Raw genomic sequence first — 144,179 nt, 5'->3', positions numbered from 1 at the left:
TGTTAGGCCTAGGGGCTACTAACTTGATTTGTAATTTAAAATTAATGCATAATAATAATAAACAACACACTTTGAAACAACATTCTTTTCCTGTATTCTGAAAAAATGTTTTATTAATGTTTTTTTTCTTCATTTTTCAGTATGCCATAACTTTAATCTATGAACTCATGGCTCAGAATGAAATACAGGTAATATTAGAATTAAACCAGCTACAGTGATCTAAACCAGCTAAGTGCCGACGCAGAATGCCTTCTGTTTTATGCAAAGGAGTGGTTCAGCCAGAATCTACTCAAAATAAACGACGACAAAACACAAACACTGCTATGTCACACTCAAGCCAAACTACTTGGGCGAGGAAGCCGTCAAACTCTTGGGATTCTGGATTGACTCCAAGTTAAGTTGGAAACAACACATTAGCCAGGTATGTGTTAAGCTTGCTAGAGTAGTATTTCTTCTGAGGAAACTGACATTGGTAATATCTAAGCCTTACTTAGTGACGGTATACCATGCTCTTTTTCAAAGCCACGTGAGCTATGGCATTGCACTCTGGGGTCATACAGCTGCAGCACATGACATCTTGCTCCTTCAGAAGATGGCTCTGAGGGTGATAACGTCCGCCGGATACCGTGACCACTGTAGGCCTATCTTTAGGGATTTAAAGATTCTGACCGTCTACAGTCAATACATCCTCAATAGCCTGGTATTACTTAAGGAAAACTCAGCAACACTTGTTCGACGTGAGGACCAACACTCATACCAGACACGGCATGCCCATTTACTTGACCTGCCTAGATGCCGTCTTGCCTGGACCCAAAAGGGCTACCCTTACTATACCAGCAAGCTCTACAACACACTCCCATCTGAAGTGCGTGAGTTAGACGTGAAAGCTTTTAGAGACAAACTGAAGGACTATTTGGTGCGCAGACCTCTCTATTCGTTGACTGAGCTAGAGGACACACCACTTTTTGGCAACCCGCCGCCATCTTAAGTTTTATTACCTTTCTTTTTTAGTTATAAGTTTGACGCAATCTATTCCGACATTGTCGGTCACCGATGCAGTGCTCAAGTATCAAGTATCAAGTAAGTAAGTAAAGTTGTAGTCAAATAAAGTTGTACCTAATTAAGTTGTACAGTTGTAGTAATTAAGGGGATCTGAACACTAAAAATTTTCAAAAAATTCAATTTTGATATAGGGTACAGAAGCCTACTCAACCATTTACGAACTAGAGAGCGATAAAGTTTTGATTTAGTCTCTCTAACAGCTTATATTACTAAAAAGAAAAACAATAAAAAAAAAACTTAAAAACCACAAGAAATTATAAATAAATGGTACGGTTTGAACAACAACTATTCTCAGACTGTAAGTTACACATGTTAGTACATGTACAGGTTAGGTATTGTTGATTATTATTACAACAATGCTAGTAAACAACTGGCAATGGAAATGGTCGCTTCAGCCGTTCTGGAGGAGTATTTGTAGAACAAAAGTAGGAGTGGGGTATAAGAGATTTGCTTCGCTTTCTTCAATAAATTATTTTTGACCTTACAAAATCATGCCATTTTACTGCCTCCCCTTGTAGGCTATTATATCTTTTTTGTAAAACTGATTTAAATGCTGTAAAACTTATGCTCATTGAGTTTTGCAAATTAATTATAGTTAATATTTTTTTATACATTTCTTCTTCTCATTGCTGTAGGAAGCAAATCGCCGAATTCTTCGAAGTACTCCGAACCTGGATATTTCCTATTTCGAAAAGCTACCACCATTAAAAAGAACATCTAGGAAGCAAAAGGTTTGTATAGAATTGTTTTGGTACTTCAGTATTAAACGGAGGCCACATTTTGTCAGCGCGCTGCGGCGGTTATGTTAGGTTGGGTTATCGTAAATATTATGTGTGTAGGACTTTCCTCGCTTCGTTATGAATCGAACGATACTTTCTATTATGATAACCCAACCTAACATAACCGCCGCAGCGCGCTGACAAAATGTGGCCTCCGTTTAATACTGAAGTACCATTGTTTTTTCAATTTTTTTTTATTTAGAGCTGTAAGTATTTAGAATTTGATGTATAATTTGGTATTGTATTAATAAATATCCCCACTTCATCAATCCTCAGATTAAACACATTTGCATTTAAATCAAATAAAAAATCCTTTATTCAAATAGTACATTTGAATACAGTCTAACCTTGATATAACGAATTCTTTTCAATCCCCTAGAAATCTCCATAAGACACAATATATATTTTACCTCTACATAACAAACAGACCATAACAACGACCTTGATTAAACAATTTTTTTGTGATTTCGGCTAAAATAAGACACCTCAATATAGCATATTTATCACTGTCAGAACCTCTACATAGCAAATTTAACCTCTACTTAACGAATTCTCTGCGTATTTCCCTGGATATATAAGATATATATATAGTATGGTAAGTGTTGAGATATTTTTATCAGAACGTGCTCTGTAAGATTAAATTTATTGTACAACTTTTAATTTTGCAATATAAAACATTATTCAAAGAATGTTAATACAGAACTGGATACTATCAATAACTTTTGCTCATGATGATTAGGGTAGGCTTTTAGACCTGGCATATTTGCATGCTCCTTTCGTTAATCACTTTAATTTACATTTCTGTTTTTTTTTTATATGAATAAATATATCTTTGTAGTCACATGACATTTTCAAAATTACATAACAACAGCTACAAAAACAGGTGACATTGTCAGTATAATCATAATAGCATAGACAAATAGAATAAATATCGACCGTCAGCTGGGCTGCGGTTAGCATAAGTTCTGGTGACCACCGCTAGGTTTGCTGTGTAGTTTTGGCACACACCACTGCAGCGTCTGCTGGTCGTGTACAGCTCCTGCGCTCCTCGCCTGTAGCGGCCTAGCGGTGAGCGCCGGAAGCTTCCTTTGACAGTCTATATTTATTCTATTTGTCTATGATAATAAACAAAAACAGCTGATTTGCAAATTGAGCCAAATACTTTCAATCGTTTTTTTTGACAGTGTAGACAAGATCAAACAAAGTATTAAGACTCCAGGTATAATCACTTCTTATAATGAATTTTTTTAAAATATGAAATTGATAGTTGTAATAAATTTTGTTGGTCAGCCATCACACCTAGTGATATTCTTAGTGCCACTAAAGGGATTAAAAGATCAGCTAGTGTGGATGTGTACAATATGTCAAACAACCTATTAAAAGTAATTATTGACTCTTTGGCTAATCCCTTGGCAATATGCATAAATAATCTTTTATCAGAAGGGGTTTTTCCTGATTTACTCAAAGTCTCTCGAGTCTGTCCCATTTACAAAAAAGGCCCTAAGGACCAACCTCAGAGCTATAGACCAGTTTCAATTATACCTGTATTGGGAAAACTAATGGAAATAATTATTTACGATCAAATCAGAAATTATTTTGAAATACACAACATTTTTAACAACAATCAATACGGTTTTAGAAAAGGAAAATCTACTCTCTTTGCATTGGACGATCTAGTCAGGCAAGTTCATCTCTCTTTTGAAAATAAGACTTATGCTCAGGCCACCTTCTGTGACCTCAGTAAAGCATTCGACTCTGTTGACAGCTATATTCTTATCTCTAAATTACAGTACTACGGATTTTATGGCCCTCCATTATCTTTTTAAGAAGCTACTTGCAAAATCGGTAACAAGCAGTTTGTATAAAAGGAAGATGGTTAGATGAAGTGTCAGTTGAATGGGGAGTACCACAGGGTTCAGTCCTTGGTCCCCTTCTTTTCTTAATCTATATAAATGATCTACCCTCTTCTGTTGATTGTAAAACCATTCTGTACGCACACGATTTCTACTTTTTTATGTACAAGTAAAAACTATATAGAACTTGAAAAATTGGCTGATGAAACATTAGATAAAGAAAAATCACAAAAATTAATATTTTCCTTAAATAATAATTCAAGAGAGTTGTTTCAGAACAGTGATAAGGTTAATACAGTTTTTTTCAGCAAAGTTCTTGGGAATGTATGTAGATAGTCAGCTAATGTGGGATTCACATATATACTATTTAAATACCAGACTTCCTCATGTAATATTTTTACTAGGCCGTCTGAAAAAATGCATTCCACTAAATTATGTCCAAACAGCATATTTTTTATATTTTCAATCCATTTTCAGGTATGTGCTGATTTTTTGGGGCAATTGTGCTAGGGTAGAGAAAATTCTTGTTTGGCAAAAGAAAGGGGTTAGAGTTATCTCTAATAAAGGCTCGAGAGACCACAGCAAACCACTTTTTAAAAATCTTCAAATTCCTACTATTATTAACATGTATATTTATGACTTAATAGTTTATATCTTGGAAAATCAACATCTTTTAAAATTTAGACACAATACTCATAACAATAAGAACCATACATCAATAGAATTCCATCGTTTAAGTAAAACTCTAAATAGTCACATAGTTTTGTCACTTAAAGTGTATATAACTTTCTTGAATCCATAATTAAATTGTATACTATAAAGGATTTCAAGAATAAATTTTATTGTTGGCTGACCAATAACCCATTTTATAGTTTGGAAGATTTTTTTAACAATAAGATTCTTCAGTTGTATTTTTTTTTTTTTTTGCAAGTATTGTATATGTCTCCTTTTTTTAGTTAGCTATAAGTATTTAATTAACTATTAACTGACTGTGCTATAAGTTTGTTTAGCTGTATCATGACGTTGTCAATAATTTGTTAAAATTCAAAAGACAATAAAGCATATTTCATTTCATTTCAATAGGTAGGCTTGCCTAAAATAAGAGAGAAAAATAATAAAACAAAGATTCTTGGAAATAATGTTTTGTCTTAAATTTTTTTAAACTAAAATAATTAAAAAATTACCTTTAACACTGAAATATAATTTGTTTACAAAAAATTAAATAAATTATATACCTTGTCATAAGTTGTCCTACAAACAATAAAACAATTGGTATCACACATTATTAATAATTGTTAATACAGTAATTACCAAATATTTTTCTGGTTGAACAAATAAAATTTTTTGAACACTTAGTTCAACAGTGAATAAATAGTTTTTCTATGTCAACAATTTAGAACAGTATTCCTATCTTTACATTTTGCAGTTTTTCCCCATATTTGCAATTGTTATAAGAGGTTTCTTGGAGAGAATCACAGAATAACTATCTAATCCTATGAAGTAGAATAACAAACGTAAAATTTGTTACGCTTTTTAAAAGGTGGAGGCTAATGAATGCAATATTTAAATTAGTAATATTAATATCAAGTCCTTTGTGCTTTTATTTTGTTTTATACATATTCTTACTTTAAAAAAGTGAAATAGCTTTAATTCAATTCAAATATCTTTATTCGATTTTATGTACATTGTACAATAAATAGTGTCAAAATAATTTAACAGGATAAAAAACAGCAAAACATGAAGAATGGTTATAAGAACAACAAATACATTTTACAACTCTAGTAAGATAATTTCAACTGTCATAGTGACTGAGGGAGGTAAAAAAATCTACAAAAGAATCAATTGCTAATTTTATTAAAAAACTCTTTCAATATTTTTTTTTAATTTGTTTAGATCTGTTTCTTTTTTAATATTTTTTTGGAATAAATTTAAAAAATCTATTACCTGTATAATAAATGTTTTTAATAAAGTTTTAATTTTTCACAGAAGGATGACCAAATTGAAAATGATGCTTGTGATGGCCCTTCAAAAAAAACGGCATTCCAATTCAGCAAACAAACGACAGTAAGCGAACCTAGCTATTAATTTGTCTTATTAATGTCTTAGTGGGCCTTTTGTCAACAATATTGAAATATTTACATGGTTTTCATTTTTAAGTAGTATTAGTAATTTTCAAATAATTATGGCAAGTAGGGATGTATTTCTATCAAATTTTCTACTAAAGTAACAAAGTTGTCCAGGTTGGAATAACTTAACCAATACCTAGCTAAATTTCTATGATTGGAAACAAACATGGTTGGTCTGTATTAAGTGTAATGTGAATAGATTAACAATATTAGTCTTGCTTTAGACCTAACTAATCTATTGCTACTGATTGACGTTGGATGAAAAATTCTTCACTACCAGATCAAGCTTAGCCATATAGGATTTTTATTCTTTTGTTTGATATGTTGAAATTTTGCCTCTTGTCGATGGTGAGGGGTCTTTTGTGTTTGGTTGAAAGATGATTAGAACAAGATTTTAAAAATTGCCTTGCATGAGCAATAGTGTTACCATGGGGTTAATAGCTAAAATATGGTTGATATCTTCTTTTCTTGAGGACTTTAAAAAGAATAATTTTTCTAATTCATCCATTTTAATTCCTATCAGTTTTCTCTGTCTGTAGTAAGCTATAGGCTACATACACTCTAAGGTGAATTATCAGTGTTGTGTTTAAAATTTATCAAATTCTTTGTATTTGGTGTACGGTAACTTTTAACTTTTGATAGGCAAATTCCTTTCTCTAAAAGCTCCTCAATTAGACATATGTATTTTCCTTTTTATTTGATTAAAGGCTTAGTATTTTATTCAATCCTTTTTGTTTTACAGATTGAATTAATGGTACCTGGCCCTAAAGTGGGACTTATAATTGGAAAAGGTGGTGAGACTATACACCGACTACAAGAAGTCTGGAGCAAAATTGTTAGTTATTAAAGATGGGTCTTCACAGGAAAAGGAAAATGTCTAAAAATAACTGGAGACCCACTTAGCGTGGAGGTAAGGTAGAATTTCTGTTATTTTTTAAATATAGCCTATTTTTAGTACAATACTTAAGTTATCACTTGTTTTTTGTTTAAAATAACCAGTTTCTGCCTTTTTCCACTATTGACTAAATACCCCCGCCGCAGCAAACCTGCCGTCTAAGCGAATTTCCATTTGTCCGAATTGATTTTCAATTGATCTATTTAAATAACATTATTAGGTTTAACGAGTACCTAGGTTTGCTGCTACAAGGAAACTAATAAAGTAGTGTGTTTTTAGTAAAATATTGATAGCTTACTATAAAATAAATAAATTTGCCAACTTTGATCAAAATATATCCATAAACAAGCAAACTACAACATTTTACAATATTCTCCATAAGAATAACATGGGAATTTTAAATTTACCATTTTTTTAGTTTTCTCCGTAACCAATAACCGTACAAAAACACTTTGACATACTGAATTGTTTGTTTTTTTAAGCTCTTTAAGAAGGTTTAGAGAAAAATTGGGAAATTTTGTGTTTTGAGGGTAAAAAGTGAGAAAAACTCATTTTTACCCCATAAAACCCCCCATAAAACCCTGTTCCCATGGTCCGATCATGCTGGATCGCGAACTCATTCAAGTTTATCCCGCCTTACACCTTCAAACCAAATTTCATCAAAATCGGATAAAAATTACTCAAGTTATCGTGTTCACGGACACACATATATATATAAATCTATATATATACCTATATATATATATATATACATATATAAAAATTTGAATGAATGGTGTTTTTGGCCTCTGGGGACATTAAAATGAAAAAGTAAATCGGTCCCGGGCCTAAGTCTTACCATGAGACCTACGGTAATAGCTACTTCCCTATAGGGAAATTCGCTAAAAGGGAGGCTGATTAAAATTCACTTGTAAAATAAAAGCATTTTGAAATTTCTAGAAGAACTTTCACAATTTTGAGTAGAAAATTATGTTCAAGCATCGGATAATTTTGTTTTGCAGTACTTGATTGTTTAAGTCCAAAAAACAAAGGTATTCTATAAGTAAAGGCCTTTTCACACCGGCGTACTGGACGTACTGTACGTACTGTACGTTTGGTACGGCCAGTTTGTACAGTACGCGGTCCTTTCACACCGCACAGAAACTTCCAAAACGTACACTTGTTCGTTTGCAGTCAGACAAGTAACACTGGCTGAGCACGTGGTTTTGGTGTGACCACTGCGCATGCGCGAGCTCGCGTACGCCTCGTACGATTTAGAAAAATCGCTCTCCGAGCGATTCTCACAAAACCATCGCGTACGTACTGTACGTACAGTACGTTCTGTACGCGCGGTGTGAACGAGCCCATATGATAACATGGACAGCGATTTGTTGAAAAAAAAACGTACCAAACGTACAGTACGTCCAGTACGCCGGTGTGGAAAGGCCTTAACTTAATTTGCACTTTCAGTTAATTGACTAGAAGCTTAAAAAAGTTAAAAATGTATTATACATCTGTTAGGCCTAGGGCCTACTAACTTGATTTGTAATTTAAAATTAATGCATAATAATAATAAACAACACACTTTCGAAACAACATTCTTTTCCTGTATTCTGAAAAAATGTTTTATTAAAGTTTTTTTTCTTCATTTTTCAGAATGCTAAATTATTAGTCTTTGAACTCATCGCTGAGAATGAAATACAGGTAATATTAGAATTAAAGTTGTAGTCAAAGGTAATTAAGGGGATCTGAACACTAAAAATTTTCAAAAAATTCAAAATTTTTATTTTGGTGTTTTTATATTCTTTAGTTCATTCTGAACACGTTGATATATAATATACTAGCAGAGTACCCGTCCTTCGTACGGGGTTGGCATAGAAGTATAAAATGCTTATTGCAGTTACGGGAGAGGACATGGTTTAAGGAAATTTTGACTTTAAATTTATACGGTATCCTATAGTGTAGCACACATCTACCATAGCCCTAATTTTCTACAACTGCACCTAAACCATGGAAAAAGTAAAGTTTTCATTGTGTACCACAACGTTTTGTTGCTAGTTGGTTCAAATTAGCTGTTGTAATAAATGCAAAAAACATAATAGTGCTGCACCCTGTTGGTAAGCCTTACTTTTAATGCTATTAAATATCATAGAACCAACTTGTACACTTGAAACGGCTGACAAAATTCTTTTATTCCCTTAATATGAATACTCATAAGGCTAACATGAGAAAATCCAGAGCCAGAGCCACTGGGGCGGATCGTGAAAGTGTTTTTGAGGTATGAATATGTCTATATATTAATCGGGAATGTCAGCTATCATCACACCAAATTTCAACCTTATCGGTTTAGTATTTACTTAAGTATGTATTTGTCACATGCAAAAGAGACAATGTTGGTTCTTTGAAAATGCCAAATGGTATCACTCCTACCATTTAATTCAGAAACAAAACATAACTGTATAACTTAACTCGATAATAGTACGTTTTGGTTAACTAATACCGTTCATACGTATTTACGCTAACTACGATACAAAACCAATGATAGATTTTAAGGTACAGTAAAAGAACGCGTTTAATGGTTTGCACTGTAAACAAAAAAAAACTATCACAACAGTTACAAACCAAAAAATAGAAAAAATAGGAAAATATAAATAAATATGGAAAATAGGATAATTTTCTACAACAATATTTTAGTGAAATTATAATCAGGAAAATGGAAATTCCCACAGTCTATAGACTTGCTACGACAGGGGGATTATATTGCTGTTTACACAGAAATAAATCAAAAAAATAAACCTCATAAAACTCAGGAAAATGGCCTGGCAATGATTATAGAATCTCAATTATTTCTTATACATATCCATGAATGATTTATTTTACAACGAATTATTTCCTGTAAAATATTATTACAGCATTTCACAAATATTAGTATCAACTCAGTATAATAGATCATAAACATAAACAAATGATGTAACTGAAAGAATCATATACTAATGAAATTACATTAACATATGGTTTGACAGCTCCATTTAAGTAATGTTAATGTTTACAATAGGGCTAGTGACATCATTATTTTAAATTTATAATCCTTACCCTCTCTGTTCTAATATTTGTGCAGTATTTAATATGTTTGAACCAGCTGTGTGGAATTGTGAAATCAAAATTCATTTGACAGTTAGTTCTGCTTGTTTACATTTTTAAACTTTGTAGGTTTGTTCTTTGTTACCATGGATACCATCAATCAATATTTACTTTTAAATCTCTCACCTAAAATTTTTGAATGCCCTCGGGGCAGAGCCCTAGGACAATATCGAAGCGGGAATAGTTCTATATGTATCCTCGGAACTGTAGCTTCATTTGTGTGCAATTTGAGCCCAGTAGGTTCAGTAGTTTTTGAGATTAGCTCATACAAACACACAGACACCACCTCTTCTTTATAATAGTACTAGCAGAGTACCCGTCCTTCGTACGGGGTTGGCATATAAGTATCAAATGCTTATAGCAGTTATGAGTGAGGACATGGTTTAAGAAATTTCGGTTCTTTTTGAAGTTCGTTCGCTACGCTCACTCACCTTTAGGTTGGAGCTCGTTCGCTGCGCTCACTTTCCTTCAGGTTAGCTCGTTCGCTACGCTCACTTGCCTTCAGGTTAGCTCGTTCGCTACGCTCACTCGCCTCCAGGTTGAAGTTCGTTCGCTACGCTCACTCACCTTTTGCTGTTGTCATAAATGTAAAAGAAATAATAGTGCTAGTGGTGCACCCTGTTGGTAATCCTTGTAACTTTTAATGCTATTGAACATCATAGAACAGAACCAACTTGTTTAATTGAAACAGCTGTTAAGATTCATTAATTCCATTTCTCATAAGGTTAACATGGGAAACTCCAGAGCCACTGGGGCGGAGCCCCGAAGGATTTTTGGGATAAAAATATGCCTATATGTTAATCGGGAATGTGAGCTATCATCATGCCAAATTTCAGCCCGATCCGACCAGTAGTTTTTGAGATTAGCTCATACAAACACACACACAGACACCACCTCTTCTTTATAATAGTATAGATAGATAGATAGATAGATAGATGGCATAACACTGCCTAGAAATGTTGAAAATATATTTTTTCTATATTATATTATTTATATTATTTTTCTGTGAAAGTTGAAGATTTTCCCTGATGATTATAATTAAGTGAATGCTCTAGTTATTATGTGAGACTGTGATTTCTGAAGCTTTGTTTATTACAGTTCTGCAGGTCAGGACATATCTGAGGACGTAGCAGACAGCCCCGTGCCCCCCGAAGCCGAAGAGGTTATCACTTAAATGGTAGTTTGTTTTTATTTACCCTCAGTTAATTTGTGAAGAATTAGTTTTGTGTATTGTGACTGTGTTCATTATTGTCTCATCCTAAATTAAAATGTTATGTGTTTGTTAGTAAATGTTTGTTTGTGTTTGGTCTTATTCTATATTTTTATTTTGTACTGCTGTTTTATTATTTGTAAATATTATCATGATTGAAATGTAGGCATTGAAGTTGTTTACAAATTTACTGCCCAGAAGAAATGAAAGCGTCCTCTGCCACTGTACAAAGTAACCTGTGTAGTACCATATCAGTACTATGTGCAAAAGTACTCAAGCATGAGTGCTTGCATCGATTAATATAGAATGTAAATCCGTCCTTACTACTTCAAAAATATCTTGAGTAGTAAAAAATGTACATTTCAGACTATCGTACTTAAGCCAAATCAAACATTTGCTTGGTTGAAATATAACAGTAATTACTAATATATCAAAGCTCTATACCATAAAGTATGGTTTTGTTTGAAATTGACCAGTTAGATATTAATCTGAAGTATGAAACTTCAGTTGCTGGATTATAGCCTAATTTAGTTTCCAAGCTGTTAAATAAGAAGGGTTTATTTAAGGGATTTAACCCTTTGAGCACTGGCTCAGTAACAACAATGGACCTGAAATATCCTTCAATCTGAGATTTAAGTTTAGAACTATTGCACTTCTTGGGCAGGTTGATTAGTGTTGTTAGGTAGTAGATAGTGAGGCTTCGCTCTGGCCAGGAGACAGCACTGGAAACTGAGGGTTCAAATACTTTCTCCTCAGGTCTGGTGTGCAAATTAAAAATGCTCTTATCTGTGGTAGGTGAACCAGAAATAAAGAGTAAAGGCGTATTCATTCAAGCAAACAGGATGGACGGATTCTTTGCGAGTTACACCTCTAATCTTTGCTAATATTTCTGCATGCATACTGTGTATGTTTTTGCCACAGATAAGTAAACAAAAGAGAAAATTTGCTTATAAAATGATCGTCAACCGTGCCCTAACAGCTTTAGTATGTTATCCAGAAATATTCTCTTTGACGAGCACTCACTGTCTGAGAATTCCTATCGCACAGGGTCCTCTTGCTCTACCGTAAATCCGTGAGCGTTGTAGTACATGAGGGCCAGCGGACAGTGTTGGACTTTGCCCTAGACTCCAACCACTAGACACCAACTCATTAAACAGTTCCTCTGTACTTTAATTCTCTGTGGTCCATGCTTCTCAAATTGGTTGTCAATTTTATGACATTTTTGTAATAAAGTAAACTATAAAGTAAGAGGGAAGAGGGAGTCTCCTGTAGCTAGCTTGCAGCAATTTCATAGTGATCATTATGGAATTAAACCTGGTCTGAATTAATTTTTATTTAATAGTTTCTTAATGTACATTTGAGTTTCCATTCACATTTACCATGATTTCATATTTTTTAAATAATTTCCTTAATCATATTAAATCTATGCTTTTATAACTCCGCAATCCAGCATGATCGGACCATGGGAACGGGGGTTTACAGGGGGTTTATGGGGTAAAAATTGGTTTTTCCCATTTTTGACCCAAAAAACATAAAATTTAGCAATTTCTTTCCAAACCATTTTGTAGAGCTTAAAAAAACAAATAATTTAGTATATTGAAGCGTTATTATGCGCCTAATGGTTACGGAGAAAATTCCAAAAAATTGTAAATTTAAAATTCCCATGTTATTCTTATGGAGAATAAGTAAACTGTTGTAGTTTGCTTGTTTATGAACATATTTTGATCAAATTTGGAAAATGTTTTTATTTCTTACTAACTATTAACATAAAAAAAACAGTTTTACCCTCCCTGATGCAGCAAACCTAAGTACTTGTTAAACTTATTCTATTTAAATAGGGAATAAATAATGTTATATTTTTAAGTAGACATTTCAGTGTAAATCCAATCAGTCAAATGGAAATTCGCTTAGTCTGCACGTTTGCTGCGGCGGGGGTATGTCATTTTATTTACCGAAGGACGAACGGTCTTATGTGATCGTTGGGGAGAACCATAAGTTAATTTCCCTAAAAAGTTTGATTGTTGTACCTGAAATATACTAGTTAATAGTTTGTTCAAAAATAGGCCTACATGATACGTTGACTAGTACATTTGATTTTTTTTGTATGAGGTTAAAAGCCACCATCACCCATGGAAATGATTGCCAAGAGGTTCTAGTGATTTATAAGGGATCTGGATTTGACGGTGAATGAGGTATACTAAGCTGCTATTGGTGACTTTCAAACTTACGGAATAAACCTTGCCCTCTCTATAAAGAGGTGTACGGTCTAAAAAGAAGACAATAATAGGTTTTTTACATACCTCAGTCGACTTATTTGACTGAGGTATGTAAAAAACCTATTATTGTCTTAACAATATAGTCCAGGGGCTGAAAACATGAATTTTGACTAAAAAGAAGATATACTCATTTTGATAATTATAAAATTAATTAAAGGAAAAAGGTTCATTGGTGAAGATGGATAGAAAAGCAAAAGGGAATGACGAGTTATAGGAAATTATAACATATTTGGAATTATAAGGTTTTTTATTTCAACCGACTCTACAAACACTTATACAATATTTTTACAATGCCAAGGCGACAATGATAACAGATGTTTATTTTCCTACAGTCACCCGACAAAGTTGGCTTCCTTGTACTGTTTATAGTACAGAAAGCTGCTAATTGCTGCATATTTATACTTTGCCGTACGGTTTATACTTTGCCGTACGATTTATACTTTGCCGTACGGTTTATACTTTGCCGTACGGTTTATACTTTGCCGCACATCAGGATTCCAACGAAACAACACAAAACAGCGTGGTTCCATTATGCACGTAATCCGTGTACGCTTGGAAATAGGTTGGTAACACTTAAAGATAATTATACTATGAGCAGCTGATTGACTATTATAACTACGATTTAACCTGTCATTTCGTGTTTATAGTTTCGGTATTTCTGAACTTTCTGGACTTCTTTTAAACGTTTTTAAAACCTTCCTACGATCTTAATAAACAAGAAAATACCTTTTAAGCATTCTTTTAGGTGCGGAAACCACTTCAAATTACAAAAACATAAGGAACTATATTCTCAAAACGCGGAGCACATTTCTTGCCGAGGAAAAATAGCGGAGTGATATGGACCGCAGGTACTACTTTCTCTAGGGCACCATTTGTGTTGCCAGCTGAACCTAAAAACGTGTTGCATAGTGTTTGAAAGACTAATTATTTATATGCTTTATAGTGACTGTAGGAAAAATATAATGTGTAACACGAGTGAAAAAGGCCTTTGCTGCACTCGAGATCATTCCACACTCGACTGCGGCTCGTGCGTAAACATTGCTCTCGTGTGCAGCAAAGTGCCACTTTCACCACTAGTTACACAAATAACTATTTCGGTCAAAACCATTCTTAACTCTTTTTGGAAATATATCAGTTTCAAACCAAAGTCATACCTGAAATAGTATATTTTATAACAAGATTAGAAAGTGAGTCATTATATTTGAGACCATGTTTGAAGTGCGAGATTATCGAGCACTTTTAATGGTCGAGAATATGTATAGACCCAATTTCACTCGTGTTTTGAACGTCACTTTTCGCTACACTACAAAAAGTAATTATTTTCTTCATTACCAAACTCATAGAATTTTTTAGGTTATGCCTTCAATTTAAAGTTAATACTGTATTTTACTTTAGTTGTTGAAAATTGAAATAGTTGATAAAATACCCCCGCCGCAGCAAACCTGCAGACTTAGCGAATTTCCATTTGCCTGATTGGATGTAAACTAAAATGTCTCCTTAAAAATATCACATTTATTCCCTATTTAAACAGAATTAGTTTAATGAGTACTTAGGTTTGCTGCAACAGGGAGGGTAAACACGTTTTTTATGTAAAATATTAAAAGGTACTGTGGTTTAGTTAAAAATAATGTATTTTCCAAATTTGATCAAAATATGTTCATAAACAAGCAAACTACAACAGTTGACTAATTCTCCATAAGAATAACATGGGAATTTTAAAATTACAATTTTTTTTTTAATTTTCTCCGTAGCAATTAGGCGCATAATAACACTTCAATATACTAAATTATTTGTTTTTTTAAGCTCTACAAAATGGTTTAAAAAGGAATTGTGAAATTTTGTGTTTTTAGGGTCAAAAATGGGAAAAACCTATTTTTACCCCATAAAACCCCCCATAAACCCCCGTTCCCATAGTCCGATCATGCTGGTTCGCAAACTCATTCAAGTTTATCCCGCCTTACACCTTCAAACCAAATTTTATGAAAATCGGACAAAAATTACTCAAGTTATCGTGCGGATGGACACATATATATATATTCTAAATACTATACAGCCGCATGTGTAACTAAGGGATACAAATTCTAGACCACTTCTAGATGAGCTAGAGACTTGAAATTTACGGCGTTTTGTAAGTCTAGTGCCCAAACCCCCGGGAAAAATCCGAAAAGTCGCATTTTCTAAATTTAACCCCCCCGAAATTTCGAATTCCCCCCCCCATGTTATTCTTATGGGAAATAACATTGAAAAATACCGAATTTGGTACGCTCATCTGAACAACTTAGAAACGTGCTAGAGACTTCAAATTTGCGTAGTATTGTAGTAAGAGGTCTTACAATACCGGTGGAATATGCAAAAGTCCCATTTTCAAATTTTAACCCCCCCAAAAATCCAAAATGGCGGACCTCTGAAAACGACAAAAACACTTTTTTTTCAACCGGATGTAGCTCGAAAACGGTAAGAGATAGAAAAGATTTGAAAGTATATCCAGGAACAGGAATTAAATTTTATACAAAACCCTCTTAGGCGTTTTCCGAAAATCGCACTCCTTCACCTTTAAAAAACGCCCTACTTTCAAAATTTGGTAAATTTTTATTACATTTTTACAGGTTTTCGCCATGTTTTCATACTTAAAATAATTTTTTTTTCAAAAACTAGTATTGCTTTGTATTCTCCTTACTTTACTTTAAATTTTACTTATCACATGTTTTTTCGTAACTTTACTCCTTGACCCCCAAAACTTAATTTTAATCTCAAAATTTGAAGGTTTTTGCCACTTTTACGAGCCCCGTGTTATTCTTATGGAGAATAAGATTGAAATATAATGACTTTGGTATGGTCATATGAATCGTTTAGAAATGTGCTAGAGACTTGTAATTTGGTAGTATTGTAGTAAGGGATCATAAGCTAATGTTGAAATTTTCAAAAGTCCTATTTTCAAATTTTAACCCCCCCAAAAATCCAAAATGGCGGACCTCTGAAAACGACAAAAACACTTTTTTTTCAACCGGATGTAGCTCGAAAACGGTAAGAGATAGAAAAGATTTGAAAGTATATCCAGGAACAGGAATTAAATTTTATACAAAACCCTCTTAGGCGTTTTCCGAAAATCGCACTCCTTCACCTTTAAAAAACGCCCTACTTTCAAAATTTGGTAAATTTTTATTACATTTTTACAGGTTTTCGCCATGTTTTCATACTTAAAATAATTTTTTTTTCAAAAACTAGTATTGCTTTGTATTCTCCTTACTTTACTTTAAATTTTACTTATCACATGTTTTTTCGTAACTTTACTCCTTGACCCCCAAAACTTAATTTTAATCTCAAAATTTGAAGGTTTTTGCCACTTTTACGAGCCCCGTGTTATTCTTATGGAGAATAAGATTGAAATATAATGACTTTGGTATGGTCATATGAATCGTTTAGAAATGTGGTAGAGACTTGTAATTTGGTAGTATTGTAGTAAGGGATCATAAGCTAATGTTGAAATTTTCAAAAGTCCTATTTTCAAATTTTAACCCCCCCAAAAATCCAAAATGGCGGACCTCTGAAAACGATAAAACACGTTTTTTTCAAACGAATTTAGCTCGAAAACAGTAAGAGCTAGAAAAGATTTGAAAGTATATCCAGGAACAGGAATTAAATTTTCTACAAAACCCTTTTAGATGTTTTCCGAAAATCGCACTCTTTCGGGTTCAAAAAACTCCCTACTTTCAAAATTTGGTAAATTTATTTCAACTTTTTACCGGTTTTCGCTATTTTTTCATACTTAAATCATTCCTTTTTGCAAATATTATTATTGCTTTGTATTCTCCTTACTTTAGTTTAAATTTTACACAATACGTCTTTTTTCGTAACTTTACTCCTTAACCCCCAAAACTTAGGTTTAATGTCAACATTTGAAGGTTTTTTACCACTTTTAAGAGCCCCATGTTATTCTTATGGAGAATAACATTGAAAAATGCCGACTTTAGTATGCTCATCTGAACCAATTAGAAACGTGCTAGAGACTTGAAACTTGGTAGTATTGTAGTATGGGATCTTACATTACCGGTGAAATTCCCAAAAGTCCCATTTTCTAATTTTAACCCCCCCAAACATCCAAAATGGCGGACCTCTGAAAACGAAAAAACAAGTTTTTTTAATCGGATGTAGCTCGAAAACAGTAAGAGATAGAAAGGATTTGAAAGAATCTTAGCGAAAGGAAATTAAATTTTCTACAAAGCCCTATACTGCGTTTTCCAAAAATCGCACTCCTTCAGCTTCAAAAAACGCCATACTTTTAAAATTTGATAAATTTCTTTCAAATTTTTACCGGTTTTCGCTATTTTTTCATACTTAAATAATTACTTTTCGCGAATATTATTATTGCTTTGTATTCTCCTTGGTTCTTGTATTCTCCTTACTTTAAATTCTACTCCTTTAATAATTTTTCGTATCTTTACTCCTTAACCCCCAAAACTTAGGTTTAATTTCAAAATTTGAAGGTTTTTTACCACTTTTACGAGCCCCATGTTATTCTTATGGAGAGTAAGATTAAAATATAATGACTTTGGTATGGTCATATGAATCGTTTAGAAACGTGCTAGAGACTTGGAATTTGGTACTATTGTAGTAAGGGATCATAAGTTTATGGCAAATTTTGCAAAAGTCCCATTTTTAAATTTTACCCACCTTAAAAATCCAAACTGGCGGACCTCTAAAAACGACAAAACACTTTTTTTTCAATCGCCTATAGCTCGAAAACAGTAAGAGATAGAAAAGATTTGAAAGGATTTTCATGAACGGGAATCAAATTTTCTACAAACCTTTATTAGGTGTTTCCCGAAAATCGCACTCCTTAACCTTCAAAAAACGCCCTACTTTCAAAATTTGGTAAATTTCTTTAAATTTTTACCGGTTTTCGCCATTTTTCATACTTAAATAATTTGTTTTTGCAAAAATTAATATTGCTTTGTATTCTCCTTACTTAACTTTAAATTTTAAACACTACGTGTTTTTTCGTAACTTTACTCCTTGACCCCCAAAACATAGGTTTAATGTCAAAATTTGGGCCCCCCCAATATTATTCCTACAGGTGCATCGGTCTAAATCAATTTTACCTACTTCTAGATTAGCTAGAGATCTGAAATTTTGTTCAATTGTAGGTCTTGCGCCATGGCCCATTTGTATTTACCCCCAACCAAAAAAGGGGGCCTGGGGGCGTCGTATTTTCACCCCCCCATTTTAAATCCTCCCCCCCCCTAATGTTATTCTTACAGGTGCATAAGTCAAAATCATGTTTACCCATTTCTAGATTAACTGGATTTCTGAAATTTGACATGATTGTTGATCTTCCGCCCTTTTCGAAAATTGACATTTTACAAATATAACTCCTACCCCCCACGAAAATTATAATCCCCCCAATGTTATTCCTACAGGTGCATCGGTCTAAATAAATTTTACCCACTTCTAGATTAGCTAAAGATCTGAAATTTGGCTCAATTGCAGGTCTTGTGCCATGGCTCATTTCTATTTACCCCCAACCAAAAAAGGGGGCCTGGGGGCAGAGCCCCCAGCGAGCCAAAGGCGAGTATATATATCTATATATAGATATATAAAAATTTGAACGAATGGTGTTTTTGGCCTCTGGGGACATCAAAATGAAAAAGTAAATCGGTCCCGGTCTTAGGTCTTACCATGAGACCTACGGTAATAGCTACTTCCCTATAGTGAAATTCGCTAAAATAACAAATATTTGAAGTGGTTGACAGTGGAAAATTTTCGGTTGTAAACAATGTTACTCTCGGTAGTAAACAATAGACAGCAGTTGAAAATATGACGTTTCGCAGGTTGTAAACACATAACGAAAACAGCTCGACTCATAGTAGTGTAGTGAAAATAATGTTTAAAACACTGACAGTGACCAGAAATAAAAAATACAATACATTTATTCGGAGGTACTAGTATACATAATATGATACAGTGTCTTGTAGATACAAGACGTAGTTTATTGCAACATGGCAATGGTTTGGAACAGCCAATTCACAATGTCAACAACTTTGGTGGTCTTAGAATAAATAAATAAATAAATAAAAATGCCTTTTATTAGCAAGCGCTCCTCAGTACAAACTGTTTTACAGGATGACTCTTGTCAAGTAACTAATCCTAACTTAAAACTAAAGACAAAACAAAAATACTGATCCCCCTATATTAACAAGATTTTAGCTATTTACAAAAATACATTTTCTTTAGCCTAGATCTAAAAGCTGGGACACCCAGCATCTTCAGGTCACAGGGGAGGTCATTGTACATTTTAGGCCTAAAGAACGAAAAACCCCTCTTTCCTACTTCCAACCTCACCTTCGGGAAATGAAGCTTTTTGTCTTGTCGGGTATTGCGCTGAGACACCTGATCGCGGGTGACCAGTCTTTCAATGAGGTACGCTGGTTCCTCTTTGGCCAGTACCCTGTGTACAGTCCCGGCCACGTAAAGAGAGAAAATGTCCAGGTAGACCCAGTCAGGCCTAATCCGCCGTTGTCAAAACATAGCTATTGTTTTGAAACCGAGGGGGCGCGCTACCCCATCCCAGCGGTCATTGCTACCTCAGTGGTCATTGCCTGCTGCTTCTCAACATCGACTAGCCAATCAACGAAGCGACGTAGAATCGCGATTCAAATTTTGTGATATTCGTCTTCACTTTGTGAATAAAATGACCTGTCACTTAATTATAGGCGATCACCCGTTCGATTTATAGAATTTGTACTGGCCCGAGTTATTTCTAAGAATTAAAGGGAGGCAGTAGCAATGACCGCTGGGATGGGGTAGCGCGCCCCCTCGGTTTCAAAACAATAGCTATGTTTTGACATCAGCGGATTAGGCCTGACCGGGTCTACCTGGACATTTTCTCTCTTTACGTGGCCGGGACTGTACCAGAGTGCATGTTTGCCTCCTGCACAAGAGTTGTTGCTATACCAAGTTGTTGTACCAAGAGTCAAGAATATTTATTCCATTGATCTATAACAATACAGAAATAGGAACAGTCAAATAATCTTACCAAATGCTAATACATGAAATTAAAATTAACTAAAAACTATGTACAATAGGTTAAAACTTAACATTAAACTCCAACATTTCAAATTCATCAAACGAATAAAAAGGGTTTTCAATTAGCCAATTTTTTATAGTAGCTTTAAAGTGATTAAATGAGATGAGTTTTGCAGTTTGGGGGAGCCTATTAAAAAACCTAACACAGTTGGCTTTAAAGGATTTACCTGTTTTGGCCAACCTGTGTTGGAGTAAATCCAGCTTAGCCTTGCCTCTAGTGTCATGTGCTTGAAAGTGGTATCTGGGTGGTGAAATCTGAAAGATGTAGTTTTGTGTGGATAAGTACTTGGTAGAGTTTCATAGAGTTTGGTAGAGTTTGGTAGAGTAGAGTAAGTACTGTAAAGGTTTATTACTGTCATATTCAGTATGATAAACAATGGTTTACAGTGTTCCACTTCATCAACTCTACACATAGTTCTTAGGATTTTCTTTTGAATGGTGAGAATGTCATGTACAGCACTAGAGTGACCCCACAAAACTATTCCATAACAGTGATGTGATTGGACAAAAGAAAAATAAGATATCCTCAAATACTCACTCCTCGCACAATCTCTGAGTTTCCACATTATAAAAGACACTCTAGAAATTTTCTTACGAATACCATCTATATGATCATTCCAATCAAGTCTAGAATCCAAACGAAAACCAAGAAGCTTGATTTATAGTTACTTCTACCTGCCATGCTTAGCAATAAATCTTGAGTTTTATCATTGTTGCACAGCAACTTATTTGATGCAAACCATATTGTGCAGAGTTGTAAGCATGATTCATGCTCTCCTCAAGAGTTTTCAGATTGGAATGTGATGAAAGTGACGTTGTATCATCAGCATAAATGACTGTCTGATAGGGTATGTTGCAAGGTAGGTCGTTGATGAAAACTATACAAAGAAATGGTCCAAGAACAGAGCCCTGGGGAACACCAGTTGTTACAGTTAATGTTGTTGATTTGCTAGAATTAAAAGAAACGTATTGTTTGCGATTAGACAGTTTACCATGTTGTAAACCGTTTAACCTTTTAATGCTATTAAATATCATAGAAACAAATTGTCTAGTTGAAATAGTTGGCCAAATTCTTTCATTCCTTTTTAAATAAGAATACTCATAATAAGGTGAATATGGAAAACTCTAGAGCCACTGGGGTGGAGCCCGAAAGGATTTTTTAGGTAAAAATATGTCTATATGTTAATCGGGAATGTAAGCTATCATCATTCTAAATTTCAACACAAACCGACAAGTAGTTAATGCGTGATTGACCTTCAAACAAACAAACACACAAACTTTCACATTTATAATATTAGTATGATATTGTTACATGTTGTAGGTAGTTTGCTTGTTTATGGATACATTTTGATAAAACTTGGAAAATTTATTTATTTTATACAGTACTATTATACTAAGCTATCAATATTTTACAAAAAAATACACTTTATTAGTTTCCTTGTAGCAGCAAACCTAGGTACTTGTTAAACCTAATGTTATATCATAGACTAACCGTTTTATCTATGGTTATATTTAAATAGATTTAATTGAAAATCAATTCAGACAAACAGAAATTCGCTTAGTCGGCAGGTGGCTTAATGCTGCGGGGGTATTTTGAAATTTCTCTGTAACCAATAACCGCACAAAAAGACTTCAATATACTAAATTATTTGCCTTTTTCAAAAATGAGAAAAACCAATTTTCACCCTATAAAACCACGGCCACATTTAACTCCAGGCCACGGCCTGGTAGAATTGGCAACGTCGTAAGTGGTGTTGTTTAGGGACAGACGTCCCATAAGATATCATGGCAGACAGGTGACATCAGCTCATTAATTTGCACTTCATTGATTTAAATTTATGAACACAAATTTATTAAAATATTGAAGATAAAACATACAGAATTGAAAACCGAAACAATATGAATTGAAAATCTATATTCGTACATTTTTAAGCGGATTCAATATTGTCATAGTCCAGTAACCAATCTTTCGTAAATACATTAATACCATTAGCTGCTTCCAAACAAAACAGCTGTTACACCACTTGCGAGTTGCCACTTCGAAGGCCGCGGCCTGGAGTTAAAGGCGGCCGTGATAAAACCCTCCGTAAAACCCCGTTCCCATCACCCGGTCATGCTGGTTCACGAACTCCAACATATTTACTTTTGGGACAGTAACATTAATTATTTACGTTTATGATCCACACTGGTTCTGTTCAAGTATTCGTGCTTCAAACCGCCTAAATATTGTGAACGAAGTATAAAAATGTGTCCAAAGAATGCCAAAGAGCACGACACAGTTGTATGGTTAAACTAAAAGTATACCACCACCACCATTTGCAGCAGCACTGCAAAAGTGAAAACGGCTGATTATCGTCATCGTCCCTGGTGACCGTGACTGAATCTAAATAAAAATTTTCTCTAGCAGCAGAAAGAAGGTAATTTGGAGTTGGAAGAAACCCGCAAGAGCAAGGTATTTTTAGTTATACATTCTCGTATTGAAATTTAGTTGTATATTTCATACAGAGTCTAAACTCATGTTTAGAGGTTAAGATTAAGGCTATATCATAATAAAACCATTGGACTTTCTTTGATAATTTTTATCGACCTTGTAGGCTATAGCAGTGTGGCACTGGCACTGTAGCTGTAGATTTAGGCTGGCTAGAAAGTAGTTCATTGCTGGCTGAGCCCTTGGTTTTGTTAAAAATTTTTAGCCAAGGCCTACAGGATTATAGGATACCTAACTTGTAGGCCTAAGGGTTAACTTGCACCTAACTTAGGCCTACATCAGCATTAGGCTATTTATTTATTTCCCAACGGATAACACCATTTTACAGTATAGCTTCTATTTATACATTGCAATTTTGTCTGCAGTAGAAATTTGACATAGGCCTAGCCTATTATTTATTTCGACTGACTCGACTTGAGTAATTCCTCCATACTTGCGCTTAACTTAGGTTGACGGACCTCTAAGTTGTAGGCCTACTTCTACTGGATCGTGTGCTGTAATGCTCAGAACTAGGCTTGTATCGGTCCGACTATTGAATTGAGTACGGAACCAGTGTACAGTTTTATAACTGGGCTTTACTAATATCAATCGAAAATATAGATTAATAATCACTATTTTAACCCTAGCAGTGATTGGACCATTTCACTACTCACCCTTAGAATGGCCATGGACCAATTTGGTCCATTTACTTCACTTAGCCTATGTCCAAAAATGTTCCAACGCTAAAAAATAATTGATAGGCCTAGGTACAGTAGAGTCCCTCAAACTCGGCGTAATGTGGACTGGAAGGGTGCCGAGTCTGTGAAATGGTTATCGGGAACTAGGGTTAAAGATAAAAACGATACAGTTTTTAAGCTTTTTAACCGCCTTTTTTATTTAGGCTATATTACATTATAAGTCAGTGTCAAGTCATCAGATATAGTAGGCTACTCTACAATAAATCCTTAGTACTAGTTGTGAATAATTTGACTTAAGCTGGTTTGAGTCCGAGTTAATCATAGACTCAAACCAGCTTAAGTTAGGCCAGGGACACACTTACCGCCGGATCCGCCGGAGGTTGAGGGTCAGAACACACTTGCTGGCGAAAACTGTTTTGCCGGAGCCGGCGACAATAAATAGAGTACAATGAACCAGTTTTGTCTTAGACTAGTACAGTTCTAGTATAGTTTAGTCTTAGACTAGTACAGTTCTAGTATAGTTTAGTCTTAGAAATAGTGCCGTCAAGACCTCAAAAGTTGGCCTTGCTGTGTTTGATCCACCATAGAAGGGAGAGAAAACACCACCAAACTGTTTGGGTTCATTCTATTCTGGAGAGCAGACAGCTACATGAAGCTTTTTACACTTTATTTTTACAGTTGAGAAATGAAGAAAATAAGTTTTTTAATTATTTTCGAATGTCTGTCCCCTCATTCGACTAAGTTAGCTACTATCGAAGATTATAGTGCAAATACAAGGACAAGACACATACATGAGACGCTGTATTTATCTACCATGATGATATAAAAAACTAAACGGACTAAAAATAAAAACTAAATTAACTAAATAGCAAAACAAAACTAACTACACCACTTAGACACTGTGCTAAAATCAAAAACAACCACTACCCTTGAGGGTTGAACCACGACTGAGGAGTGGGGGCAGTCGCATTTCCGGCTGTTTTGCCGATATGTGTGTTCATCTCCATAAGGCCCAATGCCCCGCTACCCACTGGGCCGGCGGTCCGGCAAGGTAGAGAATATCCGGCGGTTTCGCCGGAGCATTTTCCCGCCGGATCGGCAGTTTCGCCGAACCGGAGAAGTGTGGCCTGCCCCATGCCTACCTGTGTATCTCAACTTGCTCCGGCGGTTTCGCCGGTAAGTGTGTCCCTGGCTTTATCCAGACTGCCGGGTTATCGAGCGCCGAGTTTGCGGGACTCTTCTGTAGATTGATTTTTCCTAAAACTGAATTGTTATAAAAAATTATTACTTTCTAAGAAATTGGTAAGGGTAAATTTATTGCTTTTCCAAATATTTTAGAAAAAATACTTAAAATAGAAATACGTCTGTAATTTGTTGTAGGCTATCTGTTTTCAATTCTTTCTTGAATAATGGTTTAACCTCAGATAATTTAAGCTTATCTGGGAACTGACCTGCACCGGTACTGAAACACTGATTGACTATTGTACTAAGAACTGGGGCTATTAGTGGTTCTGACATTTTAATAAGTTTTGTTGGGACCTCATCCCAGCCAACAGTGCTTGAATTGCTTAAACTACATATTATTTCACAAACTTCTGTGGTCTGTGTTGGATGGAGGTCCAGTAAAAGTGTTTGGGGTACAGCCAATATGATCCTTTTGTTTTTATTCTCTTTCGATAACAATTTAAGAAAATTATCAAACTTATTCAAAAATATTTTAGTAGTTCTGCTTCCTGAAATTATTGAAATAATTATTAGATTGAAATTATTAACAAATTAAGTGAAGTTATTTCCACAAAAGAGCCTTCAAATGAGAATTCTTCATTGTATACCATAAGATCATCTCTGACAAAAAAGACAATGAATCATGAATTACAAGAACCACCCTCAGACCTTTCTCTAAAATAACCATTGGCTAACCTAAAATTTGACAATCTGTTGAGCAGGGACATATTTTCTTTTTTTTACACAATGCTCATGTATACATACTATTTTTACTTTACAATTTAAATCTAAAATGAACAATTCCAATTCCTTTATTTTTTCATTTACTCCTTGGAGGGTCCAATGTAGTAAAACATCCTTATTACTTTTATCAAGGAATTTGAAAGATGAAAATTGTTTGCCATTGCTCTCTGAATTTAAGTGTACAAATTTGTTAGTGGTCTTGGCTCTAAAAAAGGAAAATTATTTTTATCAACAAGAGTATCATTAGAACCACCAGTGAGTATAACATCATTATCACAACACATGATCTCACTGACCTCAGCCCCTACACTGCCACCACGAGCCACTGCTTCAACATAGGAATGAGGAACCGGTGTCAGAATGGTGGAGGGGAAGACACAGGGACCACTTCTCACCACTTTTTTAGCTAATTTCCCCTATAGGGAATAAGCTATTACCGTAGTACTCATGGTAAGACCTGGACCCGGGACCGATTTACTTTTCGTTTTGGAGGTCCCTAGAGGCCAAAAACACCATCCGTTCGAAATCAGATGGATGTATAATATATTTTTGTGTACGTTAGCGCGATAACTCGAACAAAAATCATCCGATTTTGATTAAATTTGGTACAAACGTGTTAACCGACGTTTGCGAACAAGCATGATCGGACTATAGGAACAGTGGTTTAAGGGGGGTTTTATGGGGTAAAAATTGGTTTTTCCAATCTTTGATCTAAAAACTTAAAATTTAGCATTTTCTTTGCAAACCATTTTGTAGAGCTTAAATACCCCTGCCTCAGCAAACCTGCAGACTAAGCAAATTTCCATTTGCCTGATTGGATTTACACTAAAATGTCTCCTTAAAAATATCACATTTATTCCCTATTTAAATTGAATCAGTTTAACACATACTTAGGTTTGCTGCAACAGGTTTTTTTATGTAAAATGTTAATAGTTAGTAAGAAATAAAAACATTTTCCAAATTTGGGCAAAATATGTTAACAAATAAGCAAACTACAACAGTTTACTTATCCTCTATAAGAATAACATGGGAATTTTAAATTTACAATTTTTTTGAATTTTCTCCGTAACCATTAGGCGCATTATAACGCTTCAATATACTAAATTATTTGTTTTTTTAAGCTCTACAAAATAGTTTGGAAAGAAATTGCAAAAATTTAAGTTTTTTGGGTCAAAAATGGGAAAAACCCATTTTTACCCCATAAAAGCCCCCATAAACCCCCGTTCCCATGGTCCGATCATGCTGGTTCGCGAACTCGTTCGAATAAACGTAGGTTTACACGTTTGTACCAAATATATATATATGTGTCCGTTAGCGCGATAACTCGAGCAAAAATGATCTGATTTATATATATATATATGAATTTGAACGGATGCTATTTTTGGCCTCTAGGAACCTCAAAAAAAAAAAAAAAAATCGGTCCCGGGTCCAGGTCTTACCATGAGTACTACGGTAATAGCTTATTCCCTATATGGGAAATTCGCTAAAAACAAATAATTTAGTATATTGAAGCGTTATTATGCGCCTAATGGTTACTGTAGGCCTACAGAGAAAATTCCAAAAAACTGTTAATTTTAAATTCCCATGTTATTCTTATGGAGAATAAGTAAACTGTTGTAGTTTGCTTGTTTATAAACATATTTTGATTAAATTAGAAAAATGCATTAATTTCATACTAAAGCTATGGTTCCACAGGATGCGGAATCTCCGCCGTGCGGTACGATTTTTTCCGCCGAGAGTTCCCATGTGTGCGGTTCCACTGACTTGCGATTCCGCATCCTGAATTTTCGGTTCAGCATGGCGGAGAAATCATACTGGTCTGAGAGCCGTAGCAGTGCAGATTCCGCCAGCGGAGAAGAGCCATCAAATATTGTGACCGTGCAGTTTCATTATGTCTTATGCTGTAAAAAGAGTTATAGATGAACGATTATAAAGTAACACCAATAATCGTAACACCGATTTTCAACAAATTAACTGTTAAAATAAATTATTATAATGCATTTAACATAAACTGGCGAAAATGGTAGACCTGACGAACAATTTCCCTGAGATGTTTGGGTATCAAGTGTTAAACGGGATCTCGTGATTGAAACCCCTTAAGTTTTGTTAAATAAATAGCATAAAATAGGCCCCTTCACTGTCTCGATTCTTAAATATGTCACTTCGATCACTGTGACTTGACACTAACAAAGATAAAAGATCGACAACATCATCATCAATGTCATCATATAGCATCAAAGCCAAAAGGGCTTTCCTCTTTCTATCCATACTCGTCGCTAGTTTGGACAGAACTGAATCTTTGAACGTTATTTTCGCAGTCTGTAGAACCATCCCACCCCTATAGATTTTCCGCTGCGAAAAATTACGCACCGCATGGCGGAGATTCCGCATCCTGTGGAACCATAGCTTTAACTATTAACATTTAAAAAAAAAACACCTTTTTACCCTCCCTGTTGCAGCAAACCTAAGTACTCGTTAAACTAATGTTATTTAAATAGGGAATAAGTGATATTTTTACAGAGACATTTTAGTATAAATTCAATCAAGCAAATGGAAATTCGCTTAGTCTGCAGGTTTGCTGCGGCAGGGGTATTGTTCTCATATTGGTTTTTGCTATTCTTAAAATATGATATCAGGCCCTCTAATTAATTAGAAAATATGAATACTATTTAAATACTGGAAGTTTTAAAATTGGCTACCGGTATGATTATCATTGAATTACATTACTGTAATTGCTAATCCTAACGTTTAACTCAGATATATTAACATTCAACTACCTGTCAAGCTTTGACTATTAATACAACCTTTTTATTATTATCTTAAAACTCTTTACTATCCAATAGTCATTGTTTTCAAGTTTTCAATACTCTAGGTAAATGATAACATTAAATAAGAGAGAAGAATTAAATTAATAAGAAAAAGAATGCAGCCGAACGCCAGCATCGGACACTGCTGTATATGCCTGAAAGCGTCCAATGATTGCCGATCTTTTCTTCTTCTCACAATGTACAAAAAATTGTTAAGACTCTGAATGATCCTGAGTTTTAGGTTAGAGCTTCATTCCTACAGTTTGCCACAAGAGTATCCTATAGACTACAATGAATTTGGTTGAACAATTTGCAATGAAAATTATTAAAGTTACCTTTTAATACATAATAATTTATCTGTAAAAAAAAGGTTTGGGGGGGTCACGACCCCCTTGACCCCACCCCTTGGTTCTGCCCTTGCTCATAAGGAATAATTACTGAAGAGTGTTAGTTTGGTTTGTGAATTTTCTTATAAACTAGGATGGCTGATTATTTTACTAGGGTCATTTAACAATTAACCTGTTGTTTCCCCATTTGTATTTGAGATCAAAATCAAAATTCTGATTTGTAAAATGCTTTGGAATGGTTTGACTAGATAAGCGCCCTAGCTGAACCCTATGTTTGTTTTGTGCAGATGAGTGCTGTACCCCAACTCAGAGGACTCCTGCAGTCGCAGATCAAGAAGAACCTCACAATCGCCATCGGCTTGTCTCTTGCCGTTGGCGCTGCATACAAAGTCTTCATCGGTGATGCAAGGAAGAAGGTGTATGCGGAATTCTACAAGTGAGTATTTAGCACTTTTAGCAGAACATACAAATTCTCTAGTCAAAATCTTCAAATTTAAATAACAATGTCAAATAACTTTCTGGGAGCTCTGGTTCCTTTCTTGGCTTGAAGACTGCTGTTGTCGCTAAAGGGTGATAACTTCTAAGAGCTCTGGTTCTTTCCTTGGCTTGTAGACTGCTCTTGTCGCTAAAGGGTGATAACTTCTAAGAGCTCTGGATCCTTTCTTGGCTTGAAGACTGCTGTTGTCGCTAAAGGGTGATAACTTCTAAGAGCTCTGGTTCTTTCCTTGGCTTGTAGACTGCTGTCGTCGCTAAAAGGTGATAACTTCTAAGAGCTCTGGATCCTTTCTTGGCTTGAAGACTGCTGTTGTTGCTAAAGGGTGATAACTTCTAAGAGCTCTGGTTCTTTCCTTGGCTTGAAGACTGCTGTTGTCGCTAAAGGGTGATAACTTTCTGGGAGCTCTGGTTTCTTTCATGCTTGTAGACTGCTGTTGTCGCTAAAGGGTGATAACTTCTAAGAGCTCTGGTTCTTTCCTTGGCTTGAAGACTGCTGTTGTCGCTAAAGGGTGATAACTTTCTGGGAGCTCTGGTTTCTTTCATGCTTGTAGACTGCTGTTGTCGCTAAAGAGTGATAACTTTCTGGGTGCTCTGGTTCCTTTATTGGCTGAAATACTACTTTTGTCGCTACAGGGTGATAACTTCTAAGAGCTATGGATCCTTTCTTGGCTTGAAGACTGCTGATGTCTCTTAAATCTTCTGCCATTTGACCACTCGTTAATATATTACAATATATTGTAATATATATTGTAGTGTATTACAATACATTTATTGTTAATATATTATATGCAATCTAGGATAGCTGCTTAGCTTTCTCTACTGCTGAAATAACTGTTTCTAACTCCTCCGGTTTAAACGCTGGTCTTGTTACTATCATTAATAGATGCCAATAATGTAATATGTCATTAATAGATACCATCCAACATTTAATAGCATTGTTTTAGTGACCCTTCAAGGATTGTACTCTGATTGAACATCACATATTTTTCTCCATTTTAATGCGTTTATCTAATAGTTATTGTTTTGTTTCAGAAACTATGATGCAGAAAAAGAATTCCAGAGGATGAAAAAGGCCGGGATATTCACGTCATGTTAAAATCTGTCTGGAAATGTTATAGATGTACAAATAGACAAATCTGTGTTTCTTTTTAAGTTAATAAATTATCCATCTTCCTGTTATCCGCCTTTTTTCCACAAGTAATAACTTTATTTACAATGGCAAAAATAAAATGTCAGTAATTAATAGTAAATGTGGAACCTTGATAACAAGACCCTCGATAACAAGTCACCCTTGATAAACAGTGTCATTTTCAAACTCCCTAGAATTTACTTTACCCTTTAATTACATATTATTGCAAACCTCGATAACAAGTCAACCTTGATAACAAGTCTTATTTGATAATCCCCATAAGAGTCTTGTTATCAAGGTTCTACTCTAGTCCAGTCAATGACCATTTTCCCATGTTTTTATACAACATTGTTTTAAGTTTGACTTGTACTCTATTACAAATTCTACCCTGTGCTAGGGGTTTCTTCTTCCCTGTGGGGGGGGGGGGGTGCCACCCCTTTTTGGGGTTGAACAATTTTTATTGAAAATAAGTACAAAAATAGATAAAATTACTTATTCTATTCTAAGAAACTTTAGTTCTATGAAGTTTTTTTCTGAAAACCACTACTTTTAAACCTTCATTCAATTTTTATTTTATATATTTTTTTTTATTATCAGCAAGTTTGGTTAGGTTATGACAGTTAAATTTTACAATAAAAAAAATTAAAATTAATTTTATAATTTAAAAAATTAAAATTAATTTTATAATTTAAAAAATTGTAAGTAAACCTTCATTTGATTGTTATTTTAACTTACGGTATATCTTTTTTATATTATCAGCAAGTTTGGTTAGTTAGGTTAGGCTATGACAGTTAAATTTTATAATAAAAATGTAAGTTAAATTTAATTTTTATATATAGTTATAATTTAATAAAATGTAGGTTAAAATTCAATTTATAATTAAAAATTTAAAAATTATTTGTAATTAGAAAAGTTAATTTTTTGAACTAAAAAATTATAAAATAAATTTTAAGATTTTAATTGCCGTGAGGGGCTCTCCCACAATCCCCCACTCCTTCGCATAAGAGGTTCTCGCCAGTTGCTGGAAGAGGAAAATGAAATGCTAGTATGATTGTATCGCCAGAAATTCAGAGTGAAGCTGGGAAGAAGTATAGTCCAGGAGCTGAGGGGGGTTGAGCATGCATGAAAGTAGTACGCAATGTTATTGCTGATTATTGTAATATGGACTGTGGTGATCAAAATTACGTATGTCGCCTATTTCAAAAGTGGTCGATAAGGTGGGGGGGAGGGGGCAAACATGGCGGTTTGCGCTATGCGTTAAAACGCTGATAGTTCGAAAACGGAAAAAGATAGAACATCGGTTAAAACGTCGTTGTAATCCTAAAATTGTGGACAACAATAATGGTCATTGGGTCCGAGGTCGTATTTTTATAAATAAACAAGTTATTGTATAAAATATGTAAAAATGGACTTTTCGTGTAGATTTTTTACCGAAAGTAGAATTAATTTGTGAGTGTCGCAAAGAAGTAGGCCTAATATCAAATATCTTTGCTGATAGTTGTAATATGGACTGTGGTGATACAAAATACGCATGTCGCCTACTTTTCAGGTGGTCGAGAACTTGGGGGGAGGGGGGCAAAGATGGCGGAACGCGCTATACATCGAAATGACTGTAGCTCGAGAACGGTACGAGATAGGACATCGGTTAAAACGTAGTTTTAATCCAATAAATATTACCAATAGAAAAGGTCATTGGGTAAAAAGTCGTATCTTAACTAATAAAAAAGTTATAACAATAATAAGTTTAACAAAATCTACATCGTACAGCTATTTTTTTCGAAAATCGTATGGATTGTTGATAAATAATAGTGTAATTACTTAATTACTCGGCTAAATATTAACTAGATGCATTTTCTTATAAGAAAAAAATATATTATTACGAATACATATGGTTTAAAATGTAAAACACGGCCTCCAAACGCCTTAGGGTTCGTCCGTCAGGTTGCGTTATAATTGCTGCTGTTTTTAAAATAATGATTGCTTGTATTTTGTATTTCATTATACACTGAGTATATAAATGAAATAATGATAAATAAATAACCAAACAAATAAGATAATAATTAAATATGAAATATAATATATAGTAGTTTAATTCCATTGTAAATATAAACACCATAAACTTTAAATTTCTTGACCGCTCTCATGCATTAATTATATATAGATGTATATACATTTGTATCAAAGAAAATATTTACAATTTTTTATTTGTATTACAGGTGCTAAGAGAAATTAAAAAGGTACCTATTTAAATTCAACAAATAATATGAACAACCAGTGTAATTGTTATGGATAGAATGAAGAGATTTGCCGTATTTTTTATTATAAGGTATTTACGTTATTACGTATTTCTGTATCTTTTTCCGTTTTCGAACTATCAGCGTTTTAACGCATAGCGCAAACCGCCATGTTTGCCCCCTCCCCCCCCACCTTATCGACCACTTTTGAAATAGGCGACATACGTAATTTTGATCACCACAGTCCATATTACAATAATCAGCAATAACATTGCGTACTACTTTCATGCATGCTCAACCCCCCTCAGCTCCTGGACTAGTAGGAACAACAACAAACAACACATACCCACTTGACTCAAATATATTACAAAATTTATTTCTTTCTAGTTCAATATTACATTATTCACATAAGTTTGAACAAAATATGAAAAAGAAAAGAAAATAAAAAACATTTTGAAGGTTTGCTCAAACTTTTTGAGACATAGTGAATTTAGATGCAGGCCACATGTTCAATTTTCTTTAGGCTTCGTCCAACCAGTCTTGGGGAAGCCTACTTTACCGTAACTTATATTTTCTGCCGTTGAGATTGATTACCCAGTGCTCCAGGAACTATATATGTCTAGAGATGTTAGAAATTTGAAGGTGGGTGTTTCAATGAAGGTCGAGACGGACTCTATTCCAAGACTCTACTCTTCGTGTATGTGGTTGTTTCTAACGAACGAAGAAGCATTCACTGCTATTCTAATCTAATCAGTCAGGTCAAGTGCATGGGCATTGGAGCACAGCATCTGGTAGTCACATTATTATTATACTAGTGTCTCATTTTCCTAGTCCGGAGCAGATTTACGGATGAGGACCTTTTCTGCGAAGGAGTGGGGGATTGTGGGAGAGCCCCTAACGTCAATTTAAGAAAAATTGTATATTCATTTTATAATTTTTTAGTTATAAAATTAACTTATTAATTATATAATAAAATAAACAGTTACCTTGTTCAATATCCTTTGGACCAAAGGATATTTATTATTTAAATATATATATATATAATTTAAATCTTCAATATATCCAGTACCAGTAGAAAAATGAACTCTTATAAAAATAATTTTATAATTTGTAATTATAAAATTAAACTGTCATAACATAACCTTAACTTGCTGATAATAAAAAATATATATAATATAAAAATCGAATGAAGGTTTACTAAAAAAATAAAATAGTTCTGTTCATAAATAATATTATATATGCCTCAAATTCTAACAAAAGATGTGCAGTTAGAGTTAGGAAGTATTCGCATTCTAAGCAAAATCTTTGACAAAAAGTTAGAGTACCCGGCGGGTTTCGATCTGGAGACCTCTAGCATACCAGTCCGAGAAATTCGCTACGAACGCCGATTGAGTCATCGTCTCGTTACGGTAATAGCGTTCCCTGAAGAGAATTCTTGAAAAGTGTGCTTCAAGGATCGATCTAGCGTTGCCACATTTACGAGAGAATTTAATGAATCAGCTCTCACAGGAATTGACTCAAGACTAGAGAATGTCAGTGTCTCCAGAGACAGGACTAACGAGGAAAGAAGGCACCTCAAGGAACTTCGTGATACTCTGGAGACGCGAAGGAAAAATGGTGATACTGATCTCACGATTAAATATCGAAATGGAGTACCTAAGATTGTTAAGATTAAAAAAAACTAGTCACGCCCGATCGCAACAACCTCCAAGCGTATATGCAAAACGTCAACGGACTCCGCACTAAGCTGGCAACTTTTAGGAAATTATTATCCACTGCTGTCTACGATATTGTTGCTTTGCTGGAAACTAATCTTTCAGATGACATATTAAATCAGGAAATTGTTCCTCCTCACTACAAAATATTTAGGAAGGATCGTTCCTGCATAACCAGCAACAAATGCAGTGGCGGAGGAGTTCTTGTTGCGATCAAATCAGAGTTGAAAGTCAAGGAATTGCCATCTCCTGTTCCCTCGGTAACAGCTTGTTTGGCAAGTTGATCAACAGTCTCATTATGTTTTAAACCAATATGACTAGGAATCCATTGGAAGGAGATTTCTTTCTCAGATAGTAGGCAATTTCTTATGATTTCTAGACACATGTTATCTTTAATTAAGCCATTTTTAATATTCTTGAGAGCTTTTATTGCAGATTGTGAGTCACTGCAGATCAGAACATTATCTTGTGGGATTTCTTTCAGGATTTTGGAGCATTCGAAAAGGGCAAACTGTTCTGCTGTGTATATAGAAGCATTTAGAGGTAATTTAAATTTTCTCTCTAAATTCATGTGAGGAATCCAGATTGCTGCTCCTGTTCCGTCTGTAGTTTTTGAGCCATCTGAGAATATTTTCAGAGAGTCTTTCCATATCTGGTTCAATGTATTGTGAACCACCTGGTGGTACACCGAAGGGTTTGTTTCACTCTTTTTTGATTTAAGATTGTCCAGTGTGTCATTGAAAGTTATCTTAATGTCTGTTATTGAGGGATAGGTATCCCAGTCCAATGCCCTACCATAGTCAGAGTTGGCTTCCAAATAACTTTGGTTGAACTGACAAATTGAAGTAATCGCCCTGATATACAGAGGTTTCTTTTTGTGTCTCCAATAAGGTTTTGTATTTGTGAGTAGCTGCAGGTATAGGCATTTGTATCTGTTTTCACTTGAGTCTTCTGTCATTGTTTTGTAGATTAGCCGTTCAGTCAAAATTTCTCTACGGTCAGCTATGGTTTCCATTGCCGTTTCATTGTGAAGGGCAATGATTGGGGTGAACTTGCCAGAGGCTGTTGCTATTCTTAATGCTTCATTCTGAATAGTTTCAAGTTTAAACAGTAAATTATTTGGGAGGTGCCCTAAAAGGAAAGAGCAGTAGTCAATCTTAGATCGTATTAGACTTCTGTAAACATTGAGACAAAATTCAGGATTTGCTCCATTCCTTCCGCATGATATCATTTTTAGAATGTTCATGTCCTTGTGGCATTGTACTAATAATTTAGATATGTGAGTGTTGAATTTTAATTTGCTGTCTATTGTTATTCCTAAAATTTTTAAATGATCTACTATAGGTAGGGGTTGGTTTTCTAGTTTGAGTTTGATTTTGGAGCTATCTATATTTCTCTTCCTACTGATTATCATGGATTTGCATTTCCCGGGGCTTAGTTGGAAGTGCATCTTGTTTAGGGTTTGCTCTATATTTGTTAAGGCATTTTGGGATTGTTCAGCTGTTTCTTCTATATTTTTTCCAGATGAGTACACAGTGATGTCATCAGCGTATTGTAAGGAAAAGACACCATTTGGGAGGGCTTCATTTATTTCTGCTAAATACACAGCAAATAAGAGTGGGCTCAAAGTACTGCCTTGAGGTAGGCCTCTACTGGTTGATCTGCAAATTATTTGATTTTTTATGGCCATGTTTAAAGTTCTGTCTACAAGCCATTTTTGGCAGTGAATGATGAATTTCTTGGGAATGCCATATAGATACATTTTTCCAAAAAGTCTGGGCAGATGTATATTGTCATATGCGCTTGTTATATCTAATGAGGTAAATATAACCGTTTCGTTTAATGTGCGAGCTGTTTCCATATCTAGTATTAGATGAAGGAGATAGTCAGCACACCCCCTACTTTTTCTAAAGCCATACTGTGTTGTAGGTATTATTTTTTGTTTTTCAACAAACCATTCTAATCTCATTTTTATCATTGTATTCATGATCTTAAGAAACACTGGGATCAACGAGATCGGTCGGTAGGATTCTGCTTGTGCTGGATCTTTGTCTGTTTTTAGGATTGGTATGATATTTATTTTCTTCCACCTACTTGGTATTTTTGATTTGGAGTTCCAGATGTCATTATAACATTGAAGGAGGATTTTCAATGCTTCCTCAGGAAGGTTTTGGACCATACTATATGTAACCTGATCATGACCCGGGGCGGTGTCTTTTTTCTTTTTATTAAGAGCCTGTTTAAGTTCGTTCATTGTTAGGTCTACTTCCAATGGGTGATTGGTATCTCTGATTGTGGGGGTATGAATTTCTGTTGCAAGGGGAACATAGTCTGGGACTATATGGTTCATAAATTGCTCTGCTAGAATTTGCTTGTTTCTGATGAGATCCGGTTTTTCGGATTTTTTATTGGGCTTGAGTTTGTGGATTATTTTCCATGCCATTTTGGTGTTTTTCTTATCTTCTATTAGGGAGCATATTTTATGCCACCCTTGGCTTTTTGCTTGTTTTATTGTATCTCTAGCTTTTAATTGGGATTCTTGATATTGATGATAAGTAGTTGGATTCATATGGATTCTAAATTTCTTGAAACATAGCCTTCTGTGTGCAACAGCTTTGGAGCACTCTTCTGTCCACCAAGCTTTAGGTACAAATCCTTTTTTGTTTGTTAGATTAGGGGTGACAAATTTGGGAATAGCATTGTCTGCTGCAATGTTGATAATTTCTTCTAGCTTGTCTGCGTCCCAATTGTCAGCTGAGTTTGATATCTCCTTAATATGGCTATTTATAGTTTCTGCGTATCTCTTCCAGTCTGCCTTGTTGATGTTTCTCCTAGGCTTGTCATTGTTTGCCGTTGTTAAGTTTATTTGGCTGTTACTAACAAAATTCAGGTTAATAGCGATGGGGAAGTGATTAGTTGGGAAAGTTAGTCAAAAATTCTAACTAGTTAGAAGTTATAAGTTAGTCCCGTAAAAAGTAACTGATAGAAGTTATAAGTTAGTTAGTTTAAAAAGTAACTGATAGAAGTTATTAGTTAGTTGAAAAACTAACTGATAGAAAATAAAGTTAGTTTTAGTAGAAATTAGTTGTTTGTTGGGCAGTTAATTTAAAATATTTTTTAATGTCACATCTTGGCTACTAATATATACTATAATATGAGTAAAGATTGCGCAAGATATGATTTAAAAAATTGCTCCTACGATTTCCTCCAATTTTAATGCTATTGAAAATTGCTTGTATAATACATTTGCATTGTATGATGTCTTACTAACCAAAGGGATAATTACCACTGTTCAAAAACATTAAGTGTTTTACTGCAAAACAATATACCGGTACACTGAAATTGAACTAAAAATCTAAAGGAAAGGCCAAGGAAATTTGTATTTTTCGACGATGCACCGCACGAATTGATGCGTTATTACACCATCCCGTAGTTATACTTGCAACGTTCCACGATCCCAATGACTTAATGCAATAACGGTCGTCAGATAACAGATGTTATGTATCATGAGTTTTATATTGATTGAAGCTTATTGTGGACATTTTATAGATTGATCGTCCAAATTAAAAAGTTTTGTAGACTAAATTGAGGATAAGTGGATGTCTAACAAAAACGAATTGACTTTACTACTTAATTAATCGTAGTAAGACTGAAAATATTTGTAGGCTTATAAGCTCTATTTTTTACCTCTTGAACAAATCAAACACCTCGAGCAAGATCAGTCCCCTGGTACTTGTGTTTTAATCAAACATTGTCACATTTTACATTACTACAACATAAACAAATTACATAAAACTTGTCAGATAATGAACATCAACTAAAGACAATGTTTTGACACTTGAGATGATATATCAATCACCAAACAAACATTTCCCCTTCCCATCCATCAGTGCTTGGGGTGTTGAAAATGGCCGTCACTACCCTTCCACAGGCCCACTGCATTCCAAAGCAACTGGACTTTGACTTTCTCTTTCCCCACCCCCCGCATTGTTTGTCTACAAGGGCACTAACCTCTCACGGCCGCAAGCAACCCTCACTGATCGCGTGAAATAAATAACCAGTATTTGAGATGCTTCCGCATAATTGGGAAAGTTAGTTGAAAATTCTAACTAGTTAGAAGTTATTAGTTAGTCCCGTAAAAAGTAACTGATAGAAGTTATTAGTTAGTTAATTTAAAAACAAACTAATAAAATAGAAGTTAGCCAAAAAAACTAATGAATAGTGCTATTCGATAGAATTTCTATTCGTTATTCCCAAGTATGGTGATTACTACCCATTGCATCGGATAAAACTTCCCAATTGTCCATGTACCGGTATAGTTCGGGGGTTATGAAGGTAAGGTCTATTGTTGATTGTTGGTGAAATAGATTTGGGACAGTCGTGAAAGAATGGTTGTTTGCCAATATTAGGTTCGATTTGCAGTAACTGTTGAAAATGGCATTTCCTCTTTTATTTGCCCTTTTGGAGTTCCAGTATTGATGATGAGCATTGAAGTCACCACATATTAATGTGAGGCCTTTATCTAGTGTGAAGACCTCTTGTTCCCAGAAAATCTGGTTGACCGGTTTGTTGTTGCAGTATATATTATAAATTACTATGGGTTTAGTTAGATTGTTTATTTGAATTCCGAGCATTTGTAAGGCGTCGGTACTGTATCTTTTAATGATTTTAGTTTTTATGGACTTGTGGATAATGAAGGCTACACCGCCGTAACCATCTTCACGATCTAACCTTGCTATTTGGTAATCACTATCTGTAAGAGTGGTTGTTTTGTCTAGCCATGTTTCTTGGATGATTCCGATATGTATTTGATTTCTAAGCATGTGATTAACTGTTTCAGCCCATTTTTGTTGTAGAGATCTTATGTTCCACTGAATAATATTAATTTCTAAGCTATTATTTCTTATTACTGCTATTGTTTCCAGTAGAAGTTCTTAATGTTGTATGTGTAAGATTTTTTGACGGCACTTGTTTAGTGGTTGTAGATTCTATTAGGCCTATATCTTTCTGAAATTGACTCAGTAAGTCCTCAAATTTAGTTTTGCTGATTGTGTTAGAACCTTGTATCTTATTCCTCATTTCTTTTATTTTTTCACTAAGTAGTTTTTTTTAAGTTTACATTGCTGCCGCTTGAAAAGGAATGTTGCTGGGAGGTACTTGATGCCGAGGTTGGGGTTGGTGGTGTATTGTTTGGGGTTCTTGACCTAGGTGCTTTATGGTAAGAGTGGTCTTGCTGATTGCGGGGGGTTGGAGTTGTTTTGGGCTTAGTATTGTAGGGAACTGGTAGGCTATTAGGGCTGATATCAAGATCTAATTCATCTTGTAGGGGAAGATATTTATTGCTTATACTTGTTTGACTGTATTGATATATGGGGCTCATGCTTCGTTGACTGTGGAGTCCAGCCTTTTCAGCATAAGACGCTCTAGGCCTATCGGACAAGAATGATTTGTTGTTTTAATAACCCGAATTTGTTGTTGTTGTGTTAAATAATTTTGTTGTTTTTGTAATTTTTATTGAAAATAAGTACAAAAATAGATAAAATTACTTATTCTATTCTAAGAAACTTTAGTTCTATGAAGTTTTTTTCTGAAAACCACTACTTTTAAACTAGGTAGTGAAAATGTTGGTTTTCAGGCAAAACCCCCCCCCTTTTCAGACGGTTTTTCTGTGAATAACTACAGTAGAACCTTGATAGTTTGTCACTTTGTGGACTTAAGGGATGTTGAACTATCGAAATGTCAGACTATAGGGAGTAAATGGATTTAAAAGTACAGGAAAGTAAAAACACAAGTCTTATATAGAAATCACCCAAACTTATTAAATAGTAAAAACCTTAACAATTTCACTGTTCATTAGTTAAGTCCCAAGTAAACAATAAATGACAAATTAATGTTCAATTCAGCTCACATTACAAGAGTAACCATTAAATATCACTTGACAAAATAGCTTAGCCCGTGTCGAACTACAAGGAGTGAGGAGCTATCGAAGGTTTACTGTACTATACTACTATAAATATATGCATTTTATCATATTAATGGACTACATTATTAATGGATACTGGAGGAGTGTACTCTTTTCTCAAGAGTAAAAAATTTATGTTTGGACTTATTTTGTTGACTTTGATCTCAAAAATCTTCCAGTTAATTGAATCAGCATTCCTAGCTGAGCTACCGAGCTACCACATACAGATGAGGGATAACCCTGACAGGGACAAAAGAACAACTCGACCAATGAGAGAGGGACGGAATAAAGCGGAGTCAAGATAGCACTACTACAGAGAATGATGGCTACTGTGATACTACTGTGCTGTAGTGCTATCTTGACTCCGCTTATTCCGTGCCTCTCTCATTGGTCGAGTTGTTCTTTTGTCCCTGTTAGGGTCACTTGTCCAACCCAACATGAGTGTTAGTTGAATGTAATGGTCTGAATAATTGTACATTCACTGCTACTTTCATCCCTGATATTTGATAATATAGCTTATTGTTGGTTATTGAAAATCTAATACTATGGATTATAGTCATCAAATGTGGAATCTGGCCTAGTTTTGCTAAGTGACTAGTTCATATTTATTTTAAACAGAAAATAGCTACTACTGAAGGCTGATCCATTTATAGATGGTATGTTTACTTAAGTAAAAGGGCTGACTATGGGCACAGGCCCCAGGGCACTAACTTTACTATTTATTTTGACAAAACTTTTATTAGTTTGCTGAGTAAGCATTTTCTAAACATTTCCCCTCTAGTCGTTCTATTAGTTAGTTCTATGACTATTAATACAACTAGACATTATATCCATCCCTATGTTAAATTTGTAGCAAATGTTTTTATCAAAATTGTCTAAATTGATGTGAGCCACCGACAGTTTGTGCTGATCTAAATTATTACTAAATTCTGTCTAATACACAGGAAGTCAAACTTGGAATGGTTTATGGTGAGCTATAGCAACTGTTATGACCCATCAACCTGGTCAGCAACAAAAAGTAAGTTATAAAATCTAATTTTAGACATTAGCTCATTCTGTGACTGACTTATACAACTACATTTTAATATCAAATTGACAACAGCTGGTCCATATATAGATGGGAGGTCTACTTCAGTATTCAATTGTCAATGGTTCTATGTAAGGGTACGTTTTGCTTGGAGCGACAGTCGCCCCAAGAAAAATGTACAATAGAATACTTGTACTCAGTACTGCATAGCACAATGTTAAGAGGAGTAAAACAATCCACTAGAGTAGACCATAACACATCATTTGTGTAGGATGTATGATTCGGAAGTCCAAGTATGTTCCGATAATCGAATAATACCACATAATACAGCCAACTATTATTATTTTCCAGAAAATGATTGCAACTAAAAAGTTAAGTAAAGGTTAAAGTAAGGTTAAAGTAAAGTAATCTGCTGAATTTTTCTTAGGGCAAGCTATCCAGAACCATATATATGATTGTATTTATAGCATCTCAGTTTCCTCTTCCAGTAACTGGCGAGAACCTCTTGTGCGAAGGAGTGGGGGACGTGATGTCACTCTACTCTTGAGGGAACACCATTACCGTAACGAGACGCTTAGATTACATCGGTGTTCTTGGCGTAGTTGATAGCGTCCCGTCAGACTGGTAATCGAAGGGTCTCCGGTTCAAATCTCCCCGGCGACACTAACTTTTTGCCCAAGATTATGCTTATTTTTTACGTTTAACTTTATTTTTTTTAAGAACTTTTTTTAAAATTACTAAACCTTCATTCAATTTTTATTTTATATATTTTTTTTTATTATCAGCAAGTTTGGTTAGGTTATGACAGTTAAATTTTACAATAAAAAAAATTAAAATTAATTTTATAATTTAAAAAATTAAAATTAATTTTATAATTTAAAAAATTAAAATTAATTTTATAATTTAAAAAATTGTAAGTAAACCTTCATTTGATTGTTATTTTAACTTACGGTATATCTTTTTTATATTATCAGCAAGTTTGGTTAGTTAGGTTAGGCTATGACAGTTAAATTTTATAATAAAAATGTAAGTTAAATTTAATTTTTATATATAGTTATAATTTAATAAAATGTAGGTTAAAATTCAATTTATAATTAAAAATTTAAAAATTATTTGTAATTAGAAAAGTTAATTTTTTGAACTAAAAAATTATAAAATAAATTTTAAGATTTTAATTGCCGTGAGGGGCTCTCCCACAATCCCCCACTCCTTCGCATAAGAGGTTCTCGCCAGTTGCTGGAAGAGGAAAATGAAATGCTAGTATGATTGTATCGCCAGAAATTCAGAGTGAAGCTGGGAAGAAGTATAGTCCAGGAGCTGAGGGGGGTTGAGCATGCATGAAAGTAGTACGCAATGTTATTGCTGATTATTGTAATATGGACTGTGGTGATCAAAATTACGTATGTCGCCTATTTCAAAAGTGGTCGATAAGGTGGGGGGGAGGGGGCAAACATGGCGGTTTGCGCTATGCGTTAAAACGCTGATAGTTCGAAAACGGAAAAAGATAGAACATCGGTTAAAACGTCGTTGTAATCCTAAAATTGTGGACAACAATAATGGTCATTGGGTCCGAGGTCGTATCTCTATAAATAAACAAGTTATTGTATAAAATATGTAAAAATGGACTTTTCGTGTAGATTTTTTACCGAAAGTAGAATTAATTTGTGAGTGTCGCAAAGAAGTAGGCCTAATATCAAATATCTTTGCTGATAGTTGTAATATGGACTGTGGTGATACAAAATACGCATGTCGCCTACTTTTCAGGTGGTCGAGAACTTGGGGGGAGGGGGGCAAAGATGGCGGAACGCGCTATACATCGAAATGACTGTAGCTCGAGAACGGTACGAGATAGGACATCGGTTAAAACGTAGTTTTAATCCAATAAATATTACCCATAGAAAAGGTCATTGGGTAAAAAGTCGTATCTTAACTAATAAAAAAGTTATAACAATAATAAGTTTAACAAAATCTACATCGTACAGCTATTTTTTTCGAAAATCGTATGGATTGTTGATAAATAATAGTGTAATTACTTAATTACTCGGCTAAATATTAACTAGATGCATTTTCTTATAAGAAAAAAATATATTATTACGAATACATATGGTTTAAAATGTAAAACACGGCCTCCAAACGCCTTAGGGTTCGTCCGTTAGGTTGCGTTATAATTGCTGCTGTTTTTAAAATAATGATTGCTTGTATTTTGTATTTCATTATACACTGAGTATATAAATGAAATAATGATAAATAAATAACCAAACAAATAAGATAATAATTAAATATGAAATATAATATATAGTAGTTTAATTCCATTGTAAATATAAACACCATAAACTTTAAATTTCTTGACCGCTCTCATGCATTAATTATATACTAGTGGTCGTCCTGTGGTCGAAACTCGACCAAAAATAATTAATGTACAGACTTCTCTATTTTCTCCCCACACTATAAATAAAACATATGATTGGGATTTCTTCCATTTGTTTTGATTTTCTGTTTACATTTTGTTGTTATTTCGTCACCATCATGGCAACCCATATGCTCCATGTTAATTTTTTGAAGTTTTCAAATTAATTTTTTGTGCTTATTTGTTAGCCTATTTTAATTTTTAGAGGCATTCTGCACATCTACAGGAAAATATCTTTCCAACAGTATGCGTAGATTTTCTCTGCGATGCACACGACCTGAGAAAAAAGGTTTTAAAGAAACATGCTTGCCTATTAATATATAGATAGATGTATATACATTTGTATCAAAGAAAATATTTACAATTTTTTATTTGTATTACAGGTGCTAAGAGAAATTAAAAAGGTACCTATTTAAATTCAACAAATAATATGAACAACCAGTGTAATTGTTATGGATAGAATGAAGAGATTTGCCGTATTTTTTATTATAAGGTATTTACGTTATTACGTATTTCTGTATCTTTTTCCGTTTTCGAACTATCAGCGTTTTAACGCATAGCGCAAACCGCCATGTTTGCCCCCTCCCCCCCCACCTTATCGACCACTTTTGAAACAGGCGACATACGTAATTTTGATCACCACAGTCCATATTACAATAATCAGCAATAACATTGCGTACTACTTTCATGCATGCTCAACCCCCCTCAGCTCCTGGACTAGTAGGAACAACAACAAACAACACATACCCACTTGACTCAAATATATTACAAAATTTATTTCTTTCTAGTTCAATATTACATTATTCACATAAGTTTGAACAAAATATGAAAAAGAAAAGAAAATAAAAAACATTTTGAAGGTTTGCTCAAACTTTTTGAGACATAGTGAATTTAGATGCAGGCCACATGTTCAATTTTCTTTAGGCTTCGTCCAACCAGTCTTGGGGAAGCCTACTTTACCGTAACTTATATTTTCTGCCGTTGAGATTGATTACCCAGTGCTCCAGGAACTATATATGTCTAGAGATGTTAGAAATTTGAAGGTGGGTGTTTCAATGAAGGTCGAGACGGACTCTATTCCAAGACTCTACTCTTCGTGTATGTGGTTGTTTCTAACGAACGAAGAAGCATTCACTGCTATTCTAATCTAATCAGTCAGGTTAAGTGCATGGGCATTGGAGCACAGCATCTGGTAGTCACATTATTATTATACTAGTGTCTCATTTTCCTAGTCCGGAGCAGATTTACGGATGAGGACCTTTTCTGCGAAGGAGTGGGGGATTGTGGGAGAGTCCCTAACGTCAATTTAAGAAAAATTGTATATTCATTTTATAATTTTTTAGTTATAAAATTAACTTATTAATTATATAATAAAATAAACAGTTACCTTGTTCAATATCCTTTGGACCAAAGGATATTTATTATTTAAATATATATATATATAATTTAAATCTTCAATATATCCAGTACCAGTAGAAAAATGAACTCTTATAAAAATAATTTTATAATTTGTAATTATAAAATTAAACTGTCATAACATAACCTTAACTTGCTGATAATAAAAAATATATATAATATAAAAATCGAATGAAGGTTTACTAAAAAAATAAAATAGTTCTGTTCATAAATAATATTATATATGCCTCAAATTCTAACAAAAGATGTGCAGTTAGGAAGTATTCGCATTCTAAGCAAAATCTTTGACAAAAAGTTAGAGTACCCGGCGGGTTTCGATCTGGAGACCTCTAGCATACCAGTCCGAGAAATTCGCTACGAACGCCGATTGAGTCATCGTCTCGTTACGGTAATAGCGTTCCCTGAAGAGAATTCTTGAAAAGTGTGCTTCAAGGATCGATCTAGCGTTGCCACATTTACGAGAGAATTTAATGAATCAGCTCTCACAGGAATTGACTCAAGACTAGAGAATGTCAGTGTCTCCAGAGACAGGACTAACGAGGAAAGAAGGCACCTCAAGGAACTTCGTGATACTCTGGAGACGCGAAGGAAAAATGGTGATACTGATCTCACGATTAAATATCGAAATGGAGTACCTAAGATTGTTAAGATTAAAAAAAACTAGTCACGCCCGATCGCAACAACCTCCAAGCGTATATGCAAAACGTCAACGGACTCCGCACTAAGCTGGCAACTTTTAGGAAATTATTATCCACTGCTGTCTACGATATTGTTGCTTTGCTGGAAACTAATCTTTCAGATGACATATTAAATCAGGAAATTGTTCCTCCTCACTACAAAATATTTAGGAAGGATCGTTCCTGCATAACCAGCAACAAATGCAGTGGCGGAGGAGTTCTTGTTGCGATCAAATCAGAGTTGAAAGTCAAGGAATTGCCATCTCCCGTTCCCGATATTGAATGTATTTTTTTGAGTCTCCAGATAAACCCTCATATAAATATGCTTATTGTAACCTCTTACATACCCCCACAAAGACCATCGGCTGATTATGATCGCTTTTGTGAAGGTGTTGATGAGATCTTATCAACCGGGCCCAACTTCTCCATGTGTCTCCTCCTTGGTGACTTCAACCTGCCGCATGTAGACTGGACTGCTAATATAATTATGCCATCTTGTAACTCCTCTAGAAGACTGATAGACTTGGCAACTCTACATTCCCTTTATCAAGTTAACAATGTGCCTAATGCCAGGGGAGTCACTCTTGATCTGGTCTTTTCCTCGTCTAGTTCTACTAAAGTCTCACATGCATTGGACAATATTCTAACTCTTGAAGATATTCACCACCCAGCTTTATCTATCGATCTGAATGTGGATACCTTTGCCGATCAAAAAAGCACACTTTATGTCCCTGATTTCAACAGATGTGATCTTGATATGATATATCAGAGTCTCCTCAACAAATTGGGTACAGTCTACTATAGGATCCCAGGAATGCAAGACAGTATCTTCAGCTGGTTCTTGGAAACTATCAGATCTACAGTTCTACAGTTCACACCTATGAAGAAACTTGGGGCCACACGTTTTCCATGTTGGTTCAATGCCGAGTTGAAGAAACTAGTCGTGCTCAAGAAGTCACTTCATGCTCGGTACAAATATTCATTGCTACGCGCCGACTACGAGGAGTTCAGTAGAGCTAGAGCCAGGTGCAAAATACTTGCTGACAAATGCTTCTCTGATTATGTTGCCCATATAAACTCTTCTGTGCCTAGTAACCCAAAAATCTTCTGGAGCTTTGTAAACAAAATGAAGCGTGATAGAGACTCGGCATGCAGTTATACATTCAATGGACAGCATGCGTCTGATCCAGCTGAAACATGTAATCTATTCGCAAACTATTTCTCTTCTGTATATAGACAACCTTCAACTCCACCACCAGCGTATTCATTCGACACTCATCTCAACATTTCATCTTGCGTCTTATCACCTGAAGATGTCTTGAAGAAACTGAAGTCACTGGATCCTCACAAAGGAATCGGGCCTGATGAAATACCTCCATCCGTTCTAAAACACTGTAGCGAACTCATTGCTCCCCAGCTAACTGTTCTTTACAATGACAGCTTAGCATCTGGTGTATTTCCTGCTGAATTTAAAATGGGCTTCGTAGTACCAATACACAAGTCTGCGTCTAAAGAGGAAGTAAAAAACTATAGACCCATTGTGATTCAGCCTGCACTCGCAAAAATCTTTGAGAGTCTCCTTCTTGATGCAATTAGTTTTCCCTTCAAGAGCTTGTTAAGTGTGGCTCAGCATGGTTTTATGCAGGGTAGATCTACAAACACTAATCTTCTTATTTTGCAACATCACATAATCACAGCATATTCATCCAAGGAGCAACTAGATTGTATCTATATTGACTTTAGTAAAGCATTCGACTGCATCAGCCACGACCATCTTTTGGCAAAATTAAAAGGGTATGGCATAGTCGGAAGCCTTTTGCGATGGTTTGAATCATATCTTAAAGACCGCACCTTAGCTGTCAAGTTTGCAGGAGCCAAGTCAATCCCTTTCCCTGCGGTTTCTGGAGTCCCCCAGGGTTCTCATCTAGGTCCATTTCTTTTCAATATATTTGTTAACGATGTTGTGGATAGTATCGACTCTCAGTGCTTGCTGTTTGCTGACGATATCAAGGTTTTCAAGTGTATAAAATCTCAGGCAGACTGTTCCACCCTTCAACAATGTTTGCACTCAATCGACAACTGGTGCCTGGATAACAGCATGGATATCAATGTTTCAAAGTCTGCAGTGGTATCTTATCACCGTACCGAGCAGCGTATTGACTTCTACTACACGATGAATAATGCCATCCTGCCACGGAAGAGTGCCATACGAGACCTAGGAGTTTTAATGTCATACGATTTAAACCCAGACCTGCACATAAATACAATCTGCAATAAAGCCTCTAAAGCTCTAGGTTTTGTCATTAGATGTGGTAGATACGGACTTGATGTTAATGCTCTGAGAACTCTTTACATGACTCAGGTTAGGCCTGTGCTGGAATATGGCAGCTTGATATGGAATCCACATCAAATCAGCCACATATCAAGAGTAGAAAAAATTCAGAATCGCTTTCTTCGCTCTATTGGCGTCAAGTTGGGCCATGAATTCTATACAGTGCCGATTGAAGATATTCGCATCGATATGGGCCTTCCTCGACTGAGTGACCGTAGACAATCTGCAGACCTGTCTTTCCTCTGGAAGTTGTTGAACGGCGAAGTTGATGCTCCAGAAATACTTCGCCTAATTAATTTCCACGTTCCTCGACACTTCAGGCACATTCAACTCTTCAACAAAGCTTCTTTTTCTACAAACTACGCCTTCCACAGTACAATTCCACGGCTCCACAGAATTGGAAATCAAGCATGCCAACATGTTGACGTGTTCACCTGCAAACTGAAAGCCATAAAAAATATCATAGTTTAAGTTGTTATTGTTATTGTTATTTTGTTGATGAGAAATTGTCCTGAGATCACTGTCCGGAATTTGCACCTTGTTTGTTGTTTGCACATTCAGATAAATTTGTATTGCACTGTTAAAATTTTTCACTTAGTTTACGTCACTCTTATTAATTGTTGTAATTTTTTTCTCTTTTTTTTGTCTTGTCTGTCAAATATATTTATATTTTTGCTTGTTATTGTTATTATATTGAAATATTTATCAATTGTTATATAGTTTTGGTAATCGTATTTTTCTCTAAAAATGTTTATGCTTGTTAACTAGGATTTATAATACGCATGATCCAATTTTTGTTAAAGCATTTTTGGACAATTCTGTTGGTGTCATTTTTTCATGTTAGCAATCTTTTTTTTTCAGCAAGATGAATCTGAATCTGACTTATATATATTTATAAATATTTTATTGTATTGCCCTCATGTATTATCAATTGTAAAAATGGTGTTTACCGTATGATAAATAAATAAATAAATAAATAAGAGAAGAGTGACGTCACGCCCCCCAATCCTTCGCTAGAGGTTCTCATCGGTTCCTGACTGGGAAAACGAGGCGCTATCGCTATATATTATAGTAGTCACATGACATATGTACTAACTACCGGTAGATCTACCACAGATGCCCTCAAACTTTCAAGAACGAATTACCATACACTTAATGAACCCCTCACTCCTTTTCCAGAAGATTAGATTACATAAACTGTCAACACAACCGGGTGTGTATTTAAAAACGAAAATAAGTATAGTTATAACTTATGAACTGTCTAGTGCTTTTTTACTGATTTAGATCATTATTTGCTCTAAATCTATACAATTTTTTACTTGAAGCCCAATAATCAAATACAGCTGTAATCAAATACAGCTACCGCTGTAATCAAATACACAGCTACAGCTGTAATTAAATACAGCTACAGCTGTAATCAAAATCAAATACAGCTGCTGGCTAGGAGGTGGATCACAGCCACCTTTGGATCCATCCTATTGCTCTAAGATATTTGGTTTACAGGTCTAGTACTTTCAATTCAAGCAAAAATTAATTCAAAACTATCAGAATTCCTATAAATTATAAAACTAGTTGCAGGCCAAAATATTAAAAACCCAAAATGCACGGTAGTTAATTGACTTTCATATTCGATGGTGGTATCATTGATTATAGTGGGGAGGTAAATAATCAATTGTTAGTATGCAATTCATGACATATTATGGCTTACACTGTCGGTTATTTGGGAAATCGGTCAGATGCGACTATTTCAGTTTCGGCCATCTGGGATCCCACGTCCATAAACATGTCAACACAGTCAAACCGTCATAAATAGAAATAATTATTTTGAATCTGAACTGGTACAGTCAAGATAAAAAAATAAAACAATGAATTAAAAACCAAAACAAATGTTTAAATTGAAAATCCATTTTTTGTGCATTAAAGTGGAGTGAATATTTTCATAGCCCAGTAACCAAAAGCTCTCGTATTCTAAAAAAAAATACAGAAATGCCTAGCTCCAATAACGCATTTAGGGCTGGAATTCTCAGATTGAAGCAAATATGTGGGTGGCTGGTTGCGGAGTGAAAATTAGTTTTGACTTTAAGAAAGTGAGTACTTCCAGAATGTAAATACAGGGAAAAGTTAGAATTGCAGATGATTTAAATACAGCTCTACGACTACGAGTATGTTTGTAGAGGAGGCCATGAATTATTCTGAGCTCTCCCTTGAAGACGAAAAAGGAAATGGGTTCTTGTGTGCTTTCACCACCCCATAGTGCAACTGCATATATCGTGTGTGGATAAAGAGCACCGTAAGAAGCAGTAAGTACATCTACACATGTAAACCTACATTTATTCGAACGAGTTCGCGAACCACCATGATCGGACTATGGGAACGGGGGTTTATGGGGTAAAAATATGGTTTTCGCGTTTTTATCCTAAAAACACAAATTTTCACAGTTTCTTTCCAAACCCTTTTGTAGAGCTTAAAACAAATAATTTAGTATATTGAAGCGTTATTGTGCACCCAATGTTCACGGAGAAAATTCCAAAAAAATTGTAAATTTTAAATTCCCATGTTATTCTTATTGTAGTTTGCTTGTTTATGAACATATTTGATCGAATTTGGAAAATACATTCATTTCTTACAAAACTATTTACCTTAAGAAATCAGGTAGTTATAACCAAATAAGAAACACCAAAAATAACTACTATAAGAGGTTGTTTGAAGAGAACAGTAAAAACCCAAGTAAGATATGGGAAAATATAAACAGCTTGTTAAACTGAAAGAAAAAGAATTAACATTTCACAACAAAAAAAAACACTTGATTACCCTTCCTGTTGCAACAAACCTAAGTAATCGTTAAAATAATTCTATTTAAATAGGGAATAAATGGGATATTTCTAAGGAGGCATTTTAGTGTAAATCCAATCAGGCAAATGAAAAATTTGCTTAGTCTGCAGGTTTGCTGTGGTGGGGGTATTTTTTATTTGACTGGCTGCCAATCTCGAAGAAGAAATTATTAAATCGATCAGCTACTATGTGGATCTATGATTAAATTAAATTTCTCATCAAGGAGGTGGGGTTCCTTAAATTGTTTTTATTTCCCCATTTTTATTTTCATTCCATTGCATCCCATATCTTGCTTTTATTTTCTACCTGGGGCCCATTTCATAATAAAGTACAACCTAATATTATTAGTAAATCAGCTGATCGCAAATCTAATGAAAATTACAAGTTACAAGTTGTAACTTGTAACTTGTAGTTTATTATGAAATGGGCCCCTGGTTTATTTTACATAAGAACAATAATTCAGAATTCTTTTGCCCCACGAGTGTTTTTTTTTTTTTTTTGCCTCATGTAATGTTCGGAGGGAAGATATTTTGTTCGGTTTTATTTAGAGCCGGTCAATCATTTCTGTCATTAGCTGCTTCCAAACAAAACAGCTGTTACTACACCACTTGCAATGTTGCCACTTCGAAGGCCGCGACTGTCCTCTGTAGGTAGAAAATTCTATAGCCCCGGGTAGAAAGTTCAGAGATGTTGTTTTACCTGATTATTTTAGAGAAATGTGTTTCGCTCCGGTCTGTAAAGGAGTGTTTTTTTTTTTAAATCGAAACAATGGAGATGTTAACCATTTTTACCATACGATATTATAACGAAAGAATAAAGCATAAAATATGTAAATAAATGTCCGATCAATGTAAAAACTACCCAAAAATATGCGAGAAACATTGAATCGAAATCAGTGCACTCAAGCGTAATCATCATGAAACACATAAAACCAGGCTTGCGATTGTACAATAAGTCTACTTGTGACGAAGTCTATTCCTTGGAAATATCTTTGATTATGACTGCAGTAATTTGGGTCTAATGTGATCTAATGAATTATTCTTCATTACTAGGACTTATTATACATCAATACTAATCTTTCTTTGCGGCGGGATTCTATCCCACAATGCAAAGCATTGATTTGCGCATGTCAGTTAGGAGCATTGCAAATGGCGGCTCTTGTTATTGTTCCGTAGCGTTTATGACTTTGTCCATTATTATGTCCGCTTTTTCTACATTTTTAGGTAAGATGACATGAGTAATCAAATAATACGAAGTTTCTTGTGTGTGATGATTCGTTTTAAAGTGGTGTGCAGTGATGGATTGGTTCTCAAAGCAAGTTAATGGATATACGAAAATTGGGTAAGATTAGATTTTCCGTATTTTATTCGATCTATTTTTCGTATCCTGACAATATTTACCGTCTAAATTTGTTTAAGACCCGACGCATTGTGTGTTACCGATGATTCGATTAAATTCCTTGATTTATTCTTAATTTATAAAAGCTACTTTTAATAATTTTATTTGAAATTTAAGTTAAATTTTCACTGAATATTTGGAACATGCTGGAGTGATATTCCACTCCCCCATGTCACAAAATGGAGGTCGGGATCCCCTTCAAGTTATTAATGTTACTCATTAATAGAATATGTTACTAATCCTACGCATTGGGGTGGAAGAAACGTTTACAAAATGTAAATCAGAATAATCTTTAGGAAGTAAAAACATTCCCTGGCTCCCTTTTCTTGTTCAATTACTTAAGCCTAGCTGTAATTGTAGGCCTTGGTTAGGTTTACCCTGGTGGGGTAGCTTTGCCATCAATGACAGTAGGTTGTTAAAATTAGCTTTTTATAACAATGTATAGGTGTTTTAAGCTTAAATATAATAAAGAACATGGTATTATACATTTGAATCCAAATTTTTGGGCAAACTTATCCTACAATTGAACCTTAAGTTTTTTAATAGATCCCTAGATGAATGGTAAAACTTAGCCATCCAATCTAAAATTGGTTTTTAATTACCCTAAAGTAAAGGTATCTTACTGTATTTTAAGCCTTATTATAGTCCTAGTAGGAAGCCTAAGTTCAAAAAACCTGTTTGTGACAGCAAACAATTAACTTAATACAATTATGCAAATATAAAGTAGGCTAACTTAACTTAAGTTAAGTATAAACAGTTTTAACTTAGGCCTAACTTGGCCTTTTAAGTTAGACTAGGACACAGGGCTAGGGCATAACTTCATCATAGGGCACTATTTTCTTCATACGAGTACGGTTTAAGGTAGCCTAGGCTATCAGTCTTATAACTTAGCCCTTAAATCCTTTAAACTTAGTTGGTTAGTCTATCAAGGTAGCCTACTCAATATTCCCAAGATCTAACTTAACCCTCCGAGTGTCCCTTGTTTAGGCCTTAATGTCTGCCTAGGCTATTTTTTGCTCATTTGCAAGGTTTTATTAAAACGGATCTGAGAAGCTTGAAAACAATGTTAATTATACCTACTGTTCTATATAGGTACCATTTTGTTTGGAAAATCATGGACTTCAATATTATACATAGAACATAAGGATCATTCGTTTAAAAAAAATATTTTTTAGGTACCCTAGCCTAAAAAAAATATTTTGGAAAATTTTCAAAAAAAAAGTTTGTGCTCGCTCAATGAAATTGTATAAATTATACGCCTATAAATATTTGAAAATAGCCACTTTGTTCTAAATTTTATGAGGATTACAAATATATAATAATATAAGGAAGTAGATTTGCAAATAAATAAGTTATGGGCAAAAAACAGATTTCAGTACATAGTGTTTAGCTAAGAATGCATAGCCTAACCATAGCTGCTAGGAATCTGGCTGATAATTTACATCAATATCACTAGGCCTACCTACTTCTTCAGGATCATCAACCAGCCCTTCAAAATCACTTAAATCTTCTTATAATGCACCTTGTATATCACTACTTTTGATTTTTAACACTAAAACAATGATAAACGTAATAAAACACATCAGTCATCGGTCCGAGGTTAACCGAGCTGTTTACAAAATACGCACGTCAGCTGTCTGCTACAATATTTTTGGAACTAAAATGAATAGCGCTTAGAGACAGACCTCCGGAGAAAGCTCTGAATCTGTCAAATAAAACGATGCCTAACTCGATCCAGTTCAATCCGATTTTGTCAGTCATAGAGCCTTCGCCGTAAACAGTGTTTGTGAGTCGCTGCAGCGATACAAAACACTACACAAAGTGTGTTATGTGTCGCTGCAGCGACAAATAACGCTCGGAGGGTTAAATAGGTGTTTGTATACCGATAAGTTAAGCATAAGTTAAGCCAATTTTTTTGTGATTAATTTTTGAGTGTAAACCAAAGCATTCAGGAAACTTGAGTTAAGTAGGGGTATTACAATTTAACTTAAATTATGATAAAAAAATCTGCCTTAGTTAGCAACAGGCTTCTAAATTGTAAAAAGTAAACAAGTTAACTCTGAGCCTAAGTTTTAGAACGGCAAATATTTTCTTAAGTAAAATCTAAACCAGAACTTACTAAAGGTACCGTACCTAACTTAGCCAATGCATAACACCCTGGTACCCTGATGGTGTTAATACTTAGGCTTGATTAAATTTAACCTAAGTCAACTTAAGTTGTACCGGTATGTACAACAAAAGTTATATCAATAACAATGGAATTACAATAAGAATAACAATGGAATTACAATAAGAACAAATAGAACAATAAAGAGCAACGAGAACAACAAAGAACAAAACAAGCATTAATAAATTAAATTTAAGAGTACCAAATGTAACTAGAGGGTAGCATATTTCTGAACTCGTGTAAAAGAAGACACAAATATAAATAAAAAGTCTAGGGCCTAGTCGGCTAGATTTAATTCACTGTAACTTAGGTACTGCCTAACTTAACATACGGTACCTAGTCTAACTTACTTATCTCTTCCAAGAAAAAGAAAAGAAAAAATAGATTTACAAAATATTCTTCTGAAAAAGACTCTAAGGTAGGCTATGGCTGAAAATGTTCAAATAGGTTCAATATTTAACTTGAGTTTAAGTTGATCAATGTTAAGTTCAACCCATATCGCTTGAAACGATTTGTGATAACTAATGATTTAGGCTATAGGTACATATCAAATTAATAAACTTATTTCATCCGATAATATATTGTTGGTAGGTTCTCTGCGGTCAACTATAACTGACTTACGGTATCCCTTTTAACTTAGCATACCGGTACCCTAACATTGTTGGAAATTGTGCATATTAAGGTGACCATGGTAACCTTGTAGTAATTTACATATAAGGAGATAGGGCCTACGGTATATAGAAACTAGATTTTTACCTGAGAACAATGGTGCAAGATTTTTCTGCTGTGACAAAAACTGAATAAACTATGATTATTTAAATTTTATTAATTTAATGCCTCTTGTCTGCTTGTCTCTGTCGCCATTACTGTATTAGGTACTGTAAGTAAATTGAATACTAACACAAAAATGAATGATTGAAAGGATTAAGTTAAGTCTTTTTTAAGGAAGAAGGTGAAACCTAAGACAACAAACATTAAGTTTAGCGGGTACACTTCCATATCTGTTGGTACAAACAACCGAATGAAGATATCAATCGATAGGCTATATCGATTATTCGATATATCGTTTTTTTAGTTATGTAAGGTTAACCTAACCTAACTAACCAAACGATATATCGAATTAAACAATCAAATAATCAAAATTACTCATTCGGTTGTTTGTGCCAACAGATATGGAAGTGTACCCAGTTTAGCCTATACAAGGAGGACAATGCGGTAGAGACATTTGTAAATGCAACTGATTATTGATTATTGTGAACTAACTTAAGTTAATCAGTTCTTATTTAGACATAGGTTGGGTTTTATGTGGATTCGTGACTGTATAAAGTGTTATGAAGTTAGGTTAGATTTAGGGAGGTAAAGTTAAGGTTATATATTTAATGAATCAAGTTTATGTAAAAAAATTATGTTTTCACCAGAGTGTTTTTGCACTATTGAAATAAGTGAACACAATAAATAATTCAAAAATGCTAGCACCAAGTCGGAAATGCCCGAGCAGAAGTTCTACTGCTCTTGTCGACGTTCTGCAGATGACTCGTTCATCTAACCCAAAATGATTAGTGGCCAAACTAGTGCAATGCCAGTACTGTGTGTGATTTTCATTTTCTAGGTTATTGCGGATCATTTGTACGTTATAATCATTACTGAATCATTATTAGCCCAATTTAAATTATTAATTTTAAGAAATCACAAATTTCTTGTTATCATTACTTAACTTCAAACTGAAACATTCCTATAAACGTAATTATTGTTTTCAAACTGGAAATAAAAAATATATATATTTACCTGGCTAAAACAACCTCAGATAACCGGAGCTCGGAGTGTACTGTACAGTTGTTTTGGTTGTTGCAAATGGAAACTGTTGTTGATAAAATATTAACAAATGTTTGTTTACATTGACAGTACTTAACAAATTTGATTGAAAACATTAAGTTTGCATTATATATTTGCACTGTTAACATTCTTTTTGAATGGTAAACAATCATGAACTTTTGCTGGTGATAAACATATCACGAAAAAAATTGATTACATAGTAGAGAAGTGAAAATACAAAACACCATAGCCTATATCAACAAACAAAAGAAACATGTACGGTACAATATAAACTGTTTACTTTTAAACTTTAAAATAGGTTTGCCGGATTCAAGATGCACTTTAGCACAATGCGCAAAAGAAAACTACCGCTGCGGTAGTCTCAAAAAATCGCTCAGCAAGCGGTAGTGCTGTGTGACTTGGTCCATTTGATAACATGGTGAGCGATTTTGCAAAGTTCGCTCCTGCCGCATATATATTTTGTATTTTTGTAACCAACTCACACAATAATCCAAACATTTAAAAATATGTAATAGGCTAATATACATTCTATAAGCACAATATTTAACAGGCTATAAGACTCACTTGGAACTTATTCTTGAAGAAAAAGCCTATTTCTAGTTCTAAAGGTTTAGTGTATTAAAGTGAAATTATTATGGCTGTAACTTGCATCATTGTCAGAATGTAACACCTCAGTATCTCGAATTTTTCACTTCCCCTTTCAGTTTTAAGATATATAGGTCCGTCTATTCTTATACTGGACTCCACGTAGCCACTTCAGACCTTGCTTTGCAGTGGTTAGCTTACTGATCATCTAACCCAAGATAAACAAATCAAATCTCGTCAGTAGTAGGCCTAGCGCTATATTTGTTATTTTTTGTTTATTATATTTTGTAATATTTATATTTTGTAGGCCTAGGCTATATAGAAATTGTATATTTCTTGGAAATAATTAATATTTTCTCTTACACCTTTTGTTATTATTTGAGAAGGATTCAATACAACAAATCAATTGTATCAATAATACAACAATTTTATAATTTTAATATAAATAATATTTTAGGCCTAGCCTATATTTTCATGAAAAGTTTAAAATAAGAAAATACAGTAGCCTAATTGTTGGCCTCTTAAAGGTGTCTCTTTGGCCTCAACAACTTTTAGCCTATCTATACTTTACGTGCATACTGTCTATTTAAAAGAACGCTAACATGAAGAAGGATCACAATCCTTTCATAATTAACACCAAAGCTGTTGGGTAAATTAAACTGGCAACCTTAAAACATACAAGGCAAGACATTTTTTTTCAACTAACCTGCAAATGGTTTTTTTCAATTTTTCAAAATTATTTTGAAGCGTTGTTGGTGGACACCCGTGTTTCATATTTTCTACGCAACATATAGACCTAGGCCTATTTGCTTATTATTACATGTTGTCAAAGTTTAGGCCTACACCACAATTAATGTTAAGCGTAAAACTGCATTTCAGTCAGTGATTCAAATGTCCAGAAATAGGATTTATAAATCATAAAACACATACCCCTATAAACACTATAACACTATATAACATATATATGGACACAATTTATTTTTCAAACTAATGTGTACCTAAATCAATTGCTGAGATTTTGTTTTTATTATTATTTTAATTATTTTTAACTATTTTTTGGCAGAAGATATTGTTTCATCTTATTGTGAACCTCACCTTGCCACTTGCTTAATTCAAATTGGTAATTAATTAACTGTTCTCACAACAATTAATTAATGTTACATCTTGTGGAAATTAAGTAAGCTTGTTGATATATTCAGAAATATGGTAAATTAGGCCTACAAAACAATAAAAAGACATAGCCTACCGCTGGAAAAAACTATATGTAAAGCCTATGTTACATAGGCCTAATTGACTTTTTTGCCAAACAACACAGTAAATAGCTTCTTTTTGTAGGCTACTCTTTTTAAACCGGATAGTAATTTAGAGAAAGGTACCGTACCTGTAAGGTTAGCTGGAGTTCGGTACACAGTTATAGTAGGGCAAATGACCATTGGCTGATACCATCATAACACTCACATACAACTGAAAAAAACAACTGAGCTGACCAGTTTTGCAGTAGACTACAACAATGCTATGGTGTCAATGAAGCTCCCCCCTTAGTGTGTAGGCCTATAGACTCGTACACGGCAACAATTCAATTATTGCGTTAGTGTAGGCCTACCTTCAATGTGTTAAAAGTGTACCGTCATTTACTTTCATTGATGAGCGCCTGTGTGTAGTGCTGTGATAATTTACTGTTGTACAATGTTGTGAGGTTCTACATAAAATAATAGTTAAAAGTCCAAATAATTTTGAATAAATCTGCTGCCTAATAATTATATAGCCTAAACAGGTATAAGTTAGAAGTCAGGTATGAGTTAGAGTATTCCATTCGCTCGGTAGCAAAGGTGTTTAAGCTGGCTCCAGTTTCGAATCATCAAAAATCCTAAGGTCAGGGACACACTTACCGGCGTAATTGCCAGATGCCGGATTCGGCGGAACCGCCACCCCAATGCATGTATAGGGTATCATGGTTTAAGGTTGAGGGTCACAAGAGCCGGTGACAATAAATAGAGTGCAATGAACTCTGAATCAGTCTTGTCTTATGGTGCTATCAAGACCTCAAAAGTTGGCCGTGCTGTGTTTGATCCACCACAGAAGGAAGAGAAAACACCACTGAAGTATTTGGGTCATCCGGTTCTGGAGAACAGACAGCTTTATGGAGCATTTTCCTACTATATTTGTCCATTTAAGGAATAACAAAAATAAATTTTTAAATTAGGCTATTTTCAAATTATTTATTTTATTTATTTATTTTTTTAATTTTATTTATTAATTTTAATTATTTTCCCTCGTTTTGTTTTTGTCTTTGTAAATTTCCAAAGATCTATCACAAAGTTCTGGTTTCTCATGAACCAAAGTAATAAGTAAATCCATCTTAACATTGACCATGATGATATAAAAAACTAAACAGACTAAAAATAAAAACTAAATTAATTAAATATCAAAACAAAACTAAATAAACCACTTTGGACACTAAAATCAAAAACAGCCACCACCCTTGAGGGTTGAACCACGACTGAGGAGTGGGGGCAGGGGTAGGTCCGGCGGTTTCGCCGGTACGTGTGTTCATCTCCATAAAGCACAATGCCCCGCTACCCGACGGGCCGGTGAAACTGGTGGTCCGGCGAAGTAGAGAATATTCGGCTGTTTCGCCGGAGCATTTTCCCGCCGGACTGGCTGTTTCGCCGAACCAGAGAAGTGTGGCCATCCCCATGCCTTCCTGTGTATCTCAACTTTCTCCGGCTCCGCTGGATACGGCGTCCGGCGGTTTCGTGTGTAAGTGTGTCCCTGGCCTAACTGACTTCGCAGGATTGTACTGGCAACATTCTGCTTCTGATCCACAGGCCATTTAAAATTTGTATTGTAACTTCTGATAAAGTCTGATCTCAGATGATCATTTCTACATTCTATGCTGAATAATGTTTTATTAACCCATAGGCCTAGAATTATTTGTGAGAGCTACTACCTACACAAATCTAATCCCACTTTATCATTTTGATGTTCCATAGGCTATAAACACTGTCAAATTCATACTGTATGTTAATGTGTATAGCACGATAACTTATTACATGTATGCACAGAGAAGTAAGATACAGAGATACAAGCTTATGGGGCAACCGTGCGCTTTTAGCTCTAGTATGGTGGGGTGGAAATGTACCTGTACCGAGCAAGGAAGACACCGCACGGCGATGGCCTCAATAGCATTTTTGTTCAGCTGTTGTAGGGCACAGGTCTTCCTACAGTGCACACGCTATAGTTTGTGATGGCGAGAAGGGAAAGGAGAGCGGGTGGGTACGATGAATAGAATTTGCGCTAGACACTAGCGACTGGTGCAAGACATCACTTAGTGTACCATTGAATGAATCCTCTGCATTTACTTCTCTGTGGGTTTATTTTAAGTTCGAGAACCAGCATGAGTTGTGGTTTATGGCGTAAAAATAGGTTTTTTAATTTTGACTCAAAATATAAAATGTCTCAGTTTCTTTTCAAACTATTTTTTTTTTTTATAAAAACACCAATAGGCTAATTTAGTATACTAATGCGCCATGGACTGAGAAAATTCATAAAAACAAATCCCCATGTTAATCTTACGGTATGGAATATAAATAAAACAGTAGTTGTAGTTTACTTGCTTATATGAATATAATATGTTCATCAAACTTGGTAAATTCATGACATTCCTTTTATCACCAAACCTAAATACTCACTAAAACTAACTTTGTTTAAATGGTGAATAAATTAACATGTTTAAGTGGATATTTTAGTGGAAATCTGATCATGCAAATAGAAATTCTCTTAGTAAGCAGTGGCAGGGGTAGTAAAAATTTAATTTGTTTCTTAAAACCTATAAGGATTTGTGGAGACTGAGTGATTCTTGAAACATTATTCTGCTTCTGTGATTCTTTTAAGATTGTCAAAAATTACAATATTGCTTTACCGATTGATTTTTTATATCCTAGCATATGCAACTATTAAAACCTATGCGGTTAAGCTTATTTTCTTTGTATTGAATTGAAAACGATCAGTAGGTTTACTGTAGGGTACTGGGTCTAGATCTGCTATATACTTTCTTAAACATCTTTAAATATTATACTTACAAAATTAATAAATTCTGTTAATCATGCAAACTGGAAGCTTTGTTCTCAGTAGGCCGAGCTGCTCAAATAATGCTACATTTTTAATGCAATTAAAGGGCACTTTCCTGTTAAAAGGAACATTTATTATTATCATCGATGATTTTTCGATGTATCGATATTTTTGTTTTCCTTTGTAAACGATCCATTACAAATTGCCAACTGATCTTGTTTAGGCTAAAATATAGTCTATTATATGGATTAAGGAATGAAACTGTTCTAAGCTAACCTAACATAACCAACCAAACTTCCGCTTTATAACAGAAAAGGTAAGTTAAACGGAATTTTTAAATGTTACAGCGAGTTTGGTTAGTTATGTTCACAGAGCATAGAATAAATATAGAGTCGCCACTCCTAAACCTACAGCTATACCAGTAGTGAAGCCGATTTCCGCCATCTTGGTAAGAGAGTCGGGCTTGGAACTTTGAAAACACGGCGTCATCACCACTGTGTTATTCTATGCTACTTTATGAATTAGGTGAAGCTACCACTCCGAGGATACATATAGAACTACCCCCCCCCCCCCCCCTCTTCGATATTGATCTGGGACTCTGCCCTGCGGGCTTTCAAAGTTCTGAGGTGAAAGTTTTAAAAGTAAATATTGATTGGTGGTTTCCATGGTAACAATATAATACTAATAAGGTTTAAATTACCTGGCTTCTGTCATCGATCCTCGGTAGTTTTATGAAACTACAGCTGTTTCATGCCTATCACTGGCACATCTTCAGGTTTGTTGAACGCCAGCTTCTCTATAAAACATCCCTCGGTCTTGAGTTTGTCATGGTTACACAAAAAACATGTAGACATTTACACACACGAAAACACGCACAAAACATTTAAACATTAATTAGAATTTAAACATTAACATTAACATAAACGCTGCCGACACGTGACAGTCGCGACTTATCCATCACCGGCGCCGCATCACGTTTCGCAGTCGTTCTTGAATTAATGTTTAAATGTTTCGTGCGTGTTTTCGTGTGTGTAAATGTCTACATGTTTTTTGTGTAACCATGACGAACTCAACACCGAGGGATGTTTTATAAAGAAGCTGGCGTTCAACAAACCTGAAGATGTGCCAGTGATAGGCATGAAACAGCTGTAGTTTCATAAAACTACAGAGGATCGATGACAGAAGCCAGGTAATTTAAACCTTATTAGTGCTAATTTTAACGACAGAGGCCAACCATCATGAAACAATATAATATAATGGTTTAAATGTAAATGCAGACCAGGCCGGCCGCCATCTTGGTACAAGAAGCCTGCTTCCCCCAGACAACAATGTGCCGCCTCTATATTTATTCTATGCTCTGTGGTTATGTGAGGTTAGTTTAGAACAGTTTTTTTTCAATATTTTTTAAAACTATTGTTTGTTAATACTGAACATTATTTATTCATCGTAGTTGTCAGCTGATATGTTTCAATTCGTTAATTCAGCATCGATATATCGAGAAAAAAAATCATCGATAACAATGAATGTTCCCTTTTAACAGGAAAGTACCCAATGAAGTTTGTGAGAGAATGAGAATGAGTGAGTTTAGCAAAATAGAAGCTAAGTTTATTTAGTTTATATCAACGAGGTTAGCCGACTGGCACATTTTCAAGAGTAAAAAATGCAAAAATTAAAGTAGCCTAATTATAAAATATGACGTCAAATGTTACATGATAGTAAAATCATCGGTTCCAACCAAATTCCCGTGATTCTTACCTAGTTGTTCAAGCTATATCTTGGATACAGTTATAGATTTTCCCCATTCTGGGAAACTGCCACTGACACAGCCTACAACCATTGACTTTAGGATACTGAACTATAGTCGAATAGATTACAGAATAGGACTGGCCTTTGAAGAGGTAGGGGATGCGACATTGCCTCGTCGTTTTTCTCTGGTGAGCCCACCCCCCTAGAGCCTGGCACCCCCCTGACTCTTATCTTCCCATTTGTAGGGTAGTTCAACACTACAAATTAATAGTTTATTTTTTTCTTGGTAGTATCGGTTAGTGTTGTTTTATTTTTATATCAAATGGAAGATACATTCATCCCATACATCATTATGGTTTGATTATTTGCATCACAGTTATCTTTAAATTGGCTCAAACAACTACCAGATGCAGTTTTTGAAAAATATACAAACATAAAATTAATAAATTAGGTACACTGTAACAATAACAGTAAATTTATATTGCCAAACAATTTTTATAACAGTTCTAAAAATCAACTAAAACATTGCCCAACTTATCGTTTGATACATGAAACAAAATTAACATGGAAATGAAGAGGATAAAAAAATCTTCCATATTAATTATTAATCTGAGATGGGGACGCCACCTATGAGCGTATTTTAACACGTTCAGTGCGGCAGGCATTCCAACAGGCGCTCGCCAATGGCGGCGAGGCCCGGGCGAAGCCCCGGCGTGGTACCGTAACAGCGAACGCAATTGGCATTTAAATATTTCAATCTGACGAATAACAAAAGAGCAGCCCCGGCGATTGTACTTAGTTAACCCGAGATTGGACGTAGTTCCCTAAAACACCCAAAGGTAGCAGCACTGCCTGGATCAGTAATCAGTGGCTTTGTAATATGACTTAAAGAGAGAAAATCCCCGAAACCGGGACCAGTACCAGTAAGCATTGATAGATGGGATTTTACAGGAAATTTTAGTACCAAACATAAAACCTACATAAAAATAAAGCTCACATTTTAAGCTACAAGCTAGCAAGGATTTTAACGTTCCCCGGCAATAACTGAGCTCATACTGAACTAATGTAGTGGGGGTTGCGCAACTACATCAATTGATGTAGTCAGCACTGAACGTGTTAACCCAAATATGAGTGTAGAATGGAGTGAGATGCCTTGTGTAGGTATGTTACTGGCCTGTTTCGAATTATAAGCACACTTTAAGGCAATTTCTTGAGAAAAGAGGATATACTCTAAACGCACAGGCCGGCTGTCGGGCAAAAACTGAGTGCATGGCACAACTTGGCATCAGTGGACAGTTTTCTGAAAGCTGATTGGATGCCGCTTGTCCTCACCCTACCCGACTTGAACTGGTTTCGGTCCTATTCTGTAATCTATTGGTTAGATATCCCATCTATTCTATATGAACCAGCTGTAGCATATTTTTATTCACGAAGAACTTAGTTGAATGATATTCATTTGTTAAATCTGTTTAATCATTTGTTTTCCCATTAATGGCTTTTATTATAGGGTAGGTCTATCTTTGTTAACCGCAGTGAATATAGCTAGGTTAGTTTATGGTATAATAATGATTGTACAATACCTTCAGAATGAAATTATTATGAGAAAACACTTGTTTTATTGTAACACGAAATATTTGTGCAACAAACTTTACAATTTGAGCTGGGCTATTTCATAACTTTTAGATTAGTTACCATAATATAGCCTAGGCCCGAGGTATGACTATTTAAAATACAATCTTTGTAATTTCAATAAAAATTGATATTTTTAAAATTCTAAAATTGCAAGTTTTTTTATCACTTAGATTGAACAAAATGATCTAGTCAATGTTGTGAGGACTACATTATTAGTAAATTACTAGTAAACATCATAAACTAATTCTGCATTTTCTACCTCAACTGGTTGGCCTACATCCATGGATCTTGGTAACATTTCACTGTAATCATATTTGGCTTGGCTTAAGTAATAAGCTTGTTTTGCACCTCCTTTTGCTAGAACTTCTTCTGAATTGCAATGAGCTAAGACTTCAGTTGTAGTTCCATCAAAAAGTGAGGAAACAGCGTGTTTAAGACTAGGTACGTTTACACCTCCACCACATAGGACCACTTTGTCAATTGATCCGTTTAATTCAAACTCTTTAATAAATACTCTCAGTGGTTCTATACATCTTTCCAGGGTTGGCTTGATTATCAATTCAAACCGTGCTCGTGACAAGTTAACAGATAAATCTAACCCTTCATGTAGTGATTCTATCAAACAGGTCACTGTCGGTAGATTGGACAAAATGTTAACACAATTCTTTGCTTCAAGTTTGAGTTTTTCAAAAGATCTTCTTCTCTCCCTTGGATCAAGCTTGTACTTCTTGACAAATTGGTCAGCCAAGTAGTTTGCAAGCACGTCGGTAAAAAGATTTCCACCGATGTCTTCTTTGTATGTTGAACCAATAATTGTTACCATCCCTTTGGAAATTTCACTACCTGTTATTTCACAAGTAGTTCCCCCCAGACGGTAAACTATGATAGTTTCACTGAGCTTGTCTTCGTAATCCAATAGTGAGTAGGCAAGAACAGCTGCAGATGCTTCATTAATCACCTGTATTACTTTCCACCCTGCTTCTTCTGCCGCAGTTTTGTAATTTTTGCAGTATTCTTCTGGGAAACTTTCTGGCATCAACAGCACACAATTAAAACAATCATTCTTTACACCCAAAGCACTTTTTGCTGAGGCCAACAACTGTTTTAAAATTAACACCATGATGTCTTGTGGTGTTACATATTGTATGTTTCCCTTTTGAGGGATGCAATAACTGAATATATTATTTTCCATTCGAGTTTCAACTTGATTGTGGAAAGTATCACCATTCAGATTCTGACTGGCCATTGCAGATTTATTGTGTGTGATTGTTTTAGACATATCTTTTTGGGCTGTATCTCCAAATGTAATAATACCTTCATCTGTAAAAGTCACTATAGTGGATGTCTGTCTATCTCCACTTTCATTGGTTATTAGTGATACTTCCCCATTCTCTTTACAATAAGCGATTGAAGCATTTGTATTACCGATATGTATACCAAACATTATGTCTTTGTACGCTCACCAAAAGTTAAGTTTCAATAGAAATGTTTATAGACAAATTCTTCATTTGTAAATGGTTGCAGGTTAAGAATTGAATGAAGTTTTGTTTGTAAACAATGCCTGGTATTCACATTTAAGACCAGCTGATTGCTTGTTTCAAAACAAGTTGATTTTGTTTTAAATTTTATTGTGCTATCTTACATTTATCTTTTGCTCACTACAGTTGTTTTGTGCCAGTGGCCAATACAATTTACACAGTATGATTAAATATTATTTTTTAAACTATCCAAACCAGGCCTTTGATTATTTATCAGTCCTATCAAATAAAAGAAAATTAAATAATATTATAAATTTTTATTATATAGCCCAGTTAATTTCTTTGAAACTAAATTGAACAAGCAATTAATAAGTAAATTAATTCTATTCATAAAAGATTGTTTGTATAAAAAAATTATAATATTGTCTTTAAATACTTTAAATACTTTTATATGAAATGGCGACCATACACAGTAGGTATTTTAAGCCAAGTATGAATGGAGATGAGTGTAGGATGAGTCCTTTAAAGGTCTAGTTTTAACCCAATGGTGTACTGTCATAGTTGGGAGCTTGGGGCGGCTTAGATAAGGGGCCATTTTTATATATACACACACATATTATAATTTCTTAAGTACTTTTTTTGTCGGTACACCATAACCTTCTTAATTCTTTACCAATTTTCATAAATGAGGTGTCAATTTAAAGCTCCTTTTACCCGCTACATCAGGGAAGTATACAAATCACTCATGTTTCAGTAGTTTTTTTGTAAAAACTATCTATTATATCATTCTGCAAGTAATTTAAACTTGAAATGTTTTACGCTATTCGATCAGCTGAAACATGTGAATTAAATTATTGATCAAAACAAGAAAAATATTTATTTCTCAAATCTGAGTGTCAAATTTCAAATACAGTAAACAAAAATAGTCTGTGCTTTTCTACGATAAATAACCCCAGAGATGAGAAAAGACTATTCACTTTAAAGAAGTCTAAACAAGAACAACTCAAAAATAAGTACAGCATGGATTCTTTAGCTTTTCCTATTTCTTTATACCACATAGGCCTACCATAATTTTGACATACCAACCGACCATTCTATATATTTAAGAATGCGTCTTCAAATATCACCTCATTCTTTTCTTTACTACAGGTTTCAATGAATGGTTATATTGTGTCCAATTTGTTACTGGTCGACAGGAAACGGTTTATATAACTTTTGATTCGGTTCTTTACCGAGGAACGTAGAACGCGCTGTTGTATCCATTAGAGTTTTTTAAACTCATTTTAGCCCTTTAGGTTCGTTAGCACATAAACCCACGCTAAAAAGAACTCTATTATTATGAGACGTAGGAATTGGCTAACTCAGGAACTCGCTAACTTGGTCGAGTGTCGAAACTGGCTAACTCTGGAACTGGCTAACCGTCTCAGTCAGGAATTGGCTAACTCCGGAACCCGCTAACTTGATTTTGTCTCGCGGCGGAATTCGCTAACTCTGGAAGTCGCTAACCCGGCCGCACCCACTGCACGGAGCGTTGCCAACCTTGTACAACAAAATGGTACTCTGCCGTATTTCAAAATGTCAGTGTCAATGAAGATACAGTAAATGTTATTGTTTTTTGTTATCAATTCCACTTTTAACAGATAACTAGCCCAAAGTAATTCAAAGACAATTAAAAAATCATGAAAAAGTGTTTTTTTTTTTACTGTACAATGGCCAGTTAAATGTTTATGATTTCGATCTACACGCAAGTTCTCAAACACGGAAAACAAATTTAATCGAAATGTCGTAATAAACCAAAACCATTAATTAATACAGGACATCAACCATCGTGACATTCATAACCAATTCATAGATTTAAAATTACATGCTCGTCGTTGAACCGTCCCAACTTACGTGTACAAATATAATGACATAGACTAAGTTTTTATCTAGGCCTAATAGTTTAAACCAAAGCATTGTAGGCCTACTAGTAAATAGTTGCCTAATTCTAAAATGTGTTGAATTTTTTAGCAATAACGTTACATGTTTTAAAACAGTTTTTAGATTGTACACCACTAGTAGCACCACTACTAGCACCACTAGTAAATAATAGAAGAGGATATAATATTCCTATGATAAAACGTGACAGGGTTATTTTAATTCACGATTCTTAATTGACGGATTTTCCTGATTTGAGTGTTGGGTTTCCTTTATATTGCTTTCACAATCAATATAAACTATACCAAGCCATTGCTCAGTTCATCGTTCCCCGGTACTGAGCTACACAATAGACAATAGCTTTGTTTTTGGATAAGATCAAGTAATTTTAGCTATGGCCACCATTCATAAGAATTGTAACAAACAAGAACGCCTGGGTCCATTTAGAACCAGCCTGGAGAAAAACTCCAGAGTTTTAAAAAGTAGGCCTACTGAAAGACGTAAAATTAATATTAATTAACTCAACTTATTAATTATTAATATTATCAACTTTCTCGTCCCTCAAAACACTTGCACTGGTTGTTGTCGAAGCCATAATAATAAAAATTACACACAAATAATAATACTAATCATAATAACAATAATAATACACATGATAACAACACACTCGACTGTCAGACAGACAGACTTTTTAGTCGTCAGTGTGCGCGTTCAAACTTATCTCCATGCCTTTATGAATACGACACGACAGTTGAGTCGGGGAGTAGTCGGCGGGAAAATCGGTCAGCACCAAACTGCCTTGACTGTCTGCAGACAGTCTGTCGACTGTCTTGCTGGGGTCGGCCCGTGTGCGCGTTTAGATTTATCACTATGGGGCCGACTTTGACTCCCGACTACGACTAAATAGTCGGCCGACAAAAAGTCTCTCGTGTGCGGTAGGCCTTATGGATCAGCTGAAGACAGTTTTATTGAACTAGTTCTGTCCGGTGCACTGTCTTTAGAGGTCGTGTTTTGTTTACAATTGTTTCTCGTTTTCAGTCATTTAAAACCTCGTTTAACCAAACAAAACGTTCTAATCACAACTAATAACACGTCCCCTGGTTATATAACCGAACAGTAAATAACAAATCATGAAGTTAACTATAAAATAATAGAAATACAATTTTGTCGACACTTATCGACTACGTTGCTCTTACTCCTAATTAATCGTAGGATACGACATTATGGTACCGATACGATATAAATACTAGACTTTCGGCAACACTGGCCAAAAATATTCGTGCTTGGCTCCCAATGGACCCGCGAGGCTTCTGATTGGGAGTTAGCGAGTTCCGCCGATGGACCGAGTTGGCGACTTCCGTACGAGGACGGAATTCGCTAACCCGGCTCTAGAGCGGGTTAGCGGGTTCCGGAGTTAGCAAGTTCCTATCATCGACCAAATTTGAAGATAGGACGTTTAACATGGGGTTAGCGAGTTTCAGAGTTAGCCAATTCCGCGGACCCATTATTATGTTGATGAGAGACCTAAGCATTATCCAAGACTGGTTGTAGCTAACTTGGGCACATACACTATCAAAGCGAACAGTGGCGTAACAGAAGGGCCCGCAATGTGGGGGGGGGGCCGCAAAACTGCTAGCGGAAACCGGCGAGAATAGAGGCCCGTGAGACGAGTGGGGCCGAAAAATTGGAGTTCATTCTTATTGAAATGTAGTATCAATCATTCAATAATTGTATTGAACAAGTAATAACATTAATACAAACAAACATTTACAAACAACATTTACTGACTTGGTTGAAATGAAATATTTACTATTTGAATTTGGGTTGGCGTAAATATTATAAAGGAAAAAAGTGAGAGAGCCTGGATTGATGTACAAAAAAGAAAACTGATAGACCTAAAGACTGAATTAACACTGTGCTGCATTTCTTAGTAATTTTAATCATCGAAAGAGCCAATTTGCAAACTATGGAAACATAAGTCAAAGAACACCTCAAAGGAGAAGAAATAGAAATAATGATATTTTTTAGAATTTATAATCGTTATTATGGACAACCTAATGAGGCTATGAGTAGGCCTAAGGCTAATTTTGAAAAACACTATAAAAACAAGACCAGCTTTTGAAAAATGATAAGATATATACAAGAAATGTTGATTATATCTATCTGTTACATACATCTTGAGTATTTCCATAATCTTTGAGTCAAATATTTTAAAGTCATCAGAAATTATGAGTGTTATTCGTTTTAAAATAACGCCTGTAATACTTAGCAATTGCTCGAATTCGAGCAACAGGTAAACTAGTATATACTTATATGGCAATACAATCAGGTGATTTTTGTTTGCAATCTGGGTGACGTCAGCATATTACAGGAATAGCACACCTATGTTTTCAGTTTAGTGTATAATGACTACGCACCTGATGTTGGAGTTATCTCCGAAACGGCCGTAGTGCTAAATCAACAGAATTGCGAAGACTGTAAGTAGCCTTTATATGCAATAGGCTATTTTAGCCTGTGATAAAAGTACGTCAATCTTCAAAATTAACCAGCTTTGAGTGTATGAGTTACGCTCCTTTCACACTATACAATCTCGCTCGTGCGGTTATTAATCATATTTGTAGTCGACCACTGGAGCTTATGGCCCCTTTCACATTATAGGATCACCAACCGTGTACGATTTTCACCCGCATAGCGACCGTAGGTGCACATGGTTGGTATCAGACTCCCACACAATTAAATAATCGTGTCTACTGCTAGTGGACCATGTGACTATAGGGCCCCTTTCACACTACACGATTTTTTAGTCGTACGAGAGCCCTCCATACAACTTAACACTTTCCACTGAAGTGTCAATGAACTCTGTTCTGCTGGAGTGTGGGTTAAGATTCTTAATCGTACGATTGCAAATTGTATAGTGTGAAAGCAACATACCTATGATCATCTGCCCGCACGATTAACACTTGTACGAGCGATCGTATAGTGTGAAAGGAGCGTTGGCCTAATTATAACCATCAATAAAAACTAACCGAATAAATAATTGAAAACATGTGTAGTAAATTAAATATAACACCTCCTTTGAAATGAAACATATTAAGGTATTTTTATTTTATTTGAAAACTTTCTACAAATAGGGTACTGATATTGATATAATGATGTAACTTTATCATATCAAACGATGACTGAAATACTTAACACGCCCTTTTATTGGACATAACCCATAATATATCCACTACTACAGTACTACAGTGTATTTATGATTAATCTGTTTGGCCATTGTATTGTTCATCGAAAAATAACTCATGAGGGGGGGGGGGGGGGGTGTTTGATTATGTTGTATTGGTGGTCTAAAAGTACCTCATGAGAGGGGGCCCAAAAAATAAGTTAACAGGGGGGCCCAGAAAAATCTGTTACGCCACTGAAAGCGAAGTTGGCTGACTCCGGTCAAACTGTCATACTACTTAAAAGTCTGTAATCCTTTCAAACTGACTAAGAAGGAATTTCCCTTAAAAGGTACCCCCCCCCCTTATAATTTTCCCTTATGACATTTTGTCCTTACTGATAAGGCATATGGACAGACGCTAACGAAAGAAGGATTGCACGTACCAGACCAAGACCCTGTTTTTTACACATTCAGTTTGTGTGGCTTTGTCAAGGGTGCGCTGTTTCAGTTGAAACTATGTCTGTGTAGAAACAAAGCCGTCAAAACAAAAATCTTATCAACATAGTGTTCAAATAGGTCCTGTAAAACTGTAAAAACGTAAATAACATTATACTTTGTAAAGGTTATTTATCTAAAAAGTAAACCCACATCTATTTCTGAAATCATCAATGTACTTACTGCACAGTTTTAACTGTATGTTTTGCACTTCAATAAGTGAGATTTGAGAAGGATTAAATGTAAATAATTCTGTTGGCGAGTATATATATAAACATGAGGAATATAATTTACCCATTTTCATGAATGAAATTACATTACCAAATTTCAGCCCAATCCAACCAGTAGTTAACTTCAAACAAACAAACAGTAAGAAGGAAAATTAAATATATTTATTTACATTTCCCCTCACTTATGATTACAAATAACCTTTTAAATTTATGGATAATATGTGCAGTAACTTAGTACAGCATAAACAAGTCTCGTTAAAAACTAAATTATAAAAACACTGTTTAGATGTGGTAGTTATTTGATTGTTAACTTTTTAATTCTTTACTATGTGGCTGTTTAGACCAGGCACAAGATACAATTTCAGTTAGCCAAATTACTGTTTAAGTTCACAGTGTTGATAGATAGTGTGTGATTCCTCTTTAAGTTTTCTTTAATTAATGATACCTACCTTAAAAACAATAAGCAATTAAGCATAGTTCTCTACATCCTATGAACTATTAATTCACAATTTTGATATCAGTATTTTTGACACTAATATTATAAATGTGAAAGTATGGATGTTTGTGTATAACTCTGAAAAACTACTGGACTGATTGAGCTGACAGTTTGCAGAGAGGTACTTGATAGTCTTGAGAAACACAACAAATTTACTTATTTGCAGGAACTTGATCCACTAACATCTGCACAATTTGAGAGTAAGTCTCTACCGATAATGTGTCAGGTTTGTGAGTAGCGTAAAAGAAGTAGGCCTAATGGTTAAAAAGTGAACAATTTTTGTTTTTCCGTAAATATCTCTCAAACTGTGAAATTTTAAATGTCATGGACAGAAATCATACAATTTCTTACAAGGCTACTAACAACACTTTCCTTCTCTAATAGATTGGAATCATAAACAAATCAATAACGCATTTGCCTATTACCATATTGGTTTTTAAATTTCCCCCTGGAGGAACTATTTCAAGTTTAAAGGCCATGCCAATATCACCGAGGGACTGTAGCGCGTGGACATTTTGTTTACAACGAGCCATTCCATATCAAAAGTATAGCGTCAGCGGGAGACTTTTGAGGTGGGAGGCGATAGCGCTGTCTCTTAGAATTTTGGCTACTGCTAATAGTCTAGGCAACAAAGACAAAAAAAAAAAAAAATACCAAATAGGCTAGAGGAAAAAATGCACAAGTAGGTGAAATTTAGTGCAGTTGTAGGGGAAGGGTACTTAAAAACATACTAAATGTACTGATTGTTGGGGGTTGAGCTAAGAAGGGTAAGTGCACTAAATGTCCCTTTTTTAGGTTTTTCATGAATAACACAAAAACCATGGCCTTCAGCAAAACGTTTCTCATATGTTTGAATAATCTATGTCAAATGATCTACAAGAAAGGTCCTATGCATTTTTTGGCTAGGATTATTACTTTTAATAACCCTCCTGTCCGTTAAATTTCCCGTCTTAATTTAGGAAAAGTATGTTTGGATGAGTTATAAACATTCAGTAGAACCTTTATTTACCGTCACTCTTGGGGCCGGGAGCGTGGCGGTTAAGCGAATTGATGGATAACAGAAATCCTATTATAAACCTCTACAGTAAGTTGATTTAAACGGTTTTGGAATAAATTAAACCCTCTAAAAGTGAACAGTGCATAATATTTAAATTACTTACATAGCCTACAACAGAACTGTTATTTTGTATTTTTTTCTTGTTCACAATGTTTGTACAGTGAAATAAAATCACATTTATAAATCATTTAAGTACTGTAGTGGGTTGACGGATAACAATAGAGTGGTGGTTAAACGAGGTTCTACTGTAACTGTCATGATTTCCTGTCATATTTAAAAACGATAGGCATACTACATTGAAAGGTAAATAATATTGCATTTTAATCTAATTCTCTCGCTACCAATTTTATAACATCACGACATACAGTTGTTTGTTTGTACTGTACTAATATTACCTAACTGCTATAGCACATAGAGTGGGATAGGTAGCCACCAGGGCAGCCACACTGTTATTGTAAAACTACTTATACTTGTGACTTTTAAAACTACCTACTCTTTTTAAACAAAGAAGTTTATATAATAATCACTGTGGATGATTCCTGTTGCCTCAAATGTTTGATTCCAAATACTTCTAATTGAGCTCACAACACAATATGTGCTTAGCCTACTCTTATTGTTTACAATGAGAATTGAATGATTTGGAAGGGATTTATTGTGCAATCTAATGTAAGATTTAGAACATAAAAAATTGGCAATAATGTGGTTTTTTAAAGAGGTTGATAGACTTCTTTTAACGTTAATTTTCTTCTTCCACATGAACCTCAAGTCTGTGCGGTTAACATACCAAGCAAAACAAGGGGTGAGCCGATACAAAACCTAGAGACTCTGAAACACGAACCCACAACCTCACTGCCATAGTTTTACATTATGTAATGCTACTGTGTACTGACTGAGCCACTGACACACAATTAACTGGAGAAACATTAAATGACGATACTTAACAGCCTCAAAACTCAATCAAAAGATACTCTGTGTAATGCATAATGCCGCTTGTAAAAATTGAAAGCTTAAGACTTAAATTAAGTTTAATTAATTAAACTGTTGATCTACTCACTGAAGGTTTCTACCTGGCCACCGTAAATGATTCCAATTGCTCCAAACCTCTATCCATGGTAGCCAAAACTCCTGAAGATATAGTAAACATTTAATACAGATATTCTTTGCCAACGACACAAAATTAAAATCAAACTGAAGTATTTTGTTAAGTCTTAGTCAGCATAAACAACCACACTTAGATAAGCAACCACAGTATTAGAGTTTTAGGCATAGATGAAGCAATTCAATGTGTTAAAAGTCTTGAGTAATGTAATATAATAGCCTCCTTGTATAAATTGCTATCAATGGATGCAATGTAAATTACTTAAATCAATGTTAAGGTCATCAAGTAAATTGTTATCAACAGTAAAAACTAATCTTCTCACTTTATTTTACAGAAATTGAAATTGAATTTGAAAAAAAAAAACAAAACAATATATTAGATTAATGTAGGTATTGAAAACTGTGTTAGTTGCCCTTACCGTTTTCTGCCATTCCTTTTTTTATCATTCTATAATTATATTACTGCTTTGACACATCAATAGTCATGTTATTGAGGTGCTTTTGTCTCATAAAACAAAGAAGTATTAATTTTTAATATAAATGATCATGTTGTTAACAGCCACTAAAGAGTAAAACACTTGACTTGTCATTGTGGCCATTACAGAAGTGAATTTAAAAAGAAAAATTCCTAGGGACCTGTTCTTATTACTAAAACAAAGAACCATTGTAGTGTACCTGTGAACTGACGAACACATGTTGATTGGCTGAGACTGGAGGCGACACTGACAGTGGGGCTGAGATAAGTTGCATTATCAGCTGTTTTATCTCAAGGAATGTATTGTTGGCTAGCTCCTAGCTCAGCTGTTTGCCCCCTCCTCTGACCACCTGCCTTATCACTGCCTAACTGTTTGGCGGATAAGCAATCTTTTGCCAACTGCCAGATTACTTCATTGTATTTCCATGAATTTTGTAATGTAGGTGACTAAGTATTAATTTATTCCCCCACTGTCTGTGGACATTTGACTGAAATATAGAACAGTATAATGTTTATATTTTGTCTGTGTAACATTTTGACACCTAGTAGAAATTAACCAAGTTAATAAGGATTAAATTGAATTAAAAGTAGTTGAGATAGTAAAATAATCAATATTTAAATAGGTCTATTCTTCAATAGTTTGAAAATACACATTGTAGCAGCACTCTATTGGAGTCAATATTTTAATTCAAATCAATAGAGTACATTACTATTTATAAACCAAAAGCAACTTAATGGATACCGTAACTTAAACTGGAAATTTCTTCCTGCGTAGGATGGTCTCTAACCCAATGTTCACAAAAGAAAACTCTTTTGTTTAAAAAAGGTTGTTTTTACAAAGTCGCACAATAAAACTAAAAGTTGAATTTTAAATTGAGAGTTGACAGAATTTTATAAACATAATTTATGGTTATTCTTATAAAAGGTCTAGTGGTAGGCCACTCAAAGTTTATATATTTTTACCACAAATCCTTTAGCACAAGGTAGAACCAGGTTGAAACAGCTCTGAATAAATAATATTTAAAAATAAAAATAAAACCATACCATACCATGCTCTTAGACTGCTTAAGGTCTAAAATTCTAATTTGTATTTTATTCATGGATATGATACCTGGCATAGCATAATTGTCTGGTAACTGTGTGGTTATAGTGCTCCCCTCTAAATCTAAGGTGTCTGGTTTTTACACCCATCAAAACCCATTTCAACCAAAACTATAATAATTAACATATCAATTGAAAAATCAGCTAGGCAACAAAAATTGCCTGTAGTGGTGTAGGTAGTTGGGGCCCGCCTTGGTTAACAGATTATAATGGCGGAGGCGATAACCCAAATCTAATACTATAATGAAGACAATGTTCAGAAAACATTTTTTGTATTACAGTTGTAGATTTTAAGATGACAGTAATTTTAGCGAATTTCCCATATAGGGAATAAGCTATTACCGTAGGTCTCATGGTAAGACCTAGACCCAGGACCGATTTACTTTTTCGTTTTGAGGTCCCCAGAGGCCAAAAACACCATCCGTTCAAATTCATATATATATATTTATATATGTGTCCGTTAGCGCGATAACTCAAGCAAAATTCCGATTTTGATCAAATTTGGTACAAACGTGTAAACCTACATTTATTCGAACGAGTTCGCGAACCAGCATAATCGGACCATGGGATCAGGGGTTTATGGGGGGTTTTATGGGGTAAAAATAGGGTTTTCTCATTTTTGACCCTAAAAACTTTCTAAATTTCTCTCTAGATCATTTTGAAGAGCTTAAAAAAACAAATAATTTAGTATATTGAAGTGTTTTTGAATGTTCATTGACTACAGAGAAAATTAAAAAAATTGTAAATTTAAAATTCCCATGTTATTCTTATGGAGAATAAATAAACTGTTCTAGTTTGCTTGTTTATGGATATATTTTAATCAAATTTGACAATTTGGTTTATTTCATACTCAGCTATCAATATTTCAATTGAAAAAACACACCTTCCCCATTGAAAAATCTTCCCCGTAGCAGCAAACCTAACTACTCACTAAAATTAATGTTATATAGGAAACAAAATCTGAAAATTTATAGGGAATATTTTAGTAGAAATCAAGCCGGGTAAATGGAAATTCGCTTAGTATGCAGGTTTGCTGCGACGTGGGTATTTGAAATATTATACTGTTGTAGATATCTTTGAACCAAAAAAAACCTTCTAATTACAATCATTGATTAATCTAAAAAATAGGTTATCTGATATGGCCTTGATTTCGGTGTATGTTTTTCTGTAAAAAGTAGGATATTTACATTTCTCTTACTAAAAACGTAAACATACCTTTGGGAAAAACGCAAAAAAAAACCAAATAAAACCTAAGGATGGAAACCTTGTCATTTGTGACTTTGTTTTAAGGGATGGGATTGTTTTTTCATACTTGATATAGATTAATTTTATTTCTTGTTCTCTTTCTGTGTGTAGGACTGTTAATAAATTAATTTCTGTTTCCATTTAATGCAGAGTGAATAATAGTGTGTGTTAATAATAAATTTTAATGTAGATTTTTCTGTTCCAGGTTGTTTCTTCATATGCAGTAGTAGCCTATTTTTGTGAGGAAATGTTGGCCTGTTGGTAAGTAAATTTATAAAGAATCGGCTTTTACTGTAACTCTCCTATTATAACTTGAACTTGGCTTTAAACATTTTTCAATTATTTTATAATTTATTATACGCCGGTTTCAGTAATTGAAACTTTTGAAATTGAGTTGAGCTTGTGTTCAAATAGCAAAATGGAAAAGTACAAGACATCGAATGAAATTTAGTCCCAGTTCATAATAATAAGGTATTATAAACTTAACTGAGGTCTGTTTCCAAATCTGAAACTCAACTCGATGAGTTTCAAGCATTTAAACCAAATAGGTAGCCTACAGTATTTGGATACTTTGAACAAAGATTCAAATTCAAAACATCTTTATTTTCCTAAACATGTTCATGGGTACAAAAATAGTGTCAAATATAAAGTAGTAAACTAACCTAGGTATTACATTTTAAGTTCTAAATTATTAATGAGCATTTATTCAATGAGTTCCTCCATTGTATGCCTATTGTAGGCCTTTCATATTAAATATATTTTTTTAATTTACCTTTAAATGATTTATAATTTGATTCCTCCTTTACAGAGGCAAGCAATTTCCTTAGAATTAGTGATCCAGCAAATGTCGGTTTCTTTTTGGAGAATTCCAGCTTATAGATTGAAGTTACAATATCCTTTTTATGTCTTGTATTGTAACTATGTGGCACAACTGGCTCATATTTTATGCTGTCTTTTTTAGCTATGCTATTTCAAAAGTATTAGCTGCAAAAACTGTTAAAATATTTAGATTTTTGAAGTGTAGTGAGACTTAACTGATTCATCTTTTTTAAGGTGTAAAATAATTCTAATGGCTCTTTCTTTGGATGTTTAGAATTGTATTTAAATTTGTCTTTGAAGTTGACCCATAATTAGTCCAATGCCATAGTTTATGTTAGAATGAATATGGGCAAAATATATGTGTTTGAGTGCATGAAAATTGCATAAATATGACATTCTTTTCAATGCATACTGTACACTCCAGAATTAAGCTTAATAATTTTTCTTTGTGAATATTGCAACTTAGATGTTCATCTACAGAAAGACCTAAAAATTTGGCCTCAGAAAGTTATTCTATTGAATCTGAATCAATGACCAAATTGGGTTCAAGTTTCTGTTTACTTTGTTTTTGTTGTATTAAGATTAAAATTATTTTTTTTTTTTTTAACTGCTGTATATTAGACAACTCTGCAGAGGCGGAAAGTTCCAACTCATCTTTACCTTTCCCCGCCACTGTTAAATTTGAATCATCATAAACAAATTTTACGCTTTTGAGAATTAACAATACTTTTAGGCATTTATTTTTTATAACATAAAAACAAAATTGGTCCCAAAATTAAACCCTGTGGCACTCCCTACTTAATTCTACATTTATGAGAATTAAATGTACCGTAGTTAAATAATTGTTTTTGTTTGATTTTATTTCAAAAAATTGCATTTGACCATCCAAATAAGATTGAAACCATTTTAAGAGGACTTCCATCATAAATATATGGATACAACTAGGTAGAATAAATTTTTTGAAGGAAAAGTGTCCGTTTTATATAGCCAAATTTTATTAGGGTTTTAAAGAATTTCACTTCTAAATAAGTAGCCAACTATTATCTACACGTCGTGGCTATACAAGTTCTTATAACACCAGCCTTCACTTATAATGTAGTAGGTTGGATGATGATTGGTTTGTGAACATTTCATCTCTTTAAATTGTAATGGGAGATTATTTTTATGCACTCTTCAGCCACAAATTTTGTTCATCCTACCATGACCTATCGTACCTGTCCTACTATGTACCAACATTGTTAGCTTCATGGTCGATTTGAAATATGATTATACAATTTGAGTTCTACTACATTATTTAGGCCTATTTATACAGGGTGTCCCGGAACTCTCTACCAATATTTTAGGGCATTGCTTCTGGGTAAGAAACATACCTAAATATCATATTTAAATTGTCCGGAAGTCCTTAGTTACTCACACAGCCGCCATTTTGTTTTTTTCAGTTATTAATTTTTTTCTAAAGAATGGTAAACATATGAAATTGAAACTTTGCACAAACATTTAGGACAACTAGACAAAGCTACAAAAAAATTATGACGATTTTTCAAATTCATAAAACAAAATGGCGGCCATTTACAATTGTTATAAAATCAACGTTTTTTTGAGTTATTTAAGAAACAAAATTTTAAATGGCCGCCATTTTGTTTTATGAACATGAAAAATCGTCATAATTTTTTTGTAGCTTTGTCTAGTTGTCATAAAGGTTTGTACAAAGTTTCAATTTCATATGTTTAACCATTCTTTAGAAAAAAATTAATAACTGAAAAAAACAAAATGGCGGCTGTGTGAGTAACTAAGGACTTCCGGACAATTTAAATATGATATTTAGGTATGTTTCTTACCCAGGAGCAATGCCCTAAAATACTGGTAGAGAGTTCCGGGACACCCTGTATTTATGAAACCTCATAAAAATTAACCTGATTAATGAGTTTGTTTGAAACAGTAACAGATTTCATGGTTTTATTCTGTTATGAAACACTTACTTTAAAACTGGTAAGAATGTGAGCTTGAAAAACTTTTTCTCCAATCGCGCTCACTTTTCTTATTTGACTTCTGAAAATTTGATGTAAAATTGTACTGCAAATTTAAAGGTGTTAAATAATATTTAAATAATGTTTAAATAAAAAATGTTTTTTAGTCTAATGACTTGAAATTTGTTGTATATTTAACTATTTCTGCCCATTATTTATATGTAGTAGGGCCCCATATTATTGTTTTTAACAATCACAGTTCATTTTACAAAAATAAAATGGAAGCAAAACAAAGAAATGTCGAACAAAGCGTCAAGGTCAAGCTATCCGTTTGCACTGACAATCGTCTGCTCCTTAGACCTACACATCTGTCTGCTGTGGCACTTGCTTTGTCACAAAATTTTGTGATTGAGTATTTGTTAACCATGACAACTTTAGTAGCCTTTGATTGGGTGATTAGTAACCATGGCAACTTGTTGAATGGGTGCATGAAGAGAAACTCAATTTTTTTATGTAATTGTTATCTTTATCGGTGTATTTTATGTGATTTAACGACTGTTTTTATCATGTTTAAATTGGCTACTGTTATTTTATACTTTTTTATGCGTTATCTTATCTAATGTTTTTATCGACATTCTTCTGTCCTGAAACAGCGTAGCAGTAGCCTACACAACAGAATCATCATGATTGTGCAATAGCCTACTAATTGTATTTTGATGATGTAGTATGCAAATTATCACATTTAAGTTTATTCATAAAATAATAGGCGTTGTTTATGAATTTTAAATGCCATGTTGGATTAACCATGGTTTTCAGTTATCTGTGGTCTGTTCAAAATACAGCTTTACTATGTTTTTATGTCAATCAACGCGTTCCTCTGATAATGCGACCTTTTTGCTGTTCCTCCCGGTCCCGTCGGTGACGGATTAGCAAGGTTCTACTGTAGAGCAAAGAAAAGAGCAACAACAACAACAAAAAGAACTAGGCCTAATCAATCCTTTGTCCTGTAGTGATAATGGCAAACACAACTGATTGTGCTCAGCTCAGCCCGAAAATGGTTATTTTTGGTGAGTCGGTGGCTCAGTTGGTAGCGTCACGAACTTCGAACCCAAGGCAGCGATGTCGTGGGTTAGGATCCTGGTCACTGCCACTACTTTTTATCAGTACAGTTCACCATGTAGGCCTACTATTGAATTGAATATACCGGCTTACCCCTTGCTTTGCTGGATACATTCCACACAGAGGCCCAGAGCCTATGTGGACGGGCAAATGCAAGGTTAAAAGTGACCAACCAATCAGTGGAGCCAACCTCTTAAAAAAAAATTATATGTTTCTGAGTCAAATTAATCATGAGATGCAATGCAGTACTAATTTGCAGTCAATTTATAAATGTAATGATAGTTTACCTTGCTTCCCAATGTGATTTTGCCTCAATGAGTGTCTTCTGTTACAGAAATGGCCGCAGACAGTGACGGAGGAGGACAGTTGGTTGAAACTATCGTTACATGTGAAGGCGACATCACAGACCCCCAGTTCCCTCAGAAGTTTAAGAAAATCGTTCAGAAACTACGTTTTTTACTCTGCGACGGTAAGTTTAATCTGAATGCTAATTAGGAATTTATTCCTATCAGTTTTTCAGTTACCTTTTTTATCCTTTTAGGGCAAATTTCATCTGTAAGTTGACTAGAATTTCAGTGTTTTCAGACACACACGTAATTATGAAGGTGAAGGAATATTTTTGTAGGTACAGTAGAACCCCGGTTAACCGAAATAAAGGGGGGGGGGAGACGTTTCCAATAGCCAATTTTTCGGTTAACCCATCATATGCTAAAAGTAGCCTTCATGTATTACCATGGTGTGTAAGAAAAATTAATTTAAAACAATGTCTATATAATACAGTGTTCTATTTTAGCTACAAAAATGTTACAATGGGTTAGAAAAGCCCCTTTCTAGAGAGACAGGCTTGGTGCTACGTCTCTCTGATTACATATTACCATAGACAAAAAGAATTAAATATAGACCGTCAGCTGTACTGCGGTTACCATAGGTCATGGCGCTCCCTGCGGTGTGCGCCAGAACCTATTGTAACCATGGTAACTGCAGCACGGCTGACAGTCTATATTCAATTCTTTTGGTCTATGATATTGTGTATTGTACTTATATTTTAGTCCTGTATTAATTTAGGGAACTGTTTCGGTTACCCGGGTTTCGGCTAACCCAATTTCGACTAACCCCGGGGTTCTACTGTATTATAAATTATGAAAATGAAATAACTTGATTTATCTAGCCTAAGATACAATAGCTATGCCCTAATATTGATTTAAAATAAACAACTTCTAAACATATTGTATTTTCAAACATTTTAAAATATGTTTCTTGAAGTTTTATGTTATTGTTTGGTTAATGTATAGGCTACTGTATGTGTATTAATTGTTGCATTTTTTATCAGGTAACGGAGAATCACTAAGAGTGGCTAAGGTAGAGCCATGGAATTCTGTGCGTGTGACATTCACCATCCCGCGGGATGCGGCGCAACGGCTGCGACAACTGGCGCAAGCTGGGGATGCGGCACTGCACCAGATGGGCATCCTCAGTGTACAAGTGGAAGGGGATCAGGTAGGCTGAGTCTGGTCTTAGACTAACTTTAACTTTGACATGTGTTACCATTGGCGATTTACGGTATTTGAACCCAGGATCCTACTCCCTGAATTTCATATTACTTCAGAAAGTACAAAAAAATTAGTACTTCTGAAAGTAGTCAATTTTTTCTATAGCCTAACCAAAAGAATAAAAGCTTAGCATTTAAAACATTTTTAAAAACATTTATTGTTTCTGAGCTGGCAATTTCTTAAAGTGTTATGTTTTTTCTAGTTTAGGATCCAGGCCTTATTCATAATTGGGATTATTATATTAAAGGAATTGCAGCTTACTTTGTAAAAAGTCCAGGTAGGCCATAGTACACACAGAATACAGAAGAGCCCACAATATACTCCGTCCCTTGAGGATTTGTCAAGTGTAGACACAGTAGTTATTATTGGCAGAAGGAAATAACTTCAAATAAAGTGAGTTTTTCTTAACTGTATTTGCCTATTCCAGGAGAAAAGATTAAAATTTTTCTATTGTGTCTTCAATGTTTAGTATAGCCTACCTTCGTTTAAAAGGTAATCTTGCTGCTATCTCTTTATTCTAAAAGGGTGTTGTGTAATTTTGTTCATGCATTTGTTTACACAGTTTACATTTTACGAGCTTAGTGCTGATTGTTATTAATGTTTGACAGGTGATATCACTCCGCCTAGCTGGCAGGTTTGGTGGGGAGGGGCAGGAGATCGTGTTACGAACTGCAGACGCCTCAACCTCCGCAGCCTCCACCAGCGCAGACGTTGCAGCAGTCGCAGGACCTTCCTCCACGCAGTTCCGCAGCCCCAATGTGGTTGCCCCCTCTGACGGGGACCCCATCCCTCCCTTCCCCTCTGCCAACAAGAGCTCTCCCCCCTCTACCTTCCCCTTTGCCAGTATGACTCACGCCGCCTCTGCTATACAGGCAAGTGAATTTATCTACATTTTCAAAATGTACTTTAACCAATTGGAAAGATTAGGAGAAAACCATATGGGTAGATGACAAGTTTTCAAGAAATGAAATATTTTAGATCCAAATCATCAGCTATAGTTAAAATATACAATCTGTGTGGGCTTTAAAATAAACAAATAATAACCAACTAGCTGCTAGCCCGTCCTACGTACGGTAATCAAGTAGTCGATTAAAACTTAATATAATTTGGAACAGCTAGTTTACACGCATACAGAAAAATTCTGACAGTTTTAATAAGGAAAATCATCATGAAAACTAATATCACATGACCACCTATTTCTTTAATATTATTTAAGGCTAACATGATATGCATTTTAAATTCGATGATAATTTTACAATAAAACAGCAATTGTGTTGATTTTAAAAGCCTCGAAGTGAGATTGGCGGTTGTTTCACACACACTGGTTTAAAGTACAGTAGCTACATACCACCTTCCATTGTATATTTTCACTTACCGTACCTTAGTTTACCTCAGTGGCCACAGAAACATGAAGACGATTTTGGTCCCCCATTCTCTTCTATCCATCTTCTAATGCTGATCCCAGTGTGGAGTTAAGTCTTTCATTGCTTGGTCCTCCAAGTGGTCGTATTACTTGTGATACTTCCTGGAATACCTTTTTAAAAGTTAATGTATCTTCTCTCCTCCACGCATAGCCTGTCCATCCGAGCCCTTTACTTCTGGAAATCACCCATATATCTGGGTGTTTAAACATTCCTCTTAGCTCTCTGTTCTTTCGTATCTCAACCTTTGTTATGATGAAATGATCCGTTTATTTTCTCTGCACTCTATTCTCAAACTTTTCTTTGGTCGTTGCCCAAGATTCTGAACCATACAGAACTAGTGGAATAAGATGGTATGGTATGAATCCAATTTGTTATCTTGTGACACCCTGCAGCTTATTTGACAGTTTTCTAGAGAACCACTATACCGGTTGACATTTGGATTACCAACCAAAGATTTGATGTGCCGACATTAAAGAAATCGTCCATACCTATCTTTATATCGATTTCACTGCATTAATTGCTAAATAAATTAGTAAACAAAGAAAAGTAAAAACAATAACAGATAGTTTGTTTTGAAACAGCTGTTTAGTTAAAATAACATTCATTTGAAAAAATAACTTGTCACGTCCTGTAGAAGAAATTAAAAAAATTAAACACGCTAGTAAGCCATATTGACGTAATTTTACTATCTTTATTATAAATAACGTTATCAATCTAATATCTGATAATTACCCACCCTCATTGAATCTATGAACTGTACATCCTAATTTCCCATATTCATTTATTCAAACTATAAGATGTTTGGTTGAAATAAAAGTGACATTTTGCCTACATCAGCGCAACCAAACGTAACCGCACAACAATCAACGTTTTAAATTTGACAAAAGGATAGTAAGTCTACTTCCAGTATCCTCGGTAAATGATATAATCGTGTTTAATCTGTGTTATCCATCTCTTTATCTCTTGATAAAACCCGTCAGAGGTTGTTGTAGTAATTTAAAATAGTGATTCCTGATCATCCTCGATCTTATTGTTTTATGACATCAATATTTCCAGGCCTAATCCAAACTAAGTTTAAGCAGTCAAACATTTATTGTAAACAAAAAGCTACCAAGATGAATTAAATCATGTAAACATTATTATTTTCCTACGATTTCCTTAAAAATTCGAGCAGTAAAATAATTTGCATAGAATTTTCTTTGAAGAGTCGTGGGCAGAGCCTTGATTTGTATTCAGCAATGCTCTTACTTATCTCTGTGGTCTACTCATCTCTACTAATCTTTCTTATTTCCTATAATTAATGACAAAATCATAGAGGAAAAAAATAACCTCATAGTTCTATAGGATATTCTTATATCCAACCAGCTGTTGGTTCAAACAAATTATATTGCACTAAAACAAACCCAAGTTTTAAAGACTGCTTTAAAAAATAAATTATACTAGGCCTATCAAGTATTTTACAATGTACCTATATTTAAATAATCTGTCATCCCCTTAGTGAATAAATGAATGTATCAATTATTATATCATTACACATAGTATAAATAAGTCAACCCTACTTATGTCATTTCATTTTTATCAACATTCTGAATTTGTTTCACAAATGCTGATTGTTTACAGCTGTTATGTTAAGCAAATGGTATTATACCAAAAGCTAGTCTTGAATGTTAGCATCGGCTGCTAGATTTTTTAAAAATTAAAATTTAATTTCTGAAAACTGAAACCTTAAACTAAAATTATGGCTTCCTAGTTCTTAAAATTAGTTATAGCTAGATAAGTGAGTTCAGAGGTAGCTTCGAGTTGTGCTGTTAACTAATTTATTTACGGTGAACTGTGATTAGGCCTACGTATTACGGTGACATGTTTTATCACACACACTTAACTGTAATATAAGTATAAACATCACCAAATTTTCCCCTTAAGCTTACATTTTGCAAACTTATTTTTACTCCATTTGTCACTCCTTGAAATCCTTGTGAAAACCACAGATTTGTATGGAAGATGGAAGTCATTGTAGACTCTCTCAATACAACGCCAGTAGTATTCATCAAAGGGAAGATAAAGAGTAAATATTGATGGAAAGTAAATTAAACTAAAAGAATATTTTAAACAATTACAGTTTAAACAAGTTTGTAGATGTCAACAACTGTGATGATATTTCAGAGCCGGGCGGAGCCACATTTTCCTGCGCCGCCCCCACCGCCACCTTACCCTGAGGCGGCTCCCAATGTGGCGTTGTCCAGCCCTCTGCTGGTCAACCTGCTGCAGAATGACGGATCTCCAGGCCCCTCCACTTCAAAGATGCCACCTCCGGCTAGCAACCCCACTGCTCCCTCCGCCTTTGTACCCTGTCAGAGGCTACCTGTGGGGGTGAAGCCACCAACACCTGTGTACGCCCAGCGACCACCTGTCGTGGCCACTCCGACACCCGCTCAGCCTTTCAACTCACCTCAGGTATATAGCTGTGCTAACTACTATGCATGTTTGTAGAATCAGGTTTAGCTACATCAAGAATAGTTTTGTGTCATAAGTATTTTGGTAATGAAAAATAGACTTGGTGTTGTGTGTAGATAATGAGGTATCTAAGTATATTCTAAATCAAGTTTCTCCTAGTGCAAATAATCTATTTGTAATAAGCATTGTATTTTTATAATCTTACTACCTGTATACTAACAATGTTGTTGTGGTTGCAGGTAATCAGTCGAATGCCGCTACAGACGGGTCAGCCACAGGTGGTGTTACCTCAGAGGACAGTCCCTCTGACTCAGAGGCTAGTGTCTCCCAGCAATCCTCAACCTCCAGTGTACAACACACAACAATCCTCAGTACGCTACCCTCCCACCAAGACACCTCAGCTGCCTATCAAGACAACTGTTGTCAATCAGCAGAGGCTCTTCACACCTCACCAACAGCAACAACCCACTCAGATGCCTTTATCCAACTCACACAATCCTCTACTTCACCAGAACCAGATAGCTACGACGACGGGGCTCGTGGTGAGGCCGCCTCAACAGAGGATATTCCAAACAAGGCAGACCCTGGAGCAGCGAGAGGCTACGTTGCCAGTCATTCAGCATGCCGTCAGACAACCACAGAACCCTGTGGTGAACTTTCCCCCTCCCTCTCCTGCCCCTGTCACCAACCCACCTCCCTACCCGAGGATGCCCAATCCTGTGCTGAGATTCCCCACGACACAAGACCCTCCTGTCACGCAGGAGGAGAAGGTGACAGGAAGTGAAGAGAAGGCTCCTGAACCTGTCAAGGAAGAAAAGGAGCCTACTCCCCCGGCCTCACCTCAGCTAACATCAAACGGCAAGAAAAGGCAATACTTAATAAACCCTCTGACGGGGCATTTAGAACCGATGCCTAGCGAGAGCAGTTCAGACAGTGAACCAGAAGAGAATGTGCCTAACTCAACGTCCCAGTCTAACTTGGACGATCCTTTTTTCACATTCCCATCACCACTGAATGACCGGTCAAACTCTGTATATTCGGATGATGATGATGACGTCAGTTCGACAGTTTCTCGACGTGCTGATACCACCACGACAGACCAGTCAGACTCTGAAGCCACAAACAGGTCTACTAACAGTGAAGCATCATCTGTAGTCAGGCATCGAGTGAAAGCGACGTCTAGTCCTGCGCCGGGCGAGAAAATCAAACTGAGGCTCAAGTTGGAGAAGCCAAACGAACCTGTAACATCGGCTTATAAAGTAGATTTTGTCAATGTGCCACAAGCCAGGAAGGCAGATAAAGGTGTGACCCGAATGTTCTCTAGCACAGGAGTAGCGGGACCTTCGGTGCCGGGAGAAGAGCCTAGAGTACCTCCACTGCATATCTCTTTACGGGGCAGAGCTGCTGTTGTAGTTGGCTCTAAGAAGGACAAAAAGTACTCATCCAAGGAATCCAAAGAAGGGAAAAAGTCTAGTAGTAAAGTTAAAACCAAAGCTCTGCTTGAAGATTGTGTCGGAACGACGGTGGTAAAAAAGTGCAGCACAGGTGATAAGATTTCTACAAAAGCAGTAATCAAGTCCAGTTCATTTGAACCGGGCGAAGTGAAAGTGCGAACAAAGTCCAAAGGAAGGACGGCTTGTGACCATGACAATGAGGACGAAATATCCGAACCGCGGATCATCGAACCGGGCGAGATAGTTTTACCGTGCAATCAACATCAATTACAGACTCCTGTCAGGACATTCCCCACCCAGGAAGAGGTAGCCTCGATATTGAGATCCATGCCTTCAACGGGCGGCCACCATAAACTGAGTTTGAGTGGTAAAGTAAAGAAACGGGACTCAAAAAAGAAGCTTTATCCGAGAGAGCGGGGGTTGTTATCGGGCGGTAGGATATCTGAAGAGGGAAGTGGGGGAAGCAGTGGGGTCAAGAGTAGTGTGCAAAGGAAAACGGGTAAAAATAGTAATGTTTCGTTGTTAAAGAGTGTGGTGAAAACCGCATCGAAAGAAGCCCGAATGATGGCTGCCGCAAGGCATATGAACAGTCAGCTGAACAGTGAACGGCAACGGGTTACCAACGCTAACACTGCCCTAGGCAACGGAGTCGTGCAGAGGAGGCCAAGCAACACCGCCACTGATAATAAAGACATCAGCTTTACAAGTTAGTAAACTACCAATCTAAACCCTTCTAATGTAACCTCAAGTTAAGTTTCTTGAGATAGGTAGTTAAATACATATGATTACTGTGGCTGTGTGGTTTCTTATGTATTATCTATGCTTGTGGTACTTTTACATACAAGTCCACACATTGGTCAATTTAAGCTCCTTATATAGATGTAACTCCTAAACAAAATGTGAGCATTTTATAATAATTTATGTTTATTCCATATCTTTAGCAGGTACTCAATCACTGGTGCCTGTGAAGCCAACGACGCAGCCATCATCGCCTCATGTGCCATTCCGCCATAACTGCTTGACCGAGCTAGCAGCTGATACGCGCAAGGATTATAAGACCAGCAAACGACTGGACGCCAAACGCAACAACCAGGCTGCTCACTTCACTAAGAAGGTAGCCTACTGTAAAATTATATAGGCCTACTGATCAATTTATTTTTTTAACCCCATTCCGTTCTTTTTCTGAAGTGCAGTTTACCTGTGTGGAGTAAGATCTGTTTTTGAGCTTAACTCATAACCATCTAAGTCCAACCTTAGTTATGTTAGCCATCCATACTCCAAGGTATGCTGCAAATGTGTCTTATCGCTTCCTATAGATTTTTAATAAACATCCTTTTGTGAGTAAGTGTTGTGGTAAGGGATTGAGTTCAGATAGTTTACCTGAGAATTTGTATTGATACTAAAGTCTCACAATACCAATTCAATTCCTAATGACTAACTAACTACTAATGTTGGTAATCAGAGAATTGATTTTTTTTAGTTGGTGGTTTGTCAAAAAGGGTTCTAATGCAGTGAGGTTACATTTGAACATTTGTTGTAGAGCAATTATTCAGGAGATTAGTTCTGTGTATTCAGGTTTTAATGGTAGTTGGTTATCAGGTCGATGGACATTGTATCTATTCAATTTTTTTAGTAGGCTTGCAGTTATGTTCTGTGATTTTTTTGTATCTACAAGTAAGCCACATCAGTGTTTCCTGTGTTTGCCAAGAAAATATTATCAACAACTTGCATGGATTTTTACAATAGTCAGTTTGTCAGCAAGGAACACATTGAAAAATAAACATGGAATGAATACCATCTCCTGCTGCAAACCTTAGCTGCAGAGGTTCTTGATTTGCTCCTAAGGTATATTTTTAGTTCGCTAGACCTTGAGCTTGGCATGGGTAACGTAAAAACTTGATGGGTCAAGTAAGCTTGCCATGTCTTAGGTTGCAAAAAGACATATGATACTGGATAAAAATTGTAACTTATATATTGTTATTTGTTAGGTTTACACATAAGCCTTTTGTCACACTTTTTCATAACTACGATATTAATTAAATTTTTTTAACATCACTTAAAAAACACACTTATATTTCCCAGGTATCTGAAGAAAGGAAACCCACCATTCTGACAGTAAACAGAGTCCAAGTGATGGAACCACTCTTACCTAGAGTGTCAGTTAATTCTACCAAGCAGTCTGGACCCAGCCTGCCTGTCAGTGAGTTGGACGTGTCGGAGAAGAAGGTGAAAGAACGTCTGCTAGAGGAGGAAGTGGGCAAGAAGGATATGGAACCCAGTGACTCTGTGCAAACGGACATAAAGAGTGAAGTGGAGTGTTGTACGGTGAAACCAGTGGTGGCAGAGATAACAGCTAGAGTGGGAGGAGGGGGAGAAAGTCCTGCGGGGGGAGGGGAGCAGGGCAACACGCAAGGTGAAGATTCAGGGATAGAATCCATGGACGCTCTGTCAGAAAAGTCACCCAACCAGGGCGAATCCCCTTGTCGCAAAGACGATAAAGATCCTAGTGGAATAGTACCTGCCTCTAATTCTAATTTAGAAAAAACACGGACTAAAAGCGGTGAGGGAGAAACCCCGCCTCCTGTTAGTGTTTCTAGTGTTAAAGTCGAGGGCGCGAGTGATAGTGTCAATGTCACGGACAAAAGTGCCGATCGAACTGAACCCCCGGTACCTATACCCGTTGTTGATACATCTATAAGTAAAAGTGAACCTACCGTAGTTGAAAAACAGACTGATAGCGATAACGTTAAAGAAGAAGGGCCGAGTTTGGAAGGTAAACCGGTAACGGAACCGACTGTCTTGAACTCTCCCACGTTAGAAGATCCTCAACCTATTAGAATTACCCCGGCCCTGTATACCTACTCTAACCCCGAGAAGCATAGAGAAGACACCCCCTCGCCTAGCCCTGCTGAGGAGGAACCGACCACTCCGGTGCTGGAGAGTCCTCCTCCTGCTGTGCAACTTCCCCCAGCCAGGGCTAAGAGAAAAAGGAAGCAGGACCTGGAGGAACGGCTGGAAGACGGTAAACCCAGTTTAGAGCCTACAACAGAGGCTCCTGCGGAGAAGCAGAAACCTGCACTGGGTATGACATTTCATTCATGAGACTATTTAGTTTATGTTTGTACATTATGTTGCTGAGATTACCATTTTCTTCTAACTATTTTATGATCAATTTTTTGTTTTGCAAATAATTTTATTTTTAATAGAAGAAGCTTTTTAAATATGGAACCAATTCAATCTGTCATTATTATCAATCATTTATTTCATATTTATAAACAAATAAGATTTATTTACATTGTCTACTAATTCAACACCGTATCTACCTTCTTTCCGTCTATGTGTACCACTTAAAATTAAACTATTTTTTAGCATTTCTTATCTGGATTTTTCAATTTAAAAATCTTTTAATTTCAATTTTGTGTATCCATTCCTTTCAGATATCAGTTTGCATCTACTAGTCTATTTCAATCAGGATGTAAACTATTTTTCTCTGGCTGGTTAAAATACCTCAAGTACCTCCAGTGGTAAAGTGATTACCTTTATTGATCAACAAATAATGAATTACATGCTAGAGGCTGTATAGCATATATTATTGAAGTGATTTGACTGTTGGGTTTGTGTAGACTCGGTGAGGACGCCGAGGTCAGGCAGCGGTGGAAAGTCTCTGTTGGAGCAGCTGCTGATAGAAATACCCTCTGAGCAGAGCTTGGAGCAGCGGCGAACACGAAATACTCGCTCTCACTCTAACAGGTAACTTGAGTGTCTTAAAAGTCCCGTATTTTACCAGGAGGTCACAAAAGTCAACTCACTTAGTTTAGCAGAGGCCACGGATATCGCTGAAAAGTTTTCTATTTTGCTAGGATGTCACAGAAGTTACTGGGAGGCATTTATTTTACTAGGGAGTAGCAACTTTTACAACAGTAACTGAATTATCATTTATTTTATTTACTAGGGAGTTGCAGAAGTGAGTTATATTAGTCCCTAAAAAGTCACTTTTTAACTTGCCGTGTGGGGAAAGTCACTGATTTAGATTTAAATGCATTCAAGTCATTGATTTTAATCAGAGCCAAAGAAATTAAATATATCCTAATTAATATAATTTTATCATTAACCAACATAAGAACAAAAATGTAGCTATATACGAATTATGTATTAAGTAAAAACAAAAAGTAATTGTACATGACTTTTATGCACTTTCAGGTTAGTTTTTTAAGGGGAAAAAGCAACTTTTCTTTGGAATAATTATTGAGGAGAAAGGAAGGATACACAAACTAACTCACCTGAATAAAGAGCCCCAGGAGGTTAATAGAACACATAGAAAGTACACATTAAACTGATATTTCGCCTCTTTCAGGGGCTTCTTCAGAGGTAGAAGGTAGAATGGAAGTTACAATTCTGGCCAAACAAAGTTTCTGTAAGGGGCAAAATATCATCTTAATGTGTAGGCCTACTTTCTATGTGTTTTATTCACTTTCATAATTTACTGAGGGATCAACTCGCTTCTGAAACTTGTACTGTATATTTTATTGCAATAGAAAAACTACACTTATCTTCAACAGTTCTTTCAGGTAAAAGGTCATCAAGAAGTCACATATTTTTATTTTACTAATTGGTTACCCTGAGTCTGAATTTGAATGTGATATTTGTTTATTTTTCATTTATTTTGAAAGCTTAAAAAAAATAGTAGGCTTCAATAATTGAAGTATTGATTTGAATTTAATTTTTCAATGCTGAATAGAAAGACTTGAGTAAGGAAGACTTTTTTGTCTGTTGCTGGTTTAAATACACCTATGAGTCATGAGCTTTGTTATTTAACTCATTTGACCTATGCAGGATGGGTCACCCGAGTCCGGACGTCGGGTCCAGCGGGTCTCGTACACCCAAGGTCAGTCCCAACTCCATGACGCCCCCAGCGATACGACAGCCTTCCAAACGTACCAGGCGAGGCTCAGAGAGTTCCAACGCCTCTCATGATGACTTGCCTTCCTCCGCACCCAGGTATGTCCACCCTAGACGTCCACACGTCCTGTCAATATGTTGGTGTCTAATTCCAGAATTTACAGTCGGTCCAAAAAATGTCAACAGTGATCACCTTTGGGATTATTTTTCATTGAACAACAAACTGAGTTTTAAATTGCAACACAACTTAAATATAGTATAGTATAGTATAGTACTTGGCCTGATTATCTTTATTTTTCTTATCTATCAAGCATGAAAAATGGGTCCTAACAAGTGGCACTTAAATTTTTATACCTCTGTTATTTTTTGCAGACCAAGCAAACGGAAGTGCTCAGAGAATGCTGCCGAACTGATAAAAGCATGCATGGGGTTGGAGGAATACCAAGGAAAGAAACCAGCAGATGTGGAAACTATCAAACCCAAAAAAGGTATAATTGTAGTATATCCAGTCACAATTTGATTGAAATATTTTTTTTTAGATTGACTTAGTTTAATTTATTTGGTAAATTTACTGTTTTACATTGTTTTATGTAGTTGCAGTAGGCTATTCACAATCAAGTATGACACACATATTTTTATTTTATTTAACCATTAAAATGTTATTTATTGACAGTACCTCACAAAAGAAGAACAAAATTTCACAATGTGATAACAATATGGAAATATCTCAATATATTTTGGTTAAATTTGCATTGTTGAGACTTCTTTCTTGTCGCATACCAGAAGTATATCATATCATATCATCTATCAATATTTTTAAATATTCAAAACAAAATATATATTTTATTTATTTTATTTTTAAAGCATTAAGTGTCTGGTATAAAATGCTCAAGTCTTACATTACACACTATATTAATTACATTAAGTTTAAAACATCATAGCTAAGCTATAGCCCGAAACTGTTTTATACATTACTTCAGGCTAGAAGTAGAAGGTTGTGGCAATGTTACATGGATAATAATCATTAGTGATGGCAGGATGTGAACCTGGAATAGAAGCTCTGTGCTACCACTAGACCAACTTACTCTCCACAACAGTACTGTAGAACACTAGGGATTTTTGGGCTTTTTAATGGGGGTTCATTACTCTTTGTAATAATAGTTTAACAAAATATTTTGTCATTTAAAATACTGATCGGTGTTTGGCACCAGGAGCGAGTTCAACTTCGGCAGAAGGTGTGGAATCGTCAGACGATGAGCCTTTGATAGAGATCGTGGGGAAGAACCGGAGCAAGACCAACTCCGTGTCGGAGGAACACCCGAGTCCTTCTCCGCGGTCATCGCGCGGCAGCAAAGACGAGGAGGGAAAGTGAGTCAGTCTGTTGTGTTGGCAATAGTGTAAGCGGGGACCGCTCAGGTCAGGGATCATGTTAGGCGTACAGAAACATTGCCAACTGAATGTTCTCTTGGACAAACAAGTTGGTATTGGCTGTGATAACTACCAGTTTGTTGCTTTCTAGTTTCTTGCTTGGCGCTCATTTCAAATTGCTTTCAAAATGTTGTTGGACTCTTGTAAATTCATTTGTAAGACAAAACAGACTTTTATCCAACACTCTTCTCTCGAATTGTTAGCAAATAACAGCAAGCTTGGTTGTTTAATTTCTAACGGAACAAATTTAAGATAAATTTACTAAAGTGTTTTGAATTTTTTGTAAAGTATTTATGTAAATATTATCACTGATGTAAATGTGTGTTTTAATTTTATATAGCATTACAATCTTCCTTTGTTTGTCAACGTTACAAAAGGAACTAAGCTATGGTGACTGATGTTGTTGAATAAATTGGTTTAAAATAATTGATTTACAACATGTGTAAAAAAAGAATTGTATGACATACTTTACAACAAAGTGAAAGAGATTATGAATGAATTTATTTATTGGCAGATTAATCACTCAATTTTGTGAAATTGTGTGTGTTTCTGTAAAATAATATGATCCCTGATTTGGGTATGAAGAGTGTTTTAAATTATAAATTTTTTTCAATTAATTATTTAAGTATACTTACTGCCATGTTTAAATTTTATACAGTTAGAAAATTGTTAGTTTTATTTTCACTTACTATTTGAGTGTTTTTGTTATTTATAAGTATTATTTTGTTTTTACTTGTGTGGAAGTTTGGTTTTCATTGTTCTTTCAGCTTTCTGGGGTGGTGATTCAGTTCTATTTATAGCTGTTACCATTTATAAATCTCATCAAATAAGAAGGTAGGTCTAACTTACTTCAGCAGTTTGTTTTATGGTATGTACACTATTTGCTTATGTTCAACATAAAAATGGGTGTTTTATTTTTATTTGTGGCTTAAATTCTTGACTGACTTTCTCTTATAGTGTGTAGTCTTTCGGGCTAATTCCAATTTTTACATTTTCACACATACAATATGGCAGGAATTGTACATACTGTTAATACACTTTTTTCAATCTAAAATACTTATGCATAAACACATCATCACATGTACATCAGTGTCCCACTATCACATATTTAACACTTTGTAAGATAGCTCGTCTACATCTACTTGATTGAGGTTATGAATGTGATAACCTTATTAATGGTGTCCCTGGAGTATGTGTGCATCCTGTCTTTACTAACCCAATTATTTAATACGAAAACCCCGAGCACTTTCACACAGTTATACATTTTGAGTCTTCACTATAAGAATGATTGATGAAGCGCTTCAATGGTTTCATTTTGGACACAGGTAAATTTTCTCTTCATCTACAGTAGTATGAATGACAACAACAGATCTTGTACAACTCATAGAAATTGTAGGTTTAAAAATAGCCTTAACTAACAGTCGACGAAACTAATAATCTCAGTCTCAGTCAGGCAATGCATTCTTTAGACCTTTTAGGGTTATCCCAAATTGTGTTTTAGTCCTTAAAAATAAATCTGAAGATTTACAATTTTCACAATTAACTCACTAAATTTGTATTGCAATTTTTGTTGCTTTGAGCTTTTAATTGTTTATAAGTAGTAGAAATAGCTAAATTAAATCAAAGTAAAACTAAGGGTTTGGGGATGAAGGATAGACGGTTTTTATGGTTGATAGGACGAGTGAAGCTATTTGAGTTTACCTTATAGTTAAATTTGTATTACATTTTTTTCTAGTTTGATTTAATTCTACATGTTTTATAGCTAGGTTTGAAAACATTGCAAGGTTAAGGTGTAACCTTTGTTTGTGTGTTTGTTGACTAAGTGAGACTGAGAAGCAAAATTTCCTTAATAAAACCCCATAGAGCTTTCTTACTCTTTCCATTTAGTGTTTTGGAGAAAAAGCACTTTGCCTAAGAATTCATTAAAAAAAGTTCTCATAGCTCTTGTTAACACTTTATAAAAAAATTACCTGTAAATAGGTACATCATAAGAAAAACAGCCTACTGCTTAGTCAATGCACCTCGTTTGAACAAAATTAACCATGTTAAGTTTGATGAAATTCTACGTTTGTATATAATGCTATAAATATCATTCCTAGTTTCTCTATGAAATCTTTTTTCAAAAACATTGTAAAATGAATTATCCAAATAAAAGTTAAATCACTCGAAATCACACTTTAACTATCAAATAGACAGTAAGGTTTAATTTGGTTTTTTTATAGGAAAAACAAGCTAACCTTTACTTGCAGTGAGTAGTCTTCTCAATAGGAAACACATTTATATACACACAAAATTGAATTATTTAACTATCACTGACTACTTTGTCTATCACAAAGAAAGGAAGATGGAAATTGCATTGTGTTGGAAATATTCTGGCCAGGAAAAATAAAAAGCATCCTAAAACTATCTTTGGACTAAACATGTCGTGATTGTCTCCTGACTGAAAATTCTATTTTTGACTTTGGGGATGTGTCGATTCTCGATACCACCAATCGATCGCCAATAGTCTATTCTGATACTGATACTCAACCCGTCTACGAATATCGTGCGATCGGAAAATTAACGCTGCTTCCAATTATACAAGACGACGATGACGTTTCCATAACTGCAGAAGACAATGATGATGTCTAATTAGCCTCGAGAAATAATCAGAATTTAGCCTCAATCATGGAAGATGGTGATAATTTCTACAGGATTGCTGTAGATGTTCATTATTTTCTGCAATTGCGATAGACAATGCCATTTCTGTGACCACAGGAGTCAATGATGATGTCATACATGGGCGTGGGAGATAATCAGAATTTTGCCTCAATCATGGAAGATGGTGATAATTTCTACAGGATTGCTGGAGATGATCATTATTGTTCTGCGATTGCGATAGACAATGCCATTTCTGTGACCACAGGAGTCAATGATGATGTCTACATGGGCGTGGGAGGTGATCAGAATTTTGCCTCAATCATGGAAGATGGTGATAATTTCTACAGGATTGCTGGAGATGATGATTATTGTTCTGCGATTGCGATAGACAATGCCATTTCTGTGACCACAGGAGTCAATGATGATGTCTACATGGGCATGGGAGATAATCAGAATTTTCCCTCAATCATGGAAGATGGTGATAATTTCTACAGGATTGCTGGAGATGATCATTATTGTTCTGCGATTGCGATAGACAATGCCATTTCTGTGACCACAGGAGTCAATGATGATGTCTACATGGGCGTGGGAGATAATCAGAATTTTCCCTCAATCATGGAAGATGGTGATAATTTCTACAGGATTGCTGTAGATGTTCATTATTGTTCTGCGATTGCGATAGACAATGCCATTTCTGTGACCACAGGAGTCAATGATGATGTCTACATGGGCGTGGGAGATAATCAGAATTTTGCCTCAATCATGGAAGATGGTGATAATTTCTACAGGATTGCTGGAGATGATCATTATTGTTCTGCGATTGCGATAGACAATGCCATTTCTGTGACCACAGGAGTCAATGATGATGTCTACATGGGCGTGGGAGATAATCAGAATTTTGCCTCAATCATGGAAGATGGTGATAATTTCTACAGGATTGCTGGAGATGATCATTATTGTTCTGCGATTGCGATAGACAATGCCATTTCTGTGCCCACAGGAGTCAATGATGATGTCTACATAGGCGTGGGAGATAATCAGAATTTTGCCATGATCGTGGAAGACAACAATGACGTTTTCATGACTGCAGAAGTCGATAATGGTGGCTTCGCGACTGCTGGAGATGATCACGTTAAATCAAGCTTAACTTGACTGATTTAATCAGGCTGAAACAGCTCTAGTTAAAATAAAATTCTTTTTGATTTTTGATGTTACATCTTCACTTACCTTTACTTACCTTTGATATGGTAGTTATTTAATATGTTTAGAAGGATTAAACTGAAATCGGCTAGTTAGAATTTTTCATTGCTGCATTAACTATTTCTTTGCTTAATTAACACTCCATTTACCCCAAATACTTTATGGAAGGAGATAAAGACAGGGGTTAGTGTTGTATAACCAATCCATTAAGAAAATTTGGTAAAACTATAAAAAAATGGTTTTGGTATCCAGAATTGATAAATCTTGGTATCGACACATCACGAGTTGACTTAGCTAAGCAGCCTATAATAATCTCAGGACTACTAATCGTATAATCGACCTAAATCTGTACAACCTATAATTATCTTAAGACCAAACATCCTATAATTTGCTGAGGACTTAAAATCCTATAATTGACTTAAAAATATGCGTCCTATAATTATCTCAGGACTAAACATCCTATAATTTGCCGGCGACTACAAATCCTATGATCAACATAAATCGAAGCATCCTATAACCAGTACTAAACATCTCATAATAATTATTGTCTCCGGACTAAACCTCCTACTATAGCGTTCAATAGGTTTGACACAGTTTAGCCAAGTGACACCAACCACTGCCAACTAACACTGGGAGAGTAACGCGGGTGTAATTGGTGATGTTGGTTCTAGCTTGCTGGAAGTGGGCGTGAGGTCGGTGTGTTTGTGATTGTATGCCCTCCACAGCCCAGGTAAGCAACGTGCACTCTCTTTCTCTCTATCTATCTTTCTCTTTCTCACAATAGCCGTCGCTTTTCAGTGTGTGCACCTTGGGCGCCTAAACGTTCGTTACCTTGTGTTTGTTGGTTACAGGTACAATGGTTGATCTCTTTTGGATGTTGTCACCGATACTCGTTTTGCAAACCATTTCCATGCTTTTTCATATTTTTAAAATTCAAATTCTTTCATGTAGTGATAGGTGAGTCTTAAAAAATCATGTAATTGAGCTGAAATTATTCTGTTAATGATGAGAATATTTACTCTTATTGACTTTAAAATATTTATGTCTGGGTTCAAGGTAAATAAGATTTAAGATTTAGTTCAACCAAGTTCATCCAAGTTCAACCAAGTTGCTTGGATGTAATAAAAAATAATGTTCCTTAACTAAAATTGAACAGTTTAACATTCAGTCTTATCAAAAAGATTAATCATCAATGATAGTTTTTTTAAATTAATTAAATTTTTGTAGCTATCCCTATACTGTTTATCAACTTTAACCCTTTGAGTGCCAACGTCCGGGGAACCGGACGTTTTTAAAACGAGCCAAAAGTGCCGACGTCCGGCCGACCGGACGTTTTTAGAACGAGCCAAAAGTGCCAACGTCCGGCTGACCGGACGTTTCGTAATGATCGAACAGCTGTTATAACAACCGAACGGATACTCGGATTCTTTTAACCCATATATTAACATTGAGTCGAAAGTTACTAGATGCGATACATCGATTTTCGTTGGTCGAAATATCGAAAATTCGATTTTTACGAAATTTTAACCTAAAAACCGCCAGATCGCGCTCGGCATTTTTAGCGCGACCTTCGGGAAAAATCATCGGCATTTTTTGAGCGTTACTTTTATTTCTCGCCTGGCACGCTAAGGGTTAAAATATGAAGTTTTGCTGTTGAGTTTCAAGCTCAAGTTGTTGATTTATCATTTTACATAACAATTTTCTTTAATTTAATTTAGTAGTTTAATTTTTCTATGCAGTCTTATTAAAAAGTTCAATAATCAGCGATTGCCCTTTTTAATTAATAAAATGTTGCTATAATATAATCGGCTATAATGATTTATCCATCCAAATACCAACATACCTTCCCAAAAATATGAGAGTTTGCTGTTAAAAGCCAAGTTAAAATTTTTTATTTATCATTTTATATTAATATACTAATAATATATATACTTAATATATATACTTTACTGTTAGCACCGTATTGTTGAAAGCTTTTCAGATTTACAGAGTTCAGTTGAAGTAATTTTAAATTAGATAAATTAAAGTTTCAAAGACTCTTTGTCTTTTTTGAAACCAAATATTGCTGACTACAGTAAAAACCTGCTGTCTGGCTTGCGATGGTCCGGCACTTTAAATAATTCGTCATCAGAGTCTATAAGTGTGATAATTTTTTGTATGCTATTTTAAATAATTTTGTTGTAGCGATCGGCAGATGTTGTTAGCGATTGGCAGACGGCGCTTGTGATTGTTTAGACTTCTGCAGCTATCATTCAGACGGCAGGAGCTATTGTTAAACTTCGGGAGTAATAATGGTTCAGGCGATAGTATCGGTCGTTCTGTCTGCGGTATCAATCGTTCAGTCGTCGGTATCGATCGTTCAGACGTCGGTGGTGATCATTCTGACGTTGCTAGTGATCGGCAGATAACGTTGCGTTATTTTTTTGTGGTAACTCCGCTAGCCTCTCTATATTGCCGGTTTTTAGAAGTTAATCAATAATCCGGCGAAGCCGAAGTCCCCAACGTTCCGGATTATTGATCATCTACTGTATTGTTTACAATTTTGTTTTTTTCTGATTTGCTTTTAAATGCTCCTTTGACTTTTCAAAATTTTATTAAGAGATTTTCACAGTTGTTATTGGTTTTGAATTTTGACCAAGAATTTTTTTGAAATAAAGCCTAACTCAATAAAAATGAGACTTTATAATATGTTTGTACAATTTTAGTGTAAAGCCAATATATAGCAATCAAGTAATAGCAACAAATACAGACCTTCCAACTCGCCATTACTATGCTCTTATTGAAAAAAATTAAATATCGTTCTTCATATAAATAATGTAATATTAATTTATTTTGGTAAAAAATAAATACTTAATTATCATTTTAGTCTTTTCCTAAATGTAAATCCTTGCAATTCACACGTAAATCACCTTCATACTCATTAACTTAAACTAAAACTTATATTAAAAGTCACACTCTCTATCGGAATGAAATCTTATTAATATGAAGTAAGACAAATTTCAAAATTTCTAGCAATTAATTTCATCTTATAATTTCATACATGAAACAAAAGCTTAATTATTAAATTTTAATCAATGAAAAAGCATGAAATGTGTTTCATATTTTAATTTATATATCTTAATGTTTTCATTTATAGGTTATAGAGACATGTTTAGCTCTAATCAATGTTAATTAATTTGATTATAATATGTTTTCAGTTCATATGAGTTCAATGCTTGTTTAAATCATTATGTTTTCCAGTGGTTTTAGTTAAGTATATCAATAGTTTTATATTTTTGTTATTGTTAAAATTTTGTTATCTACATAACTTTCAATAAATTATTAAAATAATAAATAATTTTAATTTAAGACATAAAAAACTCACATATTTTAAGTGGTCATTTGAAGTGAATTTTAATTAAAACTTGCCTTAAAAATTCATTAATAACCTTAATTTGATATTTATTAGTCACACCAAACAGATAAATCTATTGTTTGTAGAGACCAGGTAAAGAAATTATTACCATCTATTAATTAGTATAAAAACTATAGGCTATATAAATCAATATTTAAGTTAATAATAATACTTTATTTCTTCCTTCAAGGTTTCCAGATATTATTAAAATATCTCTGTTACTTTTAATCCAAAATATTATTCATATTTTTAAATTAATACTTACTAACACAAAATTTTCTCTCCCGAAAATATTTTTATTTCCATACATATCCATTTTTGTTCCCTTCTCTCAAATTATTATGTTTTTTTTTGGTATCGTAGATATGGGATATGCATGGTATTTTCAAAATTTAGCTGCTTCGTATCTTGTGCTTTTAGAAGTTTTGTGTGTGTGATATGCGTACTTTGTTAAATCTAGCTGTTTCATGTTAGTTTATGCCTTCTTAGAATCTTATGTCATGCATAATGTAGGCATATTATGTTTTGATTCAGTAGGTTGAGGAATATCTGTTTTGAAAAAAATAATTAATGTTATAATTTTGGTGGAGTAGATTTTCCAAAATTCAATATCTTTGTTTACTGAAGTTATTCATTTTGTGTGAATTATTTCAAGTTACTGAAATTAGTAATAATTGTTTAGTTCATTTTAAACCCAACTGATCATAGTAATGCTATACAATTTGTTCCTAATAATTACATACAATATATCTTGATTTAATTTTTCATCTTTTATGGAACCGCCAATGATCAAAATAATTTGTTTATGCATGGATCTCATACCAGTCTCAAATAATGATAGTGTTTGACCGTAATTAATTTCAAGCAAATGCTAGAATGTTTCCCTTATTGCATTCTTATGTTAGTTTTGTATTATTATAATCTATTTATGAATCATGTTTGTCTTGAAACACTGGTTCTGTACAAGGACTGATTATGCAACTGACTTGCTCTGGTATAACATATTTTTTTCCTTTTATCCATTATTCATGTTTTTTTAACAAGCACTCAACCAAAGAGAGATACTATCTATCATCGATGGTAATAATTTCAATTGGTCCCTTGCTTTATTTATCACCCCAAGGGCATTTTCCTTGTAAATAGTATTACATTGTTAAATTAAATTCTACCCTCTAATTAGGATTGGAAGTTATCTGCCCTATAGGTCCTCAATATAAAACTTGACGTTGTATTTTTTTATTAGAGTTCTTAAATAAACTATTTCGTATGTTTATCTCCTGCAATATTTAAGTTAATGATGTTAAAAATTGAAATTTTATCAATTGTTGTGATTTTTTAAATATTCTAAGTTTAAAATTCCTTACGGAACCAGTATTAAACAACACACACATACATATACTGAAACTAGAAATAATTGATGGTTTTAGGCAATTAAGTGATAAATTTTGTAAAGCTATCTTCAAATGACCACTTAGCCTAAGGGTTTGCTGATACAGTTCAAACAATTAAACAAAATGTTATTAGAAACAGACCATAAAATTCAATCATGAAGCTATTGTATTACTATATTGTTAAAATTATATGGTTTTGTGAGTTTTCCTGATTCAAAACATCATTACAGTATCTTTTGCTAAGGCCCTTTGTGTACTGTAACACTATAATCAAATTAGTTTTCCTGATGATTGTTTACAGGTTTTACAATCGGTGAATGGCTCAATTGCCTTGTGACTTGTCAATGGAGAATTATTGAACAAAATAATGTGGAAGGATCATAACTAACACTACTTGTTGCAGAACCATCAGCGGGGCCGGCAACACCCCGAGAACCAACCACAAGTTGCCTGTTGGCGGCAACGTGAGCGCCGCCAAGCAACCCCCTGCCAGCACCGCCAGCACCCCCGCTCAGACCCCTGCGGCGCGACGCTCCATCAGGCAACACCCTGCGGACGACAAGAAAAGTGATAAAGTGATCTCAGTAAACACACAAGTGACCAACACCAAGATCAGTGCTAGTGTTAGTGCCAAGAACAGTAGCAACGGCTGTGCCGCAGCAACACGAGGCAAGACTAACTCACCCCCCTCCACTGCTGCCACCGCGACCGACGAAATCAACACTCGACGGAAGACGCGGAGCGGAGCTGTCGTTGGTCAGTAGATACGGTAATCCGGTTTTACATTCCTTTTCTGTAGTTAAGTGTTGTTGTTTGCAAGGTATTTTTTGGGTAGCTGGAAATAATTTATGGAGGCAATATTTTGAAATATGCCTGGATATATATTTTTTAAATATTCCGTATAGATATTGATATTTATTTAAAATTATAATTATAATTTATTAAATTTAAATTATAATTATAATTTATTAAATTTAAATTATAATTATAATTTATTAAATTTAAATTATAATTATAATTTATTAAATTTAAATTATAATTATAATTTATTAAATTTAAATTATAATTATAATTTATTAAATTTAAATTATAATTATAATTTATTAAATTTAAATTATAATTATAATTTATTAAATTTAAATTATAATTATAATTTATTAAATTTAAATTATAATGATAATTTAACATATTGCACCTGCTACTAGATACAAAAGATCATCAGAATTGTATTTTTTATCTAACTTTCAACGCAAACTTGTAAAAATGGTACCTATTACCGTAGTTGAAATTTACCATTAGATAATTTTAGTATTCTACAAGAAAAATACAAGCAATAATTACAATTTTATCAATTATTGTAACTCTTTCAATATTCCAAGTTAAACCAGTAATAAATAATCATATATAAATTGAAACTAGAAATAAATTTTGGTGTTTGGCAGTTGATGTATTTTGGAAAGCCAACTTTGAATCTTCACTTAGCTTGATGTTTTGCTGAAAACATTGAATCTTGATTTCTGAAGTAGACATCCCATCTATTTGGACCAGCTGTTGCCAAAGGATATACAGAAGTTATGAGCTAGTCAGAGAGTGGGCTACTGTCTAAAGTTCTATTTTCTGCCTCATTTTTTTATCAAGATAGTTAATATGATATAAAAGATAGGCCTACTTAAGCTTACAATAATTTTTCTTCTCATGGGTTTAACCCCAGATTTGGTTCACCCTAGTCAGAATCATTTTTCTGGCAACTGTTGCAAAGATATAAGTTCAGAAAAAACTGTCAATAGATAGGGATGGATGGGATTGAACTTTTAGTTCGGGACGGGACGGGATTTTTATTTCCTTCCCAATTTTGAGGACGGGACGGGGCGAATTTTTTCCTGTGCATAAAAAAAGTCCTTGAGTATTGCAGTTACCAAAAAAGAAAATCAATTTTTACAGTTTGCGGCACTGATCTATCAAAACAAAAAAAATGGGTAACAATTTACAGGTATCTATAGAAACTTGTGACTCACGGTTGAAATGACTCGTGGTCACGTTGCGATAGTCAAAATGACTCGCGGTCACGGGATGATCATCGGTATGACACGTTGTCACGACATGATCTGCGGTCACGGCGCGATCGTCGGTATGACTCTGCGGTCACGGCGCGATCGTCGGTATGACTCTGCGGTCACGGCGCGATCGTCGGTATGACTCCGCGGTCACGGCATGATCGTCGGTTTGTCTCCGCGATCATGGGGTGATAGTTGGTATGACTCACAGTCTCTACAGGATCGTCGGTATGACTCCGCGGTGACGGCGCGATTGTCATTATGACTCTGCGGTCACGGGGTGATCGTCGGTATGACTCACGATCACAGCATGATCGTTAATATGACTCGCGGTTACGGCGCGATCGTCGGTATGACTCCACAGTCACGGCGCAATCGTTGGTATGACTCCGCGGTCACGGTGTGATCGTCGAAATGACTTTGCTTCCTGCGTTCGCGAAACTATCGTGAACATCACTCGCGAAGCGGCAAAATTGCCAACGATCGGACCAAATCCCGTCCCGAAAAATTCCCGAATAAAATGTAATCCTGTCCCAAAAATTGGGAATATTTTTTTCCCAAAAATTTCCTTAAATTTCGGGACCCGTCCATCCTTAGTTCTAGATTTTAAAATTATAGTAATTAAAATCACGTAAAAAAAGCTACTGTTGTCTTTGAACCAAAATTGCTTCTAAATTCAATCCAACAATTTACGGTGAATAAATAGGTTATTTAAAAATGGTCGGGCCCTCTTTGTTTAGGCTGATGGAGGTTTCAATGTAAGTTGATGGAAGTTGAATTGAAAGTTTTTGGAACAGAGTCTGCGTGTCTGTGCTATGAAGGGGTTATGTTGAATTTTCTGTGGTTGGTTTCAGGAGACTCAGAATCTACCAAAAGACGACGGCCCTCCAGAGATAGCAAGTGATGGATGACCACGCCACAATGCGTCTCAACTTAGTTACTTTTGTTTGTTGATCATTTGAATTTTATTTTTTTAAATTTTATGGTTATCGGTTGTAAGTACTTAGTAAGGCGAATCTTATCTTTTAATATCTTTGTTTAATACCTTTACTGTTGTGATTTGACTAAGCCGTGTTAATTTAGTCTGTTTTTGTTGACACTAAAAAGGTTTTCCATGATTCTTTTTTATAGTTGCGATTATTCACTTTTGTATTGTGATATTATACTTTAGCCGATTTTGTTGTGTAGATCAGAGGTTTTTAGACTGTATGATTTCGTCGCTTTATTCGTTTTGTGAGATTTCACGCGGTATTTATTTTCATCTTAATATTTTTTATAGTTTTTTTCTGATTGTGTATTGCTTTTAACATCAAGTCCAGGGAGGGTTTTTCATAAGTTCAATATGCTCGAGTTTTAATTTGTCGGTTCTTGTATGGGCGTGCAGTCAGGTGGATAAAGTGAATATTGCCTCCATAACCATAAAACGCCTTAGGTTACACTTAACCTGTACATTTTGTAACATTGTACAAATGACAAGTATAAGATGCTGCAGAATATATTTAGTGGAAACAGATTCTATATATTTTTTGTTTTTAATAATTTTACGTAAATGATAAATCGTAAAAATTTGTCTCGTGTATTTAGTTAGGTAATATGTATAAATGAGTGTAAATATCTAGCGGGGGTCATGTAAATACACTTGTGTACACAGAGTCGTGTTCTTTTGTATATTCGTATGTACATTGTTGTTAGCTCTAACTTTTGTTATACAAATTATATTGTGTTGAAATGTATATAAATCAATTTATAGAGTAATAACGGTATTTTGTTTTACAACGGCTAGATTTGATATCTAAATTAATTTGAGGATTGATTTTTGCCTCTGATCCTCGGTTATATTCCTGTTATATTGATTACCATGTCGAGTTCCATTATTTTGTTTATGTTAAAAGTGCTACTCTATAGTATAGGCTCCGTGTTCAGATTATGTTATTTATATTATACATAAAAGTCAATTCTCAAAGATAAATATTACCACCTTATTAAGATATATGAAATCTATGTTTAAGGTAAATGCTTCTGTGTCTTAAATACCGTAAATAAAAGTTTAAAAATTACTGTCTGATTTTATTATTTTAGCTGTTGGAGCTTTTTAAAACAGAAAATTGCAAAGTGTTGCTAAACTATAATATATATATTTTTAAAATGTTTTAGTTAAAAACTTAACCATTTATAATATAGTAAGTTTCTTATATTATTAGCTAAATATAATATCACATGTTTGTTTTGCGATGCTAAAAGTATACTTTTTGTTTACAATTTCTGTTTTGAGAATAGAAACGCTTAGTTAAATTTTATTTGTGTTATCAGTAACTTTTGTTTACAAAGAATCTATATACGCTGCAAGCTATTTTATTTTAAGTTGTTAGAATTTCATACAAAAAAAATTGTTTCATACACTTGGAGAGTTCAGGATTAGTATTTTGTTTCTAATGTAATTTGCATAGTTTTCTTGAGTCGACCATAGTAAATTGTCTCAGTAATCTGATAGATTATTGTACCTTAGACATTGTACATGATTACAAAAGTATATGTAGGAGATAAAAGAGTTTATTTTACATGAGTATTTGCAGGCTTGTAAAATGTTAATTTGGTCAATATTTTGGGTCTTTTTAAAATTTTAATTTGTACTTTGGGTAAATCATCTTTGCAGACTAGTAAAATAAATGCCAATCTTTCTTGTAACAAAACCAATCGCAGCTTTAATCATTTAGTTCAGTTTTGAATCGCTCCAAGAGTTGAAGGTCACCAATATTTGATATTTTCTAAGCTAACTTTAAGATAGTTTTATGTCGGGTAGATTTAGAGGCTTCCCTAGCTTTAATAGGGTCTATCATAGAAGTGACGGGTCTCGCAATGAAGTAGACCTCAAGTACAAATGTATTTTTAAAATGGTTTTGTATAAATTCATTTGTATGAATGGAATTAAGTGTTTCTGTTCATATTTGTATACAATATAAATAATATATATTATATAAAATAAAGCTTATGACGTTGATGAACTGTTGCCTCTATTTTTACACTATCGTTGAAGTTAGTGTCTTAGATTCTAATCGTTGTTCGCCCTTTGGAAGCCGTGGCTACAAAAACTTGCCTTATTTTATGTTGTCTACTCGTCTAGTTAGCATGTATAGAGAAATGTCACATTTTTTGTATTCTGCATGCCAAAAATCTAACAAGTCTTTTTCACAATGTGATGCTTTTAACTTTTTTTTATTTGGGGGTGAAAATTATTTATCTAGTTTAAGTTTTGTTTTGGAATGTTGGTCCACGATGGCGTTTTATAGGTAAAATTTGAAGTAAAATGTTAATTTTTCAAGGTGTTAACGTATAATTCAATTTAAACTGTTGTGTAAGAACTTAAATAATGAAGATTAACGATACTAATGGAAGTAGATAAATGTGGCGGGTAATAGAATTAAATTGAGATGTTTAATCCAAATTTTATGTCACACCCTAAATGAAATAGTAAACTAAACTAAAGATCTTTTTTCAAATAAGAAAATTGAAATTTATTGTGATATGTGTGTTCTCTATAAAATTGAATAAACTAATTAAAGGCAATGTTTTTTAAACTAGCAACGCAATTCATAATAATGGCGATTTTTATGAAAAACTGTCATAACTAAATTAATATTATCGATTTGTTGAGCACAAGAACACGTAGGAAGTTTTCTTTACGTAGGCGCAAAAATTATAAAATCTTTGTAATTTAATTCACATACATTTCTGCGTGTCTTAGATGTATTATTAAACTTTGAAGTCAAAACTTAGTAATTTATTATCAAAAAGGTCTGTTGAGAGCAAGACAGCATGCTTACTTGAATGTTTTCTTAGCAGTAATAAACACAATTTATCTGAGGCAATGCGACATATGCTGGATTACTAGACTAATAAACTTAACTAATGTATGTGACTTTAAATAAATCAAGTTAAAATTTAAAATAGCTAAAGTAAAATTGACTGTCAAATCAGACTTTGAATCAGAGACGTCATTGTGAATAAGCAAGCTTTGCCTTCTTAATTCTTAATCTGTTGTGATTCAAAATTTTAACTGAGTTAATTTAAAGTAAATATACATACATGCTGTTAATAAATAGTACAAATTGTGTCATTATTGAACATCAATTAGTTTTCCACTTTTATACATTCTAATTTTGTGAAATAATATCCATAAAAAAATAAGTGAAAGAATTTATTCCTAAAACTGAATTAGCAAACACAGATTTTATGAGTTTCTACTGTGTAAGAAATTGGTACCATACCACTCTGTATTGTAGTTTTTGCATTAAATCCATATTTAATTTGGTATAAGTTTTTTTACACTGGTATTCAGAAAAATATTTTACTTTTGACAGTCAAGTTCAATGTTTTTTGGGCCCTAGGTGGCAAAAAGAACAATCATAGCTTTGCGAGTATTTATGCCTTATGGGACCACATTTGTAAATATAGTAGTTTGAGTATGGGGTCACTATCTAACCTGTTTAGTGTGTATAGTGTGGCCAACAGATAGTCACGGCTTCCTGTCAAGTCCCACTTTAGTGTTTCAATGTTGGCAGTATGACTGATGAAGGCAAATCAAAAAGTGTTAACTTACAAGACCAGACAAAACAATGTGACTTCAAAGGCTGGAACTGTTGAAAGTGGGAGAAATTCGTTATTTATTTTTTGTACAGGTTTATTATTATTTTGCTGAAGTGGTGCCTAGAGTGGCACTAGTTACATTAACCGCTGACCTATAAAGTATTGAGATTATTCCAAAAATATTCGTAAATATGTTACAGTTTCAATGACTTGAGGGTTTCGGTTTAAATATACCAAAAGATTGCCCCAAAAATCCCTTTTTTGTTCATTAATGCCATGGTATAAATTCTTATATTTAAGGTATAATTAGAGGTAATTTTTAGAAACCAATGTTCGTAGAGATCAGTAGGCCAGATTTTAAACTTAAACTATAAAAAAATTGAATGCATTATTACATTACAACTATTTACTGTGGTGAAATATTTTTATGATTTTAAAATACTCTTTGCACAGGTACACTTGCTGTGTTTTGGCAACATTTTGTCTGGAACATTTTCTAACATTCCCGATGCTCTTAAATTTTGCTTAAAACGTGCAGATGAATTATTTTTCTTTTGTGTTGAAGTTATTAGATCAGTTGTACACCAACCCTGACGATATTTGTGTGCCATACAGTGAAATGAATATCTAAACTCAATCCTACTTTCTATGTTTATTATCATTCTGTATTTGCTCATTCTAAAATGCATGTTTGACTCACGTTTGTGCCACCTCACCATCCGAAGGATCTTATTAGTGCCTTGACTAGCGAAGCAATGTAGTGTCGTCTGCAGCCATACAAGTATATTGCCAACCTTGAAATGTCCGGCTCGCTCACGTTTCATGTAGCCTCGTGATGACCATTTACCATTATTATTTTACGAGTCTGCTCAGACTCGAGTATTGCCGAGCAGTTCGGTGATCGTTGTTGTTTATTTTTAAGTTCCCGGTTCCTTCTTCCACCAGTCACGTGTGTCGATGCAAGTCGTCGTGTTTGGTATTGCCGGTGAAGGGTTATGTGCATTTCATGTTGTTTTTAATTTGCTCCGGTCTAGGTGAGTGTACGTTAACTGTAAAAAAGAGACGTGTTCTAACACGCTGGGTGTTTGTTGTTGATCCATAGTTGTTAGTGTTTTAAGTTGGACATATTATTTGTATATTAGAGCGGTAGCGTATGACCATAATTTAATGTATGTATAAGAGTCGCATTATATATAAATATAGCACCTTTGCAGTGTATATACATTTTATGTACATAGCCACTTCCTAGCCTTTCCTTAGACACCGACTTTTTTTTTTGAACAAAGTGAAATGAATATAGTTGTATAATTTGTCTGTACAGATATTGTAATTTGAACATAAGAATTCACAATATATTCGATTTATTTAGGGTTATTTGTATTTTAGTACTTCAAACAATAACATTGAAAATAAATACTGTAGCATTTGGAAATCAAACTAGTAGTTTTATTGAAATGCCTATTTATTTTGCACTGTAAAGTGGTAACTTAATATGTTTCAGGTTTAGGTTATTAAACTGATTTGTTCTTACGATACAATATTTAAACTATTCTGTTGTTTGATTTAGTTTTACATATTTTAGAACTTAAGAACGTGTATTAAAATAATAAATGAATTCAATCGAATATAATAAATATAAAATTATCTAACATGATTTATTACATCTGTATTTATAGTAAACTGTAAAATGACAGCAGTTACGAGTGTGGAAATTGTAAGGGGTTCAAGTGCTGAACTGTTAGTTAACATTTACAGTAAAAGTTTAATGTATCCACGGACAAGAGAATAGATGTATATTTCCTTGTCTGTGGTGTATCTTACTATGTTTATTATGCAATAGGACCAAAAGTTTAAATAATCCAGAAGTTATTTAAAAATAATACGACATGGGTCCTTCTCTTAATCTTGATGACTTCAAGAAATATGCATATTTGAATTATGCCTGATTTTATCAAGCTTATTTTTATTCCTTATCTTACGAATACAAGAATCCAAATTCTCCTATTCCAAAAGTAATAGGATTCTTATAAACACAGTAAGAATCTCAAAATGAGAGGTGCGCCACTCTTGAAATATAGTAATCCCACCAAGGCTTTCAACAAACAGACAAGGTTTAGAACATTCACCTATAACTTGCTCGTGGGTTAAGTGAAACATTTAAGACATACGATCATATCTTCAACCCACCCAGGTCTGGGTTTAGGGGGAATCACACTCCCTCTTCTCCTACTGAGGGATCTCAAGAAAACGTTTGTATTTATTGTAGCTGAAAAGCAGATTTAAGTTTTAACACAATTTGGAGTTTTAAAATTCAGATTGAAATGTGTGCAAATAATTGGTACAATCTAATGGGGAAAATTAATAACTTTAGCGGAACAACCGTTGGTTGTATCTATTCCCTTGCCTGTGTTGTATATCCATTAGAAATTCTTTATTCATTCAGGTATGTCACCTCATATACTCATGCTAAAAATGAACGTTATCGTAATGCTATTTTGAACCCAAACGCTAAGCAGGGCTGATGGTGAGTGGTGGCTCAGTCAGTAGCGTCACAGACTTCGAGCCCAAGGTAGCGATGTATGTTCGGATCCTGGTCACTGCAGCTACTTTTTATCAGTACAGTTCACCTTTGTACTGTACCGGCTATTACCCCTTGCTTTGCTGGATATGTTCCACGGACAGGACCATAGCCTATGTGGACGGTTAAAAGAGGCCGCCAACCTCTTTAAAAAAGGAAATGGTGAGAAATTATCACAATGAAATTTATTGACTCTGGTCATAATGTCGTCATGTTATGTCGACATTACCTCTAGATTTTAAAATCGGCGCAATTTTCGATCGCCTGTGCGCGCGCTTCCATTCTAATACATGATGCACAGATTGACCGATGAAATAATCGCTCGTGTGCGCCTAGCCTAATTTATTTTTAAAAAGAATGCCCCAGTGAAGAGCTGGCCATACAACTAGTAAACATTTGAGAACAAACTTAATCGAACAAACAAAATGTTATGATTTTAATAAGCAGTTTATTTGAACTTAATATCTATACAGATTAACGGTAACAATAACACTTTTTTATCAGCAATTTATTGTATTGTATATACTATACTCCGTTCAAACAGCCGTGGCACCTGAGGGATTAGGAGGCCTTAAGGGTTTCCATGGGGTCTTCTAATCCGTCAGGTGCCACGGCTGTTTGAACGGAGTATAAACACCTTCATTATTTTTGTATTTTTACTATAACACAAAATTATTTACTTTATGGTAATTTATCAGTACAAAATTCTGATTATCTTTTTTGCCATTGTATTCAACCTGAGGGTGAGAATGAGTGAATCCGTTCTTTCGTGTTTTCTGTGACTGGAAGATCAGAGCTGAAAGTTGGTAAGACGTTTTGTAACTAGAATATCAGTTCCAAACCAAAAATAAAATAAACGATAAAAACATAAACCGATATTTAAAATATTTTTATCAAAAATACTGTTTCTTGAATAATTTTTTAACTTTACTTTGATAAAAATAGATGATATACTTTCTCCCTCTTTACTATAGTATATGGAAAAATAATTTTTTTTGTAAAAATTGTCGAGTTTGAGTTTTGGGTGGACATTTAAGTACGTTTTGGACCCCCCCCCTGGACCCTAAAAAGTGGTTTTATAAGTGATGTCTGTGTGTGTGTATCTGTATGTTTATGTGTGTATGTGTAAAGAGCTACAGACCACACCCTGTGGAATAATTTGGTATGTAGGTTACAAACATCCATGGTATCTCCAGGAGTATTTTTTTAATTTTTTTGAAATTTTGAATTTGTTTGCTTGTTACTCAAATTTAGTTTTTAACTCTCGTATTTATATTGCCTGTATTAACTTAATTCCTTGTTCTTTATATTTATATTTATTTACCAAAGACTGAATACAAGATGTATAAACAAAATTGAGTTGTCTAAGCATTATAATGTAAAAGTGACAAATGTCTTGTCTTATGCCCTCTGTACAAGTTTCTCAAGCAATTGCTTAGTGTACCTGCTCACGCACTCTACACCCACTTTTGGATCATTCATTCTCATTGACTGGACTATAATGCTATAGTTCGGCCGCTTAGAAAGCGACCTCCTCCAGCATTGGTTTTCTAAGCGGCCGAACTAGCTACTATAGATTAATATTTATGCTGGAAACGAAATTGTTGGTATGGGAGGGAGATCGCCTGATCTAAAGTCACTGGTTGAACTGAGCTCTGCCAAATTGTTGTTCCGTTTGTCTGGCTTTAAAGTATATTATTGGGCAAGGCCCACTAGAAAAACTATTTTTCTATTGGGGCCTTGTAAAGTTGGGAAGGGTGTTCACTTTATATTGGGGGATTAAATTCCAGTTTCCATGATTCCTCAATCCATATTTTTCAAATTTTTCGTCCCTCTGCTCTGTCAGTCCAGTCTGTTCTGTCCGAGTCTGACACAATGATTTCTATGCTCAGCCGCGGTTCCCTCCCTTCGCCTTCTTCCTTCTGTTCCTCTAGTCTGTCCGTGGTCTGAAACTGAGCCAGCGAGAGCGAGCGAGCCTACAGATACAGAACAGATACCAGATGGTCTGCTGGTCTGCTACTGGAAATGACATCTGGAGTATGTCGTTGTTGTTTGCTTTGCATAGTTTCGTGACATTGTTTGTGTTGATCACAACACCAAATGATTGCATACGGGTACTAACTTTATACATCCAAAACTAACTCAACTTATCAATTCCTTCACAGTAACGTTTTCTTGGTCGTATGTTAAGTACCATAGTATTAGAAAACTACCTTGACCCTTTTTGACAAGTTGATTGAGATTGAGATACATTTATTTTGTTATTGGTTATCAAGCAGCAACAGCAACTAACAACAAGCACTAACTTATTGGTGCACACTGCACAGTGTAGTTGGTGTCTTTTCTTCAGGAGGATGAAAATCGTTTATTCATTATCATAGGTAAGTTTCTACAAACATTTAAGCATAAAACAGTTAATAAATAGTTTTTGACTCTGTCTATCCAGCAAGAGCTGGTCATGGACGTCGAGGGAGGTAATTCAGGTAAAAAGCATATGTTTGCTTTCATCCATCTACTTAGCTTATTTTCAAACTGAAATAACTTATTTACACAGATTATGAAGCTGTTAGGGCTAAGCCTACTGTCAATCCACGATCACCTCTCGAATTCACTACTACACATTGTGGACTTAAGTCTTAGAACAGGGAGATTATGTGATACTAGACAATTTAAGGTGGATAAAATATTTCTCTCACATAATCAAGGGCTCTTTTACCATTAAGTTACTCTCTATTTTCTGACAACTGTTGTTTAAGTTAGGCTACTAATCCTAGCCTACATTCTCAATATACTTAATCCTACCTAGGTAAAACAAAAACTCTACCGGGCCAAATAAGAATATTAAACACGATGGTAGGCCTAGCCTAATCTATTAAAATGTAGGCTAGGAAGGCCTAGATATAGGTGGTGTGACAATAAGCAAGTTAAGGCCAATTTCTTTGACTAATTATTGTAAGTTAACGTATCTTACAGTCTGCGTTCATCCTCCTTGCTGTTCACTGCTTACTCAACTTAACAGTAGAGATGAGCATCGATAACTTAGGTCAACAATATGTCATCAATGTATCGATAACACAAATAACTAATGAACACAAATCCGTTAAGTAATTTTACGTCATAATTTAACTAGGTAGTCAAATATTGAATTGATTATAGGCTAGGGGACAAGGAACAACGCAACCTGGGCAGGCCGCAGCAGCGGTGCTGCACCGCACATCGGTACTCTACCATCGATGTAAAATCATACGTTCAAAGGTGAAAATCCAATGAGGATGGAAATTCACTTAGTCCGCAGGTATGCTGCGGCTGGGGGATTTAAGTAGGGTTTAGTTATCACTTAAAACAAAAGCCATGTAAAAGATCATAGGCCACCAATTTCTATTGGGCTTATTTAAGTGGTAATGTTAGTTCTGGTACGGTAAAATTTCAAGTCTAACTTAAGTTAGACTTACTTAACTTTGAATAAGCTTGTCTCACTAATAAGTCGTATTCGTCTCATGATTGCATGGCTTCTATCTAGGTAAGATTTTAACAGATTTGTCAATTCAAAATAATTTTAGCAGTTACAAACTATTAGCATTAAAATTAAAAGTAGGTACCGATATCATAACTCATTCTCAACAACCTGTGTAGACTGTTATTGAAAAAAAATTATTAGGCCTACTAAAAGAAAAAATCTTTTAGTCTCAGCCCAACTAAGTTTACCTAAATTAAAAGCTATAAAGCTCAACGGGACAGCTTGAAATGTACCGGTAACCTTATTTTCACATAAATTTAATACAAAACATGAATATGGTACAACTTTAAGTATTGTCGTTGACTTTGGATAGGCTACTGCAACTCATTGTTGCAAAATATGATTCAATGATGTCTGTGTTTAATGTTAGCATGCTAATGCAGACTAAGTGTTCTACATTTTAATCTTTGTGTGCATTTTCCATTTTGGTTATGATTTCAGAGAACAAGCCATTGTTTATAATTATTTTTTTTTAGTTTTTAAGTTATCAGAAATAACAGTGAACATAAAAACACACTCACCGTACACTGGATAGAAACATGCCCTAAAATTGTCTTTTAGCTTATCCTTAAAAATGACATTTTTTAAAGGAGAAAGTTTAAGCCAGATAGTATAGGCTATTGTTTTCTCATATGATATTGTCAACCAATTCTGATGGGTACGCCAAAATATTTAAACATGTAGGTACCTATGCATCTCACTTACCAGGGACTTAACCAGGTTCACATTGCAACCATGAGTTCTGTGGTGGGTCAGTTGTCAAGGCAATCATCAATATTATTGACGATCAAGTATTTTAAGCTTAGTGTCACACTAGCTACAGTTAGTGTTTACTTTCCATTCAACATGAACAGACTGTGCCATTTGTTTAAGGTAATTTTATTTAAATTTTGTAGATTTCCTTGTTTAATACCGGCTATTAATTTTTATTGGTTTCACTTTGATGTATGAAAAAGCCATGAAACAAATAAACTTGAATAAATACCTGTAAGCTAACCTCAGTAGATGTGTTTGTGGATTAATGAAAATTGTAAAAAAAACCGTCGCAGCAAACCTGCAGACTAAACGAATTTTGATTTGCCTGATTGGATTTTCACTAAAATATCTCCTTAAAAATTTCATACCCATTCTCTATTTAAATAACATTAGTTTAACAAGTAGGCCTACATAGGTTTGCTGCTACAGGGATGGCAATAATGTGTTTTATAGTTACAGGTTGATAGTATAACTTAGTATAAAATAAATACATTTTCCAAATTTAATCCAAATTTGTTCATAATCAAGCAAACTACAACAGTTTAATTATTCGCCATAAAAATAACATAGATATTTTTAATTTACTTTTTTTAGGAATCTTTTCCGTAACCGTCAGGTATACAACAATGCTTCCATATACTAAATTATTTGTTTTTTTTTGTGCTCTACAAAATGGTTTGGAAATAAATTGCTAAATCTTAAATGTTTTTAGGGTCAAAAATTGTGGGAAAAACCCATTTTTTTACCCATAACCTATCATCTCCGTTCACATAGTCCGATCATGCTGGTTCGCGAACTCGTTCAAATAAATGCAGGTTTACACGTTTAGTCGAAGATTTAATCAAAATCGGATAATTTTTGCTCAAGTTATCATGCTAACGGACATATATTTAAATACACTCAATTTAAAAAAATCACTAAAATTTGACAAAGCTCAACACATTTAAAATAAAATTGTTAAGTTCATACAAAATTATGTTTTGTAATACACCAATAAATAAATGGGGGAAGGACATATTATATTCCTGATCCCTGGAGCAAATTCTGGTGTGCCCTCACAACTCACCCATCACTGAAGATATTTTCTACTCGCGCCCTAGCACCTACTATATAATATTCTATTAGGACTACTTCGTTCTCTGTGAAATAGTGATGTACTGGTATTTTTTTAACACTTAACTCAAAAGTAATACATTCACATTTTTTGGTCTCCAGCCAGTTTATTTTTAGTGTGAATAGTACACTTTTAAAAATGTTTATGATAATACTGTGTTTACTAACTAACACTTTCAATCAAGTTTATGATACAAGAATGAATATGATAAAATAGAGTTAGTGAATTTATTGCAAACTTTTCTATTCAACATAATAAAGTGAGGAAATGTTTAGTGCTGCCTTTGTTAAATATTCAACAAAATTTTCTCTTAGGGTGGATTCATTTCCCAAAATATCTCTCAAGATTATTAGGTACCTACTGCTACTAAAATCAACCTGTGAAAAACACCAACCAATCAATCAATAACCTCATTGTTGTTAATAATAAACGAGGCATCCCAGGTAATAACCACTTGTGAACGTTATTGTCACCTGTCACACCATTAGTAAACATAATTTGTCTATAAATTGTTTGTTTCACATTGAAAATTCATCTACATAAATTAAGTTGATATTTGTATTACCTGAGCTATCCTGAAGTTAGGCAGGTTAAAATTTTGCCGTTGATTATGGTAAGGAAAGTATTTTTTAAGCTATATGTAAGCTTATGTAAATTTCAATTGTTGTTTAAATTCATAGTTATTAAATAAATAGGTTATTTTACCTAGGCTATTAAAAATTCAAGGTGAGTCCTCAAAACTGTACTGACTTGCAGGTACAAGTACAGTGTTGAGAGTCAGGAACTGAAATAAATTTGTACTTTTGGTTGAAGCGGAAATTCTAGTATTTTAGTCTTGGCATCATTTAAGTAACATAGACAATTCTTTATATCTAATTTTACTTTGTAAACAGACTTACCTAAACTACAAAATATATTAACAGCAGTAGATGATTAAATCCATTAGGAACTCATAACGGTTTTAATGACTACCATTAGCATTAATTGATAACTATGCAGATTGAAATAAGAGGTTTCAATATTTTTGTCAAATTAGCATACTCATCCTACTTTACCTGTGTAACTTTCAACAGTTCAATGCTGGATTAAATAAATCTCATTACTACTGTATTAGCTAGGCCTACAGAATGCACTTCAAAACAGGATGCAATTTTGCAATGATAATTTGTCCTTAACTTATTTAAATGAAGTACTTTTAGAGAATAAATATAGCGAGTAAAATCAGTTTGACTGAGATAGGACACAATTCCCATATTATTCAAATGACTCATGTACTGTCAATAATTATTTAAACTAAAAATGTCATTGCTCACCAATAAAACAATTATCACTATTTTTTTCAATAATTATTTATGGATTATGACTTTAGAGGGACAGGAAGAAAGTTTCTCCAAGTTTAAGGTTTGAAACTATTCTCAAGATAAATTGATCAAACATTTTGTAGACAAAGTGAAGAGTTCCGTTTGCATGCTTGTCCGTCAGCTAATCTCCCATGCGATCAGCTTGGTAAAGTCAAGGGCGAGCTCGTGCCGGAGAGTAAACAACTAGATCACCCAGTTATTGACTAACAAATCAGATTTTCACTTTTAAAACAGTCACTTATAAATATCATACTCACAGCAAGTTTAATCTGTTATAAAAGACCGCTACTACCCAACAGTGCTTTGTCATCAGTGATTTAGGTTATTTTACCCAAGTGCTCCAGATGTTGGTTTAGTGCATAGGTTATTTTATCTGAGTGCTCAGGTTATTTGACCGAACGCTTTGTTAATTTTAGCTAATATATATGCTTATGGTTGTATGTGTCATCTATATAAATAAAATTACAGGTTTGTCTGTACATTGAGTACAATCATGCAGTTTTTAGTTATTTTTACGTTTCATAGCCTAAGAAAGCCAAACCGAGTCTTATCTCAATTTCTGTCTGTCTGTCTGTCTGTAACGCCAAAATGTCAATTTAAACGCGGCCTACTCTGAGAAAACCAGAATACCGATCAAGGCTCAAATTATTTTTCTGTATTTACTGGATTGGTGAGAGTGTCTTTGGCTAATAAAATATGACCTTGCTACTTTAGAAATAAAATAACTAAAATAAAATAACGAACCATCAAATCCGAATTTTGTGCGTCTTTTATCAAGTTTTCTCCCAATGTTAACTACGTATGTTGCTTATGAAATAACGAACAGCTGTTTGAAGATTCTCACTTCTAGCTGTCAATGATATGTTTACATTGAATGTTGTTTACAAATACTTCAACATTTTTAATCACATTTTGTAAGCAAATCGAAAACCATTCATTGAATCAAGTGAGATACCTCAAGTGACCTTTTGACGGATAACAGATTTAATTGATCGCAAGTAAAATAATGTGTAACTTTAAATTAAAATGATCATCGTCCAGGTCATGAACCTGGAGATTCTATGTCCATCAAATTCTACTTGAGTTTTGGTAACCAAGAAAGATACTGTAAATCAGTGTTGTATAAGACTGGGAAACTTACATTTTTAAATCATCGTCACCAATAGCCTACAATCGAGGATTCCACTTATTAACGGTGTTTCTAGCTAATAGTAAGTGTGATATAAAAAATGCCAATATTTATTGTAAACCCATAATATAAAGATTTGTTTGAAGAATATTTTTTAAATTGTTGAATAAATTATAAGGATTTTCAAGTCAAATAGTAAAATCAACTCTCTGAATTAAATTGTGAGTTGTGAGAATACAGAGTAGCTAGTAAAGGAAGATAAGTTAGTGTTGATGTAACAATCCTGGTTATATGGATTTGTAAGTCAAAGTAGGCCTATATATAGGGGAGACGCTAAGCTGGCCGTAAGACAACCACGTTGCAGTACACATGGCCATTGATGGACTGTTTGGGACTGAAGTCTTACAAGTTGATGCACCTGTCTTTTTATAACTCTTACTTGCTTTTTGTATAACGGTGGTGTATCTTGCGGTGTGCAATTCGTTTGTCTAAAAATATTTGTAAATTTATGAAAAGTAAGTACCTGTACTGATTGTTTTTATTTTAGCCTAATTAAATTCTAACTGACCAAAACTGTGCATTAAGTTTAGTCAGTATAATTTTTATTAGGTCTACCTATTCAAATTTTTTTATACCAATGGCAATTTTACAGGTTTTTTTGTACGGTTGACATTTTTATTGGTATTTAGCCTAGGTCCACAATCAACTCTGCTTCAGATAAAAACAGCAACCTTCAAATTTTAAGCCGGGCAGTAGGTATAACACCACCTAAACTCAGTAGGCCTTTTATTTTAAAGTTGTTTTTAAGACTTATGACAACCTATCATTTGGTTTTCTAGATCGGCTATTATTATCTCAGATATTGTTGTGATTATGTAATAATTTACCAATCAGTAATCTTATAGTTTTAGTTTTATGTTGTGTTTATTTTATTACATATTTTTACCAATTATTTGTTGCACTAGAAGTTATAGGCATATTCATCTTCATATTCACAAACCATCTTGCAATATCAAACACAAATTTTCCAAATTTTTTAAATTACGGTGCTATCTTTACTTGTTGATATTGGGCAAGTTATTTAATAAATCACTGTAAGTTCAATAGAGTTCTTTACACACAGTGAAATAAGCTTCAATCAAAAGTGAAGTATAGGCTAATATTTTTAGATTACTAGCCGTCATACCCATGCTTAGCAACGGGAAGAGAACCAGAACGCTAATGAGAACAATTTAATTATTATATTCCCTAGATCTGCTGTATGTAGATAGACTTTTATTAATTTACTATTAGTATTAACTGGCTACATAAACATAACTTAAAAAAATCCATACATCCATTCCATGTATCACAGCTTTTTGTTTCTGCTTGGTACGAATTAGCTGTTGTCATAAATTTAAACTATTAATAATGCTGCACCTTGTTGGTAAACCTATTAACTTTTCAATGCTAGAACATCACAGAATCAAATTGTGTAGTTGAAACAGCTGTTAAGATTCTGATGGTGTATAAACCTATTCTATGAAATTCTACACGTATGTACCAAGTTTCGTGGCCATTGGTCTGGCGGTGTCTGAAATTATCACTGCCAAATATACAAACATACAAACAATCCAACATCCTCTTTTATATATTAGGTATATAGATTAAACTTTATTTAAATTTTTTTTTTTTTACAATTAATTATATATTCCGTAATCAATGATACAACTATGCGTCCATAAGCTGAAATACATACATAAGCTGTGCAAAATATATTTCGATCATGTCTTCGTAGGAGTGGCCCAATAAACGAAGACCGTTAAAACCGAGGCTGGATATAAGGGGTTGTACTGTATAAACACAAATTTTAGTTCTGTTATAGATGAGCTAGGGATTAGAAAGTTTGCAACACTTTGACATGATTCTCTATGTTGTAGAGTATGGAGAGGTTGGTGGAGGTTACCGTCACACCCCTAACTCAGCTGAGGTCTGGGGAGATAAGCAACATCTCTTGTCTCAACAACTGCTCCAGCCATGGCGAGTGTATCAACGGAGTCTGTGTTTGTGAGGTTAGTATGATAACTATGAACAATTATTAACAATTTTAAAGTTACAAGCTAAGTTACTATATTTAACTAAAAATTACTGTGTTAAAAGTGATTTGCCAGAGTTGTGCTTAAGCCCATCTCTAGGATGTGTTTTGACACATTGTGGCTGTTCAGATTAAATTCTGGGATGCCTGTCTGCAATGGTTATATATTTAAGCCAACACTTATTACAATAGCATAAAAATCCATTTGAATGTGGTTTGTATGGATATACTTCAACCCAAAAAAAATTGTATGAGGCTAGTTTAACCCTTCGAGTGTTAAGCGTCGCGTAATCGACGCACAACACACCCGCCGTGTTGTTATGCGTCGCTTAAGCGACACACAAACAACGTTTACGGCGAAGGCTCTGGGACTGACTGAATCAGATTGAACTGGATCGAGATTGGTATCGTTGTTTTTGACAGATTCTAAGCTTTCAACTGATGTCTGTTTCTAGACGCTTTTAATTTTAGTTCCGAAAATATTGCAGCAGACAGATGACGTGCCTATTTGTAAACAACTTGGTTAATCTCGCACCGATGACTGATGTGTTTTATTACGCTTATCATTTTTTTAGTGATAAAAATAAAAAGTAGTGATATACGCGGTGCATTATAAGAAGATTTAAGTAATTTTGAAGGGCTGGTTGATGCTCCTGAAGAAGTATGTAGTGATATTGATGTAAATGATCCGCCAGATTCCTAGCTATGGTTAGGCTATGCATTCTTAGCTAACGCTAAATGTACAAAATCTGTTTTTCACCCATAACTTATTTATTTGCAAACCTACTTCCTTATATTATTATATTTTTGGAATACTCATAAAATTTAGAACAAGGTGGCTATTTTGAAATATTTGTAGACCTAAAATTATTATAAATTTATTGAGTGCAAACATAAATTTTTTTCATTTATTTTATAATTTTTGAGAAATGTTAACCCCACAAAAATTGTTGAAAACTTTTTTTGTAATGTTTTATATATTACATTAAAGCCCATAGTTTTCCAAACAAAATGATATATAAAACAGTATACTTTAGAGTGTTTTTAAGTTTCTAAGATACTTTTTAATAAAACCCTGCGATTGCGCAATAAATGGACCGACATTAAGACCATTACTATGGACACTTGGAGGGTTAAGAAAAGTGAAAGAAATATAAAATCATAGTTTGTTTGCTAACAAGCACCGTGTTTTCAGATCCAGTTTGAGGGAGAGGAGTGCAGGCGTGTCAACTCCAGCTACTTTGTCGGGTTTGCAAGCGTGTTTTTCACCCTTGCGTTGGTATGCCTGGCCCAGCTGGTGATGTGTGTGATCGCAGAGTGGCAGAGAATGAAGGCCCCTTCGCTACTTCACGCATGTCGTGTCACCACCCAGAAACTTCTTTACTTTGTTGTCTTCCTCGCATCCATACTTCGCGGCGCTTATTTCACAACACCGGTGAGTTTGTAAATCTTTGGGCGTAAAGCTTTATTGGGTTTCACGAGAAATGTGTTACCATTGACTACTGAATAGATATCCAATATTTGTATAATAACCTTGTTGAATTAACCACTCACAGAGTTAACAAGTTCTATTATCATCATGGGTGTCCAACTATATATCCAATATATGAGATAGGAAGGCTCAAGGAGACCTCACGTTAGCTACATGTTTAGATTGTGCAGTAAAAATAAATTTGACAAAGCAAATTTAGGTAAAAAAATGTGAACATTTTCTGGGGTGAGGACCTCTTACGTAAAAGCTAGATGGACACCCATGATTATCTTCCTTTGGTAATGTGGTTAATCAACTTCTATAGGCCTTTCAGTTTGTCTTGGTTAAAAATATGGTGTATTTGACAGAACAGTAATTTACATCAACGCACTTTGTCGATGGCTCAAGTCAACTTATTCTAAAACTAGATTCAAAAGTATCATGAAAATGGATGGTTGTAGCTATAGCCTCAGCTATTTTCCCTGCCAATTGAGGCAAAGTCATAATCAAATACAATCAGTTTACTTTACAGACCACTTAAATACATCTATTGTGTATGGAAAGTAACACATTAAAGCAGTACATTATGTTTTTGATTTAAGGAAGAACTAAAGTTCTAAAACTCATTTTTCTAGGAAACAATTTTTTTAGTCTTCTGCTTAGCTCAAATCTTACCAATCCCCAACGGCTTTTAAACAAGCGATAATGTTGTGGTCTGGTAGTATTGATCATACCCTAACATGTTATTCCTCCTATCTACAAAATATTAAGTACACGTAGAGAACTTTAACTGCATTCTAAAACCACTGTCATTAATAAAGTTGCTCAATACTAAATTGAACTTTATTTCTTGAGCTTGAATTTATAGCTTTAACATGTTTGCTATTGCAATAGTACTAAAGGTTTCATTCATATGGACCAGAAACGCACATATGCCGCTTTGAAATGATGGCCGGTTTGTACCCATAGACTGCCATCGCATATATGCAGCGATTGGTCACATTAAAATAGACTGACGTCGCATATTTTCATCGGTGTTCCAATGTTGTTAGAAAGCTTATATCTTCGTAACAGTCTATTTGAAGGCCCTGAGTTCTCTGCAGTGGTCAACAGGAATGTATGTCCCACATGTGTGTCACTTAGTCTGTGGATATGATGATTAGTGACGTCATATGATAGTTGGCAAAAACGTTTTTTTACCTTTGCTGCATCACTAGCCCGTGGTCTGCGTGAACTGTTAACCAAGTGACTCCCGGTCTATGTGTAATATTAAAATGTGTACCTCAGTCCATGGCAATGACCGCAGTGTCGCATATATGCGGCGATCAGTAGCGAACGTGTTAATCATTTTATACCATTGGCAATAGGTGCTTGCACATTTTGTTTTATGCCTTTCCTTTTATGTTCCACCCTAGAAAAATTGGAAAATTAATATAATCCTTATCCCTGTGTTGCAGACAAGGTCAGAAGACGGTGGTTGGTCTAGCAGTCTCATGAGTGCCTACTACCCTCTACTGCTGTCTGGCTCTTCCCTCATTGTGTGTTTCTGGGCTGAAGTGAGTACATTACAAAAATATTTTTCAAACGTCTTAAGAGTGCATTAGGGATAATCCAACGTTCAACTGTCAGACACTGCAGTAAATAAGTCATCAGCTGATGTTCGTACATTACTGGTTACAGTTTCCAGTTCGTCTCCATGGTCCTTGAAATAAATAGTGTGTAGGATAAGGAAATTACTTTGTTTTACGTTATTGTCAGTTGAACTTTCAACATGTTCGCTGCGGCCCGACAAATGGCAGGCGTAGTCCCAGTGCGGCGCAGCGTCGAGCGAACCCGTTTGGCTTTCAAATATTTCAGTCTGACGAATAGTAAATGACGTGCGTTGATGTGCTGTGTTACGACGAGAGTCGAAGTAGTTTACTAAACACTCACAGATAGCAGCACTGCCTGGAACTAGCCGGTCACATTGTATTGCCAAATGGAAGGAGAAAGACAGGACAATAAGTTGATTTCTAAGCTTGCCAGAAGGGGATTTTACGGGGAAATTTACTACCAACATACACCACAATAAGCACCCATTCCTAGCTAAACGCAGACATAAAAATACTCGTTTTTTGCCGGTGTGCTGCTGCGCAGAAATTGAATGAAATTTAGGCGATGCCTGCACTCACCGGTGAGTGTTCAGCGTGGCAGAAAGGAACAAGAGCACTCACCGGTGAGTGGCCTGCAGCAAACGTGTTAAGCATGTAATTTACATGAATTCCAAACCCATATTACCAAAGAATCTTACATCTCCAACCATCTACAAACCATTCAGTTTGAAATTTTGATCACACCTATCACCTTTTATTAGTTATTGCAAGGATGGTTAAACCTCTGCAATACCCAAGGCTCCAACAGAACTTCCAACCTTCTAATGTACCGTAATGGCTCTTTCCAATATAAATTTTAACCACTGCTCATCACCGTTTGCATTCCATCTCATTTCCCAACCCCTAGAAAAGTAATTTAGATTTTATAATCTACAAAGAACGTTAAAGACAGCTGCTGTCGCACCTTCTCATTCTAATATGCAATAACCTTGATGATTTTACTTCGTTGATCAGCAAAGGAATACGTCGACTAGTCCTGATTAGATTCTATCCTTGTAAGTGATTCTATTGTGATGGAGCCAGTCAAAATCCCCCCCACCTATACAGGCAACTTCTCATTGAATTTTAATAAGTCGGGTGAAGATCTTCCGAACTACGACTACCTCATGGAACATCTCTGTTGAAGCTGTTGAAGATTGAGTCTCTTAGGCAGGGTTCAAACGAGCGACATATCTAGCTGAATGACACTGACTAGTATTCCCCGCCGCCCGGCAATATACTAGTTCACAAGAGCGATGAGTCTACCGACTAGATGACGTATCCGAATGAGCATCAATAAACAAGTGACCGATGGGTACTTTCCTGTTAAAGGGAACATTCATTATTATCGATGATTTCTTTCCGATACATCGATATTCTATTTTTGATCCGATAATGAACAAGATGTCAGCTGACAACTACGATAAGTAAATATTGTTCAGTATCAACAAACAATTTAAAAAGATTATCAAATATTATTTATTGAAATGAAAATGTTCTAAGCTAACCTTACCTAACCAACCAAACTTGCTGTAAAATTTCCAAATTCCGTTTCATATTACTCACATGCCTTTTCTGTTATCAAACGAAATTTTGAAATGGTACAGCAAACCCAGCAAGTTTGGTTGGTTATGTTAGGTTAGCTTAGACCAGTTTTACTTATTTATGTTTTGCCTAAACTAGATCAGTTGTCAATTTTTAATTTAAATGTGTTTGAAAATATTAAAACAGAAGGCATGGACCGTAAAGGGAAACAAAAATATCGATATATCGAAAGAAATCAGATCGATAATAATGAATGTTCCCTTTAACAGGAAAGTACCGACCGATGTTTTTGTTTCATTGATGTTTTGGACAGTAACGATATTTTATACAATTATCGATGTTTTTTTACAACCAAATTTGCATTAGGATAATGAAAATCAGATAATAAACCATTTATAACTTATACAATAAGCACTAATCTACAATCTACATCCTAAGTTGAGAAGGCTATTTTTATCAAACAGGTCTCTCCATGAGGAATTTGGTGCTTTATCGATGGGAAACATTTTTTGAAAACATCTGACCAATTCTCTTCTTGACATCATAAGGTTCTGCCCATTGTGGACCGATCCCCTTTTGTATCTCCAGCTACATTTGTGACACTCATACACATAACCACTAAAACTATAACCCTTTTAACCCTATAAGAATACAGTCAATTTTAGTAACATAATAAAACTTTCAGTTTCAATTATATATGTAAATAAATCAATTCAACAAAAAGACTGAAAACTGCAACTGACATTAGCTGTAACCTGGAAGACAAGGAGTTACTTTGCTAGGGTTTTGGGTGGAGAGCTGGTATTGTTAGTGTGGTAGATTGTTTGGTGTTATTGGGATGAGTGTTTTTAGGCGTTTTCTCTGCGGCCAGGAGACAGCACAGAAGGGTGAGGCATTCACCTGGCTTTGGTAAAGCTACTGTGGTAGGCTGCATACCTAACTCGAGCTTGATGGGGTGGGTAAATTTTTTGAATTGCACCTCTGATTAGGCATTTAGCTTCTTTTACTCATCATTACTGTCTGTGTTTAATGTGAAATTTTGCATTATATATGAAATATATATATTTATATTTTCATGAGACAGGGGAAAATATTGTACAATTACAAAGTCAAAAGCCTCTAAAACAAAAGTGTTGATAGTTGTCAAAAAGTTAGAAATTTTTTTTGAAGATTTCAAAAGAATAGCCTACATATCTACAACTTACATGCGGTTAAAATTGATTGTTTTGTAGTTCCAGTAAAACATTTTACTTTAGATTTACCTCTTACAACGAGTAGCATATGTTTATTCTAATTGTATAAAAAACTAATTTCATAGTGTAAATAATACAGAATGGGATGCCTTCAATTTGGCATGATCGAGTAAAATACCCAATTTGCTTTGCTATTGCCTAGAGAATGTGACAGGAGTTGATTCAACATTTTTCATGTCTTTTAATATGGGAATAAATTAGTTTCATTCATGAATTACATTGACTTAAATGTTCTATTTATGGTCAGGTAGTATTGTAAATTTTGAAGCTAATTTTTTGTGTTTAGTGTTAGTAGTAGTTTTGTGTGTTGGGGACACTGATTGCTAGTGTAGACAAAAGTTTGTTTCTATTATGGGTTAATTTCATGATTTGTGCCTTACTGACTAGGGGACTAATTATTGTTTATGATTAGATTGTTTTATTTGGTTAAATAATGTGGTTTTAAATTACGGAAATAAAAAGAAACAAAACACAACCCCTACAGTGCACCGGACGAAACTAACAATAAAATTGGCTTTGATTGATCCATAAGGATGATAAATCTACTATTGGAGTATATTTAATCCAAAAATTTGTAAAATATACGCAACATAAAAATAGATGCATAGGTTCGAAATGAAAAATTATTATCGTACCCAAATAACATAAAAGAAAAACTAGTAGTTATAGACATCAGTGCACTTAAATATGAAACAAACAATAAGACTGGCTTCATATTTTACAATGGGACTACAAATTTACCTGCAGTATTTAAAGACAATGACGACACTAGCCTAAAGGAGAAATTCTAGTATCCAAACCAAACCTAAAACAAAGAGAAGGCTTGTAACCAGTAATGCCAGTAGCCTCATCAATATATCAAATCATTTCAAATTATTTTACCCGGAACAGAAATGAAATTTCTGTCAGTGTCCATAACTTGGAGCTCTTTAACAAAAAAACCACCTGTGCAGGGAAAAGGTTTTTGGACAAACTCCCAGCTTTTCTGTAACGCCTTTGTTATGCTTTAAAAATGTACTTACATCCCTCTTCTAGTTGTTGTATTTTGCTGTTAGGACCAACAATATTTTGATATTCTTTTTATACTTGCTGTTATTATTTAGCTCTACCCTAGCCAGGAAACCAATACTGTCCATTATTTCTTATAAATTTGAGCCCTTCTTTTGACTGCTAATATCATAACCATCTTCAATTTAGGTGCTGTCTTTTACCTTATATTTTCTTAAAATTTTCTAGGGTTACACCTGGTTTAAACAAGGATTAATCTTATTCATATTTTGTACTTTCAATACAATTTGTTTTTTCTTATTTTCTTAGTAAGAGAATAGTCCAAAGTCTGGTCTTGTATAGTGTTGACCTTTTATTAGCTAGGTAGCTTAATTTATTGATAGCCTAATCTCATCTGGGTTCAGAGGCATCCCTTCAGTCGTAACCTGTTAGTGCCTCTACAGGCCTTGACTATAGATACACTACTATTAATTGATGTTGTGTTCCCTTGTTAAATCTATGGGCAATTATTGAATGAAAATTAACTCGATTCAATTGAACTATCAACTGTGTGGGCTGCTGTTAAATACTTTTCATCCTATTAATCGTACAACTGAAAAATATTAACTTAAGCTGATATTCAATGGTGATATTTAACAAAAGATCGACATTAGATGGTAACAAGACTAGGGTTTGTATTGGTTCCTTAGAAAAGACTAAAAAATAAAAGGTAATTTCTTTAGGTATACTAAAGCATATATTAATTTCACATTGTAGCTTGAAAAAAACAAACAAATATAACTTCAATAGAAAACTCTATAAGAAGCTAACTAAACTCGTCTTTGAATGAAGAACTTTTGTAATGCCAAGGCCTTCTAAGTGAATTGTAGAGACGATTTGTCAACTGATCATTTTGCGACGACTGATGGATTTACAATTGTAATTAATCTGATGATTGCATTCCCATTAATCAAATTACAGTCATTCTCCGCAACTACTTTCAAACTAACCATTTTAAGTCGCTGACTGGTGAATAATTTAAGAATATCGAATTAGGCTGTCTTTTTAGCGTTGTATTAATAATAAGCTTTGGCTGAATTTTACCAACATAATAATTAACTGATGGATTAATGTTATTTTACAAAACATCATGAAATTTGTAAGTTATACAGTAGTTTACTATAGTTATTTCTTTAGACATGTTCTATTGGAAAATTGTTTATTCAAAGTGATAAGAATCATTTGAAAAATTTAAACATGTATTGTGTGTCAAAAGGTTTGTTTTTTATGAAATATAAACTTTTTACATTCTTTAAATTGGTTTTAGGGAAAATGGTTATCTAAATATCACATTTTTTTATATTGGTTAAACACGCAAAACTGTGCTTCTCAAAACTTCCATTAGAAATTGTTCAAAATTTAGGGATTTTATCGTCGCAACATTGATTAAATAAATTCCCTTAGGCCCAAAAGTTTATTTTCCTTGAGAGCAGAATATATTTGTGTTTTTGTTTGCTATATGTAGGAATAGAGTGCATTTTTATGTTTAGTATTTATATCTTGTAATTTTACCTATGTCTAAACTATTTCAAACAAATGAAACCTATTTATAAACAAACAGTGGCCCGCTTGTATTATAAACCAAGGAGTAAAAGAGTTCAATTTGCTCCCAAATAAGAGACATATATTTATCTGTCAAACCTAATCCAACACATTGCTCACATCAAAACATGCTGCAGATTTTATAGGTGGTTGGAAACTTACATGAAGTTATAGAAAATGAACGATAGCAATTAGGGATTCTTATCAGGTATAAGTTAATTTATTTGTTCATTGCACATACTAGTTTGAACTAAGAACATATCATTATGTGTTCACCAGTACAGTGTTTGAAAATTATACATAACTATTATTATTACTGATAATGCTAGTTCTTATTTTAACCTTGTAGTGTCAAGGTTAGTTAGGTTAGAGCTGAAGTTTCACTAAGTTCTAATATTCAACATTTATTGTTTATTAAGTCGTCTCTTAAAAAGAATCTGGTTTACCTTGATGGTGGTAACTTGAGCTTTGTTTGCACATGTTTCCTTCCCTCTCTCTTTAGTTCTCTCTCTTTCTCTCTTATTCTTTTTCTTTCTGTGCCTCTCTTTGTCTTTTGTCCAAAAGCCGTAACCGAACCAGTTCTCCCACAGAAGTTGATTGAGATGTTTTAATTCAGTTTTGTTAGTGGAGGTTCTTGTTTTGTGCATCACTCGTGTCGTAATGTATGTTCCAACCACTCAATTTAAAATTGTCAAACTGTAATAAACCCTCTCATTTACTTTCCAAGTAGGCTTATACTTATTTGTATCAATAATTGATAATCTATAATATTAAAATTTGTATTAAAAATTATTATTGTAAATTGTAAAAGTCTATCTCTTTTTTTTATTTTGAGAACAAGCTGTTTCCTTTGATGGTGGATTTATTTTTATAGGCTGGAACTCATATTATGCTATGAAATCTATTTATTTAAATTGTTATTGGTGGTTTTAAATTGTTATTGGTGGTTTTAAATTGTTATTGGTGGTTTTATTTGTTTTTTTTTGTTTTTTTTTTTTTTAGTTGGGGCATATAAAATCAAACATGAAATAGGCTAAGAATTATGGCCCAGTCCTTACAAAAGGAACAACAAAATCTACTTAGTATAACTTTGCCATTTGCTGACTTCGGATTTCATAAGTAGATAACCTTCAAATTCTAAAACCAGTTGACAAACTTGTTACGATAAAGTTTAAAATTCCTGTATCTCCTGTTAAATGGTTCTTGCATTACCTTGATGTTTCATTGTTATCATTTGCTAAAAGCTTACATTAATTATGTACATTAAAAACTCCTTTAATTATTGTAAATTCATATTAATTAGTACTCATTAAACAAATAATTTTATTATTTGCAGTATTCCAAGATAAATATTTTAAAATAACATTACAAGATCATATCAGCCAAGCATTGTCGAAACAAAACTTTTCTCATTAAACCAGTGGTAACAATGGGAAGATTTTATCACGGTTTATTGAAATGTGTGTAGCCCGTGAACCTTGCCCGAGGGATTTTTTACTTGTTTGGTAGCATAGAAAACCAAATAAAATCAAACCATACTTTATCTGATCATAAATGCACAATGAATGGTATCGGTATATTCTGCAACTGTTGTTGCAGATGTTTGACATCTTTCTGCAATTGCTGTTGCTAATATTTTAGATGCAATTTAAGGAAACGTTTGCTACAAACATTACTTACTTAGTTGAAATGAAATATTTACTATTTGAATTTGGGTTGGCTTAAATATTATAATGGAAAAAAGCGAGAAAGCCTGGACAATTTGATATCCTAAAAAGAAAACCGAATAAACACAGTGCTGCATTTCTTGAGCAATCATTGAAAGAACCGATTTGCAAACTTTGGAAACATAGGAAAGTCATAGAACACCACCATGTAGAAGAAATAGAAATTTTTTTTTAGAATTTATAATCATTATTATGGACAACCTAATGCGGCTATGAGTTGGAAACATTTGTAGAAAACACTAAACAACAAGATCAGCTTATGAAAAATGATAAGATATTAACAAGAAATTTTGATTATATCGAACTGCTATGTACATCATGAGTATTTCCATAATCTTTGACTCGACTCTTTTAAAGTCATTGGAAATTATGACTTATCGGTTTTAAAATAACGTCTGTAATACATTGCAATCGCTTTAATTTGAGCAACAGGTACACTAGTTTTATTATAAAACTCTTAAGTTATGGTTAGTTTAATTTAGGTCGTTTCTGTGCCCAGTGATTTGTTGAAGTAGCTCCTCAACAAATTTGTATCAGACATTAATGTTTTCACATACAAGATCAAGTAAATATTAAATAAAAATAGTTCAAATACATAATTTTCCAAACATGTTCTACCTGAACTCTAATAGCTTAGACTTAGCTCATTTCTAATTCCTTTTTTTCAGTTAAAAAATGTTAGAACGTTTGTTATTGTTGCCTTGTACACAAATAAGTAATCAATTTTTATAGATATTAAGTTAAAATAAATTACTTTACTTGTGACTATTTCACAAAACTTTGATAATTTGCAGTACATAAAACCATAAATTTAATTTAATTCAAAATTAACCCCTAACTCTTTGGCATGCTCCAATTGTATTTACAATGCACAATTAAACCTAGATAATTAATATAAATAACTTCTCTATATTATTTCAGGTTAAGCTTTCATTGCTTGTGAGCAAACAAGTTGACTGCCGTTTATAAGCATTTATTTTTATGACAGATTGAGTTCTGTTAAGATGAGTTGGACCAGGGATAATTGTTTGTTGTGGTTGGTAGCACTGGCAAACAGCTGTGGGATCAGTTTCCTGTCAGTCTGTCTCAATACTCCTTCAACTCCTATTCCTCAGTGTTGGGGAAGCTACTTTTAAAATGTAGCTAGCTACAACTACTGCTACATTTCCAAAAAAGTAGCTTAGCTACAGCTACAGCTACAGTTCCGAAAAAGTAGCTAGCTACAACTACAGCTACAATGAAATTTAGCTACAGCTACAATTTTAGCTACTTTTCCAAAGACGTTACTTTTTATTCCACGCAAATTAGGTAAATGTAAAATTAATTGCAACTACATTTTTATTGAACAAACATTTAAACAAAAAATGTCTGTATTGTATCATTGTATAGGCATATATACCTACAGGTATATATAGTCAATGATTGTGTCTAACATTACATGGAAAACAAATTATTCCTAGATTGTATTTAATTTGTTGGCATTATATACCTAACATTAAAACAACAGAACCAAATAGTTGGGTTTCCCATCATATTTAGTACTTATTTTTAAATATTGCATTATTTTTAAGCATCTTGTATGTAAATTTCATTAAGTTTAAAGGACATAGACCTACAACCAAACTATATTTTAAAAGCTCATTTTATTTCTTTAGTATAGATTCATTTATAGATGTCTTGTATAAACAATTAAGACCAATAGAACTGTAATACGATTATTTAAAAATACTTGTTGGTGTTACAGAGCCTAAGTTAGCCTACTGAAATTGGAGTTTATTACCCTTTTCAATGTCAAGAAATCGTCTTTTATTGTCATGCATAGGGCAAATTGCAAATTGTGCTTCAACCTAGTTGGTACAGAAAACAGTATTCAGCAACTTATCCTGAAATCGGCTTTTAATTTAAACATGTGGAAATTTGTAAAGTAAAAATAATATATAGGCAAACTTGGTGTTACATAGCCAAGTAGGCCTATATGTTAATTTTACTTTTACTTTTAGTTGGCTATAGTAGGCTTGTTCTTGCAAGGACTAAACAGATATATTCCTAATAATTGAACTTGGAACTTGGTATTCGTCTTAAACCATAGCATAGCCTAGGATAAGCCTATACAAGAGCTGTTAGCAGGAGCAAACTGTGCTATTTTTTCAATGTAAGTTTCATGTTATATGGAGATTTTTTCGTTACAATTATCATTTAGTCTAGGTATATCTTAAATCACATCAGGTAATTTCTTCTTTGTTAATTTAGTAAACCTTTGAAAAATCTTCGTAATCTAGCCAAGGAAGGGCTTGTGATGATGAACCACAATCAACAGCTGAAGCAAAGGTTGATAGACCAGCTTTCTCATTATTTTGAGGTTTAGTGTTGGTTTCCATTAAAACCCAAGTTGAAACACTATCGATATAATAAAGAAACTAAATTGATTACTAATTTCCCTGTCAATCACTTGCAAGCATTCAATAGCTTCTCTTGTCACCGTCACCGCCCACCGGTAACGTTTAAAAGTCGTCTGCATCTAGCGATTTGATTTAATCTGACAGTAATCATAGAGTAGTAAATTAAGGAAATGAGAGCCAAAAATGTGGATAACACTCATTTAATGGCCTCCATGTCCACACAACATTGTAATAGGGAATGAAACGGCTGCAACCAGCTGTATGAAGCCAAGAAAGTAGGCCTAATTTTTTTGAAAATCTCAGTTTGAAATTGAAAGGTTGAGGTTATGATAAAAATCACTATCTCAAACAATGTTAATGTAGCGAGAAAAGTAGCTAAAATTCCGCTACAACTACTTTAAAAATGTAGCTAGCTACAGCTAAAGCTACAAAATCTTAAAAGTAGCGTAGCTACAGCTAACGCTACAAAAAAAGTAGCGTGCTACTGTAGCGTCGCTACTTGTAGCGCGCTACTTCCCAACACTGCTATTCCTATATACTAGAGTGATATCCGTTTTGTGTTATTTTTAGTGACAGTTTTACTTAAAGTTGTATTTTCTTGTTGAGTGCCTTTTTTTATTTGTTAAAGGTTTTTTTGGGGTAAGTTAAGTTTGGATAGGTACTAAATTTGATTGTTTAATATTTATTTGTTTTAAGACTGTACTTATTTTATTAAAGCAATCAAGTAGGAGAAGTTTTAGAAAACTGTTTTAATTGCAATAGAAATATTACAGGACTTTTGCTTCATTCAATTAATTTTTAGTCAAAAAGTACACTAAGTACAAAGGTAAAAAATTCGGTACTGTAGTAGACTTACAAAATACATTAGTATCTATAACAAAGTTTTTAGTAAAAACAATCATTATTCTTAAGATTCATAATTTAACTAATATTTAAATTGTAGATAGAATATCTAACATTGAGTAACATTATATTATTAAATACTAAAGGAAGAGTAATTTTAATTCTTTCAACTTCGCAAAAAAGAATTTCAAAGTTCTGAACTCTTTTAATTATTGACACTAGTTAACTGTATTATTTTCACAGGAAACTTTGTTATTAACTAAAACTTTTAAGAGCTTTATTTAATTGTTATTAAAGTGATGAGACCTTAAATTACTAAACATTCAAATATACTGTTATTTAATGTTAAATAACGGATCTAAAAATTTTGACATTATTTATTCCCATATAGTTCATAAATATAGATGAATATAATAAAGTTCAATCATAAAGAGAAGAATTATTTTTTTAGTTTTTAATCTAAAGAAAGGACAAAGAAAATCTGTTGAAGTTATTAGTTCAGTAAATATAGACATAAATTTTCATGTTTAAAGATAAATGAATTTTAGCAAAATATTGCGGTTCAGTTTATTTTAGACAACAAATTGTTTAACTCATTGATTTTTAAGTAAAAAAACTTGTTTACCAATAGTGAGATATTACCATCATTTGTAGCAATTTGCTACAAGTTCGCTATACTTTTGTGGAAAGTTTTACCATGCCAAAAAATAAAATTATAGGGTTCTTACGTTGAAAATTAATGAAATAAGAAAACCAAGCAAGCAATGCCTTCTGATTTGCAGCAGAGTAGCTATTTGAGCCAACCCACCCGTAAAATTATAGAGTCTTGGCTGGATTAGTGGTTAGAGTGAGGGACTTGTGTTCTGGTGACACAGGTTCAAATCCTACCGATCACCAATGACATTGCTATCATGACGTGTTGTTTCAGTCAGAGCCCTTCCTAAAACTTTAAATGGATATAATAATAAAAAAACTCTCTTTGGTAAAAAATACTTATTTTGAAATTGAAAAAATGGAAAAAAAATTTTAGAGTTAGAGAGTTGTTATTGATTTTTATAATATCCTGAAAGAAAACTTTTCCACTTATAAAATATAAATGTACTTTTAATTGTACTTTTCTTATAAAATGTTAAATGCACATCTGTCCTTGGCAAAACTTAGTGATGCGTTGCTAGCAGATGTAAGTGGGAACATCCTCATTGTAGTGTGAGAGTTGTGCAAGTAGAGCAGTTTCTGGTAGGTTTCATAGTTGTGTATGCAGCTGCGCCGCCGTTGTATGACAGTAGATTTATATATAGTTAAAGAGTATACATGACGGTAGATGTATATAGCTGTGCCGGTGTACATGACGGTAGATGTGCCGGTGTACATGACGGTAGATGCATGCAGCTCTGCCGATGTACATGACGGTAGATTTATGTAGTTGTGCTGGTGTACATGACGGGACAGTAGATGTATGCAGCTACGCCACTGTACATTACGATAGATGTATGTGGTTGCGTTACTGTACATGGCAGTTGATGTATGCAGCCTTGCCTGAAACATGGCAGTGGTCATGTCACTACAACTTTAACAGCTTCCATAACCGCTTCCATACATGAATATTAATTCAATTCAATTTAATTTATTCATCACAAAAATTCACAATATAGAGGTTGAGGATCAGCTATGAATATGTGAACAAATCATGCATTACTGAATATTTAAACAACAGCTTTATTCGCTCTATTTATCAATACAAGTTTTGGCTTTTAAAATTGTGTTATTCACAGTAAAATAATTGCCTTGTTTTGAGTACCTGTCTACTGTGTGTCAGACTTTTAACATCAATTTCCGATGAAGCCTTCATTTGATGTTCTTTAAGAACTTGTTAGTCTCAAACAACTATCACATAAGACCAGTTTCATCATTCACTTTTTTATCAGTAAAACTGCAGAAAAAAGTATACATTTATTTAGATCAGGGGTAAACCTGCATAGCTTTTAAAATATAATATATAATATCAGAACTTCATTCTTTTGATTTAAAGTTGTTTAAGTAGTTTTTGAGGCTTTATTTTTGGATTGGTACTTGTCAAAGTTTCTTGTAATTGAACATTTATTGTTTGGTTAAATCAAATGCAAAAACAGGGTGAAAACAAATGCTACAACGCTGTATAGCTTGTATTTTAATTTTTAAGTATAATTTTTTTTAAGACTAGAATTCAACCATTGATTTAACCGTCAGCAAAAACATCTTACAGTTTGCTTTTATATTACAAACTTTCTTCAGATTGACATAGTAATCCTTCATATATTCAAATCCTTGTTGCCAAATAAGTCCTACTTGCTTCTTATTGTGTTATCAGTTCAAGGAAAAGCAGAAGGAAGCAAATAAACAAGTTGTCAGTGTGTGTGGGGGAGGGGTCCATTGTATGTTGATTCACACACACACACACTCACAGAATGCCACAGCTGATAAGATATGAACAGATAGTTGTGTTAGTGTAGCGTTGTCTCACACCAGTTTCTTCTTCACATTCTTCTCTGTCAGTACAACAACCTATTTATACTGGGGTCGTCAGGCTTTTTCAGATCTTCTTTGAAGTAAGTGTGTTGTAGTATTTAATGCATAGTTATTTCGTTATCATAATGTTTCCCATTAAAAATGCTAAATAAAATTTAGCAATTTTATTTGTAAAAAAAATTGATACTTACAAATTAAGTAAGTATTTTTTTTAAATTATCACTTGGTTAAAATGGTTTTTTGAAACAGAATTTGTAATGTCTATTGAATATGTTTGTCTTTATGATTGTTTTGTGCACTATTTTGTGTTTTTTCTTATTCTTATTTTGAAAAAAATTCAAAGTAGCCTACCTTTTATAACTAAATTGACAGAACAAAAGTCAGGTTAGGTAAAAGTTAAAAATTCCATTCTATAATGGTAATTTAATGGAATGATCCAGTAGCCTAGTAAATTGGTGAAAGTGTCATTTCTCTTTTACAAGAAACTTTCTTTCTGGTTGCTTGTAGGCTTACTAATTACTCAATAAAATTATCATTTTCAATCAGGCCCAAATAAATTTGTTCTAATCAGATTGGAATGAATTTGTCGTTGTGCCTCAATGATGGTATGTGGCTGTGGCAGGAAGTCTGCTGCTTGTTATGCTGATGTGTTTCATACTGAGTGCTCCACATGTTCCACTCAGTGATCATGTTTGAGGCAAAGGTGTCACGCCTGTATTATCGTTTGAACTGTTTTCAACATCGGGAACCCCAGGCTAGGCCTATAGGGTTGCGGCATGTCATAGCTAAAAGCCATTAGCGGTTGGTGGGATTCGAACCCAGGACCACAGGGACAGAAGGGCCACGCTGTCACTAGACCAGCTCACTAGCATTGAGTACACTTGAATAAGAGGGGACAGACAGGCTAATAGCGATTTTGGCGACGTAGTTCGGGCCGGTAACACTTGGGTTGCGGCATTTGGTCAGAAGTGCAGTGCGCCTCTTGAGGACCTTTTAATAATTTAGTATTAAAAATGCATTATAAGATGACAAAACGACGACCAACCAAACAAATTTCATACAAAATTTCTTAAAAATCATGAAATTTTACAACCTACAATAAAAGTAACATTAAAAAATAACCTAACTGCCTTATCAACATGCCCGAGGTACAAAGATACTGCAATGTTTCTCTGTGATGTAATGTATATTGTTGTCATTAATCTAGATTTATGGTCGATTTAAAGTTTACCATGATGCATTATCTGGATTCTTAAGACTGAATACTTTTTTAAATAATCGGCTTTAAATACTATAAGCTACCAAAGTTGATTTACCAATACTACAGTGTTCAAATGTAGCAGTTAATTCTGTCAATGCATTTAATTCAGTTGTTTATGAAAGAGCTGTTGATATCTTGCACTCAATGCAACATTGTATCGACCTAGTTAATGCATCTACGTTTAATGCACTAGTAATCCTTCCTCATTTAGCCATCATGCAAGATAATTTCCCATATCAATAGAATTCAATGTCAGATTCATATCATATCAGGTTTTGAAATCGTTGGGAAAGTGTATCCATTTTTAGCATTTGGAGTGCTTTGTTTTTGCTTAAATTTTTGTAATACACTTTTGTACGTAGAATTTTTGAAAAGTATTTTCTTAATTTACTAGAAACAGTCATATTTGTTTCCCTTGATGAATTAAGTTTCATGAAATATAATTTTTTAACCAATCATTTATCAAAATAAGAAGGTTACAATACCTGCAGACTGCCTTTAGTGGTCCTTAAATATCCAACAGGATTACGCGTTTCGGTATTAGTTATACCATCATCAGATCCATATACAAACTTGAAGTTTTTTGACTCATGATGTCACGTCACAGTTTTAAAAACACAGTTACAAAACATTTAAACACGAAAAACTATTTATTTACAGTAGGCCTACTAATTAAAAACGAGAGACAAAAGTGAAGCAATGCATGCATTTTCAATGTCGAGTCTCAACCTGTGACGTGACATCATGAGTCAAAAAACTTCAAGTTTGTATATGGATCTGATGATGGTATAACTAATACCGAAACGCGTAATCCTGTTGGATATTTAAGGACCACTAAAGGCAGTCTGCAGGTATTGTAACCTTCTTATTTTGATTTGCATGAAGTGGCCTAGAAAAACAACTAGAACATGCAATCATTTATGTTTTTATTTGTTGATTTAACAATTCTGAATAATTCAATGGCTAATATACAAAAAAAAGTTCAAATAATTCAATCTAATTGGTTTACTCTGTTTAAAAGACTTAAATGTTTACATCATAACTTTGATTAAGTTTACAGTATATTATTTTTACAAAATTATTTTGACAAACTATTTTCAAAGAACTCAAGACAACCATCACTTTTCCTAAGATTAACCGCTTTCCTTCAAGGTCCAATGTGTTGTCAAAGTAGGACAGTTGAATTTCTGTGTTAGCAAGGTTGTGATAATTCCTGAGAGATAGTCTTGTGAACTGCCAATCTTCTTAAGGCTAGTACTCACTAGGACACCCGGTCGCTTATCAACCGGCGATCTGGTTGACGAGCGACCAAATTGCACAAATATCGCCGTGTGTGTACGTGTCTGTCAATTTGGTTGACGGCGATTTGTAGGTTGCCAGGCAACTTTTTGGTTTTCGGACATGTATCGAAAACCTGGGGGTTTCCGATCAACCATTTTATCGCCAGGCAATCAGATTTCTCAAAAAACTAGAGTGTGTACGCTTCAGCGACCAAGTTGATCAACTAAAGACGGCTAGCGCATGCGCAGTTCAACGAAAAATGAACTGACGAAACAAAACCATGCTAAAATCTCAATCTGCCGTCCTTTTTTTCTATGTGAGGTGTCACGGGTGTCACTGGTTGCTTAGTATGACGGAAACTGTCATCTGACATAAGTAAATAGTTCTTAAAATCTTGAGGATTTTAAGTCGAAAAGCTCGTAGGAGTGCCAATGTGGCTGGCTGTAACTATTTCTACTTTAAAGCCAACCTTTAACCCAAAATCTTCTAAACAATTTCTTTCTTCTTCTCTACTTCCCACAGTTTTTAATATAATCAAAACTTCGGCAGCTATTTCCTCTCCGTCGGGGGCATGGTGTTGTCATTGAGGTTCACACTTTGATAGGCTTATGCGTGAACCAGAACAAAACAAATTGTCTATCCCCACCAAATTTTGATTGATTTCCAGCTTGGTTGAAAGTGCTAGGTATCCTAGTGTGTACCACCCAGCAATAAAACGTTCAATCATCAACTTAGTCGCTCGTCAACCAGGTCGCCGGTTGATAAGCGACCGGGTGTCCTAGTGAGTACTAGCCTTTACAGCACATCACTTCAGCTGGTAGAAAACTTAATATCTACACTTGTCTTTGAGGCAACTTTTACCAAAAACAGTGATTTTTGTGAATCCGTCACCAATAATTTGAATGATTGTAATTTTGAGCATTTGTTGTTTGATATTGTTAAAAGACAAGACTTTACTAATAGTTGCTGCAATATCGGTGAAATTTGCTAAAAAGTATGATATCCATATCTACTAAACTTAACGAGATGAGACACCAAGGACCTGTACACTGTTTCTAAATATTAAACTGTGATGAATTCCTAGCTGAAATAGATTTAGAACCATTAAACACTAAAATATTCTATTTTTCCAAATAAAAATCCATTGGTGTAACAAACTTCAAAAAGTAAGCTTTCAGTTTTTGATAACTGTAGTTGGATGGTTTTGGTTGGACTTTAGTTGACTTTGAAGTCTGCTGAAGGGAGTCGTCTATCTTAATCGAGAGCCCTGAAGCACAGAATCAAACTCATGAATGCTGCTCCTATTGTGTCCTTGTTGTAAATGGTTATTCATGCAGCCTTTATATCATGCAATCAGTTGTATGATGGATGGGAGAATAGACCTAGATCTTGTCATCCAACCCAAATTAATCTAAAAATCTCATGGAGTACCTACCTATTTATTCACTGTTTCAGTATATTTAACTACGTAATGTCAAAATTGTTATGTTATAAGTGTATATAGCTTCCAGTATTTGTGGTTAGATGAGTTAAAATGCTCAGCAACCAAAAGATTGCTGGTTGATTCTAAAAAAGTGAGAAGATATTGTTTGTTTGAAACTGGATCCCATCTATTGCTTATAATTAGACCTTTAGACTTTAATATATACAAAATAATGACCTTAGTCAGTACAAACCTAAATAAGGCATCTTGCTCATTCCACCCTTATATTCTATTCATATTTGGTAAAAATAAGCTTGAACTGCAAACTATCTCATAATAGTAATAAAGTGAAAGGGAGTAAGAATTCAAAAAAGCACAATCATATTTTCAATCTTCTCACATACAAAACATGTGACTCATGCCACTCACACAAAAACTCACTCTTGGACTCAAACCCATTTGGAAAATTCTTTCACACTATCTGTCTGTAGCACATGTTGACCTACTGATAACCAGAGTTTGTTTTTTGCCTCCCCAAATAGCCGTGGCAAGCTGTTTTTGGTCAGTTATTCTGAGCCTTGCTGCTCAGCTGTCTATTTTCACCTAGTGTTTTGGCGTAAGTGTAGTAGTTGTGAGGTTTTGTTCGCTTGTCACCTTCTGTCAGTCCATCAGTTCCGCTCTGTTAGTTGTTTATCTGTCTGTGTTATCAGTGAGCTAGTTATCCGGTAGGAAGCCCTGTGGCATTGTGCTTTATTGTTGGTATTGTATCCACACAGACCGCTTCATGTGATTGGGCAATGTTATATCTTTTTTTAGGCTATATCGTTCTGTTTTACGCATTTCACTTTGTGTACTTTGCCTTGTGTGCGGTTTTACTGATGATCTTCCTCACTTTTCTCCAAGATTATTTCAGCTGTTGACTTTTTGGTGAGTTAATCGAGACAGAGTTAAAAGTAAAAGTTCTATCAATTGTTTGTATATGTTGGGGGAAATTACCTTAAATATTTTTCAATTTTTATTTTCACATTTTGTCTGTATAAATTATAAAGCGTTCAAAAATCTATATTTATAACTATTTTGTAGTGTTGCAACAGAGTGAGAACACAAGGAAATCGCTGTTAGCTCTTAAAAACGGTTGTAACCTTAATCATAGAATCTGAGAATTATAGTTTATTACAGCTTTTTATAAAACAATTAATATCTATTGAGAAAAAATACTTTTACCCCTGCAAGAACGCACATTGAATAGAAAACGTAAGGACTCACTCAAATTCTTTTTGACCAGGATTAATAAAACGGCCTTTTTTCTATAAATTTTTATTTTTCATGCCAAATTATATAAGTACATTCAATAATATATTTTAATAGTGTTTAAGTTTTATGGGTACAAAAATGTAAATTCATTACACACAAAGTTGTTATATCATGAAATACTAAAGAACATTTTTACAAATATGTTTTATAAAAGTTACTGCATCTTTTTGAGTATACAGGATACTCAATGATACAGGTTAATTACAATAAAATATAGTAAGATAGGATATAATAGTGTTCTGGTTTGACTTGACACCATCAGATTTCTGGTGCTGGTAGATATAACATGAATAGTTTTTCTTTATATGCCCCACCTCCACATCCTAGGACGCTAGTTCTAGCTCGGAACTGTTTTACACATTACTTCAAACTAGTCCTAGAGGGTTGTTTTTGTTGTCTGCTATAAACAAATTATTATATATATAATTCTTCTGGATCATTTTTTACAGCTATGAGTTAAAATAATAACTTTCTTGACAGCAGCAGAGCATTTGTGCAAAGCAAATTAATAAAACCAGTACGGTAACAAAAAGATTTTATTTAATTTTTTTAGATATTAATTATATTTATTACAGTACTTATTAGAGCCCCCTTTCAGAATTTTGAAGGCCTGAAAAAATAACTATCAACAATTGAAATATCGTAACGATTATGTGCTTATCCAATGGGAAAAGAATAAAAAATCTGTTTTTCTTTATTCTGTGCTATAACTCTACTTAATATAATAACCAGCTATATTTGTCTAAAATTTCTACGTATTCGGACCAATTTTATTTCCGTGAAGGATAGAGAGACACTGGTGTACTCACGATCTTTATTAACATGAATATTTCTCTAAGCTTGTATCTTTCAGGCCTGAGTTTCAAAATGTTATCAGTAGAACTATCATAATTTGGCCAGTGACTAATGGCTGTCTCTGAAATGACCCAT

General features: G+C 34.4%; 3 protein-coding genes across 10 annotated transcripts in view; 2 read left to right on the top strand and 1 right to left on the bottom strand.

Moving 5' to 3' along the window:
* LOC129004741 (uncharacterized) overlaps window positions 1–11,210 on the top strand; it is a 13,873-nt gene extending 2,663 nt beyond the window's left edge. Inside the window, exons 3-8 of one of the 4 annotated variants that reach the window (XR_008491754.1) lie at window positions 141–421; window positions 1,698–1,793; window positions 5,681–5,758; window positions 6,563–6,730; window positions 8,351–8,398; window positions 10,934–11,210. Coding sequence is in view for 1 of the 4 variants with exons in the window: in XM_054433349.1 (XP_054289324.1) it covers window positions 141–188; window positions 1,698–1,793; window positions 5,681–5,758; window positions 6,563–6,667 (327 nt within the window). In the remaining 3 variants the exon portion in view is untranslated. Of the gene's footprint in view, window positions 1–140; window positions 1,085–1,697; window positions 1,794–5,680; window positions 5,759–6,562; window positions 6,731–8,350; window positions 8,399–10,933 lie in introns of all 4 variants that reach the window. The other 3 variants (XR_008491756.1, XR_008491755.1, XM_054433349.1) reach the window with 3 other exon arrangements.
* Window positions 11,211–52,058: 40,848 nt separating this feature from the next.
* Window positions 52,059–106,951, top strand: LOC129004739 (mucin-2-like). 5 transcript variants are annotated; one of them, XM_054433342.1, is made up of 15 exons: window positions 52,059–52,258; window positions 77,307–77,362; window positions 81,341–81,475; window positions 82,337–82,503; window positions 83,165–83,428; window positions 86,144–86,434; window positions 86,674–88,594; window positions 88,833–89,002; window positions 89,971–90,970; window positions 91,512–91,638; window positions 92,722–92,886; window positions 93,160–93,275; window positions 93,999–94,155; window positions 103,244–103,596; window positions 105,749–106,951. In XM_054433342.1, exons 3-15 carry the CDS (start codon window positions 81,343–81,345, stop codon window positions 105,796–105,798), a joined length of 4,914 nt encoding a protein of 1,637 aa, XP_054289317.1. In that variant the 5' UTR covers window positions 52,059–52,258; window positions 77,307–77,362; window positions 81,341–81,342; the 3' UTR covers window positions 105,799–106,951. The 5 variants fall into 5 exon arrangements, with proteins under 5 accessions (XP_054289317.1, XP_054289316.1, XP_054289318.1 ...); XM_054433341.1 differs by having other exon boundaries at window positions 88,830–89,002; XM_054433343.1 differs by having other exon boundaries at window positions 88,830–89,002; window positions 103,244–103,609.
* LOC129004740 (heat shock 70 kDa protein 14-like) lies at window positions 64,505–65,864 on the bottom strand. The gene has a single exon (XM_054433348.1). The coding sequence runs from the start codon at window positions 65,791–65,793 to the stop codon at window positions 64,573–64,575; it is 1,221 nt and encodes a 406-aa protein (XP_054289323.1). The 5' UTR covers window positions 65,794–65,864; the 3' UTR covers window positions 64,505–64,572.
* Window positions 106,952–144,179: the final 37,228 nt, after the last annotated feature.

The sequence above is a fragment of the Macrosteles quadrilineatus genome, unplaced genomic scaffold (assembly GCF_028750875.1).
Source record: "Macrosteles quadrilineatus isolate MER2022 unplaced genomic scaffold, UCM_ALF_1.0 Scaffold_11__1_contigs__length_5352618, whole genome shotgun sequence".
In the NCBI taxonomy this organism is placed as follows: Eukaryota; Metazoa; Arthropoda; class Insecta; order Hemiptera; family Cicadellidae; genus Macrosteles; species Macrosteles quadrilineatus.
This window is presented reverse-complemented; position numbering and strand designations above follow the sequence as displayed.

Excerpts from the sequence above, each read along its gene's own strand:
- LOC129004739 (XM_054433341.1), top strand. The coding sequence starts at position 81,343 with ATGGCCGCAGACAGTGACGGAGGAGGACAGTTGGTTGAAACTATCGTT. Across the intron at positions 83,429-86,143 it reads ACGCCGCCTCTGCTATACAG|AGCCGGGCGGAGCCACATTT; the intron begins GCAAGTGAATTT and ends ATGATATTTCAG. Across the intron at positions 103,597-105,748 it reads GCGGAGCGGAGCTGTCGTTG|GAGACTCAGAATCTACCAAA; the intron begins GTCAGTAGATAC and ends GGTTGGTTTCAG.
- LOC129004740 (XM_054433348.1), bottom strand. The coding sequence starts at position 65,793 with ATGTTTGGTATACATATCGGTAATACAAATGCTTCAATCGCTTATTGT.